The sequence below is a fragment of the Adiantum capillus-veneris genome, chromosome 30 (genome assembly GCF_014529385.1).
Source record: "Adiantum capillus-veneris isolate H3 chromosome 30, ASM1452938v2, whole genome shotgun sequence".
Taxonomy (NCBI): Eukaryota; Viridiplantae; Streptophyta; class Polypodiopsida; order Polypodiales; family Pteridaceae; genus Adiantum; species Adiantum capillus-veneris.
Genome location: NC_140960.1, coordinates 89,276,859 through 89,421,037, shown reverse-complemented (window position 1 = coordinate 89,421,037; position 144,179 = coordinate 89,276,859). Strand labels below are relative to the sequence as shown.

Genomic DNA, 144,179 nt, shown 5'->3' with positions numbered 1-144,179 from the left:
TCCACCACCCAAACGAAGTCCTCACTCTTCACGAACAGCATGTGGTTGTTGGAGCCTACCAATCTATATTAGCCGTCAGAAACAAGTCAAAATCCTCCTGCATTTGCAACTGCAACTGCAAATGCAACTCCACATCGTATGTGCATGCAGCACCAGTACCGACGGGCTCATGAACCCCCTTTATTTGCGCTATCTTCTCAGTTGCTATTCCCTCTTTGTATGTATCGATGTTGCTCCTTGCAATCTTCCTTGCACTGTCTCGGCTTTTGCAACTCCTCCTCCAAAAACTGCTAGTTCATCGGTTCCCGTTCCTGGCAGTGCCACTCGCAGCTAGCCACTCCTTAATCTTTGGTGTATTGTAGCGGCCCCCAACATCTCTCTACTAGGCTCGTCCTTGCCTCCAAAAAAATCCCAGCAAGCTTGGTTTCGTTCACCTCTTCCTGTAGCTGCTCTTTTTTCTTTCCCTGTCCTCTGTCGAAAACCCTTGTCTTTAGCACGGCAGAAGCCTGCCCCCCCTCCTGGCTCTCCTCTCAGCCTTCCTCCTTTTAAGAGGCCTCCTCAGCAGCTCGCTCCCCTTCTTGTCCTCCTCTCGACTCGCTTCATGCTTGATCCTTGACTGCTCGTCAACTGGTCGCCGTCTACCAATGACTTCTGAGCACTACAATCATCCCCCAGACCCACTAATTACTCTCTGTGGTGCGTCTTTATTCTCTTATTTATCCCTCCGCTTGTTGCTTTTTTTCTTTGGTTATACCTGGCCGATTTTGGCTCAAATAACCAATAAAAAGGGATATTAGGTTCACCAAGTAATTATCAACAAGGAAGAAAGTTATGGCGTTCTGAGCTCTCATCCCCACTTTTCGAGCCCATTTTCACGCGCACACACTCTCATTCAGGCTGTCTATCGCCCTCTTGCTTGCTTGTTTTCCACTGTGAGACACCTCGCATTCATCTCTTTCTCTTTGATCTCTGCCAAGCAGCATGGTTGCTCACTGTCGTGCCTGTGCTCATGATGCCGATTTTGGCCGGTATCATCACCTGCTAAAGCTGCAAACTGTAGTGGACGTAGTGCTGATCGATGTTGTATGAAGTCAACAAAAGGGGAAAACGCAGTTGATTAGATGCAAGCGAGAACGGTAGCAACCTACCAACACCGCCAGTAACCCCCTTCACCACTGCTTAGTACTGCAATCGTCGACCGCCACGGCCAACTATCGCCTTGCATTGTTTGCTTGTCGTTGTGCAGTACCACTGTAGACATTCACTGTTGTGGACCCGCCAACAGCACCATCATCGGCGCCTTGGGTACTCTCGCCAAACGCCCGTGCCCTTGTGCCGTCCCTAAGCCATCCGTGCTCTGCCCACCCCCTCGGCTGCCGCTCATCTCTGCAGAAAACCAAACTTGTTGAGACCTTCAAAAAAAAAAAAAAAACTTTTCATGGCGCTGACGCTAATTTTGCCCTCTTTGAGACAACGACCCAGATTTCAATTATTGGATGGTTGAGCTTGAGCCAAGTGGCTCACTCTACGATCCAGAAAGTGAAAAAGGCTATTTGGCTCACCAAGTAACAACTCAAGCATCGAATATTTTCTTGGTTGTGTAGAGCCACACACACACACACCCCCAAAAGAGGAGATAGAGAGTGAGTGAGTGAGTGATAGAACATGGAGAGAGAGTGAGCGAGTGTGTGTGTGTGTGTGTGTGTGTGAGAGAGAGAGAGAGAGAGAAAGAGTAGGGCTTTGACGACCTCGACTTTGACAATTTCCCTTCGGTTGGGACTACGACATTTTGATTGAGAGAGCTTCTCCCGCACGATTCATTTCTCATCTTCGACGTTCTTCCTGACATCGACGAGTGCTTCTGTCCGGTGACGGAAGACGACATCAAGCATTTTCCTCGACTTTGACATCGTGAGAGTGACAGGGCTCTCCTCCGGAATAGCCTCGCCATTGACGTCCCTCCCACGCTCATTCTGGAGCTTCGATGCATATCCTCGGCACCCTGACATCTTGACCTTGACATTGCAGGAGACTGACGAGCGAGAGCGGCATCACCCTTCCTCTAGCCCACATCCAAAGCGGCAGGGCTCCGACGTACTCTCCACGACGTTTTTGCCTCGACGATTCTCCAATTTTTGGCTTCGACGGAACACACTGACACCTACGACTTCGACGGCCCATTCTAGAGTAGGTTTTCCCTTGAGTGCGATCAACTCTTGGTAGGTCTTTTGGTAGGTGTTTTCGATCAATGAGTTTACCAACCAATGAGGTAGTGTGTGCCAGTTTCCCAACAGTTTTGCTCATAGGTTGCACAGCTCTTCCATTGCAGCATTATGTGGCACATGTAGTGCTCATGTACGACTGTATGGGGCATTCCAGAGAGCTTCTTAGCACAGTTTTGTGCAAATTCATTCTATGTATGCACTTTGTGGATACAGCTTGAGCTAGGTGTAGCTCGTAGGTAGTAGGTTTAGAGGTTTGCAACAAATTTGAACAAGTACACATCCATAGAGCCACTTGATCAGGAGTGAGCCAGTTTGCCAGGCTTTTGGCATTGCATGTAGACCATTTGTAGATCTGTTTATTGAGACACTAAGTGTCTTTTTTTTTTTCGTGCGATTTGGTGAGATTTTTTGAGTTTTTACTCAGTTTTCAGGAAAACTTTCGTCCAGTTTTTCTCAGATTCTCGCCATGGTTTATGCGTATCCGCAGTTTGTTCTCTGATGGTTTAGTGGTCGAGCGCAACTTCCACTTTCATAGGTTTTGCCAGCTTCGACATGTTTAGTGTTCTTGTACCCACTCTCACATGAGTGAGTATTGCGTATGCTTGTGTGGCTACAGATAGACAGTCACATGTTTCACAGGTTTTTTTTCCAGATTTTTACAGGTAGTTTCTCTTGTGGGATGCGTTTTTACTTAGTTTGCCCTCTGCTTGCGTATACAATTATGCGCTTTACGCTCTGTTGTGCAGTTTGTCCCAGATTGTGTGCTTGCAGAGTTTGCAGATGGTTCGACTGTGCTTGTAGATTTTGCACTTGGCTGATGGTTCAGCGTTTGGCATAGAGGGTGCATGAGACGTTTGTTTGTCATTGCCCAGTGGTGCATCATACATGACATGTGTGCTACATTCCTTAACTGAGATAGAGTTTGATCTCAGTGAGACAATTAGCAGATTTTGGTTGTCAAACACTGCTTAGACAGAAGTCTTTCCAGATGCATTGCGGTTCATTAGTGATTTCCAGAGGAGCCCGCAACAGCTTGGTATATCCTATGCATGTGTCTGAGGTTCGAGACAACATAGTCTCGATCTTGTTGATGGCATGCTTTGAGCGAGAGACGAGATGTGTCTCCTTCACAAGTGATCTCCACCATGCTCATGAGACAGAGCATTTAGCTGTACAAGACGTGCCAGTAGACTCTGTAGAGACAAAGGTAGAGCGGTAGTGCTCTAGTGAGACATAGTAGGTGTTGTTAGAGTTTATGCAGGCAGAGGTAGAGAAATTTTGCTCCTTAGAGACATAGACAAAGATGATAGACATGGAGTTTTTTGATATGCTCATGTTAGAGGCTGATTAGTTGGTACCAAGACGCACAGTTCCGCCTATGGGTGAGAGGAATGTAGCTATCCAAGTGTCGGTGTTGACACATCCATACGTGATGGAAAGTTTTGATGATGCATTGATTGCAGATAGCGTAGGAGAGGTGAGTACAACCAGGTTTGCACAAATTTTGTCAGTGTTCGGGCATCTTAGGTTTGACTTGTTAGTGTCGAGGTCCGATCTAGCAGCTATAGTGGGAGCATTTGCAGCAGGGATTGTCAGTCGTACGTTGACTACTAGCATGACACTTTGTGGAGCTTTGTAGACCATACAGAGTTGTCTATGGGATTTACATGCAAGCTCTAGCATGGATACACAGGCTCGCCTACCACTAGAGCTGATATGGTAGCATGTAGATCGACTGAGTGAACCAGTGGGCATAGGTTGAGAGAGTCTCTCACTTCGTTTCTTGTACATACTAGTAGTTTAGCTAGTAGGTCTCACTTATCGACGCATCAGCTTTAAGTGGGTGTTTGTTGGGATAAAGGCTCTATGCCTTTGCCCGAGGCTGGACACTCGGTGTTCAGCCGCCCGCCCGCCCACCGTGTGTACTCACCCTTATTCTTTCATATACAAAGAATAAGGACCTCCTCACTCATTCTACTTCCTGAGATTGCTCCACCCACACTGTGCTTCTCCCCATCCCCGCACGCACCGCACCACACTGCGCACACACGCACTCACACATAGTGCTTATTTGGCACATCCACGTTGGTCCCTAAATATGTGCCTTTCTAAAGTAACCTAGCTTAGTGTGTATCCTATTGACTTGGTAAAAATCCTTTTTCTAAGGGCAAACTTAGTCTAGTGAGTAAAGAATGCTCTTCCTATCTGTGCTTGACTTGTGTAGCGAATGGTGCTTATGCCCTTTGTGGACATAAAACCAATGAACGCTTACAAAATATTTATTAACCATTAAAACTAAGAAAAAGAAGTGTGTGTGTGTGTGTGCGCATGTGTGTGTTAGAGAGAGAGAGAGAGAGAGAGAGAGAGAGAGTAGGAAAGGATGAAGAAAAAAACCTAAAAGAAATATTTTTTTGTACCTAGACAATATGACATCCTTCGACAAATATTTTGGGTAAGCTCGTAGAGCTTAGTTTGCTCAGATTTATGATTTGGGCTCATTTCGGCCTCCATTTCCACTACAAGCAGGTCTGCACAGGCAATTTTGTCATTTTGTGGAGAATTTTTGTCAGTGCCGTTTTTTGCACAACAGGTGACTTACAGTCTTCTAAAGTTTGTGCTATATAGCACGTGTTGTTCCCGCTTCGTTTCTCCTATTTTCGGGCAGTTTTCACATCAGGTGCAGCATTTAGCATGGATGAAAACAACACGGATGTGTTCAAGATGTTTGCTATTGAGGACAGGTTGGAAAACTACAAAAGAAGCATTCAAATAGGTCTTCCTTAAGTTTAGTATCACTCTCGTATCATCAAAACGATGTAAAATAGAGTTTTAAGCACTCAAATCTGGAGATAAAGCTAACAAACACTTTGCAACAAACTTCAACAGAATTGACGAAGTTTACACTCAAATGAAAATACAAGAGACAAGACTCACAATACAAGTTTTGGAATCAAAATAGGATTACCTAATCATTAGAAAAGTCGATTACAAGTTAGAGCTGCTTGGTTGATTGAGTGCACATATACAGAGCTCCTTTCGTTCTCAAAAAATAAGCCTCCCTTTCATACTAAAGTTCTCATCTTTTATACCTAGGGCTTTTTAAATGGCCATGGCCAGGCTCGCATGGGCCTTTACAAATATCATGAAAAAATTACAACTCATAGAATAGATCCTCTACTCTGGATTCAAGATTTACACATTCAAGATTTACACTAACTGGAAAAAATAATAGAGTACAGTAGCCTTCATCTCTCCAACTACTCCAATTGGGTCAGGTTGTACAGGTTCACTCGCTCCCTCTCGTAGTATACCTACTTCCATCAACTCTCACTTTCAAGCACCTAGGGTACGTGTGTCAATAGCTAGAGCATATTCTAGAAGACACCTTCTTCTACCTCCTCCCCCTTGTGGAAGTGGTGCTCCTTGTTGAAAATTGTTAGTTGCTCATCATTTTCCAAAACACGCTCTGAAAGTATCGATGAGACTTTACCAATGGTGCCTTTAAAGAGAGCCATCATTCCTCCTGGAGGTGCACTTGGTACCTCTCATAAACAAAAAAACCCATCAACACATGATGTTCAAATCCTTTGGAACCATGCACGACACAAGAAGTGTGAAGGTCATACTTGGTCAATTTGAGTCGGTGATTTTGGGCAAAATCAGAAATATTGTTGAACATTTTTCTCCATTTCTTTGTGTCGTTGATGATAAAGCCCCATCAATGAGGAAAGTGTTTTCAAAGTGGTAGGTCGCCTTGTTCAAAAGAAAAAGCACAAGGTATCGTTTATTGTCTTATAGAAGGAAAAGAAAAACAATTTTGTGAATGACAATGAGAAGAAATATGCTTTCAAACTTACATGCAAGGATTCCAAGTTAGAAAAAGTGTATCGAACTTCTTGAGAGGACGATTCAAAGATGCCATGCTTACCAGAAACAAGTGAGTGGACCTAATCTTTTTTCAATTGTGTTTGAAGTTTGTGTTCTTGAAAACAAGTGCTAGTTTCATGTGTGTATAAAATAGAGTTGCGTGCTACTAGTTTTTTGGAAACCAGGTGCTCTATAATTATATTTTAAAAGATAAGTGCTTTACACTTGTATTCTGGAATACAAGTGCTCCAGAGTTGTATTTTAGAATACAAATTTATTGCACACTAGAAGCAAGTGCCAATCACTTGTAATTCTAGAATACCAGTGTGAAGCACATGTCTTTTAAAATTAAAGAAATTGGCTCATGACTACACTTGCTCTTTATTTTTTGATTGCAAAGCTTTTTCAAAATGACTTTTGAAGTTGTGCAAAGTTGCATTTCTTGTCATTCTTCTCAGTATTTTCTAATTTTTTTGCTAGACGTTTCGTCAAGATTTTGTCGAGTTTCAAGACAATCTCTACAATATGGAAGGTGGATTGAAAGACAATTCAACTTTTTGAAATTCAGATGGAAGTGGAGACAATGATGAAAATGACTCGGAAAGTGGTAGGAGACGTTGAAGAGATTCCTCCTCCTATCTTTGAAAATGAAATATTAAATGTGGAGAAGGTGAGTCTCTTCCCTCTGATTATCCTGGTGCTCCTACTTCTTCTCCTGGAGAATCTGATTTCAACATTGTCCGTGGGAGGACCAAAAGGTTCAATATGATTAATGAGAGACCTCTCATCTTGCTTGTTGATACAATCGCTTTCAGTATTGTAACCAACAAAAATGCATTAATTACACTTATCATCCGATTTTTTGCATTGCGTTTGTGGCACCAAAGCATCAGCTAAACAAGCAAATATGTGCATGTGATCAATAGATTGCTTTTTATCATGACATACTTCATAAGGAGCCATAGACTAGAAAGATCTTGTAGGACACCTATTAAGTATATAATTAGCACACATGATAGGCTCAAGCCAAAACAAATGTGGCAAAGCTTGACTCTTGACCATACATCATGCCATCTTTGTAAGCGACCTGTTTTCCTTTCAGCGACACCATTTTGCTGAGATGTATATGGAACTGTACATTGGTGTTTTATCCCATGACTAGCCAGAAATGCATTAAACTCATGAAACATATATACCCGCCCTTGATCTAAACGGAGGGTGCCCATAGTACATTTAGAGACATTTTCAGCCATAGCCAGAAATTGCTTGAAGCACATGAACACTTTGGACTTAGCTTTAAGTGGATATACCCATGCATGCTTGGAGTAATCATCACTGAAAGTTAGGAAGTACAAGTAATTGTCTAAGGATGGAGTTTGCATAGGCCCACAAACATCATCATGCACAAGTTACAACCTGCATGTAGCCCTTACTAAACCATCCTTTGGAAAATCCTAACGCTACATCCTTCCCAAAATACAAACTTCACAAACATGCTTCAAAGGTGCTTCAAGAGGCGGCAAAGAAGCAACCATATCATATTTTTGCAAATGCAAAAAATTGGAAAAAATCAAATGCTCAAAATGTGCATGCCAAAGTTTCGCATCTGAAACGGTCTTTGAATGCACAATTGCATTTGCAAAATTTTGCCCACACTTGTCATACAAAGTGAGCTTATACAACCCACGACACAAAATGCCAGTCGCAGTAATTTTGTCATCAAAATTGAGATCATGAATGTACATATGTCAACTACAAATTTCACAACAAAACCAAGACTATCAAGTGCCGATACAGACAAAGGGTTCTTTTTTATCCCATGTACATAAAGTGCATCAACAATTGTATTTACCAACAATTGGTATCAAAACCAAATTCACGATAGCATCGTCGGCACCCTTCTGACTCACGTTCTCTAATGATGTGATCTTTTGTGAGTGTTTGCAAGGCAACATAACCTTTGGGTTCAATTCAACCTCCATTTCCCACTATTGATGGTACTATAAATGCAATTTTGTCCCTTTTTGTAGGTTTTTTGATAGCGTACATTTATGCAAAACAAGCACTTTGTGTACTACTATGGGTTGTGCTATATAGCACATGTTAGTATCGTGCAGTTTTTTCCCTACATAGGCAATCTTTCCATCAAGTGCAATCATCATCCATGGCTGACAATAATGATATTTTTTTTCATTTGTATGCTAAGGAAGAATTGAATGGGGATAACTAGTCACTTTGGGCATACATGATGCACCATGTGCTTGTTGCAAACAGTGTTTGGAACATTTTGCAAAGTCGTGACATAAGACCAAGTTTTGTGGCTACAAGTTCTGTGGATGATGATGATGGAGTTCCTAGTAGTTTTGTTGCTAGTGTTGTTTTGCCTGCTACTAACCAAGCATATTGGGATGCTAAGGATGGCGAATCTCATACATTGATTGCATCATTCCATACTCCACACATTCATTTAGCATGAACATTAAAATAGGCATGGTATAGACTAGATTTTCTATACGCATGTTCAAATTTGGCAAAAATTGCTTACTTGTGGAAGGAGCTAGAGTCCAAGTTTATGCATGAACATGTCTTTCTTGAGGGGATCAAATATTTTGTGAGTAGTTAATTGCCATTGTTGGGCTCATTCTTGATAGTCCTCATGCAAACAATTCTTGAAGCTTTGTTAGATTCTTATCAAAATTTTGCATCCACCTTTAGGCTGACAAACAGTAAACTTAATGACGCGCTGCAGGGCCTTAGCATGTCAAAAAGGTGAAACAACCTTCAAAGTTTTCAATGCAATTAGTTCAAGGTGTATCTCATGACCTTAGGGGGGTGACAAAAGGATGATGTAACATTTAGAAGTCCCAATGAAATTCTCTTAAGGATCAAGTGGGATTTTACACGACTAAAATGAATTAAAATTGTGTCCTGAATGCCTCCAAAAATATGCAGGAATGCCAGCTAAAAGAGAGATATATGCTAGCTTGAACATGGCTTGAGGACCCCTAATTATACATTCATACAGACCTACTAAATTAGGAGTGGTGGATACTTATCAAGAGGAAAGTATTGTGTAAAGTTGTCAAGGAAAGGTCCAAAAGTGGCTTAGCTACAAAAAAAGACCTAATAATACTATTTTCAAAATATCTCATATGATAGAGAGATGATCTCTACATATATCCCTTCACTTGGCCCAAAAATTATGAGATCTACAATTTTGTTGTTGAGCATTTTTTGATTAGAGGAGCGGAAGAGGCCAAAATATGCAAATTACTCTTGTAGAAGAGGATAATTGTATCTTTCAAGGCAAGGCTTCTCCCTCTTGAAAAGCTCGATCTCTCTCTCTCTCTCTCTCTCTCTCTCTCTCTCTCTCTCTCCCCCCCCCCCCGCCCAAAAGATCTCCATAGCTACTATGTATTTTAGGAGAAGATTGGACAAAATAAAGCTTCTAATTCCCTATTTTGTGAAGTTCTAAGTCTTCACAAAGCATTGAAATTACCAAGAGCTTGACAAATTCATGGTTTATTTTTGCACACAGTTATACTTTCTCTATTCATATGGAAGTCCTTTTGAGGGGGGATCGGCCCTATGAAATCCAGCCCTCTACGTTGTGTCAATGTTAATTTCCATTTATCTAGACTATCTTCACCTCCAATAAATAAACTAATTAGGCAACAATATTCACATTAATCAATTGCAAGATTCAATTTTTTTAGAACTCAAGGTTATTTCCCTCTTTTCAAAGAAGGAAATTGTTCTAAGATTAAGCATCAAAGAGTTGAGTTTGTAAATCAACAATAGAACTTCAACCAAAGGTGCGTGAAATTTTAAAGAATCATTTCTTGATTCTTGAAGAAGAATATTTGAGACTCTTAATCAAAGAGAAAGAACCGTTCACTATACTAAAATGGAAACTTACGCTTTAACCAGTCTTTGTGCTAATGGATCTCACAAGCAATTTGAAGTTTATTATTATGTATGGCATGATTGCTTAGGAGTCTTTTTACTCCAAGAATGGCATACCATTGCATATGAAAGCCGAGCCTATGTTAGAATAGATGACTCTAAGCATCTATGAAAAAGAGATTTTAACTAATTGTTTGTGCCTTATTGACATGGAAGTATGGAGACTTCACTAGGCGCTTTTCTAAATATGACTTAAGAAAACTTATGCAACAAGAAAATGAGGTGGGGATTTTTTGTAATTATTTTTATATAGTTCATTACTCCAAGAATGGCATACCATTGCATATGAAAGTTGATGCCTATGTTAGAATAGCTGACTCTAAGCATCTATGAAAAAAGCTTTAAACTAATTGTTTGTGCCTTATAGACATGGAAGCATGGAGACTTCGCATGGTGTTTTTTTTAATATGACTTAAGAAAACTTATCCAACAAGAAAATGAGGTGGGACTTTTTTGTAATTATTTTTATATAGTTGACAAACACTATTCTATAGTTGATGCACTCTCACATAGACCATGGTTTAATGCTATCTCCATCACATACCACAATGATCTTACCACTATGGTAGATGAGTATACAACATATTTTAGTCTCGATATGTTTTCCATAGCTTCAACATGAAAAGAAGAACCATTTATGTTGCAAGATTGTTATCTTGTTTATGGAACGGTTACGTATAACTTACACTTTACAATAGAAGGCTATGTATGAATCATATGCTTGACCTTATGGTGGGTATATAGAATTCCAAGTCACCATGAATGGTATCAAAACATGATTTTATAGCTTACAATGAAAATGAATATTGAACACTTTTTGTGTCTCAATGTTGTAGTGCCAAAAAATAAAATATGTTGAAGGCAACATGAAAAGTCCCGCTGATCTTGAAGATGCATGGGGATATCTTTACAAACCAATGAACTTGGTCTTGATCTATGTGAGCCACTTGTGTAGACAAAAAAAGCTATGAAAATTGCATAGCAAAAACAACAGATCGTTGCTGACAAGCTTAGGTACAATGTCAGGATTCAAAGAAAATGATGATTTCTTTTAGAATGCACAATTAGCAAGAGTTGGTAGAGGAACTCAGGGGTCATTGAAATAGTATGCTTAATCATAAAAAAGGTAGTATAGCCCCTCTTTCAGGTTCAAGTTTCAATAAATGCAATAGCTTGAAAGCTTAAGTTGTTTGGCCATTGGCAAAGATACATTTTTTTTCATGTAAGTCTACTAAAAGATTTTTAGGGAGATGCCCCTCAATATCCAATAGTAGCTGATGCTCCTCCTAAGTTTAAAGGAAAGGAGGAGATAGTTCTATCAGAAAGTGTCCTCCATCAATAATGAAGACAAAACATTCCATAATAGTAAGGTTTTTGGTAAGTATTTGATTAAGTTTAAGAATTTCAAAGTTGTTATATGGGTGCTAAGCCATAGTTGAAGGATTAAACGGACTTAGTAAATTCTTACAATGAATGGCATGAAAGGTAATCATTGATGTAAATGTTGAAAGGAAAATAAAGGAAAAGGTTTTCCTTTGTTTGACTTGTTTGTATAAATTCTCTTCATTTACATTTCAAATGTTCAAAAGTGTGCATAAAAAAAGGACACAATTGTGGCAGCTATGTCTCCCAAGTAATGAGTACCCGTACTATCTACTATAGAAAGGCATGCTATCTACAATGATTAGACACACTTACAATAGCCCTGCCTTCCAAGGACCGAGTAGAGTGGTCATCTACTATGGAAGGGTGTCAATGTGCTAAAAGTAGATCCTTAGCTAAATGCAAACGGACCTAATTCCCTCGCCCTTGAAGTCAAAGAAAGAAAATAAAAAGGGTGGAAGCACCAAGATTATGAAGATGGATATAAGATGTATCTCAGAGTCTATAAGATATAAAAAGGTGCGATAAAGGTGTCAATACAATTAGTGTAAGGTTCATCTTAAAACCTTAGGGTGCCAAAAAGATGATGCAATGTTTATAAGCGCCAATGGAATTCTATGGAATCAAATGGGATTTAACGTGACTAAAATAATGACTTCCTTCTAGAAAAAAGTGCCTTGTTACTTAGTTAGATTTCAAGGTAAAATGCAAAGCATGATGGTAGTGTTGATCGCTACAAAGGTAAACTTGTGGCAAAAGGGTATGATCAAGAGAAGGGCTTTTTTTAAAGACTTTTGCTCCCGCTTATCATATGACTACCATTCATGGCATTTGTGCACTGGTAGCTCATAATGGTTGGAATGTAAAACAGTTGGACATGAAAACTGCAATTTTGAATGGTTGTTTAAAGAAAGCTCCATGTGCTTTGGTATGGAAAGATTCGATCTAACTTGGGTGCACATGGTTTTAGAATGACAACACTTTGTATATCAGGCATACGGATGATGTATTTCTGATCATTGTGCTTTATGGTTTTAGAATGAGAGCACCTTGTATGTCAAGCATGTGAATGATGCCTTTTTTATCATTGTGCTTTATGTTGATGATATGTTGTTAATTGGACCACATGAGGGACGTATTGTTGATTTAAGGTTAATTTGAATGCCTCTTTTGAGATATTATATTTGGGTCTCTTGCATTGTCATTTGGGTGTAAAATTTAAGCATGTTGATGGAGGCTTTCCTTTTTGTCAAACAAAGTACATTGAGCCATTGTTGTGTAGATTCATCCTTGATGATTGCAAGCCCATTGCTACTCCTATGTACATAGGTTTGGAGCTTATCTTTCATGATGTTGAAGACTTGTTTGATGGGATGGGAATGGAGAGAGCTTTTGGAGGAAGCTTTCGAGAGAGATTTTCTACTCCTTTCACTGGAGTAGTGTTTACAAAGAAAAAGCTTTCCACACCCTGGTTGGAGATAGCTTTGTGGTGGGAGCTTTCTTTGTCATTTCACAATAGAACCTCCAATCTAACATGTGCATAAAAAAAAATTATGCTTCAAACATAGGGGAAGGACAAGAAGATACACGCCACGTTATTAAATCACAAAATTTTCCAAAAAGAATTACAATATTAAATCAATATCTAGCATGTACTAACCAAAAAATATATTTCACACATAGCAGAAGAACAAGAAGACACAAGCCACCCTCTCAAATCATGAATTCCCACAAAAAGAATTTCAATATTAAATTAACAGTTACAATTTGTGCCATACAATTACATATGGGCACTAGGGGATGTGATCGAAACAATCTAATTACAATTCTATTTTATGTTGTATGACAATAGTTGAACACACAAAATAGATCCTCATTTGTGAGCTTGCTCTAATAGATAAACATATTGTGGTTTAAATCCAAGCCAAAGTAGCGAAGGAAGATGTAGTAAATATGTTTGCAAGCCATATATGGTTTGCTTTGTGCCACTTGTTCTGCAAAGTCTCAACATGTACACATCAGGCTACTTGCAACATGAACTTCATACCTCTCACCTCGGACTTGCAAAGAAGATGTCTCCACCATGAATTTTTCATGCATGCTTGCCTTTATGACCGTGTGCTGCACATTCCGTGTTTCCATGGTTATTGCCGATTCAACTATCTTGGAGGCTTGAATTGATACTCCAAATCGATAACGCACATTGTTGGTTTCCTTAGCTGCAATCTTCTTTACTATGAAGCTTCCTGTCTCCAATTCTAGCAACTCTCAAGCAGTCATATTTGTTCCCTTTTCCATTGGTCATATACTAGGGACTCTTGCAGGGCATTGAGTGATTAAGTTACAGATTTTTCACGTGTGATCCACAATATTGTTGCAGAATCACAATAATTGTGCCTTTGAACCGTTGTCGTGAACACTATCATCCCCTTTTTCCTATGTCCGAATACCCCAAATGGATGGTCCCACAGCACCCGCACCCATTTATCAACTCTAGATCTTAACCACCCTTGACATTGAACCCTGCTTACCTTTGGTATACAACGGATTTTCCACATTGTCTTATGAATGTGTGTCTCCTCAATCACTAGCCCACCCTCGTGTTCTTCGACTACCTAGCTGGCCACTCCCATAGTTGCTTGGAGACCTCTACGATTTTGTGGGATGTTTTGTGTGAGAAACACAGGTCAATGTGAAGCATTCTCGTTCTCACTGCTTATTGTCCCAGCTTGTTTGCACTTTCTGGCTACTATAATATTAGCGACAATCTCTATTTGCACTTTTGTCTCTCTCCTCTCTCACTATTCCCATCCCCATATCCTCACTTTCTCTATCCCTCTCCCTACTCTCTTCTTTCTCTCTCTCTCTCTCTCTCTCTCTCTCTCTCTCTCTCTCCATTTGTCTTTCTCTCTGTATATCTATCTATATCTCTCCCTATTTTTCCCTCTCTCTATATCCCTCCACTTCTCCTTCTCTCTCTACCTCTCTATCTCTATCTCTATCCCTCTCCCTCCATCTCTCTCTCTCTCTCTCTCTCTCTCTCTCTCTCTCTCTCTCTCTCTCTCTCTTCCTCTTCCTCTATATATCTCCCTCCAAATCCAAGGTTATGCTTGTAAAGACCCTCAACGACGAAAATCCATGCATTGTATACAACAATGAGCAACTTGAAGTGGTAGATAGCTTCAAGTACCTTGGCCTTGAGGTTCCATCCAATCATAAATGGAAGGACTGTGCAATGCGTCGCTTGGAAGCCGGAAAGAGGGCTTACTATGCATTTAAGAACATGTGCAATGCTAGAGAGATCAAGTGTTGCGCTCTCAAAAAGTACCTCTTTGACACATTGGTGACACCGGTGCTTCTTTATGGAGTGGAGGTGTGGGGTGGTAGCATTGGAAAGTCTACTTGGAAAGAGTTTGAAAATGTCCAAAAGCGTTTTCTTACCAACTTTCTCCAAGTTAAAACACGAACACCCTACATGCTCTTACTTCTTGAGTCCGGATTGCTTCCCATTGAGGTCTTGGGCATGCAAAGGGTTGTGGAGTACATGCTTAAGACACAACATAGCCCTTTGTATCGACTTCCTAGAATTGCATATGAAGCACATCTAAATAAAAAAATGGCTGATCTCTATCCATGTAAACATGAAAGGGGGAATCATGATGAGGAATGTAGCAGCTGACTACAAAAATGGGTGCTCTTTTTGGTGTCATAATTTTCAGCCATACATAACGTTTGTACTTGTCATCTTTTACAATAGATACAAAATCTTCCAATCCTTTCTTAACCATACATGCTACCCCTCCTTGCCCTCTTCGTTGCTTGAGATTCTTTGACCACATCAATGAATGTACATTGTAATCCCCCAAGCTGTTAATCCTTTGTGTATCATGCTCCCAAGTTTCAACAATAAGTACAACATTAGATTTGCTTGTTAGTTCAACAATGCCAACCCCCACATTCCATGGGTATCCATTGCAATTCCAAAAGCATATTTTTTATTATAACTCGGCCTCATAGGTCGCGCATCCCTATTTACTTGAGGAACTTGCCTCCCCCTTGGGCTATTGTATCTAAGGTGAGTCTAGTATCTCTATCTCCTTCTCTCTCGCTCTATCTCTCTGTCCACTTCAGGCTTGCTCATGAGAGAGAGAGAGAGAGAGAGAGAGAGAGAGAGAGAGAGAGAGAGAGAGATAGATTTTATTATCGTCCTCGGAGGTCAAATATGACCTATGGGACCGAAGTTCATGTGATGTAGTATGTGTATGGCTGATGAGTGACTCTCGATGCTCCAAAATTGTAGTGATGAGAGTCGCAATTGAGAGCCCAAACTTTGGCTGGGAGAGGAAACTGTGTAGGTCTAAGTTATGGCTGAAAATGTGAGAGAAGCAAGTTCAGATGTGACCAAAAGCTGAGCACTCTAGTAGTGTGTGGTACTCAGACTCTTGAACTTGCAATGAGCATAATGTGCACAGTCGATTTGACTCTTCTCCATTGCCCCAACGCCCTATCTCGCATCGAAGGAAATGGGAGCTAAGCCGAATCGCTGCGATAGTGCGTATCGCGGACAAGGGAATAGGCTCAAGCATGTAAGTGTGAGTACGGTTTCCTCTCTCAGCGAAGAACATGGTTTTTTAGTTGGGGGCAATATGGGTGGTGTAATGTATGAAGCGTGACCCACCGGATTTCTCCCAAGCCGTAATACATTGGCGTTGTAGAAAAGCTTCATTCACTTGAGAGTCAATTGAAGCATCATGTAGCAAGTGTAATGCATCCCATCTCCCAAACCACTTCTTTATGTCTTGCATCCATCCCGTGCTCAAGATCTTGCTTTTATGCGTCTTTTGAACTTTTTTGCTTGCTTCCCATGCAATTGTAGGAAGTCGATGCGAGGGGTTTTAACGCATCTTTATCATGTACTCCACAACCCTTTCCATGCCCATAACCGCAATTGGAAGAGATCCCGACTCAAGAAGTAGGAGCATATATGGTGTTTGTGTCTCAACTTGGAGAAAGTTTGTAAGAAAACGCTTTTGGACATTTTCAAACTCTTTCCAAGTAGACTTTGAGATGCTCCCGCCCCACACTTCAACTCCATAAAGAAGAACAGGTGTCACCAATGCATCAAAAATATACTTCTTGAGAACCCAACACTTGATGTTTCCCGCATTACACATGTTCTCAAATGCATAATATGCTCTCTTTCCCGCTTCCAAACGACGCATAGCACATTCATGCCACTTGTGATTGGATGGAACCTCAAGGCCAAGGTACTTAAAGCTCTCAACAACTTCAAGTGTCTCATTGTTGTACACAATGCATGGCTTCTCCTTATGGTTGGTTTTCTCAAGCATAACCTTTGTTTTGGATTCATTTACAATCAGCCCACTATGCAAGCAAAAGTTCTCAAGGACAACCATAAGCTTTTGTACATCTTCTAAAGTGTGTGCTAGAAGCACTACATCATCCGCATACAACAAAAGCATGATTACCGCATTGCAAATAGTGACCTCTTCAATGCCTTCTTCTTGCATAAAGTCAAGTACCATTTGTTCCAATTGATCGATGCATAGACCAAAGAGAGTTGGTGACAATGGACATCCTTGTTTAACCCCAATAGTGCTTACAAAAATTTCTGAAATTTCTCTTCCCATGCGCAATTGACAAATCACCTTCTCATAGATTCGAGAAACCGCAAGCATAAACTCACTTGGCACTTGGAGTTCTTCCATCCTTCTCCACAAATTGTTACGTGGAATCATATCAAAGGCTTTCTTAAAGTCCACAAAACAACAATACAATCGCTTACCTTTCAACCGACTTTCCTCCATGAGAACACGAAGAGTGACAAGATGATCAATGGTGCTATGGCATCGACGAAAACTCGCTTGTCCCTTTGCACGCTTGCCATTCTCTTTAGCCCAATCACTCAATTTCATCTCCATTATGCACCCAAACAACTTTGCCATAAGAGACCCAATCGTTATGGTCCGGTAGTTGCTTACATTCTTTACATCCCCTCCTTTATGCAAAGGCTTAACCCAATTAGTACTCCAATCATAAGGCATACCATGTTGAAGTGCAAGGTTGAACATATCACACATCCACTCATGGGTAAAATCTCCCGTCCATTTGATCATCTCCGGCTTGATACCTTGAAGATCTCCCGCTTTGCGAGTGGCCAACTTTTCAAGCCCACCGCATACATCCTCAATAGTAAAAAAAGAGGGCATACATGGGAGTGAACCATAAAATGGCATTTTTTCAGCATTTTCTTGCTCATATAATTGCCTACAATGTGTGTACATATCCACTAGACTCAGGCTACCAAAATTCTCAACCCGCTTGCCCCTCAAGTTTCTCCAAAATCTTCCACATGCATGTGCTTTTCTTGGACTTGAAATTCTTGTTGCTTTACTTCCCATCTTCTTCTCTTCTTTTGAATCAATGCCTTGTATGTATGCAAATGACTTTGATAGTTGTCTTTGTCCATAGTTGCATCAAGCTTTATCAAGGACTTTCGAGCATCTTGACATTCTTTATCAAACCACCTTTTGCGTGATCTATCTTTGTTGATACCATGGAGATGCTTTATGGCAAAGCATTCTTCTGCACAAGAACAAATAGCTTTCTTGAAAGCTTCCCATTTAGTTTCCAATGGTGCATCACATTGAAGCTTTGTCATCCATAATTTTTGCTCAACCATTTCAATGTACTTTGGTGCCCGATTGAAATCCATACATAGTGATAACTTCTCTTTCCTTTGGCTGAGATTATCATGCTTAGTTGCTTCTCCACATGAAAGGTCAATACATAAGGTGCGATGGTCGGATTCCTGGGTCCATTGACCAAACATAAAACTCTTTATGCGATACATGATGGCTTCAGAGAGTAGCATATAGTCAATCACACTATCCCCATTATGTCTCCTACATGTAAATCCATTGGTTCCACTCCACAAAGATACACCATTGGCAATGAGCATACCCGTGCTATTACACATGTGTAAAAATAACTTTCCATAGTGATCTGGCTCTTTCTCATCCATTGAAGTACGATCATACAAGTGAACTTCCTCCAACTCCCTTGAAATGTATGGCATATCAAATTATTGAGTATCATGTTGCAATGTTTTTGTGCGAGCATTCATATCCCCAAATACAATAACATCACCTTCACCTTTGAAATAAGCAATGTCCTCTTCTAAATCAGAAAATGGCTGATCTCTATCCATGCAAGCATAAAAGGGAGAATCATGATGAGGAATGTAGCAACCGGCTACAAAAATGGGTACTCTTTTTGGTGTCATAATTTTCAGCCATACATAACGTTTGTACTTGTCATCTTTTACAATTGATACAAAATCTTCCAATCCTTTCTTAACCATACATGCCACCCCTCCTTGTCCTCTTCGTTGCTTGAGATTCTTTGACCACATCAATGAATGGACATTGTAATCCTCCAAGCCGTTAATCCTTTGTGTATCATGTTAATCCTTTGTGTATCATGCTCCCAAGTTTCAACAAGAAGTACAACATCGGCTTTGCTTGTTAGTTCATCAATGCCAACCCCCGCATTCCATGGGTATCCATTACAATTCCAAAAGCATATTTTCAATTGTAACTCGGTCTCATAGGTCACGCATCCCTATTTGCTTGAGGGACTTGCCTCCTCCTTGGGCACATTTTCTTCATGAGAGATCTCCTTGTTTTTATTATTCTTTTCCTCATAAGACTTGCGACGCATATTTTGTTGCTTAATAGTGCGATCTTCACATACAAAACATTTTGTATCCCTCAAATAGATCCAACTATTATCAAGGATAATCTTTCGCTTGGTCTCATCCGGCATGGTGCATACAATTGGCCGTTCTCCTGAGCGAGGAGCTCCTTGCTTCCCCACTCTATGTGTTCCATAGACGATAACTCCGGACATGCCAAAGTGGGTTTTGAAGAAATCTTCAATAACAATGGCAAGAGAAGGAGGTGTCTCTAACTTCTCTTCGGGAATTCCACGAATAACAATGTTCTTGGAACGTCGCTCCCATTCCCTCAACTCCTCCACATCCACATCCTCAACATTCTTTGTTTGAACCATAGCTTGCATGAGTGAGGAATTAGAAACCACATTGCTACCATATACATCAGCCCAAGACTTGTTTGTGCATACATTTTTCATGTCGCATACATCCCGGCTCATAGTGTCAAATTTTTCCTCTTTCAATACATGGTCATGCTCTACTTTGCTCATCCGCTCCTTCAAAGCATTCAAGTCCACAAGAGAGCGTTTACATTCCTTGACTTCCTCTTCAAGTTGCATCAAACGTGTTGTTTGCATCTCAAGTGTCCTCTTGAGATTCTCATTCTCAACCACAAGTACCCTTAGTGTGCAATTCTCCATTGCAAGTGCTCGTAAGTCCTCGCCTTGTTTGTTTACAGTCTCTTACAATGATACCAAGTATGCCATGATCATGGTTTCCGATGTCGTTGGTTGTGTGGTTGTGTTGTTATCTCCACACTTAGGAGATTTTGGATCATTTTCCACAATGGTTGTGGACCTTGTTGAAGAAGAAGAACCCTTGCGTGTACCAGAAGACATTGTATGTAAAATAAGAGATGAGAGTCAATTTCCTTGAACATGTTCACTTTGGAAACGCTGCTAGAGAAACGCCTTCCATAACTCTGATTTTTTTTTTCTTTACATCAATGCGTAGAGGGCTTTGTGCTCTTCGATTGAGGCTATAGATCACCCAAATCGGAGTTCGGATGAAGAAGTTATGATCAAAAGAGTGGACTGTTGTCCACTAGGTCAAAAAACGGCTGCGTTTTTTCAATTGAGAGAGAGAGAGAGAGAGAGAGAGAGAGAGAGAGAGAGAGAGAAGGAGGAGATTAATATATTTTCCAAATGTAAATTGTTATGTTTAATTAGATGGATAGAAGAAGGTAGAGAGAAAGAATTCTAGAGAAAGTTGAGAGAGAGAGAGAGAGAGAGAGAGAGAGAGAGAGAGAAGGAAAAGGGGTAGGGTGGTAGAGAATGGTGGAAGAGGGGGAGAGAGGGGGGGGGGAGGTAAAAAAGAGAGCGAAAGATAAAGAGGAAGATTTATATGTTTTTTGAATTTAAATTGTTATATTTAATTAGATAGACAGAAAAGGGAAAAAGAGTTATAGAGAGAGAGAGAGAGAGAGAGAGAGAGAGAGAGAAAGAGAATAGAGGAAACAAGAAGAGAGAAAAGTAAAGGAAAAATAGAAGAGAGAGGGAGAGGGATTGAAGATGGAGGGAGAGGGAGCAAGGGTGAGGGAGAGAGAGAACAACAAAGAGAAAGAGAGAGAGCAATACAGTTTTTTTCTAGATCATAGCAAGAGTGCTTTACTTTTAGTTGAGATTAAAGATGGCAAAGAAATTTGATGTTGGCGCTTACATTGAGTTCATTTACAATGGAGAGGCGATTGGTCTGGGTCAAATAGAAAAGATGTCGAACTTGGCTAAGCTTCATGGGAGCAGATTTCCATATGGTTGCTTCTCCATTGCGGTGCTATAAGTATATGATGGCAAGGATGCTCCTCTACCTCATGTTCCTTTCAGGAATGAAGAAATGACTACTCTAAAGAAGACATAAAAAAGTCTTATTGCATGGCCTAAAGCGATCTGGTAATTTTTTGTTCAGCTTGATAAAGGCTTTGAATTGAGTATAAATTGTTAAATGTCTACTGCAAGTTTACTTGATGAATGATCATTATTGTATTGTTTTTTTATTAGCAATTTACCAAGACAACAAGGAAAGAACCACAAGAAATATCTCCGTCTGCTAGTGTGCGTCTACCCAAGAGCAGAGCAGTTAGTGCTATGCCATCTCCACCTGTTGCGACATCAAAAAAATCTAAAAAAGCAGCAAAAGGAAAAGCAAAAGTGCAGGAAGGATCATCATCTGGACGAGGAGATCGACAACAGAGAAATGGAGGCATACATGATAACAAGGGCGAATGCTGGAGGTGAATTTCCTGTTAATGAAGATGTTACAGTTCACCAAGATATGTTATCAAAACATCTTGGAAATGTGAAGATACATTGCCGCATTATAAGCCGCATTTGAGTTTAAAGAAGCCATAACTGTTGCAAAGTTTGGGCTTTGACATAAATTGAACAATGCAGGTAGAGCATGAAACTCCATTTCCTTGGGTTCCTCTTTGCCGTTTGGTGAGGTTAGAGAAGGCAAGACAAGTTAGCTGGGACCCTAAGCGACTACAACCATTGGACGATACATTCTTGTTGGAGGGGTATTATGAGACAAGGGATGCTTCATATGCTCTCTTGATGCATCGGGCCATCCTTCAATCGATGTAGACGCCGTATCATGCAGATGTGGATCCCTTGTGTGGCCAGTGGCTATTGAGGAATTCAAGATCGAAATCAAAGACACTTGTTGGAGCGACCTGTGCAGCAAAATGTTGTATACTTGGGATGGCGACCATAGGCGAGACGTTTGGATGGGAGTTCTTAATGAAAGTAAGCTCTCTTGTTAATGGTGCTAATTTGTTTGCATGTTCTAAAATGCAATTAATGACTGACCTTCCCTTTGGTTTTAGGTGTTGCCTACAAAAAAGATGCCAATCTACATCCAAGAGTTCGAGTAGATCTAGTGACAATAGATTCTTCAAATGAGGCTGATATGTTGAGCACTGTGATGCGTATAAACGAGTAAGATCCTTTGAATCTATTCGCTTGTGTAGCTAGATTTAGTATAAAAATATTTTATCAATTTTTTTCCTTCAATCACATGTAGATTGAACAAGACAGGATACGTGGCTACCTCTTACACAGACATGCTTTGGATGGTGCAGGCAATGGGCCTTGCTTCAAAGGAGACAAATTTTGGAGAAACTGCCATGTATAGTTTATAGTTGGATGTATAAATTGCCATATATAGTTTATAGCTGGATGCAAGCAGACATTGACAAGAGGGTGGGAAAGAAATCATGGTACAATGTGTCTGTCGCACTGATGTCACGGCTTCTTCACCCTGTAAGTGGCATCAAAGTGTTCAATTAGTAATTAGCATAAATTATTACTATCGAAGAGTAGAATTATCATTAGCACCATGTGTGTAGGAAAAATATACCCTTGCCCTGAAAAAGATTATAGCAGCAAAGGATAGAATGCTTCCCTCATAGTTTTAAGCCCAATACAAAAAAGCATTCATCGAAACGGATGCATCATCCAAAAATTGACAAAACATGCAATGGACATTGTTGATCTTGCCTTGGGAGATGATTGGTGAAGGTTGGTTCTTTCAAACTCTCTACTGATATAAGAAAATATGTTTAGAGTACAATTAAAAAAGATGCCTATGGACAACGTGATGTGCAAGACATTCCGCTCAATCGAGTGGACTAGCCGTTCAAAGTGGGTGACGAAGGAAAGATTGTATGGGCTGGCCTGTGCAGACCTTCCCGCTATCAAAAAAACATTCATTCTTCGTGCGATGGCTTCTAGTGATCCAGCAGATGTTAAGAGTTTGGACATCCCTTAGACTGATGAGTACATTGACTCTGAATCTTGTTGTTCTCTAGTTAGGTTGAGTAAATAATTGAAATATTTATTGTTTCATTGATACAAGAGAATCTATTGTCTTTCAAGAGTGGTTGCGGATTGAGGTTTTTTAGTCATCTATTGCAAAAGAGACCGAGAATGTATACATCAGTATCCAAAGTATATATTTGAAATCGATGCCGGGTCTTGACCTTGACTCATTACTCGATGACTGGTGTACGCAATGAGGAAAGAGCAAACTTGGCCATCAAAGGACATTGACATATTGTCGGACGATGCCTAATTCGATTCGCTAGCGGAGGATGGTTGGACGAAAGAGGAGGATGTGACACCTATGCGAGGTACACTTCGACACCCACTATCTTCAAATAACGTTCTTTGACTTGTATTAACTTTTGTTTGTTGTACATGGGGTATGGAACGAGAGCATTGTTTTGTTTGGCAATTGCTCGTGCAATACACTAATAAGAACGACATTCTCATCTAGTACTGTTAACCCTCACGGCTCACGGACACCCTATCACCTACGAGACGGACGTTGTAACCTACGGCGGACATTGTATTATTTATTTCGTAGAGTCAGGTACCGGGCTTGTCGGTCCAATAGGAAAAGGGTAAGAGTGATCGCCGATGAGAGGCGCACTCTAACTAGAACATTCAAGGGATTAGTTGGCTAAGCATGGGCGTCCAAATGTGAATGGGGCGAGCTCATATAAAAGTCAACTAAACCTACAATTCACTCATTCTCTCATTTGTGCAATTGAAGAGTGCTCTTGCTCCATCTCCTTCTTCTTCTTCTTCATCTTTTTGTGTGTGTGTGAGAGAGAGACAGTGACAGAGGGAGAGAGAGAGAAGGAGTGTGTGGGCGATCGAGCATTACGAAGGCACGACGGTAGTGAAGCGGTTGAGCACGGCGAAGCGGCGGCTCCTTCTTCTTCGCGGCGAGGAATCCTCCACGAAGCAAGCGTAGAGCGGTGAGTGACACACCATCGCCTTCTTTGAGCTTACTAGTTTAGGCTTGTTGTGTGCTTGGAGCCATTTGTGTTTCGCACACGGTGTATCAGCAAGTTCCTTGCATTGACACGTGCGACGTACGCGCACATTTTTGGTGCCGTTGCCAGGGAATGCCATACATGAAGCTCGAGTAGCACTCTGTGCTTCTCCGTGGTGCAATTTCTATTGTAGGAAAGGTAAGGAAGGAGTTTGTGTGTGTTGAGAAGAGGGATTTGGTGTTATACTGTGTGTTTTTTTTTGTTAATGGAGTTTTCAAAAGTTCTGTGTTTATTCTCTGTGTGTATTAAGGTAGTTAGTTTTCTTTGTTAATAGAGATTTCAAAGGTTTTGTGTTTATTCTCTGTGTATTAAGGTAGTTAGTTTTCTGTGTACAGTAAGTAGGAAGTAAATTAGTGAGAGTTAATAGAGTGTGTTAGTGTGTAAGAGTAGGTATATTAGTTAGAAGTAGGTAGATAGAGTGTGTGTGTGTGCTCTCGCGCAGGCCGCGGCGACCTTATCCTTTTTTTTAAATAATAAATAAATAATAATAATAATAAATTTTAAAAAAAAAATTTAAAGGTAGGACCGGGATCGGGAATATCTCCCAGACCCAAGTCTAGACCCAAACCCAAGCTCACGCTCAGGCCTAGTCCTCAGTCGCCTTTTAAAAAAACAAATTTTAGCTTCACACGTAGCTAAAAATCGATTTTTTGAGGACCAACAGAACGTCAGATGCCCGACAATTGTGCTGTAAAGCACACATCGACCCTCTAAGTGATACGCTCATTTCGAGCTATCACACACTTTAATCAAAAAAATCAAACATTAAAAAACATTCAAAAAACATCAAAAACAAGAAAAAATCAAGTAGAAAACGGGGTGCAAAACACCCACAAAACAAAGCAAGTAACCTTTGAGGGTACTTGCTGACACTTGTAGGGCACCCAAAGCACATGTATTTACGCTCTGGTCGTGTGCTAGAGTCTGAACAACTAGCTAGTGCTTCGATTTACGGGGGTACTCACTATCCTTCCACGCTAGGGTCTACGCCCTCAACGGGGACCCAAGGTAGTGCAACCCAAGACCCAAATATAGCGGCTAGCGACTCTTCCTCTGACTACGATATTATGGAAGAGCATCTTACACAAAGCCTCGGGGGAAAAAATGAAACCGTACCTAGCTGGGCCCAACAACCTGGAACTAGTGTTTTTAGACGTTTGATGGAAACTTTTAGTAGAGCTATGCGCTCTGAACCTACGGCTAGTGAAGTAAACGAAGGGGGTGGGGAAGTAGAATCACCATTAACATCTTCTGTAGACCCCACACTCCCTTAGAGTGTCCACGTGGACATTCTACCTACTTCATTTAATGAGGACCCTACCGAGCTACCACCTTCCAAAGTCGCCTCTAAGGTAGCGGTGACTAAAAGTCAAAACACGGGAAGCAACATTGCATCCACCTCACGGCAACCCTTTAGTACACCAAGTTTGGACTGGGTATTTCTCAATGAAAATTGAGAATATGACCTACACACGGAGACTTTGACCGACCTATACATGGGCTACACATACCATGTGGGTTGGTTAGAAGTTGTATAGTCCACATCTAATGCCACTAGTCTAGAGGAACAACAACACATGATCTGCAATGTCATCCATAGGATTATCCAGTTCGAGAGGCAAAATCGAGGAATAAACATACCTTCGACGGGTCCTATGCGATTTTTAGACACGGGCAAAGGGAAACAACCCACTCTATCACAAATGGAGACTCCCCTAGTGAGTCCCATCGATCCCCCATATGTTGTTTCACCAGGGGTCTCAATGCAATCTGAGCCCACAAGTGATAGCTTTACTTTTCCAAGTCTAGCTCATCTTTCCGTTGATGACACCACGGCTACCATGCCTACCCCAATGATGGGCATGCCAAGAAACATGCCATGGACCTCGTTTGTTAGTAAAGCACCGCTACATGGTAGCTCAATGCCTGCAATAGTACCTACAAGTGCGAACCAATCGTATGCACCTATGGGTCCACGTACTCATGTAGTCCCTACCCCTCCCATTGTTTCAACTACCTATGCTCCATAACCACAATACACAAGTTCTTATTTCCAAGGGACTATACCGGCTAGCATTAGCATGTCACATCCGACGTCTGCTATGCCTAGGGCCACCCATATGAACTATGGACCACCACATGGCACAACATCGTACCCAACGTGGAACCCAAGGGCTTCCTATGCGCCAAGCCCAATGCCAATACCTACTCCACATGTAGTTTCTGGAGCGCCTTCACCCACGGTGCCTGCTCACTTAGGTGACTTGGCAACATTTGCTCAAGCTATTGGTCGCATGGTTGACTAAGAAGCAGCCTACAATGGCCACTTCTAGTTGTGAGGTTGAGTATATAGGAGCTTTCACATGCTATTGTTGAGTGCTTTTGGCTCAAGCACCTTTTGATTGACTTGGGTGTCAGACAATAGTGTGCAACCACTAGTTCTACTAATAGAGTGCTTTGGCAATTGTGAGGAACCCAAGGTTCCATGCTAGCACAAAGGTCATTGAGGTGCATTATCATGTCATAGAGAGACTCTCTAGATGAGAGTTTAACTTGGATTAGGTGCTACATATGACAATCCTATTGATCTTTTCATTATGGTTTTGCCTTGTGAGAAGTTTGAAGCTGCTCGCAAAGCTTTGGGATTACTCCCTTTCATGGACTAATCTCATAGGCAATGACACTTCCCTATTCATGAGTGCCAGCCATGTTCACCGCATCACTTCCGGCGGGGATTTTCTACCATGCTATGGTAGTGATGTGTGTGAAATTACTTAGGATCGCCAAGGCACTTTTTTCCCAATCATTGAACTCCCAAATTACTTCGCTCATGTGTGAGTGTGTGCTTAGAGCAAATTCCCCATGGGCGACTCATCCCATTCGAGGAACAATAGATATATGAATTAAAATAGCTTTGTGCACAGGAAAATGTAAGCATTATATATGCAACTGCTTGGGAGGGTGTAGACAATGCCTTGGTTTGAAGCTCTCACCACCTCTCTCACATAGACGAATCCTTGTATGGTGTTGTAACCTGAGGCCATTGCCATGGTTGTAACCTGAGGGCAGCAAGTGCATTGCTTTGTTGCACCTTTTTGAAATAGTGTGACACAACATCGACTTCTCTTTGAGTAACACTTGAGAACTCTTTCTTGAGAAAACGTCCATATTCGAGATTCCCTCTCTCAAACTAACTGTATAGAACAATTTCCTACATGAAATGAGTTCTAGGGTGCTAATGGAGGAAATTAAAAGTTCCCTCATAAACAACATTTTTGAATGACCACCTATGGCATTTGTCATGGGACGGAGCTGTAGCTATGGTGTCCATCTACGTGCCTGCTTTCCGTCTGCACCCTCCTCGTATACTTCTTCACATTCACTTGTTTCATTATCTAGACTGGCCTCCTGCTTCTTCCTGCGCTTCTCCTTGTCATCCTGCCGGACCCGAAGGCTGAAGCTTTGTGCAGCTCCTTCTCGCAGTCCCACCCGTTTTATACATACCGAAGGAGAGCAAGCAAGCAGCACCTCAACGCACCCAGCATCGCGGTTGCGACAGCTGCGCGCAATGAAGAAACCTTCCTCTTTGGGGACGGAAGTAGAAGCAGGTAAGGAGGTACATACTTCCTCACTGGAAGAGGTGTCGGCTGTGGGTCTCACATCCAGGAAGAGAGCTACAAAGAGGAAGAAGCCAGTTGATGAATTGCCATTGCAGCAGACGTCAGTTAATGGAGTAGCCTCGAGTGAAGTGGAAGTGACACCGAAGAAAACTTCTAGAAGGAAGAAAACGGATATGCCCATGCTAGATAGCAGTGTCATGGACGCACCTGCAGCCGAGGAAAGATCCCTCCCGGCCAAATCACGACAAAGGAAGAACCGGAATACTTTGGCTGATGTTGAGGGTGAAGGAGAACTCAGCTCCTGTAAGCTTGAAGGAAGCATAGAATCTACAGATCCAAACGATTTAGCATCATCTTCTACAAGCTCACTATCTTTAGGAAGTCCCAAGAAATCAACCAGAAAGAAGAAAGCGCTAACGTCACCTCTTCATGCAGAGGAGATTATTGAGTCTGTGGTTGGGACTACAGTAGACTCTCCAGTAAGGAAAACCAGAAAAAAAAAGGCCTCATCCTCTTCTCTTCCTGTAGAGGAGATTGCCAGTTCTGCAATCTACTCTACAGACAAGACAGTATTGACGGAAAAGAGTAGTGATGCGCTTGACAAGGATGGTGCTGCAGTAGTCTCTTCAGTAAGGAAAGCGAGGAAAAAGAAAGTCTCATCCTCATCTCCTCCTGTAGAAGAGATTGCCAACTCCGCAACTGAGATGATCGAAGAGAATAAAGCACTAAAGGAAAAGAGTAGTGATGCAATTGACGTCGATGGGATTACAATGGACACTGCCAAAAAGAAAGCCAGAAAAAAGGTTGTCTCATCCTCATCTTCGCTGGAGGAGATTTCTGCTGGCATGGAGGTAGACACCATGTGCGAGAAGCACACAGCGGCAAGCATGCCTCCAAGCTCTGAGCCCTTAAAGCAAGATGAAACTGCAAAGCCGAGCGGGAGGAGAAAACAGTATACAAGGAGAAAGACTGCAGTTAAGGACTTCGTTATCGAGTCATCTGTAAGCCAGAACACAGCCTCTCATACAGAAAACTTTGTTCTTGGCTCAGGCCCAACTGCTCCTCTGATTACAGTAGGTGAGAAAGATTCTTCTTCAAGAGTAACGCAGAAAGCTTCAAAGGTTGAGGATGGTGCAACACAGATGACAGTAAGGAGTGCTTCTTTGAAAAGCGTAATGTTAGATAGTGTGCAGAAGAGGAGAAATGAAGTAAAGGAGACAATGCCCAGCCCTGGAAGTGAAAGTTCAGCTAACATTGGATTGGAAAAGTTCATTGCCAAAGGGGCATCGAACGTTTTAAACACCTTCTCTGAGGATTCTAAGGTAGAGAGCACCTTTGAGCCCTGTGTTCCTCAAGAAGTTCGAAAAGTTGAAAATTCAGTAGACAAAGCTTCTTTGACAGACGAGATGCCTGTCATATCCTTTGCGGATAGCCATTCTGCTTATCGAAGAAACCAGTCAGAGGCATCGTCCTGGAAAAATGATTTCAACAGGAAGATTGCTGCAAATGTTCAGCAAGACCTTGCGAACCTTTCTGTGGCTACTGCCAAAGCATCTCCTCAGACTTCATCGTTGTTGGAAGATGCACTAGACAGCGTCAAACGTTTAGCCAGGCAAAACACAACTGAGGATCAAAATAAACAAAGGGAAGCCAGCTCAGACAAGATAGCTCGTACAAAAGATATAGGTTACGATTGGACTGGGCCAAGGACAAGTCATCATAGGAAAGAGGGTTTCTCATCTCACACAAGCAGGATGGATGCAATACGGGATCCGTCTGGTGTTCAAAAGCAGGTGACAGCAGGAAGAACTCCTACAAGATCAGAAGGGATTTATGGTTTGAATGTGATTCCTGCAACCAGTGAGAGACAGGAATCTAACAGCCAACATTGGTCCAGATGGAGCAAAAGCAGTGCAGTAGGTGTAGCGGAGGATGCCGTACAGAGACATGAAGCAAGCTACAGGAAGCAGTTTGCAATGACTGATCGCAGACAGACACGGTCTCAGCAAGGTTATACTTTAGCAAACGTAGATAGAGCTCGTGGACTGGATCGGAAAAAAAGAAAGGAGTTTTCTGTTCGAAATATTGTTGCAAATCAAGCAAGCACCATTTCATATATGCAGGTATTGTGCTTTATATAATTGTAGAGACTGGAGCTGGTTGAATGGAGCCTTTTTCTTGTCTATTCAGGTATTGCAATTGGACCAATGGGCCCATTTGACAGAGTGGATACATTTTACAGGGAGATATTATTTTACATATACTTGGGAACTGACTGATCACAGGAGTGACGGACGTATAGTATTTAGTTAACACTATGATGATGGAGCTGATGGATTAGTCTCGTGGATGACTACCATGAATCTAAAACCTGGACATGCTGGGGAGAAGAGGGGGAAGGGGTGTGCAAGATGAAATCACATGGGAAGTGCCTGTAGTATAGCTCCAAGCTTAACTCTGATGATCTTCTAATTTCTAGAATCCCATCATCTCAGATAGCATGGGCACTACAGGTCTGTCCATTGGTTTGCAGTCATCAGGACGACCCTACCTACCATGGTCATCACCCAACACCTTGAGGGCATCAGTTCCTGGCAGCAGCTCAAGCACCTTGGCGTTTTCTAGCAGCATCAATTAGCGTTTTCATCTTCAGCATTCAGCCAGCCCTAGCGCAGATCCACAGATCAGCACTTGCAGATTCAGCCCTTAGATCCAGCATAAGAGCCAGCATTTTTCAGTTTTCAGCCCATCCTCGACATCAGCCATACTAGATCAGCCCATAGCCTCGTTGAGTTTGTAGATCTCTGTCAGCATCCCTAGCGTTTTGCATTTTCAGTTCTTAGCTTTGCAAATCCAGGCATCTACCGCAAGCTCCCATCAACATCTAAGCATCTAGATCCATTGCATTAGCATTTGTGCAATCTAAGGCAAATACCTTTCTAGCGATAGAGAGCGGGGCCCTTGGAGGGGGGGGGGGGGACCCATACGGTGTTCTCTCTCTTATCATTCACAGAACCTTCACTCCGAGTATCATTCTCTCTTCTCTCTCTAGTCAACTGCACATTTTCTCTGGAAGTAGGAGGAACCTTGAGTACGCACTAAGTACTCATCCTGAGTTATCACCATGAATCACTTCCGTTGCACATTACATTGGTATTAGAGCTCTTTGGGAGTGCTCGATATTATTACTCAAGAAAAGAACCCAAAGAAGCTTCGTGTCCTGGCCCGGGACTAATAACTACAGAGCTGCCTACAGATATTAGCTACTCCCATCCTTAGTCCCTTGCCCATTGGGCGCACTCCCGTCTTCATCGTTGGTCTTAGGGGTGAGTAAGCCATAAAGAACCACATAAAACTTTTTTTTTTCTTGGTGTAACGCAGGACCACTTGGATGTGTCAACCTCTCTAATCTGTGCTTTTGAAAAGTGACAGGTAACCCAGAATAGAAGGGCTTGTTCAACCTCCCCTTGTTCCTCTTTTCCACTCATTGAAAGCGGACCTTGCACATTGCGGCAAGCCAATCGACGGAGGTGGGAAAAAGCAACCTTGGTGTGAGCGCAGGGGCGCCAAGGTGTGCACCTGTAGAAAGGAGTTGAGCTTGAGTAAGAGAACGTATTTAAATGTAGATTGCAAGCAGTACAAGTATCAAGAACCCCAAGTATCCTAAGAACCCAAGTACCCAAGTACCCTAGAAACTCCAGTATCCCAAGTACCACAGTGTTCAGTGCATGGTTATCACCTGAAGCGAAATGGATACTCTGCATGAAGGTGATAAGAGTGAAGTTGGATAAGATTTTCCTACACCAAGAGGACCGTTTTTGTATCCTTCTCCCACCTCATCTACGCCACCGAATGTACTATAATCTATGGAGACTTTGGTAAAGTCCATGATAGAGATGATGCTACAGTAGGAGGCTCAGCAGACTGAAGCCGAATGGGAATGGGAGGCTCAGCATGCCGCTCTCGATAGGGAACGCGAAAGTCAATGTATAGCGGTTGAAGAAAAGAGGGCACCTATGGAGCCAGAGTGAGGCACTACGAGACCAACGCATGCAAGAGGTGGTCCTTGCTCACTTTCTCTCTCAAGGGTGCCTCTCGCGCGATCATTCGCAGTGAGCAGAGCATTCCTTCTTTGTCATTTATCTTGCACTCTCATGTTTTGAAAACAGATAAAATACACAGTTTAGTAGCATCTCTTAGTATCCAGTCAGATAATTTAAGAAACAAATCAGTCATTCCATGATAAGGAACCTCTATGTTTTGTTCATTCTCTCAAGTATGAGGACTGATAAGGAACCTCTCTGTTTCGTTCATTCTCTCAAGTATGAGAAGCATTTTTTGTATGGTACAAATTTAGTAGTTCATAGAGATCATCAAGTCCTCAACTTTCAAGTGGCTCCAATCTCTACCGAGTACATTCAAGAGCGACAATCAAGCTAGATGGTCCTAGACTTTTGAGCAATTTGGCGGTTTGATTGATGATGTTCCTAGTAAAGCCAACCCAATTGCGAATGCGTTAACTCGCGAATGACTCTTGGCTCTCGAGTCGAGGTCCACAATATTCATTCAGGAGGTATCTCTTGAAAGCATGAAAAGTCAGTATGCATATTCTGAGTGTCTCGTTCGTGATTGTCTCTTGTATTTTCGTCACCGTCTTTGTGTGTTACCTACTCAGAGGAAATCCATATTGCACGATGCACATGATTCATTCACGAATGAGCAAAAAGCATGAAGATCACTTTAGCAAAAGGTCGAAAGATCCTATTCAAGGAATACATACTGTTTCAACATTGTAGATCGTGTCAATAACTGTTGCATGCTCATTCCTTGGCAGGACACAGTCTCAACACAAGTTTTAATACGTTTGTCCATTAGGCATTGGTATTCCCTTTATGGTCTGCCAGAGTTGATTGTTTTAGGTAGAGAAGTCAAGTTTAGGCGACATTTTTGGCAAGCAATCGTTGAAAAATTTGGCACTCCATCCCTTTTTTCATCTACATTTCATTAACGGTCTTTTAGGATGCATAGTCCATTCCCAGTCATTAGAAAGAACAAAGATGTGTCTATGAAATTGTGGTTGCCTAACTCATGGTCAATGCACCCCATTTTCCATGTTTTTTGGTTGAAGTTGTTTCAGGGAGATCCTCCAAAGGAGATCTTAGAAGAGGACCTCCAAACGAGATTTTAAAAGAGAACGAATCAGAGAGCAGTGACAAAAAGCTACAGACAAGGAGCCGGAGCAGATTTTCTTGCATCGCTTTTGGCGCGACTCAAAGAAGCAAGCACTGTAGTCCTTTTTGAAGTTCAAGTACCACGAACCTCATGCATCAGAGTGGGTCAACGAAGATATCTCCACAGATTACCTGGAGCTGTTGGCGGATTACACAGAAGCTATGCAGCCCAGTACTAGTACCTTACCTTGAAAAGAGGGGATGTCGCATGCACATCTAACCCTATTTGCATGTGGACAAGCTAACTCCTGTTTCTAGGCTTTAAGATAGCCTAGGAAGTGTTCTGGCACCCTTGTGAGCTTGTATGCAGAATGTGCACTGTAGAGTGGTTGCATACTCTCTGATTGCACATGAGCACAACCATTGTCTGTTAGGTGTAGGCACTGGGGAGTGTTCGCATAGTCTAGCATGAGTATCCAAGCTTAGGTAGTAACTGCATATGAAGCACCTCTTATTTATTAATGAAAACATTATTAATAAGTGGCGCATTAGTGTAAGGTGCAACGGAAGTGAATGTTGATAGTGCTCAGGATGAGTGCTCCGAACTGTGCTCAAGGGTTCCTTTTACTTACGGAAGGGAGAGCCTTCCGTTCTTCTTAGAGAGAGAGTGCAAGTGCAATGATCACAAACAACGTGAATGCTACTTTGAATGAAAGTGGAGAGAGAGAGAGAGAGAGAGAGAGAGAGAGAGAGAGAGAGAGAGAGAGAGAGAGAGAGAGAGAGAGAGAGAGAGAGAGAGAGAAATGAAATGTTATATTAACGTCTTCAAAAGGCCATAATGACCTATGAGACCCGAAAGTTACAAAGTGGTGGATCTGATACAAAGTCAGAGTAACAAAATACCCTAACAACAATACAAAACAAAGATATATACTATGGGGTCCTAAGTTGATCGATGTGAACCAAGCAAAAGACCAAGCAAAAAATGGGCAGCTTGTTGGGATAGCTGAATCACAAGAGATCTAGCATCGGTCGTTGGCGAATCTCATCAATTTCCTCCAGAGAGAGAGAGAGAAATACGACACCCGACGGTTCTCAAACCCTCCTCCAAGGGCCCCCCTCCTTATGGCGAGAGAGGTCTATGCTATAGATTGCACAAATCTGGTACAATGGTCTAGATGATGTGAACTTGATCATGACAATGTCGACGACGATGATGGAGACTATGACGATGATGATGATGGTGTCGTTGTCAAGTCCGAGATCTCCGATGATGGCGATGAAGGTGTCATCGTCAAGATAGGGATCTGCGATGACGATGACAAAGATGTCGTCGTCAAGATAGGACTTTGATGACGATGACGACGATGTCGACGACGACGACGTCAAGGCTGAAAACTGATAACGTTAGATGCTTTGCCGGGGATCTGTTGTTGTGGCGGCACTGCGGCTTGAATCTGCAATTGCTTCGTCGGACTAGGGCTGAAATGCAAAACCGCTGGCTGATCTGGCTGAATTCTGAAAACGCTAGGCTGATTTGGGTCTTGACGGGAAAACTTGTGAGGATCTACAATCGGGTGGGAGTGGGTTCTCGCGAGGCTAAGGACTGAAAACTGAAAACGCTGGTGGCAGCGGCTGAAAATGTTGATCTTCTTCTTCTTGAGAAAACGCTAGGGCTCCTGCTGAGGTGATGCCTGATTGTTTGGTGCCTGCCTCCTTGTGTCCCTGCTTCTTGCCCAATGGTTTTCTTTTATAGTTCTTTTGCAATTTGGCCCACCTACTTTTCCAACAAAAGTCACTTATTAATAAATAAATGAAAAATGTGTATTTTGGAAAAAAGGTTCTATGCTCTGAAAAATGCTCATGATGGGTACTGAATATCGTGCTAATGATTATGCCGTGTGCAATCAAAGGGTATGCAATTATTCTAAGTGCTTGGACATGCAGGGCCTGCGCACATGCTCACAAGGGTGCCAGATTACTTCCTAGGCTAACCTGAACCCTAGAACTGGGATAGCTTGTCCACGTACACGCAAGGTTAAATGTGTAAGTGACATCCCCTCCTTTTTTAAGTCAGGTACTGGTACCGAGCTGTATGGCGTTGAGGGAGTGCGCCAACAACTCTTGGAATCCTGCGAGGAACTCTTTGCCGGCCCACTCTGATGCGTGGGTCGTGCGATACTTGAACTTCATGAAGGTCTGCAATGCTTGCTTCTTAGGGCTGTGCCGAAAGCGACACAAAAATGATCTGTTTGCGGCTCCAATGCTCCAACTGCGTCTATGGTCGTGGGTCCACCTTCAAGAATCTTCGAGGAGGAAAATTCCTGAAACCATTTTCAACACAAAATCATAAACATACCCATTCCATGTAGAGTAACGGGAAAAATACTATTCTTCCTAAATGATTCTGCGTGCAATGCAGATGAACAAAGTGACGGACTGCCAAACCGTTCACCAAACACATGCAAAAAGTGGGATCGAAACTTGATTTTTCGACCTAAACCTATCAGCTGTGGCAAATTACAATGGAAATGCTGATGCTTGATGGGCAATCTTGCTCGTGCTCTTTCTAAGACTATGTCATGCCAAGGAAGAAACATGTAAAAGCGATTGACAAAACAAACAATCGGGAAACAATGTGAATTCCTTGAATGCAAACTTTTTTTCTTTTCGAGTGATCCGCATACATCCGTGCTCATCCGTGAGTGAATCATGTGCATCATACAATACGGCACGCCTGTGAAAAGGGAACACATAAAGACGGTGACCAAAATACAAGAAACTGTCACGAATGAGAAACTCGAACAATGCGTGTTGACTAATCATGCGAACACACAATACTTCCTAGTGGGTTCTTTGGACCTCGACTCAAGAGCCAAGATCGGTCCTCGTGATTGATCGTATCTGCAATGAGGTTAGCTTCACTAGAAACATCATCATTCAAACCATCATCCTTGCGAACAATCACATCTCTATCATGCAAAAAATTTGTATCGTGCTTCGGAGAAGAAAGGACAGAGAGAGTCTCCTTCTCATGTTTCTTTTCAAGCCTTGCTTGTACATGAGAAATGAGAGGTAAAGAATGAAGACCCTCCTCACCACGAATGATCATGGGAGAGTCACTTTTGGCATTTAGAGTGAGTGTATTGGCTGCCCAATCAACGAGAGGGTTATGTTCACCAAACCATCGAATGTCCAAAATCATATCACATTCTGAGAGAGGAGACACAACAAATCTTCTACGAAAGGAGCTTGCTGAACAATGAATAACACATCAAGGCACTCTCGTGTAATGAGAGAGTCCATACCGGGAGCGAAGCCCGACACCTCGAGAGGAGTTGTCTAGTTAACCTCCAAGCGGGCTCTCTCTACAAGAGAGTCACTAATCACATCATGCATACTGCCTGAATCAAACAATATGACAAAACGCTGACCCTTGACATGACCATAACATTAATGAGAGACTCATCAATGTGTGTGTCAAAGACATGTGGAGAATCAATGTGGTTCACTAAAGTGCTTGTGGTAGCTATTGGTGTTGTGGGTTCTTTAGGTTCGTTAGATGCTTTCTTAGGACAATCTCTTTTCATATGACCTTTAGTGTGACATTCAAAACATCTTTTGTCTCGTGCATATTCGGCTTGTTCAAGGATTAACCCACCTCCTAAAATTCCTTGAACAGATTTTTCATCAGGCGTCAACTTAGGGTTTTCTTGACTTTTAGCTTTTCCTTTTCCCTTAGGTTCATTGTGAGAAATCTGTGTTTGAGAAATAGAGGAAGATTGATTAAGAGAAGTACCGTTGTTCTTACCGTTCTTACCATTCTGTGGATTCTGAGAGGTACTGTGAGAAGACTTGTTCTCCTTAGGCTTACCTTTGTTGTGCTTCATCTCCTGTGTGAGAGCAATCGCTACCGCCTTGTTGAGATCTATTGGGTCGAGGACTTCGACATCGAACTTGATATACTCATCCAACCCAAAAAGGAATGCCTCTTTGCGCTCTTCATTCGCTTTGCGTAATTGGGTGCCGAGCTACAAAACACGGTTAGAAAAAGACATAACTGGCATACCATTTTGCTTGAGATTGCGCCAATCTTCTTTCAACCTCGCTAAGTAGTGAGGTGGTATAAACCACACCTTGAGCTTGTCTTGGAAGTCGGTTTAATTGAAAGAAAGGGGCACGCGTTTCTCGGCTTCCTCCATGTGCGCGGCCAACTGTGCCTCTTGCCACGCTTGATACCAATTAATGGCATCACCGGCAAGATACATGGTTGCCGTCAACTTTGCTATTCCTTGTTTTCTTAGTTGTTGCAAAGTAAGCATTAAATTGATGCAACCAAGAATGAATAACATTAGCATCCATCTTACTGTCATACTTATTGAACGTCAACTTCTCAGTGATTGGATTGTTGGAGTCTGCATCTCTACTTGTGCTACTTGATGAACCGCCCACATCCTTGATTGGCTCAGATTTCGAGGTGAGTACTTTTAGAACCAACTCTTGCATACGTTGGTCTCTCTGCACCTCACGCTCTAATTCCAAAGCCGCTCGCCTTTCTTCGGCCACTATGCGTTGAGCTTCCCGCGCTTGCTCGCGTTGAAGTTCCATAGCTACCCTTCTTTCTTCGCGGTCGCGATCCATTGTGGCGCGTTGCGCCTCTTGTTGTAGCATCATGTCCATCATCGACTTGACCAAATCCTCCGTAGGATTTGGTGCAATCTGTGGTGTAGATGGGGATGGGGGAGGATCGAGGAACAATCCTTCTGGTGTAGAAACTTCTTCTTCTCCAACTCCACTCTCATCACCTTCATGCAAAGTATCCATTCCGCTTCAGGTGACGACCATACACTGAGATCTTGGGTACTTGGGTTCTTGAGGGACTTGGGTTCTTGAGGTTCTTAGCTTTGCAATCGGTGTTTGAGAAGGCTTTTCTCTTACCTGAGCTCGACTCTTCCCTGCGGGCGCACCCTTTGGTGGCCTTGCGCTCACACCAAAGTTTCTTTTTCCCACCTCACGTCGATTGGCCGGCCGCATAGTGCACGGTCCGCTCTCAATGAATGAAAAGAGGAACAAGGGGAGGCTGGACAAGCCCTTCTTTCTTGGGTTACCTGACACTCTTCAAAAACACGACTAGGAATCGACACGCCCAAGTGGACTTGGGTTACGTGCGACCGCAACAAGCAAAAAATTTCTGTGGTTCTTTCCTTGAGTGATACAAAACACTGCCAAAGAGCTCTGATGCCAATGTAAGGTGCAACGGAAGTGAATGTGATAGTGCTCAGGATGAGTGCTCCGAACTGTGCTCAAGGGTTCCTTTTACTTACGGAAGGGAGAGCCTTCCATTCTTAGAGAGAGAGTACAAGTGCAATGATCACAAACAACGTGAATGCTACTGTGAATGAAAATGCAGAGAGAGAGAGAGAGAGAGAGAGAGAGAGAGAGAGAGAGAGAGAGAGAAGAATATGACACTAGACGGTTCTCAAACCCTCCTCCAAGGCCCCCCCTCCCCTCTCTATGGTGAGAGAGCTCTATGCTATAGATTGCACAAATTTGGTACAATGGTCTAGATGCTGTAAACTTGATGATGACAATGTCGACGACGACAATGGAGACTATGACGATGACAACAATGGTGTCGTCGTCAAGTCCGGGATCTGCGATGATGGCGACAAAGGTGTCGTTGTCAAGATAGGGATCTGCGATGACGATGATGAAGATGTGATCGTCAAGATAGGGACTTTGATGACGATGATGGTGCCGACGACGACGGTGTCAAGGCTGAAAACTGAAAATGCTAGATGCTCTGCTGGGGATCTGCTGCTGTGGCGGCACTGCGGCTTGAAACTGCAACCGCTTCGTCGGACTAGGGCTGAAAAATGAAATGCAAAAACGCGGGCTGATCTGGCTGAAATCTGAAAATGCCAGGCTGATCTGTGTCTTGACAGGATAACTGGCGAGGATCTTCAAAGTTCAACCGGGTGGGAGCAGGTTCTCGCTAGGCTAAGGGCTGAAAACTGAAAATGCTGGTGGTAGCGGCTGAAAACGTTGATCTTCTTCTTCTTGAGAAAACACTAGGGCTCCTGCTACCTGACTGTTGGGTGCCTGCCTCCTTGTGTCCCTGCTACTTCTGCTTCTACTGAGTGCCCAATGGTTTTCTTTTATAGTTCTTTAGCAATTTGCCCTACCTACTTTTCCAACAAAAGTCACTTATTAATAAATAAGTGAAAAATGTTTACTTTGGGGAAAAAGGTTCTATGCTCTGGAAAATGCTCATGATGGGTACTGATTATCGTGCTAATGATCATGCTGTGTGCAATCAGAGGGTATGCAACTATTCTAAGTGTCTGGACATGCACGACTTGCGCACGGGCTCACAAGGGTGCCATAACACTTCCTAGGCTAACCTGAACCCTAGAACTGGGATAGCTTGTCCATGTACACATAGGGTTAGATGTGCATGTGACAATTAGCCATCATAATAAAAAGTCGTGGGGCTTATGCATGACTCTACTCGACCCAACCGTTTTTACCTATATAAGTGACCCTAGGGATCAATCCTTTCAATCATCAGAACCCAACAACTCAGGGGCATCAATTGCCGCAATACTGTGAGGTGCAGCGGAAGTGAATGTTGATATTGCTCAAGATGAGTGCTGCTCAAGGGTTACTTTTACTTATGGAAGGGAGAGGCTTCTGTTCCTTTAGAGAGAGAGTGCAATGATCACAAACAAAGTGAATGCTACTGTGAATGAAAGTACCGAGACTGAGAGAAAGAGAGAGAAGAATACGACACGAGACGGTTCTCAAACCCTCCTCCGAGGGCCCCTCTCTCGATGGCGAGAGAGGTCTATGCTATAGATTGCACAAATCTGTACAATGGTGTTGATGCAATGGACTTGATGCTATGATGCTAGGAAAGGCCAAGTCGATGATGACGGCGACGACGAAGGCGACGACGACTAATGGCTGAAATCTGAGAATTCTGCTGTAGTGCTAAGCTTGACCAAAAACGCTACCTGCTCTGCAACAGAGGGCTGGAATCTGGCTGAGTGACAAGGCTGAAAACTGATCGCTGTCTTTAGCTGAGTTCTGGCAGGAAACGCTGGAATCTCCTGGCTGAATTCTGAGGCTGAAAACGCTAGTGATCCTTGGCTGAAAACGCTGATATCTGGCTGAAAACGCTGGGGAAGTCTTGCTGAGGAGGGAACGCTAGAGGGCTTGCTGCAAGGATGTCTGTGCTTTCTTCGATTCTCCTGCCTTCTCCATGCGCCAATGCCTTGCTTTTATACTTCCCATAGGCTGGGTCGAGCAACTATTAGAGTGTTCCATGATTGGCCTTGTTTTTACAAGTTAAGGTCACTTATTAAGCAACCATAAGAGGTGGTTCACATGCTATTAAAAATGGGTGCTCATGTGGTGGCTTATGCACATGATGGGTACTGGGTAATCATGTTAAATGATCATGGTTGTGCAATCAGAGGATATGCAACTAGTCTAAGCGTGTGGACATGCACGGCCTGCGCACAGGCTCACAAGGGTGCCAGAACCTTCCTAGGCTAACTTGAACCCTAGACTTGAGATAGCTTGTCCACATGCACATAGGGCTAGATGTGCACGTGACATCCCCTCCTTTTTAAAGTGAGGTACTGGTATCGAGCTGCATGGCTTCCTTGTAGGCTACCAACAACTCTGGATAGTCTCTGAAAAATTCTTCATCGACCCACACTGCCTCGTGGGTTCCTCGATCCTTGAACTTCAAAAAGGACTGGCACACTTGCTTCTTTGAGCTATGGCGAAACCGATGCAACAAAATCTTCTTCGGCTCCAGACTTCGGCTTCATCGATAATCTCTGGTTCTTCTTCGGAAATGTCCTGTGGAGGTGTATTCTGAAACACTTTCAACCAAGAAACATGGAAAACGTTGTGCATTGACCATGAGTTAGGCAATTGTAATTCATAGAAACCTCATAGATCTTTTTAATGACAGGAAATGGACCGTACATTCTGAAAAACAACTTAGGACACTTCTTTCCAACTTGCTTAAGACGTTGCTTTATGATTCTCAAATAGACCCAATCTCCTTCCTCGATAGTAACCTCTTGACGATGTTTGTTAGCTTGTCGTGAGGACTCTTGAGCCTTGCTTAGCCGAAGCTTTACACTCTCAGAAATCTAATCCAATGACTGATGTTCTGAAACCGGCCCGTGGGGCAGTAGGCTTTGGCTTTCACCCTAAATTCTTTACTTTAGACATACACACAGAGCACTTTGCAAAGGTAACCTGCGACGGGAATTAACACTTAGGTGTACACATGGCTCGGAAGCTAGAATGCTCCGAGCAGACGCCGACAACCTGTAGGCCTCAAAATTGGCGCCCCTTTCGGTATTTCTTTTTACATAGAGAGGGTAAATTACAAAGTAGAGTCCTGGGTATCCTTTACCTGTATCCCGCTAGATACCATTGTTTTGGCCAAATTTCGGCAGCATAACAGCCCCAAAACTTGCGTGAAACCAATTCCCTTGCTGGAAGTCACTTCCATCGGCATAAACCCTCTGATTCTTGCCCAAAAACAGTAAATTCAGCACGCTGTATTTACTGGTTTTTGCCCTGTTTTCAGCTCCAAACAGTCCCCTAACTATCCTCTGTCAGTGGGGCACTATTCCCAATGGTTATGGCGTATGTATGGCTGAAAAACAGTCAATTTACAGCGCATACACAACACTGAAAACGCACCTGTACGGTGAGGTTATGACCCTCATCGGTGCTTGCTTTGGAGTAGCAGTTAGCTACCCCTGTTCCTGCTCGAGGAGGCTCTTGTCTCGGCACAAAAGCATGAAACCACACAGCTATACGTCAGTCAAATGAAGAGCCCTCTTGTGGGGCATCACATAACTGCACGTAGGGGAGAGAGAGAGAGAGAGCAGTGTAGTGTGCAGGGCATCACTCCTAGCACCACACTGTACATTGAGTGGAAAGAAAGCACTCCATAGCTCTTAACCTGTGACATGTTCTCAATGAAGCATCCCCCCACCATAAATCGAGCGCCCCCTCTTCTGCGCTTGACCTATAATGCATCTGTGAACAAATAGATGCAAAAGGGGAAGAGTTTCATGGCTGCCAAAACCTGCGTATCACTGAAAACGCAGCACAACAACCCTGTAAACACGCATCTGTTGCCTTCCAATGCTGAAAATGAGCTCCTTGGTCCTAGGTAAAGTCATGGGAAGCTCAAAAAAGGAGAGGGATGGCTGAAAATCAGAGTTATCAGCCTCCAAAACTGCTCCAAAGAGTTAGTTACGAGTTCTGTTCTCCCAGACTTGGTAAATTGGCCAAAACGTGCCACTTGGCACTCATACATGCAATTTCTCCGCATTGGGCTTCCCGCTTAAAAATCTCTTAACTGGTGCATCATTTGATTTTGCAGCAGAGTAATAAAATGTTCCCCTTGTCATTCTGAAGCTAAAGACGCGAACAGATTTCATGGCCCAAAATAGCAGTTCCCTAAATTTTAGGGGATGCTTCCGCTGGACTCCCATTGGTCATCTTACCATCAATGCCCACTGGGACCACATCCAAAAATAGCAGTTCCCTAAATTTTAGGGGATGCTTCCGCTGGACTCCCATTGGTCATCTTACCATCAATGCCCACTGGGACCACATCCAAAAATGCAATGTAGCCGAGCAGTCGGGTACTTTCCTTTGGTGACCCCACCTGGTCATCTTACCATCAATGCCCACTGGGACCACATCCAAAAATGCAATGTAGCCAAGCAGTCGGGTACTTTCCTTTGGTGACCCCACCTTGACATTGTACCTTTATTGAGTTTACTTCCTAGTATCCACCAACTTGCTAAGTGCAATGGGGGGACTTGCATGATCTTGAACTGAGCCTACACATCCTTTTACTTTACGAGTTCCAGTGCCGACCAACTTCCTGTCTGCGGGTGAAACTACCGTTCACATTGGCCACACAATGTCCGACCATTTGCAACTTCAAAAAGAGGGTCTCAAAAATAAAACAAAATCATTTGAAAGAAACCAACAACTAAGGTTAGCACTTGCCACGTCCTCGTGACATAGTTAATAGTTGCCACGTCCTCGTGACACGTTCAGCATTGGCATCAGGCATTTGACTGACTGAGCAAGTCAAAAGTGACTGGAACGGACGGCCAAAAGCTGTCTCATATGGAGTTCTACCAATGGCAAAGGAATAAGAGTCATTCAAAATTGCTTGGACCAATGGGAGATAGAGCCCCCAATGAGTGTTGATCATGCACATATGACTTCAAAACATCAAAAGCCAATTGATTGTAAATTTCTGTTTGACCATCTGATTGTGGATGAAAAGCAGATGAAAAATTTAACTTTGTGCCAAAATTTTCAAAGAGAGCGCGCCAAAAGTTTGACGTGAACTTAACATCCCTATCTGAAACGATTGACTTTGGCAAACCACAGAGGGGGTGCCAATGCTTAATGAACAACCGTGCTACATCTTGTGCAGTGGCTGTGGCCTTACAAGGAATCAACATGCAAAATTGGCTGAAACGGTCAACAATTGTCAACATTGCGTGCTCCTTGAATGCAAACTAGGTGGAAGGTTAGTCACAGAATCCATAGAAATGTCCTAAAAAGGCCTGTCCGGGAATAGGCAGCGGTAGCAAGAGACCTTGCTGCTTACCTCGAGGAGCTTTTACTTTTTGACAAATGGTGCACTGTGTGACATAACGAAACACATCTTTTCGCATTTTAGGCCCCAATAAAAGAATCTTTCTATTTTTTCCAAAGTGGCATTCATTCCCTTGTGCCCATCCGTGAGAGAGTCATGAGCATCGTGCAATATGGCTGTCCTGAGAGAGGGCAACACACATAGATGGTGACAAAAATACAACAATCCTTCACGAATGAGATAGTTTGCTGGGCCCTTGGGGAGCAAGAGCCTCAAATCATTGCTTACCAAACTCGGAATCGGCATATTGGTTCTTCATGCTGTCGAAAGACACACCCTGAATAGAAACTGTGGATCTTGACTCAAGAGCTAGGATATGTCCTTTGCGACTTAACTCATCTGCAACAGGGTTAGCTTTACCAGGCACATACTCAATCAAACCACCAAATTGCTCAAAAATTGTAACCACCGTGCTTGGCGATCACTCCAATGTGCACTAGGCAGGGAGCCACTTGAGGGCTTGATGATCTGTGCGAACTGTGAACTCTCTACCATATAGAAAATGCTTTATATGCTTGAGAGAGTGAATAACAGACATAAGTTCTTTGTCACAAACTGAATAATTCTTTTCGGCACTATTTAACTTCAAACTGAGAAATCCAACGGGAAGGCCGTGCTGCCGATGCATAGTATCTATGGCGACATTGCTCGCATCCGTCCATACCTCAAAGTATTCGTCCCAAGAGGCAAGGATGAGACACTGTGCTTCTGTCACCGCAACCTTGAGAGCCGCGAAAGCCTCAACGGTTGCCTCGAGCAAAACCACGCGTTGTCGGCGAGTTTTCACCCCTTTCAAAACATCTGTCATGGGTGCGGCAATGTGTGCAAAAATTTTCTATGTGCGAACTATATGCTTGACAGAAACCAAGAAAAGAACGCACATCATATGCAGTTTTGGGCAAATCCCAATAACAAACTTGTTCTACCTTCGCGGGATCGAGCTTGACACCTTTTGCATAAATAATATAACCTAGATAAGTAACTTCAGTGAGAAAAAAATCAAATTTCTTAGTTGCAATGTATAGCTGACATTCATCCAAACGGGCTAAAACCCTTTCTACATCCTTTTCATGTTGTTCCCACGATGCAAAGAAAATGAGAATATCATCAAGAAAGATAAACACCCCCCTCCAATCATATCGCCAAAACGGCCTACGATGAGACGATTGAATGTACCCACGGCACTTGTCAATCCAAAAGGCATAACCGCTCTGTGCGAAAGGCGGTCTTCTAGATATTGCCTTTGAATACCCTCATTGCTGGTATCCACTTTTGAGATTGACCTTGTTGGAAATATTTGCCTCATTGAGCCTATCGAGGATATCCTCAATGCGAGGCATCGGAAACTTGTTCTTGACAGTCATCTTGTTCAAAGCTCTGTAATCAACACACAAACGAGACGAACCATGCTTCTTGTGGACAAATAAAATAGGAGCAGCAAAAGGACTTACATTAGGGCGTATGAATCCTCTGGCCACCAACTCCCTGAGTTGCCGCTCTAACTCTTCCTCTTGAGTCTTGTTCAAAGTTCAAACGGTAGGGAGCCTTACTGACTGGCTGTGCCTCCTTCGTGAGTTCGATGCGATGGTCCTCCGATCGCTTGGGAGGGAGACGGGGTGGAAGATCATCCTGCAAAAAGAGGTGCTCATACTTGGTAAACAAAGTTGAACACCTGTCTGGAGCCTTGAGGCTCTGAGTAACTGGAGAGGCATAGATGAATGCCGCTTGTGCTCCTCTTCGTAATTCAGGCTAGACTTCATAGGAGCACGTCCAGAGTGGAAGAAAGCCTTCATGGCTGAGCACAAGAACGCAATAATAGGCAACTCGTTCGTGCCAGTGCACTTTCAAGTTGACCCCACATTTTGCACGTAGGACTTGGCTCAAACAATATGACAAAATGCTGACCCTTCACATGATCATAACATTTAAAGAGAGAGTCATCAATGTGTGTGTCAGAAACATGCGGAGAATCAAAGTGGTTCACTAAAGTGCTTGTAGTAGCTGTCGGTGCTTTGGGTTCTTTAGGTGGTGCTGTCTTAGGACATGCCTTCTTTATATGACCCTTGACGTGACATTGATAACATTGACCTTCCTTTGCATAAATGATTTGCTCTTCTGGCGTTATGTATCCTCCTATAATTTCTTGTGTAGCTTTTTCATCTTGGGTTAGCTTAGGTTTAGCAGGTGTTTTAGCTTTACCCTTAGATTCATTTTTAGAGTTCTTTTCCGAAGGATTAGAGGAAGATAGGCTAGAAGAGTTACCATTCTTACTGTACTGTGAGTTCTGAGGAGTCTGAGAGGTACTGTGAGAAGACTTGTTCTCCTTAGGCTTTCCTTTATTGTGCTTCATTTCTTGTGCGAGAGTAATCGCTACCGCCTTGTTGAGATCTATGGGGTCGAGTAGTTCGACATCAAACTTGATATACTCGTCTAAGCCGAAAAGGAATGCCTCCTTGCGCTCATCATCCGATTTGCGTAATTGGGTGCCGAGCTGCAAAACACGGCTAGAGAAAGATATACCATTTTGCTTGAGATTGCGCCAATCTTCTTTCAACCGCGCTAAGTACTGAGGTGGCATAAACCGCGCCTTGAGCTTGTCTTGGAAGTCAACCCAATTGAAAGAAAGGGGTGCGTCTTCCTCGGCTTCCTCTAGGTGCGCGGCCAATTGTGCCTCTTGCCAAGCTTGATATCAATTGATGTCATCACCGGCGGCAAGATACATGGCTGTCGTCAAAACCTTGCTATTCCCTGTTTTCTTAGTCGTCGCAAAGTAAGTATTAAATTGATGCAACCAAGAATGAATAACATTAGCATCCATCTTACCGTCATACTTATTGAACGTCAACTTCTCAGTGACTGGGTTGTTGGAATCTGCATCTCTACTTGTGCTATTTGATGAAGTGCCAACGTCCTTGATTGGCTCGGACTTTGATGTGAGTACCTGTAGGACCAACTCTTGCATGCGTTGGTCTCTCTGTGCCTCACGCTCTAACTCCAAAGCCGCTTGCTTTTCTTCGGCCTATATGTAACAAACTGCTGACGTGTCAAAGCCTAAAGAATGAAGCCAACTTACAGATGTGGCCGTGTCACGTGACACATCCCAACCCTATGTGTCTGTGGACAAGCTACACCACAACAGGGTTTAGTCAATCCGATCAAGTTAGATTAGCAGTGATCTGGCACTTTTGTGAGTCTATTCGTAGACCGTGCATGCCCAGTCACTTAGCATAGATGCATATCCTCCGGTTGCACACAGCATGATCATCGGAATTCCCATTAGAATCCATTAGCATCAGTTAGGGGAATTTTCCAGTGCATTTAGCCTATTTTCCTATTTATTGGGATTTTCACTTATTATTTTTAAGTGACTTTCCTACAAAAGTAGGTAGGGCAATTTTGCTAAGTTAATATATAAGCAAACCCAAGTTAGCACTTTCTGGCAGAAGAGGCAACAGGAGCTTCCCGCTCAACAGGCAACTTCTCAGCAGTACCCCCCTCATGACCCCCCTAGCGTTTTTGCATCCTGACACCATCCTTGGCGATACCTTCTTCAGCAAGCCATCGCCATCCATCGTCAGCCCCTAACGTTTGCAGATCCCCGCCATCGCCAGCAGATCGATCAAGTTCCCCTAGCGTTTTTCCAATACAGCCCAACCAACGTTTTTGGATTGCAGAGCCAAATCAGCCTAGCGTTTTTGGCTAGCAGCAGGATCCCTTCAGCGTTTTTGGTTTCAGCCCCTTGCCGCAGCAGATACTCGCAGTTTCAGCCCTAGACACAGAAGCAGATCAGCCCCCAAGTTGGTTGCAGATGCTCCCCCATTTTCAGCCATCAAAACGCAGCCAAAACAGTCATTTTCAGCCACCAAGAAGACCATGAAAAACAGTAGATAAAAGATCCCAGATTTCAGCCATCAAGTTGTCGTCGTCATCGTCATAGTCCAAGTTGCATCAGTCCATTGCATTCGCATTGTACACCTTTGTGCAATCAAGTAGACCACTCTTGCCGACGAGAGTGGGGCCTTCGGAGGAGGGTTTTACAACCTTTCGGGTGTGGTATCTTTTCTCTCTCCTTCTCTCAGTCTCATTCACTTGCACGCACAATCCACTCACTTTGTTCGTGATCATAGCACTCTCCATAAGACGGAAGACTCTCTTCTTCCCTAAGAACTAAAAGGAACCTTGAGCAATAAAGATCACTAATCTTGAGAAAATACAACATTCATTCCGTTGCACCTAACAGGCCGATGGGCCTAAACCCTAAGAAGAACAAGTAACAGAAGAAGTGTCACAAAGTGATGACGTGGTTGCCCGAGAGCAGAAACCCTACCCCTAATTTCTGCCAGAAACACTAATTGCTGAAACCCTAATCATTGAAACCCTAACCCTAAAACCTGCAAACCCTAATCTTGGAAACCCTAACCCTAAAACTGCAGAAACCCTAACCCTAACCCTAAGGGCAGCAAAAAGATTTCCGACAATTGCGCTGGATGACGTCGTAGGTTGTACGGATTTCCCCGTGATTTACGCTGTCAGCTTTTTGGCTTTGCTTTTGGACCTGAAGCTTTTGAGTTTTGAAGGCAATTGCTTTTTAGGCCAAGGGCCTTCAAATATGAGGTTAGGGCTCATTCTCTGGCATGCTTCCTGGAGAAGGTGCAAAGTCTGGAGTACCGGCTTGTACTGTGTTGATGCAATATAAAGAAATACCGAAAGGGGCGCCAAGGTTTCGGGCCAATACTCTTTGGGGTGGAATTCCGCAACTCCGTGTCGCGTGTCGCCTCTCTCTCTCTCTCTCTCTCTCTCTTAATTCAGTTGTTATTGAAGTGCTAAAAATCTGTTTCAGTTTGTTCTTTTCTATTGGCACGTGGTGCCCGTCTTGTGACAGTAGCATCAGGCATGTGCTTTTCTGAAAGCATACCGGTCCTACAAAAGAGCAGAAAGGAGAAGCTAACTCCTTGATCAAAACAGCCGAAAGGAGAAGCTAATTCCTTGATAAAAAGAGCAAACTGATTGTCCCTCGGAATTTTTTTGAGCTAACTTGAGTTGTTTTGCAGATATGCTGTAATCGCAGACAATTACTCTCTTTCAAGAAGGGGAGATGTAACAAGCTGCTGACTTGTCAAAGCCTAAAGAATGGAGCCAACTTACAGATGTGGCCGAGGGGCCTAAACCCTAAGAAGAACAAGTAACAGAAGAAGTGTCACAATGTGATGACGTGGTTGCCCGAGAGTAGAAACCGTAACCCTAATTTTTGCCAGAAATAGTAACTGCTGAAACCTTAACCCTAAAACCTACAAACCCTAATTTTGGAAACCCTAACCCTAACCCTAAGGACAACAAGAAGATTTTCGAAAATTGCGTTGGCTGATGACGTGGCAGGTTGTACGGATTTCTGTGATTTACACTGGCAGCTTTTTGGCTTTGCTTTTGGACCAGAAGCTTTTGAGTTTTAAAGGCTTTCCATTGTAATTGCTTTTTAGGCCAAGGGTCTTTAAATATGAGGTTAGGGCTCATTCTCTGGCATGCTTCTTGGAGAAGGTGTAGAGTTTGGAGTACCGGCTTGTACTGTGTTGATGCAATATAAAGAAATATTGAAAGGGGCGCCAAGGTTTGGGGGCCAATACTCTCTAGGATGGAATTCCGCCACTCCGTGTCGCGTGTGGTCTCTCTCTCTCTCTCTCTCTCTCTCTCTCTCTCTCTCTCTCTCTCTCTCAATTCGGTTGTTATTGAAGTGCTAAAAGTCTGTTTCAGTCTGTTCTTTTCTATTGGCACGTGGTGCCCGTCTTGAGACATATACGTTGAGCTTCACGCGCTTGCTCGCGTTCAAGCTCCATAGTTGCCTTTCGTTCTTCGGCCGCCAAGCGCGCTTGCTCACTCTCACGCTCCATGGCTGCCCTTCTTTCGCGGCACGTTGCACCTCCTATTGTAGCATCATGTCACGTGACACATCCAACCCTATGTGTGAGTGGACAAGCTACAACATGACCAGGGTTTAGTTCAGTCAAGTCAGTCTAGAATAGGAAGTGATCTGACACTTTTCTGAGTCTGTTCGAAGACCGTGCATGTGCAGACACTTAGATTAGATGTATATCCTCTGGTTGCACACAGCATGACCATCAGATTCTAGTCAGATCCCATCAGTAGCATTTTCACAGTGCATAGACCTATTTTCCCTATTTTTGACATTTTTCACTTAGTGATTTTTGTTGAAAAGTAGGTAGGGCAATTTTGCTAAGTTTGTATATAAGCAAACCTAGCGCTAGCACTTCCTGGCAGAAGAGGCAGCAGGGACCTGACATCCAACAGTGCACCTTCTCAGCAACCCCCCCCCAACCCCCCCCCCCCCCCCCCCCCCCCCCCCCCCCCCCCCCCCCCCCGGGGCAGGAGACTTAGCGTTTTCAGCCAAGGACAGCCAGCGTTTTTCTCCATTGTAGATCGGCCTCAGTGTTTTGCATTGCAGACCAACCCGGCGACAGCAAGACACAATAGAAGCCTAGCGTTTTTGCAGAAGCATAGAATTCAGCCCTAGCGTTTTTGGTTTGCAGATCAACCTCAGCGTTTTTGCAAATCTTCGCGACGGAATCAGCCCTAGAACCAGCGTTTTCAGTTTTCAGCCCTTAGACATTGCAGAACAAGTCTCGAACCTCGTAGATCTCAACTTCACGCATCAGATCCTCGCCGCACGGTCAGATCCCGCAAGGTTTACAGTTTCAGCCCGGAAAACGCAGATTTCAGCATCTGCGTTTCCAGCGCGTCGTCGTCGCATCGTCACCATCGATGTCGTTACGGACATAGAGTTAGAATTCAGCAGATAAAGATTTGCAGATTTCAGCCCTTAGCATTTTCAGATTTCAGCCGTCTTGTCGTTGTCCTCATCGCCAGCAAGTCCAAGCATTGTAGAGATTTGTGCAATCATAAGTAGACCGCTCTGGCCATAGAGAGTGGGGCCTTCGGAGGAGGGTTTGACAACATTCTGGTGTCGTATTCTTCTCTCTATCTCTCAGTCTTAGCACCTTCATTCACAGTGTTCATCCACTTCGTTTGTGCCCATTGCACTCTCTCACTAAAGGAACGGAAGGCTTTCCCTTCCGTAAGTAAAAGGAACCTTGAGCACAATTCGGAGCACTCATCTTGAGCAAAGTTCAACATTCACTTCCGCTGCACCTTACATTGGTATCAGAGCTTTGACAGTGTTTTGTATCACTCAAGGAAAGAACCACAAGAACCACCAAGAATTTTTTTTGCTTGTTGCAGTCGCCCGTAACCCAAGACTTCTTGGGCGTGTCGATTCCTAATCGTGTTTTTGAAGAGTGACAAGAAACCCAAGAAAGATGGGCTTGTCCAGCCTTCCCTTGTGCCTCTTTTCACTCACTAAGAGCGGACCGTGCACTTAGCGGCCGGCCAATCGACGTGAGGTGGGAAAAAGCAACCTTGGTGTGAGCGCAAGGCCGCCAAGGGGTGCGCCCGCGGGAAAGAGAAGAACTCGAGGAAGAGAAGATCCTTCTCTAACACAGATTGCAAGCGAAAGAAGAACCGCAAGAACCGCAAGAACTCAAGAACCTCAAGAACCTTAAGACCCTCAAGAACCCAAGACTTCAGTGGATGGTCATCACTCGAAGCGGAATGGTTACTTCGCTTGGAGGTGATGAGCATGAGAGAGGTGAAGAAGAATTTTCCCCACTAGGAGGTTTTTCCGACCCTCCCCCTTCCCCATCTACGGCAAGGTTTCCTATGGAGGCTTTCGACAAGATGATGATGGACAAGAAGTTAGAATGCAAAGCAAGAAATGCAGAATGAAAGCAGAAATAGAGCATGAACACGAAGAAAGAATGGCAGCAATAGAGCGTAAATACACAGAAAGAATGGAAGCCATAGATCGCGAGAACAAAGCAAGACAAGCAGAATTTGATCGCGAGAACAAAGCAAGAAAAGAAAAGGCCGACAAACACATGAAAGAGTTCTTGCGACTCTTTTCTATTGGCAGACGCAGTTTGAACAGAATCAAGAGAAGGAGACTCTCTCAGTGTCTTCTGCAAAGCATGACACACAAGATTTGCATGATGATAAGCATGATGAATTGAATGATAATGATGAGCATGATGATGTGGATGACACTGACAAGCATGATGATTTGCATGATGACCACGATGTGATTTCTCACAAGCATGATGATTTGTATGATCAAGACGTGATTGTTCACTAGGATGATGGTTTAGTGGATGCTTTTTCTAGCGAAGCTAACCTCGTTGCAGATTCGATCGATCACGAAGAATCGATCTTGGCTTTCGAGTCGAGGTCCACAACAAACACCCAGGCACATTCGATCAAACACGACGAACCGATCTTGGCTCTCGAGCCTAGGTCCAAAGAACCCTTACAAGAAGTACTGTGTGTTCGAACGATTAGTCAACACACATTGTTCGAGTGTTTCATTCGTGATCATTTCCTGTATTTCAATCAGCGCCTTTATGTGATCCCTTTTCCTAGGCATGACATCTTGTACGTTGAGCACGTTTCACTCATGAATGAGCACGAATGTATGCGGATTGTTCATGAAAAGCTGAAAAGTATGCATGCAAAGAAGTCACATTTAATGTCTCTTCCTTGGCACAACACAGTCGTAGAAAGAGCACAAGAAAGTATGAGCACCAAGCATGGGCATTTTTGTTGTGAATTGCCACAATTGATTGCTTTAGATCAAAAGAGAAAGATTCGATCTCATTGTTTGCGTGTGTGTGGTGAACGGTTTGGCACTACGTCTCTTTGTTCATCTACATTGCATGCACAGTCTGAAGACACGATTTTTTCCAGTCACTTTACATGGAATAGGTATGTTCATGTTTTTGTGTTGGAAGTGGTTTCATGAATTTTCAGCCATGGGGATTCTTGAAGCAGAAAGAAGCATAACTCTAGACGAAGTTGAAGCATCGAAGGAGCCACGGAAGACTTTGTGTTGCTTTCGGCGTTGCCCAAAGAAGCGAGCGTTGCACACCTTTATGAAGTTCAAGTAGCGCACGACCCACACATCAAAGTGGGCCGGCGAAGAGTCCCTTCCAAGATTCCGGATGCTATTGGCAATCTCCCTAGACGCCATACAGTTCGGTACCAGTACCTCACTTTGAAAAGGAGGAAATGTCACATGACACATCCAACCCTATGTGTCAGTGGACAAGCTACAACATGACCAGGGTTCAGTTCAGTCAAGTCAGTCTAGAATAGGAAGTGATCTGGCACTTTTCTGAGTCTGTTCGTAGACCGTGCATGTCCAGACACTTAGATTAGATGCATATCCTTTGGTTGCACACAACATGACCATCAAATTTTAGTCAGATCCCATCAGTAGCATTTTTACAGTGTATAGACCTATTTTTCCTATTTTTGACATTTTTCACTTATTATTTTCTAAGTTACTTTTGTTGGAAAGTAGGTAGGGCAATTTTGCTAAGTTTATATATAAGAAAACCTAGCGCTAGCACTTTCGTGCAGAAGAGGCAGCAGGGACCTGGCATCCAACAATGCACCTTCTCAACAAGACCCCCCCTCGGTAGGAGACTTAGCGTTTTCAGCCAAGGACAGCCAGCGTTTTTCTCCATTGCAGATCAGCCCCAGTGTGTTGCATTGCAGACCAACCCGGCGACAGCAAGACACAGCAGAAGCCTAGCGTTTTTGCAGAAGCACAGAATTCAGCCCTAGCGTTTTTGGTTTGCAGATCAACCTCAGCGTTTTTGTAGATCTTTGCGACGGAATCAGCCCTAGAACCAGCGTTTTCAGTTTTCAGCCCTTAGACATTGCAGAACAAGTCCCGAACTTCGTAGATATCACCTTCCCGCCGCAGATCCGCGCCGCACGGTCAGATCCCGTAAGGTTTACAGTTCCAGCGTGGAAAACGCAGATTTCGGCATCTGCGTTTCCAACGCGTCGTCGTCGCATCGTCACCATCGACATCGTCACCGACATAGAGTCAGAATTCAGTAGATAAAGATTTGCAAATTTCAGCCCTTGGCATTTTCAGATTTCAGCCGTCTTGTCGTCATCCTCATCGTCGTCGATTTCAGCCCTTGGCATTTTCAGATTTCAGCCGTCTTGTCGTCATCCTCATCGTCGTCGAGTCCAAGCATTGTAGAGATTTGTGCAATCATATGTAGACCGCTCTCGCCATAGAGAGTGGGGCCTTCGTAGGAGGGTTTGACAACATTCTGGTGTCGTATTCTTCTCTCTATCTCTCAGTCTTAGCACCTTCATTCACAATGTTCATCCATTTTGTTTGTGCCCATTGCACTCTCTCACTAAAGGAACGGAAGGCTCTCCCTTCTGTAAGTAAAAGGAACCTTGAGCACAGTTCGGAGCACTCATCTTGAGCAAAGTTCAACATTCACTTCCGCTGCACCTTACACATCATCTCCATCATTGACTTGACCAAATCCTCCATAGGATTTGGTGCAATCCGTGGCGTAGATGGAGATGGGGGAGGATCGGGGAACAATCCTGCTGGTGTAGAAACTTCTTCTCCTCCAACTCCACTCTCATCACCTTCACGCAAAGTATCCGTCCGCTTTGGGTGATGACCATACACTGAGATCTTGGGTACTTAAGTTCTTGAGGAACTTGGGTTCTTGAGGTTCTTGGGTTCTTGAGGCTCTTGAGTTCTTTAGCTTGCAATCGGTGTTTGAGAAGGCTTTTCTCTTACCTGAGCTCGACTCTTTCCTGTGGGCACACCCCTTGGCGGCCTTGCGCTCACACCAAGGTTGCTTTTTCCCACCTCACGTCGATTGGCCGACCGCTAAGTACACGGTTCGCTCTCAATGAGTGAAAAGCGGAACAAGGGGAGGCTGGACAAGCCCTTCTTTCTTGGGTTACCTGCTACTCTTCAAAAACACGATCAGGAATCGACACTCCCAAGTGGACTTGGGTTACGTGCGACCGCAACAATCAAATTTTTTTTTTTCTGTGGTTCTTTCCTTGAGTGATACAGAACAATCCGAAAAGCTCTGATACCAATGTAAGGCACAGTGGAAGTGAATGTTTATATTGCTCAAGATGAGTGCTTCAAACTGTGCTCAAGGGTTCCTTTTACTTACGAAAGTGAGAGGCTTCCGTTCCTTCAGAGAGAGAGTGCAATGATCAAACACAAAGTGAATGCTACTGTGAATGAAAGTGCTAAGATTGAGAGAAAGAGAGAAGAATAGGACACCAGACGGTTCTCAAACCCTCCTCCAAGGGCCCCTCTCTCGATGGCGAGAGAGGTCTATGCTATAGATTGCACAAATCTGGTATAGTGGTGTTGCAATGGACTTGATGCTACGATGCTAGGAAAGGCCAAGTCGATGATGATGGCGACGACGATAAATGGCTGAAATCTGAGAATTCTGCTGTAGTGCTAAGCTTGACCAAAAATGCTACCTGCTCTGCAACAGAGGGCTGGAATCTGGCTGAGCGACGAGGCTGAAAACTGATCGCTGTCTTTAGCTGAGTTCTGGCAGGAAACGCTGGAATCTCCTGGCTCAATTCTGAGGCTGAAAATGCTAGTGATCCTTGGCTGAAAACGCTGATGACGGGCTGCTGAAAGATGATGTCTAGCTGAAAACGTTGGGGAAGTCTTGCTGAAAATGCTAGGGAATACACTTCTGTCCTCTCAATAGCGTGCATCTCCCCTTTCAGTGCCATGTACATCTCGTCACGCTTATGTAGCATCTCTTTGTCCGGCTCTTTCCTCATATATGCATGCATACATAGCATTTTTATAAGGAACTCATTAATTTGCCCTAATCATTTTCTAATACGGCACGACTTGGAAAATTCAAAATATGCTAGATTGCTAATAAATATGTGAAAGTCACTGAATTTGCTTTAGAAAGAAAATTGCAAAGACTCTAACCTCGAGAAACCCTCATGCCAGCTTGCTGGTGGGCAACACAATGGAATGCATTGCCGAGAAAGTACGTCTACCTCAGCTACGGCCGGGCACAACTGTGAAGAACACTCTTACTATGTGTGTTTATTCATAATTGAACTTAGATAAAAATCGAACTTAGATAAAAATTGAACTAAGAACGAAACTAGAAGACAAGAGACTTAGAGTGTGAATGTGTGTTCATTCCTTGAAATGTATTACAAGGGTGTTCTTATATAGAAACTGAAGAGACGATGAAAAGACATGACCATAGGTCAAGAGACATGACTCTACGCCAATAGTCGTGTTCTATTGTAGAGTCGTGTGCAACCATTCACTGAAGAGGCATGGCTATTCGCCGTTCAGGTGTGACTCTTGGGCGAAGAGACATCATTTCGAGAACAGGGGTCTCTGATCTGGTATGTCTTCGTATATACAAAAGGATCAAGTGAAGAAGGTAATACAAAGACAAAGAATACGTCACAATCATGACATTCCCTCCCATTTAAAATAAAACCCAAGGGTAGTTGTAGAAACTCCGTGAGAAGGAAAATGTATTTCTGCTTGCTTCTGCATCCAAAGCTCTTGCTGTTAAGTCCCATGTCATGGCATTGTTATTGAACATAACTATTTGGCCAAACTAAAAACTGATCATATCTGGAACTTGATTAGTGCCTTTATCAAAGTCATTTGTAACTTCGAGCTTTGTCCAAGAAAAGATTGAATCTTTATTTGCATCAAGTGAAACTATTGGTAAATTGACTTGAGTTTTCTGTTGAGTGATGACCATTGGTTGGAAATCTACAAGGTATTCCATCGGTTTATCTAAAACAGTAAAATCCTCTTGAAGGGATGTCGTAGACTGAGACGAAGTAGTGTTTGAAGGTATGTCCATTTGTAAGGAAAGATTCAATTGCAATGACTAAAGCCGTGCTGCAAGAGTTACCCGGAACGCGGAACGGGAACGATGACGGGCCTCCCCGCAGAACAAGAGAATGGCAAGGGGTCCGCAACGAGAACGGCGCGGAACGGGAGGCATAAAAAACACCCAAATAATGCAATTTTTAGCGTTATGTGTTTGAATACAAGTAGTATTAGAGTCCTTTGACTCTAATACTCACAAAAAAACATGATTTGAAGACTATTCCACCTTATTATGGCTTGATTGTATCGTGTGGTGATGCGCGGTCATAGTACATTCACAACAGACACAGTGCATGCTTGAGATAGAGAGCTTGAGAGAGGCTTTACTTGTTGAGACCAAGGGGGAGAGAGCTTGAAGCCTTGAAAGTTGAGGGCAAGCCCAAGAGAGAGCTTGAGAGCTTGAGGCCCGAGCGCGAGCGTAGAGCTTGAGAGCAAGGAAGAGAGAGAGAGCCTTGAGGCTCATTGCATTTGTGAAGGAAACGTTTGAGGGGGGAGCAATTCATAAGAAAACACACACCCCCAAAATCTGCCCCTTTATGCTTTCTTACCATTGCTGCCGTTCCGGGACGTTCTGTTCTGGTGATGCATGGTTTGTCGGAACGCCCTGCCGTTCTGGGTCGTTCTGAGCACCTGTAGCCGGGAACGACGTTCCAGGCCTTGGTAGGGGCGTTCCCCGATAATGCTGATGGCAGCATCAAGGTTGGGTTAGAATCAAGGGAATGCAGGTAAGCTGCCCATGCTCATGCTGGCGTAGTTGCTTGGGACAAGTCATGCTGCCTAGGAAGAGTAGCCACCTTGGTAGGGGCGTTCCCCGGTAACGCTGATGGCAGCATCAAGGTTGGGTTAGAATCAAGGGAATGCAGGTAAGCTGCCCATGCTCATGCTGGCGTAGTTGCTTGGGACAAGCCACGCTGCCTAGGAAGAGTAGCCACGCTGGTTGTTATTCTTACGCAATCTTTTTTATATTGTTGCAAAACATGCTGACGTGGTGGCATTGCAAAAACACAAGCAATGTTTTTGGACAGCGTATATGACGTTTGGGCTTGCTGCGCATCACAAAGGTCGTGTAGGCACGTTCTTAATGCAAAGTAGATAACGTAGCAGCGTTTGAAGAAAGGGTACTACCCTTTGATGAAGAGGTGCAACGTAATTCTCTGGGTACGCCGTACACACACATCACTGTCGTGTCTGTTATATGTATATGTAAAGTATTAAGCATAACGAATTCAAGCTACCTCATGCTTGTATTATTCGTGGGTGTACCACCTTTCTTCTGCTGCCATACAACTCCGGGAGAGGGGGGAGAGGGTAGCGGCGAAGGTGAGAGGCTCACAACGTTCAGGTCCGGGGAAAAAGGTTTGCTTTGATACCACTGTGAAGAACACTCTTACTATGTGTGTTTATTCATAATTGAACTTAGATAAAAGCTAAACTAAGAATGAAACTAGAAGATAAGAGACTCAAAGTTTGAATGTGTGTTCATTCCTTGAAATGTGCTACAAGGATGTTCTTATGTAGAAACTGAAGAGACACGATGAAAAGACATGACCATAGGTCAAGAGACATGACTCTAAGCCAATAGTCGTGTCCTTCTGTTGTAGAGTCGTGACCTTTCGGCGTGAGGGTGCAGCCATTCGCTAAAGAGGCATGGCTTTTCGCTCAAACATGTGTTGACTCTTGGGCGAAGAGACACATCCTTTCTAGAACATGGGTCTTTGATCTAGTACGTCTTTGTATTTGCAAAAGAGTCAAGTGAAGAAGGTAATACAAAGACAAAGAATACGTCACAATCGTGACAACAACCACAAAACAACCCTCACTCCCTAATCTGCTCTTGAGAGATACTGGAGCCACCATTGGACAAGAATCTGAAACTCTTAACAATGACACTGTTCTTGGAAGATGCCGGCTTCAAGGAAGAAGTTGTTCAAAGGAAGTTTGAGCAGTCTTATAATGTCCTTTAAATGTCCTCTGCATCGACAAGTCTTGCTTAATATGTGAAGGCAGAGTCACATCATGAATGTGAGTAGCTCTATCTCCGAAGTGTTAAGACATTGCCTCAACGTAGGAGATGGAGCTAAGGGGATGCTAACATGTTTGCTACACACACACACACACGTATAAAGTGCCACCTTACTTTTCACGAGGAAGATGCTAACAAATCTTTGTATACGTGTTGTGAGAGTGCGCTTGTGGACTACCATGAGCAGAAGACCCGTACAATGCAGATGATCTCTTGGAGATGAGATATGGAAGTGGGTACCCCCCTGCCCCAATAAATAGGTGCCCAAGGGGAGGTAGGGCAAGGCCTGATAAAAATCCCCATGACCCAGCAGAAAAATGATATATGGAAATATATGAGGACTCTCGGACAAAAGTGGGCGGCCGGCTTGGAGTGATGCATTCTAAATGCATATGCAAAGGGTGGCCAGCTCGGAGACACACTAGTACATGCATGCCCTAGACCTGTGAAGGAGCAGAGTGGTGTAAGTCGAACGCCCCCTCTCAGCACCTGATGCTGAACAAACCGTGTAAAGCCGAAGATGTAAGGCAAGTGATGAAGATGTCTGCTGCGATGTCCATTGAAGGATACTCCATGAGTGTAGCAGCTGTCTGGGGTATCCCAACCGTCGAGAAATCTCCGTGGTAAGTTCCCGTCACAAGTAGTGTAGCAAACTGCTGTATTCCTCCATGAAGATACTGCATGAAGGTCCCGAATTGAGTGTGAAAACAACTCCTTGTCGTAAAAGAAGTTCCTATAGACCTGCAAGTGTCTTGCCCAATAAGATATGTGGTGTCTGTAGTCAAAGCTGTCTGGAGAAAATGAGGAAGCCGAAGAACCGTCATGAGAATGACCGGAAGCCTGTCAATGCATGAACCTGCAACCCAAGGTGGCCAGGTGGCTAAGCTGTGTACAACTCCAGGAAGGCGAGATGTAGCTCCAAAACAAGGAAAGCCAGACTAAACAGTTTGCACTATAGAAGCTACCGTAAGCTACAACAGTCACCGGTAGACCGTACATATCACCACCATATGATGTCATGTCAGTAGGTAGGGTGATACCCAAGATGAGGGGAAAGCCAGACTCAACAATCTGCGTTGTGAAGGGCTCTGAGAAGAGGTGTGGTCAGACCAAGCTGTCTGCATCGTAATCATCTTGTATGAAGAAGGGAAGCCAGATGGAGCTGTCTGCGTTGTGAATAATCTCTAAGAAGAGGAAAGGCCAGACCAATCTGTCTGCGCCATCTTGCATGTATCTCCTGCCTCCAATCCTCCAGTGTCAACCAAAACAGAATCGGTATCAACGCCACCAAACCACATCTCGGTGTGGCTCTCAATGTGAATGAGCTGGGAGTGGCCTACTGCCCAGTTTGGGGGATAAGTCTATTGTAAGGTTACGGAGGGTGAGTGTAAGCAGCTTTGAAGGTAGCAATCCAAATGATCCGGAGTGTAGAAGAGCAATTGCACTACCATCCAAGCCAAGCTCCGGGTGACTCCGAATGTAGTCGCAGGATGCCTGATCTCCCGCATCTCGTGGGTAAACTCTCCATGAGAGTCCAAAGCATTGAAGTCCCACTCCAGTCTGTAGATCCAAGCATTGAACCTGTCCAAGAAGAGATCCAAGATCCTCTCCCTAAGTCCATGTAGATGCTCCTATGTAAGCAAGTGATTTGATGTGTCGAGGTCAAGTGGTAAGTGTCTTTCCACCCAAGATGGTGGTGTCTTCTCTGGGAATGTCGGAATCCCATATGCCATGAGTATGGCTATATCTCGTTTGAACTCCTTTGATGAGTGCATAGGTGTGTCCATAGCAAACCACAAGTCACCACCCCCTCTGGAGTGCGCAACCGCCAAATGATGGCTGGAATGAATGGATCTCCCAAGGATCGTATGCTCGTAGATGATCAAGCCGACATCGAAGATACGGTGTACTGCAGTAGTCACTGAGAGACCGCATGGACCACTACCGGATGGTGTCCTGGCAGGAGGTAACTTCATCCTCTGTGAAAAACACAAGCCATGTGGCTGCTGTCCACCCAAAAACGTGACTGCGAGGTGATGAAAACGCTGCTGTCCAGCGATTTTCAGCGTGCTCGTACACTCCCGGCAGGGTCTGGAGCGGTGCAGGGGGTTTGGGGAGGTGGTGAATCATGGTCACAACCCTGGGTGGGCTGAAAACAGAGAAAACAGCAGGTGTATATGGCTAAAATCTGAGGTAAACAAAGAGGATTATCGCCGGCAAAGCACCGGATGCTAAGCCGGGTAGGAGGCAAGATTTGTAGAGGGTGTGGCCAAGCGTTCCCCTCCTCTGCTGAAAACGAAGCAGCCTGCCAAAAACGCAGCTGCTGCCTGAAAATGCAGATGCTCCCAAAAACAGCAGCTGTATCTGACCAAGAAACGCAGATGGAGGGAGGGGTTTTCTGGCGAGGAAAGTGCTCAAAAGGGCCAGCGCTGGCAGCCAGAAGGTGATCGCCACCAAGGGAGAGCAAAAACGCAAGCAGCCTCCAAAAAACGCTAGGGTTTTCTGTTGCCTAAAACGCAGATGGGCTGAAAACGGAGGTTCTTCGCGAGGGAACACTGCTGTAGGTTGAGCATGCTCGCCTCTCCTTGCAAAAACATTGGCTGATCTTCTTCTTGGGAGGAGTACCTGATGCGGAAGGTGCGCCCGGACCATGGAGAGCTTGAGCTCTAATACCATGTGAGAGAGAGAGAGAGAGAGAGAGAGAGAGAGAGAGAGAGAGAGAGAGAGAGAGAGAGAGAGAGAGAGAGAGAGAGAGAGAGAATGAAAATGAAATGAAATGTTATATTAACGTCTTCAAAAGGCCAAAGTGACCTATGAGACCAGAAAGTTACAATGTCATTTTGTCATTTTGTCATCTTGTTACTCAGACTTTGTATCAGATCATAGGAGATCCAGCATCGGTCGTTGGTGGATCTGAGAGAGAGAGAGAGAGAGAGAGAGAGAGAGAGAGAGAGAGAGAGAGAGAGAGAGAGAGAGAGAGAGAGAGAGAGACAATAGACCACAAACGCAAAATATGGTGAAGAGGGGTGATCAGCCCCTCATGACTACCATGAGCAAAAGACCCATACAATGCCAGATGATCTCTGTGAGATGAGATATGGAAGTGGGTACCCCCCTGCCCCCATAAACAGGTGCCCAAGGGGAGGTAGGGCAAGGCGTTATAAAAGTCCCCACGACCCAACAGAAAAATGATATATGTAAATATATGAGGGCGCCCGGACAAAAGTGGGTGGCCGGCCCGGAGTGGGCGGCCGGACAGTGATGCAGTCTAAATGCATATGCAAAGGGTGGCCAGCGTGGAACACTAGCCGTACATGCATGCCCTAGACTTGTGAAGCAGCAGAGTGGTGTAAGTCCAACACGTGTGTCAGTATGTCGATGGGTATGTATAAGTAGGGGCAAATCAAAGTTTTTAAACTTTTAATGCTGAGAGTTTTTTAGGAAGGTCTCAATAAAGTGATATAAATTTGAAGCTAATTTCAGCTTTTGCTTTTGTCTGGAAGGGAAATATCTTAAGTTTGTAGAGGAAATTGTGTCTTGCAAATGTTTATTTGCAACTTTTTTCTGGCAGAGAACTGGGTGTACATGCACATCTTGTTTGGTTTCCATGAGCTGACGAACCATGTCGAATGTGATTCCAGATTTTTGGTACTGGATTTGACACTGGAGATACAGTACCAACAGTGCTTTTATTCTTTGATCGCCGACGATTTATATTTAATGTAGGAGAGGTATGAGCAAATTTACATATCAAACGTGATTTTGGTAAGAGTCAATAGGCAATCATGAAGTAGCTCTACAATGATCAATGTCAGAACTTGTTGCTGGACAGCTTGTACTTACACTACCTTATCGTTAAATGTTCACAGGGCTTGCATCGCTTCTGTATGGAGCATAAATTCAAGCTTTCCAAGGTGTGTATGCCTAGTCTCTACAACCCTTTGGCAATAACGTATGATTTCCGAAGGCTGATCTGCTTCTATCGTATTTGGGGCACAGATTGATCATGTATTTTTGACTCGGGTTTGTTCAGAAACTGTAGGTGGTCTGCCAGGTTTGCACACCCTCAGATTTGTTTTTGGGACCAAAGTGACAATTTTATTCTGTGTAAACTCTTTTAAGTTTAAATATGTGAAAGGAAGAAAAAAGGGGAAGGGGGCGGGTGAGGTGTGGTAGAGGGTCAGAGTAGAGCAAAGAAAGGACAAACAAAACAGATGTTTTTGAGGCAGTATAACTATCTATCATTGAAGTCCTGTTACTTCAGATATGGTTTGGACTCCATAAGTACATTGGGAGGAACGTAATACTTGATTGATTCCTTGAACTAGGGATAGGGTAGCTGTTGGAAAATTAGCTTCCCGTACTATAGTTTCTTACACTAAATGATGCAACTGTCTATGATAACATGTTTGATTTCCCCATGTTCCCATGCAGTGACTTCTCTATTTGTGATAAGCGATACATTGGGATTTGTGGAGGTGAGACTCTCCTGAGTTGTAACTGGTGTCAGCTGTAGCCCAGCGTCCTAGGCAGATTTCAGATGCAGACAGTGTCTTTGGGTTACAGTCTGCTCTTGACTACTTTGATGTTTTCTTGTTCCTGGGTTGGGCTAGTGGCCTCCCCCCTGAGTTTGCCTGTAGTTTCTTCCTTTCTGGTGGAGCTCTCATTATTTTGCAAACTTTCTACCTTCTGTGTTGAGCTTCTCCCCTACTGTTTTGGCTGATCACGTGAATTGCATTGATATGTGATTTCCTCCCTAGTTTATTCGAGGTGCATGGGAAGTGGTTCTTCTTCCAAGGAGTGGCTGTTGCTGCGGGTTTGCCTTGGTTGCACTCTTTGGTAGCTGCTTTACTTCTATCCTTGCTCAGAGCTGTCACTGTTATATGGCTTGGGTCGTGTTGGTGGTCGGAGAATCAGACATTCTTAGGTCGCAGCTTGTAACTGGTGGTGCCTTTTTTGCAGTGGTGTTGGGGTGCCTATAGCTGAAAAGCATTGTGGAATTTTCTCCCTCTATAGTCTTTCATTTGCAAGGTGTGAGAGGCTGCTGATGTGGCATAGCCACAGACCGGGAGCAAAGGGACTAAGAGAGCAGAACCAGAGAGAGGGGCCCATAACTGGTCGCAGCAACCTGGAATTGTGCTGTAAAACGCACTGCAATATCCTCAGTGAATTGCTGGGTTGTATTGACTGTACAAAGCAGGCAAACGTGGTAGATTTTATTGCAAGCTTTTAAGGGCTGTTATTGAATTATTCCTGGCTTTTGGGGCTAGTTTAAACGAAAGATACTTTTTACTGCGATTGTGGGAGTGGTGACTGGGCTATCCCAACAGTCGTAACTTTGTTGACTAACAATAAAGAAACACCGCCAGGGGCGCCAAACTTGGTGGCCAATAATCTCTTAAGGGGAACTACTCCTTTGACGTGTCGACTCAAGTGTCAAAGTGTAAAGTTTTCTTCGCTTAGTCTCAGTTATTTCAAGTTTGTATCACGGCACCATGCTCATGTGTCAAAGTGTGAAGCGTTATCGGTTCAATTATAGTTATTCCAAGTTTGTATCATTGATTTCCGTTGATGTGGTGCTGGCTGGTTATATCGGTATCAGGTTCAGCCTTTGTCACAGAATGGTGGCGTGCCATGACTACACAATAGAAGAGGAGCAGAGCTGACCGATAGCAGAATCCTGATGCCTAACACTGTGCAGAACGGGCCGCAAATCGCAGCTTGACTCACGGGATTTAATATGGCTGAAAATACGGATTTGCTGATGTGGCTTATTTTGATAAGAGATGCCTTATGGGCCTCAGTCCTCCAAAGCAGGTAATTTTTAGGTGCCCTTGGCCACTATGTGAAAACAAGAGATAAGTGAGTTGCTTCTAGGTGCTAGGTGCCTATAAATTAGAGGCTAGGGTACCACCAGCACTCAGATCATTGTGAGTGGGCTCATATGAGTGGTTGTAACCGATAGCTTGATTTATGTAAAAAGTACCGCAAGGGGTGCCAGTTGGATGGGCCAATATCAGTGAGTAGGGGATTCCACCCCACTGTCTCTTGTCCCAAGTGCTCTTTTTCAATTCAGATTGCTATTTTTGTCAGTTTTGGTGTTGTGCCACTGTTTTTACCGTCTTATCAGGTGACATGCGGTTTTCAATGGTACAGAGCACCAACGATTCTTCTCCGAGGAAGAAGATCTGTAACAATTGACCACCATGAAGCAGTGCCTCCTGGTCATCATGATTCAGAGGAGAGTATGTGGAGAGAAAGCAAAGGAAGAGGTTGGGGACGAGGAATAGTAGGAATAGGAACAGGATGAGACTAGCGATGACAATGGCAAGGCAGAGCAGTTTGAGGAACAACATAATCCTGTTGACCGAGAAAACGAAGTCAACTTCCTCTCCCATGTCGTGCTAGAATAGTCCTGATCCTCTGATGGAGCCTTTGTCGATGTCGTGGTCGCCCTCGTAGACGTGGGCGTCTTGCTCTCCCGAGCTTAATGGCTCGGTCAACTTATATACCTCTGGTATAGGTGGGATCTGAAGTCTGTTGTGAGGCTTGCTCATCTGACTGCCGAGTCCCTGCTCTAAAGAAGTCGCTGATCTCCCTTTGTGAATGTCTCCCACTGCCCGATCTCCTCAAGAGACTCTCCCTGTGTCTACGCAGCTCTAAGAAAAACAACCCGAGGCATTTTTGATTCTGATATCTCATGACTAGCCAACGGTCCAAAGCCCTCTCTGAATAGACAATGAAAGCAGCCTCGTATCTCATAGTATACCGGACAATGACAAATGTGATGTAACTCTGTCTCTGGCTCTATATGACACAACTGTCAAATCCTGGCCTCTGCTGGTACTATCCTAAAACTGCCAATCTCAATCTCTAACTGATGTGATGATGTGCACATGTGACCAATAGCACATCGTATCCCATGGGATAAATGATTGTCCATATAGGCTGGTCTGATCACATATCCATCCTCTGTTAGTTGGAGAAGATGTTCTCTATAGAAAACCATCTTCGTGCCCATCTCTTGTGTCGGCTGTATCCATGTGCCCCTGGAGTCTAGCTGAATCAAATTCTGACGTAGTAGTCTAGTGATCTCTGTCCGTGTGAGAGATAGGGAGGGTGCATCCAAGGAGTACTGGAACGGAGGTAGTCTATCCATGCTGAAACCATGTGACTGGAACCATGATGTCATCTGCCCATACCAACTAGCTGTATCCCCCTGTAGCGCTAGCTGTCGGGATGGCTCAAGGGCTAGCCGAGCATATCTGTCTATGGGTAGGTCCCATAAACTATGCATGAAGGATACTGTTTTAGTAAGTGCCTCGACCACGGGAGGGGGGCAGCTAGCTCGGCTCGAATAATCTCATGTGGCATTGAGGCCTTAGCCCGAATCATTCGGGAGATCATAGAGACTAAAGGCCTCTCCATACATCACCATCCATCAGTGCTACCAGATTTGCCACTGTGGTCCACTGAGGGTCCCCAAATATGAACTCCGTAAAGCAAGGCTGAAACCACTAGAGTGTCAATAACAACAGTGGGATCCATGTCCTTGCCAACTGTGCTCCTCTATCACCGTCCCTCCTAATATAGTCAGAAACCTCATCCACATACATGCCAAATAGTGTAGGAGATAGCGGGCAGCCGTGTTTCACCTTGATAGTGGAGTGAACCAAATTAGAAACCCCCTCTGGAGTGTGTACATGTCCCACTACTGACCTATATAGAGCCACGATCCCCCAAATCAACTCTGTAGGTACCCCCATCTCTTGCAGTGTGCGCATCAATCTAGCTCTGGCACTGTATCGAAGGCTTTGCGGAAACCCACAAAGCAATAATAGAGCCGTCTCCCATGTGATCTTCCCTCCTCAATAATGGCTCTGAGTGTCAAAATAGGATCAAGAATAGAGAAACTTCTCATGAAACCCGCCTTTCTTGTTGCTCGCACGGCGCACACCCTCTCTCTACCCATCTACTCAATTGTTGCTCCGTGCCAATGTGTGTCCAATCATGATAGTGCGGTAGTTCCCAGGCTCCATAGGGTCCCGTGACTTGAAGATAGGTACGATAGTGGACAAACTCCAAATATCAAGTAGGCCCTCGCACATGGCATGGTTGAACATCACGGCTAGAAGCTCTGCAAGCAGACCTCTGGCATGTATAAATCATGGTCATACGCTCTCCTTGTCTTTATCCTGTCAATGGCCTTCTTTACCATCTTGGAGGTAAAGAAAGCAAATGTGTGTGGGCATGGCTCTGGCGGATGAGGTTGAGGTGGTTGCCCCGAGATTGTGTAGAGAGATGATGCATACTGACCCCATACCTCCGTAGAAGTGATGATTGGTGGGGGAGAATGCCCATCAAAGAGTTGTCATGCCTCGCTTGAATCTTGGCCCAAAAACAACTGGTATAAATCTTGCTCTAATCAAGCTAGAAATGCCATGTTTTTTGGTCGCACCAAACGCCAAGAAGCAATATGTAACTATCTCTGAGTGACGACTCCTAGAAGTACCTCCCTCTGAAGTGAGGCTCTTGTCTCTCTGCACTCCTCATCATACCAGCTATTTTGGGGTATGCTCCCGCTTCCAAAACGTCGTCGCTGTCCCGGCTCAGTGTGTGGATATGCCTTTGCTGCTGCATCCTGTTGTGTCTCTGTCAAATATAAGTGAGCTCCTCTAGAGGTCTCCCCGGATCCTCTGTGCATAAGCGTTTGTACATACCATCTATGTAGATTGAATTGGTCTTTGAAGTAAAAGTGTATCGGGTATGCGTAGATGTCTGTGCCAATCGAGCTATGTTGAACTGGAGTGAGACGGTAAACGTGAGGAGGGCATGATCTACTACTGCTTCGATAGCGATTGTAAAGTCTTGAAAGAGGGTATAAAACTGGGTTGAGCCAAAACATAATCCACTGTGCTAGCCCCATGTCTATGAGGAAAACAAGTGAACCCACTCGATGCTGGAAATCTCTGGAGGCCATTAAAGATGGCCAGTCCATGTGCAATCCCCATGTCTATTAGATATCCCCCAGATCCATTGTGCTCCTCATCGTGCGAACACCTGGCCAGTCCCATATCATTGACATCCGGCTCTCTCAACATTTCTTGTGAGGTATCATATAAGGCTGTTTGAGATTGGCACGTCGTGGCATTAAAGTCTCCTAGAAGAATGACATCTCCATCCCTAGAGAACTCCCATATGTCCTCATCCAATATCATGTAGGGTGATTGCCCCTTGGGCGATGCATAATGAGATTTGCTGGGGGGAAAATAGCATATTGCATGTAGTGGCCTCCTTGTCTCTGCTCTCACTTTGACCCACATATATTTGGCCTACTCATCAGCGGCTGAAGCTCCTCGTTGAATAGGACTGCCACACCTCTTGACCCACGTCCTCTATGCGTTGATCTCACATCGTGTCTACAATTAGTCTCCCACTGGGATCCCGTCACTCTAGGTAATGTGCCACCAAGAGTCTGATGCGTCTTCAAGTAAAAAATAATGTCTCTTCCCTTGAAACTATTCTCAAATCCGCCTACATCTAGCTTCATCAATTTATTACACTTCCATGCTGCCATTTTAAGGTTGGTCTCATAGGTCTCGCACCGTCATGCGTTGCGTCTTTCCAAAATCACTACTCTCCCTTCCCTGTAGAAATCAATTTTCCCTTTCTCCCTTGTTGCCTTGATCTTTGGCATCAGCTCTTGCATGTGTGCTACTTGTGTTAGAGTGAGGTCATCACCGAAAAATATCCCAGTTTGCTTGAGTGTTGGTCTCTTCTTCAAGAATTCCTTCCTAGCTCCTAATGTAGGGAAACGTATAATGAGTGCTCTTTCCTTGGAACTTCCTTTCTCATCACCTCCCTTCTTTCCCACTCTCCAAGCTGTTGTGTGTGTGGTTTCAGAAAGGCCCATGCGCTTCAAGAGTTCTTTCACTTCCTCTTCTATTTTTTCAGTGTCTTTGAGACGTGTAACATGCAAATGAAGGGCTCTAGTCTTCCTCTTTTGCTCCTTCTCAATTGTCATATTGATGATAGTGGATGTTGGTGTGGCCTCATGCATCTTACCTTTTCCTTTCTTTGCGTCCTCGATCCACTTTTCAACTTTATCAACTCCCTTCTCTTGTGTTTTGAATAGGTGCTGCGCCGATGAAGAGGTTGTTCGTGCCTTCTGCTCTTCCTCTTCACGTAGAGTTTTCACGTGCTCCTTAATGCTTTCAAGCTCCTTTATCATTGAGGGTTGATTTCCTTCCTCCTTTGCAGGGGTATTTTTACAAGCTGTAAGTTCTCCCTCAAGTGCTTTGATTAGTGCATCCTTTTCATTCCCGCGTTCTTCCATTTTGGCTTTCCAGGATTCAAAAGCAACAAGTGCATCCTCTAATCTTTTTCGCATCACACATTCCATTACATTCCGTCTGCACGCACTATAGTCTGCATTTTGACCGTCAATGATGTGTACATCTTGTCACGATTACCAAGCATCTCTTTGTCCAACTCTTTGCTCATATCTGCATACATAGCTTTTTTGTAAGTCTCTTCATTTGCATACACATCTTTGTCTGTCACGTGACACATCCAACCCTATGTGTCCGTGGACAAGCTACAACATAGCAAGGGTTCAGTCAGTCCAGTCAATCTAGATTTAGAAGTGATCTGGCACTTTTGTGAGTCTATTTGTGGACCATGCATGCCCAATCACTGAGTGTAGATGCATATCCTCTGGTTGCACACAGCATGATCATTCCCATCAGAATCCATCAGAATCCTTTAGGGGAATTTCCAGTGCATTTAGCCTATTTTACCTATTTTTGACATTTTTCACTTATTATTTTTAAGTGAATTTTGTTGGAAAGTAGGTAGGGCAAATTGAGTAAGTTTGTATATAAGCAAAACAGAGTTAGCACTTTCTGGCAGAGGAGGCAGCAGGAGCACCAGTGCTCAACTTCTCAGCAAGACCTTGGTGGCGGTATCTCCTCCAAGCAAAAGACATCTTCCCTAGCGTTTTTGCATCAGATGGTCATCGCCCTCATTAGCATCAGCATAGCGTTTCCTCAGCAAGAAGATCATCGCCAGCAAAAGCTTCAGCAAACCTAGCGTTTTTCCCAACCTAGCGTTTCCAAATTCGCACCATTATCCATGGCGATTTTCAGCAATGAAGACCAGCAGATTCAGCCCTAAAAGACCTGCAGTTTCAGCCCTAAAGAACATCAGTTTTCAGCCCTAAGACCTGCAGAATTTCAGCGACAAAGATCAGCAGAATCAGCCCCGAAACCAGCGTTTTTGGATTTGTAGCAGATTTCAGCCCATAGCGTTTTTGGACATCAGATAAAAGATTGCAGATTTCAGCGCTTAGGTCGGTCTCGCCATCACCGTCGTCATCGCCGACTTAGCCTAGACTTGCATCAGTCACATGCATTCAGTTTGTACCAGATTGTGCAATCAATAGTATAGACCACTCTCGCCGACGAGAGTGGGGCCTTCGGAGGAGGGTTTTACAATGTCTCTGGTGTCGTATCTCTCTTCTCTCTCTATCTCTCAGTCTCATACACTTGCACGCACAGTGTCCACTCACTTTGTTCGTGATCATTGCACTCTCTCATTAAAGGCGGAAGGCTCTCCCTTCCATTAGAACAAAAGGAACCTTGAGCACAGTTCTGAGCACTCATGTTGAGCAAAGTTTCAAGATTCATTCCGCTGCACCTTACATTGTCAATCTCACCCCTCAAAAGGCTCAGCTCCGCCTTAATCATCACTTGTACGTTTTCAAACATTAAGTCATCTTTGACTCTAGAAAGTTTTCTGCTCTCACTGAACATGGTGATATTCTTCTCTCTTGAATTCTCCGCCTAAATGTTGCTTTTCAATTTAGGCAGGGTTTCATAGATATCGTCATCTCCTAGGTCAGCTGATTGGTCCATCCTCAGACCCCTGTGGTATTGCCGCGTTGCTCTGCACTGGCCTTCTCGCTGCTGCTCTGCTTGTCCCTTGTGTAGTAGGTAGTCGAAGCATTTGCATTAGGGTTGTAGCGCGACAAGTTGTAGAGGACAACATCCAGCAGCTCGCGATGTTACGGAGTTCATCAACTCACGATGTTCACCAGCTCGCCATGAAGAGAGAGAGAGAGAGAGAGAGAGAGAGAGAGAGAGAGAGAGAGAGAGAGAGAGAGGGGGATGGATGATGAAATGCAATGAAATGAAATGCTATATTAACGGCTTCAGAAGGCCAAAATGACCTATGAGACCACAAAGTTACAACATGGTGGAATCTAGTACAATATGTGGGTACAAAAGATAAAAAGTGGGGTGCTGAAAAAAATATCAAAAATCCCTACCTACTAGATGGTAAGTTGGGGGGGAGGAGAGAGACTCATAAAATATCTGATACAAAGGCTGATACAGGGCTGAGACAGTAGTGATACAAGGGCAGCTACAAGAGTGAGCACGATATTCAATCCTCACCAGGATCACAGGAAGTCCATCATCGGTCCCTGGCGGATCTCATCAATCTCCTTCATGGTCAGTAGTCTGACCGGGCGTCGTGCATATCGGGCCAAGGTGACCCGAATCTGCTGATGTAGTCCCCGCCAATGCTGTGTAGTTCTGAGCCGTGGGCGCTTGATCTCGCGAGCTCAGTCGCCTGGTCGATCAGTGTGTCTCTTGGTGTGAGGAGAGTATGAGCTCTGCTATGGTCGGTACACCTCTGGCTACACAATATCCGCTTTAGAGAAGAAGTCTGTGATCCGTCTCTGAGACTGCTAGCCTCTCTTCTCAACAAGCTCTCTCTGTGTCCTCGTAGCTCCAACAAGAACAATCCCAAACATCTCTGGTCCTCATACCCCATGACTCTGGAAAGCGGTCCAAAACCCTCTCCGTACAAGCAATGGAAGCGACCTCGTATCTCGTAGTAAACTGGGCAATGGCATACATAGTGCAACTCTGTCTCAGCCTACGTATGACATAGGGGATATGTTCTGGCCTCTGCTGACACTCCGATGTTTCTGCCAGTCTCCACCTGAAGTTGGTGTGAAGATGTGCGTATTTGGCCAATAGCACACCGTATCCCGTGAGATAAGTGGGTGTCCATGTATCTGGGCCTTACCACAAAACCATCTTCAGTGAGCTGGAGAAGATGCTCCCTATAGAAATCCATCTTCGTGCCCAACTCCTGTGTCGGTTGAATCCAAGTTCTCTTGGCATCCAGCTGAGTCATGTCTTGGCGAATGAGCCTCGTGATCTCGGACTGTGTAAGAGTCAGAGAGGGTGCATCCAGTGAGTATTGGAATGGGGGTAGTATGTCCATGCTGAATCCATGTAGCTCAAACCATGATGTCATCTCTCCATACCAGCATGTCGTGTCTCCTTGCAAAGCTAATTTTCTAGAGGACTCAAGTGCTAAGCGGGCATATATGTCTGTGGGAGGGTCCCACAAATGGTGTATAAAGGAGACTGATATGGTAAGTGCCTCAACCGTTATGTTCATCCGTGCTCGGACCACCTTCCTACTCATCGAAAGAGAGAAGTTGTGGATTACCCGGGAGTAAGCCGTGCAATCATAGAGACCAAAGGCTTCTCTATACCTCCCCATCCATCAGTCTGACCTTTCCTCCTGTGGTGGTCTACGGAAGGCCCCCATATTTGATTTCGTATAACAATACAAAAGCCACTAGAGTGTCAAAAAGTCAGAGCTTCGTCCGAGGCTCTTGAAATTGAATCTGTGAACACATCCCAGCTAATCCACCCAATGTTGCATCAATGGCCTTCTTCACCATCTCAACGATGAAAAAAGCACGTGTGTGTGGGCATGACTTAGGGGGTTCGGGAAGAGGTGGCTGTTCAGGCACTGTGCACAAGGATGATGCATATTCGCCCCAGGCCTCTGTAGAATTGATGGCAAGAGGAGTGGAGTGCTCATGGAAGAGTCTCCATGTCTCTCTTGGGTCCTGACTCAAGAATAGATCTTGCTCTAATCGTGCCAGAAATGCCCTCTTCACCGCCACACTAGGCGTCGGAAGGGAACCTATTATTGTCTATGAGTGAGGTCTCCCAAAAGTACCTCTCGTTGGAGTTCGGCTCTCGTCTCGCGGCACTCTTCTTCATACCAGCTGTTCTGGGGCATGCTCCTAGAACGTCGTCTCTGCTGAGGCTGTGTGTGTGGGTATGCCTCTGCTGCTACATCATGCGATGTCTGTGTCAGTATAGAAGTGAGCTCCTCCAGAGGTCACCCTGGCTCCTCAATGCACAAGCGTCTGTATATCCCATCAATGTAGACAGTTCGTCTCTCGAGTAAAAGTAAAGCGGGTGGGAGCTGCTACTCGTGGCCTGTGTGCTACACTGAATTGGAAAGAGATGGTCATCAACAGAAGGGCGTGATCCACTGCTACGCCAACAAGTCTGGGTCCAACTGTGAGGTCCTGGGTACTAGAGATAAAGCTAGGGTGGTGTGCCATGACATAATCCACTGTACTAGCTCCATGTCTGTGAGGGAAGCACATAAAACCGCCTGCAACTGGAAACCTATGTAGGCCATTCAAAATAGACAATCCATGTGCAGACCCCATGTCTATCAAGTGTCGTCCATACTCAGTACGCTCCACATCCTGTGATAGCCTAGATAGGCCCATCTCTGCAATATCAAGCTCCCTCAACATCTCCTTTGAAGTATCATAATTTACCATCTGCTGCTGAGCAGTCCTAGCATTGAAGTCACCCAGGATGATAATGTAACCATCTCTAGAAAACTCCCATATGTCATCATCCAAAATAGCAAAGGGGGACTCCTGTCCTCTAGGTGGTGCATAGACAGATGTACTAGGAGGAAAGTAGCATATAGCAATGTATAGGTATCTGCCTGTCTCAACTCGCAATCTCACCCACATGTACCTAGCCTCCTCATCTCTGTGGGCAATATGTATCTATGGCTGCAACTTCTCCCTGAATAAAACTGCCACTCCCCTTGAGCCCCGTCCTCTGTGCTCTGATCGAGTCTCCTTTCTGCAAGCTGTCTCCCATCTGTATCCGCTAACCCGTGGTGGCATAGACTGTCCAGGGGCCTGATGCGTCTCTGAGTAGAAGATGATGTCCCTCTTGGTGAAAATGTCCTCAAAAGCACCCACATCAAGACGTAGAGACCCATTACAGTTCCAGGTAGCAAGTTTGAATGTGGTCCCATATGTCTCGTGTCGTCATGCGGAGCGCTTCTCCATAATGACCACTCTCCCATCTCTATAAAATGCCACCTTTCCTTTCTCTTTGGCGGTCCTTATCTCTGGCATGACTTCTTTCATATGAGCAATCTGTGAGAGTGTGAGGTCATCCCCAAGGAATATCCCCGTTTTCTTTAGTGTAGGACGCTTCTTCAAGAAGTCTTTCTTCGCTTCCATGGAGGGGAAACGAAGGATCAATGCTCTCTCCTTTGAAGTCTCCCCCTTCCCTTCTTCCCCTTCTCTTTTCTTCCCCACTCTCCATGCTTAGTGTGTGTGGCCTCACCACCTATCATATGTAGGAGGTCTTTGACCTCTCCTTCCACATTATCACGGTCTTTTAGGCCGGTTACATGTACATGCAAAGCTCTAGTCTTCCTTCTTTGCTCTTCCTCTAGGGTCATGTTAATGATTGTGGGAGTGGGAATGGCTGTTGGTTCTTTCCCCTACGCTTTCTTGGCGAGTTCTATCCACTTTTCGGCTTCATCTACCCATGATGATGTCGTTGCTTCTCTTCCTCCTTGATTTTTCGCACTTGTTCTTTGATGTCATTAAATTCGTTTATCACAGAGGGCTGGATTTCTCCCTCCTCTAGTCTCTCCCCACTCTAGCTTCCGCAAGCTCTCGTTTGAGGGTTGAGACCTCTTCCCGGAGCACTTGGACTTCAGCCCGTAGGTCTTCCTTCTCTTTCTTCCATTGCGAGCCTTCATTGAAGACCATTTGGATGAGGTTGGCCTTCTCTTTCCACCACCCTTCCATTTCGGTCTTCCAATATTTCATCTTTTTCTCCACCCGTGTTACCCTTTTGTTGGTGACCATGAATGTTGCCTTTGTCACAGCCGGTGGGGATTTGCACACAGGTGAGCTGACCTTGTTCTCCATTTCTGAATTTGCTAAACAATAGATTCAACAGCTCATTCGTTCTTCCTCTCCTCCTAATGTGCACTGTTGCAATTCAGTACATCATCAATGCTTTGGCCATATGCTTCTGTGTGTGTGCATGAATGTGTTATGTGTTCAGGTGTGTGCTTGTTGCTGGACTGGGCAACAGACTGTGTGTATGTGTGTGTGTGCAGGGCTCATAATGACTGAAGAGGAGCTCATCCAACTCATAGGCAACCTGAAGAGACCGACGAAGAGAAGTTTCGAAGAAGGATACATACTCCACTTGAATCTGCTGAAACGTGAGGAAATTACGTGCTGTCCACACTGTTCTTAGCACTCAAAATCTAATCCAGCCAAAAAAGTATGCATACGGCCGAGGTAATGGCGGAAGAACTCCAAAGTGCTCTACTTTGACTGTTTCTGATTAACCGCTTGTAATATTTTCTATGGGTTTTCCTCGTTTTGAGGTTTCCCATTAGGAATTCGATCTGACATTACAAAAAAAAAAGTGTGTGTGTGTGCAGGTCGACTTACAATAGGGCAGCACAGGCAGGCAGGTTCACCTGATCAGCCAGACTGGCAGTGAGCAGCCTGTGAACAAGGCAGCCTGCAACTGGTGTCCAGCTGGATCGGGTCCCGACGAACGAGTCTAGTAATCTCAACCCGTGTAAGAAACATCGAGGGTGTCTGAAGAGAGTACTGGAAAGGGGGCAGCCTGTCCATGGTGAAGCCATGCATCTGGAATCATGTTGTCATCTGTGCATACCAGCATGAAGTGTCCCCCTGAAGAGCTAACTGTCTGGAAGACTCAAGGGCCAATCTAGTGTATCTGTCTCTAGTAGTATCCACAAGCTGTGCACAAAGGAGACTGATCTGGTAAGCGCCTCAATCTCCATAGGAGGGGCAGCTAGCTCTGCTCGAATGATAGCGTGGGGTACGGAGGCCTTGGCTCTAATCAGTCGAGAGATCATAGGTACCAAGGGCCTCTCCATACGTCTCCAACCATCCTGGCCTACAGTAGGTCCCCATATCTGCACCGCATACAACATAGCGGAGGCTACTAAAGTATCAAAGATCCATAACTTTGTCTGAGGTTCCTGGAACGGAACTCGCGAACACATCCTCTCCAAGACTTCCAAGGCTGCATAAGCTCTAGTTAGTCTAGTCTTTGCTGCTCTCCCCAAAGAAAACCTCGGCCCACTGAAGACAACCCCAAGGTAAGTGTATGCATCTGTATACTCTACAATCTCCTGACCATATATGAAAGTCGGTGCTGATCTCGTGATCCACTGTGGTGTGGTGTTAAACACCATAACCTTGGTTTTAGCAAGGTTTACAGACAATCCACTATCCTCTGCAAAACTATGTATTGCATCGAACTATCGCTGCATACCCTCCGGTGAGTCAGAGATCAACACAATATCATCAGCATATAACAACAATGGGATCCACGTCCTTGCCAGATGGGCACCTCTATCACCCTCTCTGTCAATGTAATCAGATACCTCATCAACATACATACCAAATAGAGTAGGAGACAATGGGCAACCCTGTTTCACCCCAATGGTGGAGTGAACTAAATCAGATATCCCCTCCGGGGTGCGTACATGTCCCATCATTGATTTGTATAGAGTCATAATCCCCCAAATCAACACTATGGGCACCCCCATCTCCTGCAATCTACGCATCAATTGAGCTCTCGGTAACATGTCAAATGCTTTGCGGAAATCCACAAAGCCACACAGAGAGAGAGAGAGAGAGAGAGAGAGAGAGAGAGAGAGAGAGAGAGAGAGAGAGAGAGATGAACTGAAATGAATTGTAATATTAATGTCTTTAAAAGCCCAAAATGACCTATGAGACCAAAAGGTTACATGTGGTGAATCTAATACGAGGTTTGGGTGCAAAAAGTACAAAGAACTGAAAAGAAAATAGTGGGTAGGATTGGGGTGAAAGCTGATACAAAGGGGATACAAAGGGTGAGCTGATACAATGGATCTCTCTGACAGTAGTGGCATCATATACATATACATCAGTATCCAAAAGGTTGTAGAGGTTCAATGTCCTCCGAGGTAAGCACTCTGTCGGGACGGCTCCTATGTCGCGCTAGTATGGTATGGATCCTCTATTGCAATGTGCGTCGATGTCGAGAGGGCCCCCTCATCCGTGGGCGACGGGACTACCCCAACTCTATCGCCCGATCAAGCAGTATGCCTCTGGTGTTGCTATGCTGTGGGGGATTGCTCGAACTCCTCTGTTTGTGGCTGAAAGAACTCTGTAATTTGCCGCTGTTGCTGGATCTCTTTCATTGTGCCCCTCTTCAAGAGGTCCTCTCTGTGTCTGCGAATCTCTAGTAAGTATAATCCAATGCATATCTGATTTGACTTTAGAAAGTGGTCCAAAACCCTCTCTGAATACACAATGAAAGCGGCCTCGTATCTCATAGTATACTGGGCAGTGACATATGTAATGTAGCTCTATCTTGGGCTCTATCTGGAACACCTGACAAATCCTGGACTCAGCGGGTACTCCTCTAAATCTGTCTGTCTTGAAACTCTAGCTGATGTGAGGATGTGCATATTTGACCAATAGCACATCGTATCCCTTCGGATAGTCGAGTATCCATGTATCCCGGTTTGATCACAAAACCATCCTCCGTAAATTGGAGAAGATGCTGTCTATAGAAAGCCATCTTTGTACCCAACTCATGTGTAGGCTGTATCCATGTCCTCTTCGTATCCAACTGAATCAAGTCTTGTTTGATGAGCCTGGTAATCTCTGCCGATCCATACTAAAGCCATGTAATTGAAACCAAGATGCCATCTCTGCATACCAACATGATCTATCAACCTGCAATACCAGCCGTTGCAACTTTCAAAGCCATCTTTGTACCCAACTCATGTGTAGGCTGTATCCATGTCCTCTTTGTATCCAACTGAATCAAGTCCTGTCTGATGAGCCTGGTAATTTTTGTTGATCCATACTAAAGCCATGTAACTGAAACCAAGATGCCATCTCTGCATACCAACATGATCTATCTTCTGCAATGCCAACTGTTGTGAAGAGAGAAATGAAATGATATATTAACGTCTACAAAAGGCCAAAATAACCTATGAGACCAACTGATTACAATGATGAGTCTAATACCAAGTCTGGGTACAAACAAAGAAAACTACAAACAAGGAAACTGATAGGAGTGCTACCGACTCCTATGGGTGGCTGGTAGGCTGATCAATGGTATCATGCCATAAAGGTACAAAGTGGGGATAAATGTCACCATGATACAATATAACAGTAGCATGAAGCCTATCCTGATCGACACTCTGGGTGTCGTGCTAGAATCCTGTGGATCCTCTGCCGCAATCTCCGCCGGTGCTGCGTGGCTCCCCTCCTCATCAGTCGCGGTCGTCTCGATCTCCCTAACTCTATAGCTCGATCAAGGAGAGTACCGCTGGTGTGTGTATGGGTGGGAACCGAGCTCTCTGATGGTGGTGTCCCCTCTGCCTTTGTGGTACTCAGACTGAAGAAATCTGAGATGCGTCTCTCGGACTTTCTCTGTCTTTGCCCACTCAGTAGAGCGTCTCTATGTCTCTGTATCGTAGGTAGGAATAATCCGAGGCATCTTTGATTTTGATATCTCGTGACTCTATCTAGCGAGTCAAAACCATCTCTGAATAAACAATGAAAGCGTCCCCGTATCTCATAGTAGACTGTGCAGTGACATATGTAGTGAAACTCTGTCTCTGGCTCTGCATGGCATAACTGACATATCCTACTGTCTGCTGGTATGCCTTTGAATCTACTTGTCTCAATCCCAAGCTGGTGTGAAGATGTGCGAATCTGGCCTATAGCACATCGTAACCCATGAGATAGATGTGTGTCCATGTAACTGGGCCGTGTGACAAATCCGTCTGTCGTGAGTTGGAGAAGATGCTCTCTATAGAAAACCCTCTTCATACCCAACTCCCGTGCTGGCTCTATCCATGTCCTCTTGCTATCAAGCTGGATAAGATCTTGCCGAATGAGTCTAGTAGTTTCCATCCGTGTAAGAGCCAAAGATGGTGCATCAAGAGAATATTGGAAAGGGGGCAGCCTGTCCATGCTGAAACTGTGCCTCTGAAACCATGAGCTCATCTGTGCATACCAACATGATGTATCTCCCTGTAATGCCAGCTGTCTAGATGACTCAAGAGCAAGCCTGGCATACCTCTCCCTGGTGGTGTCCCATAAGCTGTGTACAAATGATACTGATCTGGTGAGAGCCTCAACCTCCATAGGTGGGGCAGCTAGCTCCGCTCGTATGATGTCATGTGGGACTGAGGCCTTGGCTCTAATCAGCCTAGAAATCATAGATATCAAGGGTCTCTCCGTATTACTCCATCCAGCACTGTCAACAGACGGCCCCCAAACCTGAACCCCGTAGTGCATAACTGAAGCGACCAAAGTGTCGAAAAGCCATAGCTTTGTTCGAGGTTCCTGGAACTAAACCTTCGAACAAATCCTCTCTAAACCGCCTAGGGCTGCATAGGCACGAGTCAATCTAGTGTCTGCTGCCACTTTCAGTGTGAACCTCGGTCCACTAAAGACCACCCCAAGATATGTGTATGCATCAGTGTACTCCATATTGTCCTGCCCATATGTGAAAGTAGGTGCTGATCTCCTAACCTACTGTGGCGTGGTATTAAATACCATGACCTTGGTTTTACCAAGGTTGACAGACAATCCACTATTCTCTGCAAAACTATGCAATGCGTCCAAATGTCTCTGCATACCCTCTGGTGAGTCTGATATCAACACGATATCGTCAGCATATAATAAAAGAGGGATCCATGTCCCAGCAAGTTGAGCACCTCTAGCTCCTCCTCTGTCAATATAATCAGAGACCTCATCAACATACATACCAAATAAAGTAGAGGACAGTGGGCATCCCTTTTTCACTCCGATAGTGGAGTGAACTATGTCAGATATCCCCTCTGATGTGTGTACATGGCCCATCACTGAACTGTACAATGCCATAATCCCCGATAGCGCACATGGCCCATCACTGAGTTGTACAATGCCATAATCCCCCATATCAGCTCTGTGGGTACCCCCAATTCTATAAGTCGGCGCATCAATTTGGCCCTCGGTACTGTGTCAAAAGCTTTGCGGAAATCCACAAAGCTGCAGTATATCCGTCTACCATGTGCTCGGCCCTCCTCAATGATAGCTCTGAGTGTAAAGACATGATCTAGTGTGGAGGAACCCCTCCTGAAGAGAGAGAGAGAGAGAGAGAGAGAGAGAGAGAGAGAGAGAGAGAGAGAGAGAGAGAGAGAGAGAGAGAGAGAGAGAGAGAGAGAGAGAGAGAGAGAGAGAGAGGTTATATTAACGTCTTCTAAAGGCCATATTGACCTATGAGAGTAGAGAGTTACATCATGGTGAATTTGATACCAGGTCTGGATAAAAAGAAAGAGAGAGAGATGAAATGATATATTGAAGTCTTCGAAGGGCAGAAATGACCTATGAAGCCAAAAGTTACAAAGTGGTGAATTTGATGTAGTGTCTGAGTATCGAAAGGAAGAGAGAATGCACGCGACACGGAGTGGTGGAGTTCCACTCTAAGATGTACTGGTCCCAAAACCGTGGGTTCCCTTACGTTACTTATTTTATATTGATTTGTACAAGGTACAACTACCGAGGAGAGATGCTCTGCAACTTTGCAATTGATAGACTCCGAGAGATCTCCCCCAAGGCTTATATTTAAAGGCCCCAGGGCTGAAACGCATTACAACCAAAAACTGGCGCCCAAAAGTATTTATTCATTGAGTAAGCAATGCGACGTCAGTTGCCCGTAAAACACAGCGCGAAATCCGAAATTGTTGTAAGCGTCATTATGCCACGTCATCACTTGTAATGATAGTCAGGTCTAGACTTTTGTGACATACCGCTCTGTCAAGGAAAGAGTAATCGTGAGCCGCGATTACACCTGCAAAATTCAATTCGATTCTTTAGTAGACCTTGCATTTATGCACAGATTATTGATTTCTGACGAGTGTCTTGATGCACTAAGACCACATACCTTGTCTATCTCATCCAAATTTGAACTAATGATGCACCAAATTCATATGCTTCACAAAATGCTATGCAATTTCCATAGATGTACGTATGCAGTCACCAAACATAAAGACGTCTAGATACAACCAAACGCTCCTCCCTCTCGAGACTGTAGTCTGTGTCGTTCAAAGGTTCGAAGTACAACTAAACGATCCCCAGATGGCAGCATGCACCCTTCAGAGGCTTCCATTTACAACTAAATGATCCCAGGACCATAGTTTACGTCGCTTACAAGTTCAGCAAACATTATTGAAACTAGTATTGCAACCGGTAGTAGATAATTCTCAATTGTTACCAAAACAAGATCAATTTGTTTCAAACAAAATTTAATCTACTCCAAACAATTGCCAAATAGTATTCTCGAATGACGAAAAGTATTGTCAAACAGTATTCAAATGCTTGTAAATCTATCTTTCATCCTCCCTAATGCTTGTAAATTGATCTCTCTCCATTTTGCTACTTGTTGTCTCACCACAAATCATAAGGGCATCCAAAACATAATTTTGATACATGCTACAGAGACCCTAATTTGTTGCTGAAAATTCTAATTCGAAAGTGTGTGAATCGAAATTTGTTTGTGCTCTGTGTATGGCTTGTCGAGAAAGAAACTTTGATTTCTGTCACATATCCAAATTCTCATCCATTGAAGAGATTTTTAGAGGTCTTCCGAAAAGCGGCAAAAGGCAGATTTTCATAGCTTTTTATGGCCAAAGCAAAGTGTTGTTTATTTTTTCAACTCCATAGCTTCTCGTTGTAGGTTCATGTAGGACCGGTTTGCTTGTCAGAATAGCAAACGACTGACGCTCTCATACAATTGTAACAGGAGAGAGAGAGAGAGAGAGAGAGAGAGAGAGAGAGAGAGAGAGAGAGAGAGAGAGAGAGAGAGAGAGAGAGAGAGAGAGAGAGAAATGAAATGAAATGATATATTAACGTCTACAAAAGGCCAAAATGACCTATGAGACCAACTGATTACAATGATGAGTTCAGTACCAAGTCTGGGTACAAACAAAGAAAAACAAAGAAAACTACAAACAAGGAAACTGATAGGAGTGCTACCGACTCCTATGGGTGGCTGGTAGGCTGATCAATGGTATCATGCCATAAAGGTACAAAGTGGGGATAAATGTAACCATGATACAATGTAACAGTAGCATGAAGCCTATCCTGATCGACACTCTGGGTGTCGTGCTAGAATCCTGTGGATCCTCTGCCGCAATCTCCGCCGGTGCTGCGTGGCTCCCCTCCTCATCAGTCGCGGTCGTCTCGATCTCCCTAACTCTATAGCTCGATCAATGAGAGTACCGCTGGTGTGTGTATAGGTGGTAACCGAGCTCTGTGATGGTGGTGTTCCCTCTGCCTCTGTGGTACTTAGACTGGAGAAATCTGAGATGCGTCTCTGGGACTGTCTCTGTCTTTGCCCACTCAATAGAGCGTCTCTATGTCTCTGTATCTCAAGTAGGAATAATCCGAGACATCTTTGATCCTGATATCTCATGACTCTATCTAGCGAGTCAAAAACCATCTGTGAATAAACAATGAAAGCGTCCTCGTATCTCATAGTAGACTGTGCAGCGACCTATGTAGTGAAACTCTGTCTCTGGCTCTGCATGGCATAACTGACATATCCTACTGTCTGCTGGTATGCCTCTGAATCTACCTGTCTCAATCCCAAGCTGGTTTGAAGATGTGCGAATCTGGCCTATAGCACATCGTAACCCATGAGATAGATGTGTGTCCATGTAACTGGGCCGTGTGACAAATCCGTTTGTCGTGAGTTGGAGAAGATGCTCTATATAGAAAACCCTCTTCGTACCCAACTCTCGTGCTGGCTCTATCCATGTCCTCTTGCTATCAAGCTGGATAAGATCCTGCCGAATGAGTCTAGTAGTCTCCATCCGGTCATGTAGCCGTGTAGCCATGCCTCGTGTTCAAGCCATTTATGCTGGGAAACCCGGGAGACGATAGAGAGTGGGGCTATGTACCATGTAAATGTTCTTTATAAACAAAGACAAAGGTGAAAGCCACCATGCCTTATGTTTACCCAAGAGTTCGACATGTTCAATTGAGTTTTTAATTTGATAGGTGATCTAAGAATGAGGCAATGGAGCATGGGTGGGTGTAGAACCAAAGTAGTAGTGTCAAGGCTATGACAAAAACATTAGTGGAAATGGTTGCAAAACTGTCAGCCAGGATAATGGAATGGGGCAAAGAAAATTGGCACCAAAGGACTATGTATAGGGGCAAAGGCATGGCTGTGTGGAGAAGCCAAGGTATACCGATGAAGTCTTCACAACATTTATTATTAAAATAACGGGCACTTACAAAGAGTGTTTTCCAGCGAAGTTGGGTGCGACAACTAGTAGAGAGAAGATAGAGTTGTCGGCACTGACATAAGGAAGGTGAAGGTGTTGAAGGTCTCATAAGTGGCACATGGTGTACAAGGTTTTGAGGAGACTATCTTCATGATTGCAAGGTCGCTCGGTGGTGGCTATGAGATGATGAGGCTTGTATTGGTTTGAAGGCTACATCCGATGAAGATTTGGGTTACCAAGGTCATGCCATTGAGCAACAGGTAAGCAGTACCAATGGTCAGAGATGTAATAGCGAGGGTCATTAATGCTAAAGAAGGTGTCAAGAGATGTTGTAGCATGGGTTGATGATGCTAAGGGAGCTATTAGGACTGGGATCAGGTATTAATTAGTTAAAAGATTGTCGATCATGGTATGGGTCACCAAGGAATTCACATCAGCTGAGAACGAATAGTATTGGCACATGACTAGTAGAATGTGGTGTCATGCTAGGGCAAGATATGCAAGCTTGGGGTAAAGCTTGGAAAGTGCAAGAGATAGGGCTTCCAACCTATCTTCCAAAGCTTGGCGGGGTACAAGATCAAGAGGAGCCACATTCGTTTGCAAGCGATCAAGAATTGTCTTGACCATTCAACATTCAAACCAAGCTACCAACATTTAGAACAATTAGAATAAGCTACCTCGGTTTTCTACATTTATAGCACCCATGCTTGTATTGCTAAACTGACAAACAAAACGTTTGTTGCTTGATGAGCCTTGAAGTGGTTTACCAAGGGGCTATCCTCATAAACAATCAGTAGGTAGTTATTGGGTGTAATAACATGCCAGTTCTGTGATGATTACATCTGTAGTGGTAGTGCAAGGAGCACAAGGAGGGGAGCACTAGGAAAAGCAGATAAAATTATTGAAGGCCAGTAGGGGGCAACATCAAAAGGTGGGCAAGAGGATGGTATGCATTGGAGTGTGCCAATTGAGGGTGTTTACTTTGACAAAGGAAGGGGGGTACAGGTATTGGTTTTGTGTGGGGGCAGAACTACCGTGTCTTGCCTGGTTTGTCTCTTTTGTTAAGAGGGCAACGATGCTAGAATCATCCAGCCGAGTGTCTTCCATAGATAATGTATTACAATTACATTATCACATAGTCATGTCCTATGAATCTAATGGTTCAGAGTTGGATAATCAAGTTGCATCAATGGAGAGAACAACTTGCATTTCCATCTCATTAGGAAAAATATATTCCATGTGTAACAACAAGGTACCAACAAGGTACCAACAAGGAAGTATTTGTTGTAGATAGGTTGCGGTAGATATTGGGGACTCTAACAAGTCTGAACAATTGAGTATGACATATAGTGGAATAAAGGGCGCTCACCAGATGAGCTAGTTGTAAACCCTTCAACCTTAAAGATTGGGTATAGTAGGGTGAGTGGTTTTAAGGCCTTGAAGATAAGCCAATGATATTTGAAGAAGAGTAGCAGAAATTGTTCAGGCTTAGGAATTGAGACCAAGTTCAAGTAGAGAGCATGTACAAAGAATTTCAAGGGTAGCCGCTAGAGCAAAGGAGGAATTAGGTGGCCGAAACCTGTAGCATTCCCAAAGATCCAAGGGCAAGGAGGATCTGTCAATGTAGAAACCTGGAGGTTCCTGGAACTGAACCTGCGAACAAATCCTCTCTAAACCGCCTAGGGCTGCATAGGCACAAGTCAATCTAGTGTCTGCTGCCACTTTCAGTGTGAACCTCGGTCCACTAAAGACCACCCCAAGATATGTGTATGCATCAGTGTACTCCATATTGTCCTGCCCATATGTGAAAGTAGGTGCTGATCTCCTAACCCACTGTGGCGTGGTATTAAATACCATGACCTTGGTTTTACCAAGGTTGACAGACAATCCACTATGCTCTGCAAAACTATGCAATGCGTCCAAATGTCTCTGCATACCCTCTGGTGAGTCTGATATCAACACGATATTGTCAGCATATAATAAAAGAGGGATCCATGTCCCAGCAAGCTGAGCACCTCTATCTCCTCCTCTGTCAATATAATCAGAGACCTCATCAACATACATACCAAATAAAGTAGAGGACAGTGGGCATCCCTGTTTCACTCCGATAGTGGAGTGAACTATGCCAGATATCCCCTCTGATGTGCGTACATGGCCCATCACTGAACTGTACAATGCCATAATCCCCCATATCAGCTATGTGGGTACCCCCAATTCTATAAGTTGGCGCATCAATCTGGCCCTCGGTATTGTGTCAAAAGCTTTGCGGAAATCCACAGAGCTGCAGTATATCCGTCTACCATGTGCTCGACCCTCCTCAATGATAGCTCTGAGTGTAAAGACATGATCTAGTGTGGAGAAACCCCTCCTGAAACCAGCCTACCCAGGTGCCCGTATGCCCATAATCTCTGCCCAACTGCTTAGCCTATGCTCAAGGATGGATGCATATAAACGTGCCAATGTGTGTCCTACCATGATAGTACGGTAATTCCCCGGCACTGTGGGGTCTCCTGTCTTGAAGATAGGTACAATAGTAGATAATCTCCAAGACTCAGGGAAGCCCTCACACATGACACGGATGAATAACCGTGCAAGCATCTCTGCCAACAAATCCCCAGCATGTATAATGTGCTCTACTACCAAACCCTCATGATCCTGTGCCCGTTTGGTCTTTATCCTGTCAATGGCCTCCTTTACCATCTCAGTGGTAAAGAAGGTGCTCGTAGCCGGACATGGCTGTGGTGGATCTGGTAGTGGTGGTTGTCCAGGTACAGTGTATAAAGATGCTGCATACTGCCCCCATATCTCTGTAGAAGTAATCACTGGTGGGGGAGACTGCTCATGGAATAGACGCCAAGCCTCTCCTGAATCTCTACTAAGGAAGAGCTGATATAAATCTTGCTCCATCTGGACCAAGAAAGCTCGCTTCTTCTGTCGCACTAGTCGTCGTGTAGCAATACGAGACTGTTTATAGGTGATCACTCCCAATGTAAGCGCGTGTTGTATTTGAGCTCTACTCTGTCGACACTCCTCATCATACCAACTGTTCTGAGGCATGTGCCCAGAACGACGTCTCTGACCAGGCTGAGTGTGTGGGTATGCCTCTGTTGCTGCCCCATGTAATGTCACTGTCAGCATAGATGTGATCTCCTCCACTGTGTATACTGGCTCTGATGTGCATAAAAGCCTACGTATCTCCTCTGCATAGACCGAGTCAGTCTCTGGTGTAAAAGTATAGCGTGGATGTCTACCACCCCGTGAGGCCTGAGATGTACTGTACTCAAAGGAGACTGATAATGTCAAGAGTGCATGATCTACTGCTATCCCTACAGGCCTGGGCCCCACTGTGAAATCGTGAATGTGAGAGGTAAAGCTCGGATGTGTCAGAACATAGTCTACAGTGGTGGACCCATGCCTGTGTGGAAAACAAGTAAAACCTGTAGACAATGGGAAAGTCGGTAAGCCATTCAGTATGGCTAAACTGTGAGTAGTCGTCATCTCCCTCAGGTATCTCCCATACTCTGTATGCTCTCTGTCGTGTGAGCATCTCTCAAGTCCCATCTCCTCTGGCTCTAGCTCTCTAGGCATCTCCTCTGAGGTGTCATAGAAGACCGTCTGTGAGCTGCCTGTACGGGCATTGAAATCTCCCAGGAGTATGATGTCTCCATCTCTGGAGAACTCCCAAATATCATCATCAAGTACAGAGTAAGGAGACTGTCCTCTGGGTGAAGCATATACTGAAGTGCTGGGAGGAAAATAGCATATGGCGATGTACAAGAAACGTCTAGTCTCTGCCCTCAGCCTCACCCACAAGTATCTGGCTTGATCATCTCTCCGAACTATGTGCAGTAGTGGTTGGAGCTCCTCTCTGAAAAGAACTGCTACACCTCCTGATCCTCTAGTCCCATGCGCAGATCTGGTGCTTGTCCGGCGAGCTGTCTCCCATCTGTATCCTGATATGTGCGGCATCAACTGTCCTGGAGCCTGATGAGTCTCTGAGTAGAAAACAATGTCTCTGTCTCTGAAGCTATCCTCAAAGGCCCCCACATCAAGTCTATACAAACCATTACAGTTCCAAACCGCCATCCTGAGAGTGGTCCCATCGGTCTCGCACGGTCATGTAGAGCGGTGCTCTGTAATCACTACTCGTCCATTTCTGTAGAAAGAGAGAGAGATGAAAATGAAAATGAACCTATGAGACGAGAAAGTTCCAATGTGGTGGATTTGATACAAAGTTAGAGTAAGAAAAATGACAAAATAAAATACTATGAAATCCTAAACTGCTAGGTGTGAGCTAAGCAGCTGGGTGGGATAGCTAAATCACAAAAGATTCAGCATCGATTGCTGGCGGATCTCATCAATCTCCTCCATGGTCAATAGCCTGACCGGGCGTCGTGCATGTCGAGCCAAATTGATCCGAATCCTCTTATGCAGCCGCCGTCAATGCTGTGTAGTCCTCCGTAGTCGTGGGCGTCTGGATCTCCCTAGCTCGGTCGCTCAGTCGATCAGCGTGCCTCTGGTGTGAGGCGACGAGCTCTCCTGTGGTAGTAGCTCCTCCGGGTGTCCAGTGTCTGCTCTAAAGAAGTCTGTGATCCGTCTTTGAGACTGGCTAGCCTCTCCCCTCATCAGGCTCTCTCTGTGTCTGCGTAGCTCGAGCAAAAACAGACCCAAGCATCTTTGATCCTCGAACCGCATGACTCTGGAGAGTGGTCCGAAGCCCTCTCTGAACAAGCAGTGGAAGCGGCCACGTATCTCGTAGTAGACGGGGCAGTGGCAAGTGTAGTGCAACTCTGTCTCAGGTTCCATGTCACACATGAGGCATGTCCTGGCCTCTGCCGTTACTGCATTGTATCTCCCAGTCTCGATCCACAGTTGGTGCGAAGATGTGCATATCTGGCCAATAGCACATCGTATCCCATGATATAAGTGGGTGTCCATGTATCTGGGCCTTGTCACAAAACTGTCCTCCGTAAGCTGAAGAAGATGCTCTTTGTAGAAAGCGATCTTCGTGCCCAACTCCTCAATGATGGCTTTGAGTGTCAAGATATTGGTCAAGAGTAGAAAAACCTCTCCTGAACCCTGCCTGGCGGCTACACGTATCCTCTCTCTCTCTCTCTTTCCCCATCTGCTCAGCTGCTGCCCAAGAATGGATGCGTACAATCGTGCGAATGTGTGTCCGATCATGATAGTGCGATAATTCCCAGGCTCCATAGGGTCTCCTGACTTGAAGATAGGTACAATAGTAGATAGGCTCCAAGTATCAGGCAAGCCCTCACACAGGCTAGAAGCTCTGCTAGTAGGTCTCTGGCATGCATGAAGTGCTCACCCACTAAACCATTATGATCATATGCTCTCCCATTCCTCATCTTGTCAATGGCCTTCCTCACCATCTCAACGGTGAAAAAAGCACGTGCGAGGGCATGGATCAGGGGGGTCGGGAAGGAGCGGTTGTCCAGGAACTGTGTACAGAGATGACGCGTACTGGCCCCAAGCCTTTGTAGAGGTAATGGCAGGGGGGGGGAGAGTGCTCATGAAAGAGCCGCCATGCCTCACGTGAGTCCTGACTCAAGAATAGCTGGTATAGGTCCTGCTCTAGGCGAGCCAAAAATGCCCTCTTCTTCCGCCACACTACGCGCCGGAAGTCAATCTGTGACTGTCTGTGAGTGATGTCCCCCAAAAGCACCTCCCTCTGAAGTCTAGCTGTCACCAGCGTGTGACTACTATCTATCCTTTTTGTTGATTTCTTTCTTATTATCTATTTACTTTCACTTTTTGGAAACACCCCTCGGGAAATCTAACTGCCCTGCATTTCATAGCTAGTGTGGAACTCTCCAGAGGGAGTGCAGGCCTGAGGGCAAGAAAGCACTAAGGTTGGACAAGGACTATGGTTAGCCAAGTGGGGTCATTGACTAGCCAAAGTGGAATCCTTTCCTACAAAGGCTACATTTCAGTTCTGGATGTGGCCGCAGTGTACAAAGGGGGTCGGATGACCTAGAGGGATACAATAGCAGCATCTCCTAAAATTTAGGGAACTGCTATTTTGGGACTTGAAAATGTGTTTGCATCATTACCTCCGGAATGACAAGGAGAACATTTTCTTACTCTGCCGTGAAGTCAACTGGGCAACCGGTTGGGAGATTTTTAGGCGGCAACCTCGAAACGGGAAAATGCTTGTAAATGTGCCAAGTGGCACCTTCTGGTGCACTTTCCTCATGCAACAAGAAGTGGCGCTGAATTTTAAGTTGGGAGAGGCTCATTTGTAGCTTTTGTCACAGGTTAAGAGCTATGGAGTGCTTGCTTTCCCTCTTATGCACAGTGCGGTGCCAGGAGTGATGTCCTGCAGGCTACGCACTGCCCTCTCTCTCTCTCCCCTTTGGCAGTATGTTATGCCCCACTAGTGGGCTCTTCATTTGACCAATGTACAGTTGTGTGGGTTCATGCGCGATTGCCGAGGCAAGAGCCTCTTGCACAGGTACTGGATTAGCTAGCGGCTAATCCCCCCGCAGGTATAGGTGAATTCGGAGAGGTTTCACGCCAGAAATCTCGTCCGATTCAAAGGGCAAGTAGCCCTACAGGTGCGGGAGCTCGAGGACTTGCTAAGGATGCGACCGGCACGCGAAACGGAGCCCGAAACAGTAAATTACAGCCTGCTGTGTATTTTTGCAGGTTTAGGGTTTTGGCCCTAAACGGACCCTAATACCCCTAGGAGGTTAGGGGACGCAAGGGGACCGCTGTACAGGCGATCTGGCGCATTTTCAGGGCTGAAAACAGAGAATTCAGCGTGCTGCAGATTCTCGCCAGGTTTTGCAAAGTGCCCGTATGCGTCGGGAAAGTCATTCAATGCGTGGGAATACTGACCGTAAAGGGTTCTAGTATAGTTATGCTGCCAAAATCAGGCCAGAAGAGTCAAAATTCAGCCAAGGTTGTGCGGGGCAGCTTGGAAAGAACCACAGCGTTTATTCCCTCTTTTCAACAATAAAGAAATACCGAAAGGGGCGCCTAAGTTAGGGGCCATTCTGGTGTCGGTCTTCTCATACAGGTGCATTCTAGCATCTGTATCCCATTCCCCTCTTGTGTCACTATAGCGCAGGTATAATAGACGACTAATAATGGGTGAAAGGTAAATCAAGGTTTGAAGTAAAGTCTACCGCCCTTTTTGGATTGAACAGGCCGGTTTCATGGTTCGATCGACGGGATTAAATCACTTTTTCCCATAGAAGTGAGCCTTGGTCAGATTGGGCTTGAAGACATAGGGGATCATAGACCAGACACAGGGAATAGCAATTATGGTTGACAGACCAGACGATGTGACTGAAGAGGTTTCCTCTTGACAGGGTCAACAGACACATGAATTGGGTGAGTCCTCAAGACCACCACAGACGGATGATGCCTAACCCCATGTATAGTGTCATGGGTATGCTACCAGGGTTTCAGAGCACTCAGGGCCAATTTGGGATTCCACAGGCAAATTTTGGTATGGCTGCAATTACAAATCAACAGCCAAATATGGCATTTCCAGGTCAAGTTAATAGCGGCCAAGGAACACAGATGAACCCTAACAGTGTTCCCATGTTTTAGTCACTTCCATATGACAATTTAACGCCGCTGGAGAGGCCAACTCCGTACAAAGAAGGTGGCAAAGGTGTGACATTCACGACCTTTACAGGGTTTGATGACAGGAAGAACGCTCTCTCATTCCTCCAGCAGTTTGACAAGGCCGAGGCAGGGGGAAACTTTACAGAGGCTTCAAAGGTCCGCAAGGCAGCCACTTTCTTGACAGGGAATGCGGGACAATGGTGGACAACTTTATTGCTTCAAGGGCAAGCGTCGTCCACATGGATTTACTTCAAGCAGATTTTTGCAGCAGCATGGTTATCTGATGACTTTGTAGCAGATGTCATGATAGAATGGCACCAGCTTAATGCTGCCACTTGCAGAAATTTGGATGATTACAATCGGAAGTTTTGGAAAGCTCTACTTCCAGTAACTTCCTATAGGTTTGTGCCATTGACAGAACAGATTGAAAAATACTGTTGTGGCCTACCTAAAAGATTGCGAAAGTACTGTACAAAGACAAAAGTCACTACTTTGACGCAGCTCATCGAGGTAGCAAACACTTGCAATGGTTTGCTCAAGGGAGAAGATTGTGAATTTAACACTGGCGTCAAGGTAGGATCATGCAAGAAAAATTCAGCCAAGAAGCACATTCCCAATGAGGCTCCTAAAGGGACGTTGGAGTCAGCCAACGCAGGGAAAGATAAAGCTACGGCTGAATCAAAAAAGGGACCAGCAAAGAAATAGAAAAGACGTTTTCCTCACAAGTCAGAAGAGCAAAAGAAGGTCCTGAGGACAGAGAACAAATGCTTTATATGTGAGCAGCCTGGCCACATTGCTTACAATTGTCCTACAAAGAAAAGGCCAACTGATTCTGATGACAAGGAAGACAAGAAAGGAAAGAAGCCCATGGCTGGTCTAGTGCCAGATATGGTAGGCGACAAGTCAAATTCAGATGCAAGTGAGCTTTGGAGAGCATGGGGAAAGGTCAGGGATCAAACAGTGCTCATCTTCTTTGATCCAGGTGCCAAAGCCAACTTCATTTCCCCAGAATTGGCTTCAAAGTTGGGAATCAGACCTGAAGAGATGGGGTATACAGCAGAGGCAGGCTTGGCATGTCCTGGCCATACAGAGGCTGTGACACCCATCATTGGAATGTTGCGTCTACATATTCAGTCCTATGTAGATGCTGAAGAATTTTACATCATGCCACTGGACGGATGTGATGTGTTGCTAGGTATTCCTTGGTTGTTTCGTGTACAGGGAATCATGGATGCCTACAACAAAAAGATCACTGTACAGAGCAGGGGAAAGACTCACATTCTGGATGTAAAGCTTAAAGGGGAGTCTATTCCCAGTGTATCAGCTTCTGCTATTACTTCTGTAATGAAAAAGCATCTTTCTGCATACTTGGTTTTTGCACGTGAAGTGTCAGATTGTGATGAATCAAATTTATCTGTGCTAGATAAAGAAAGGTCAATGTGCTAGATAAAGAAAGGTCAATGTGCTAGAAGTGTCAGATTGTGATGAATCAAATTTATCTGTGCTAGACCAAATAAGCCTCCGTACAGGGTTAGTGCGGCTCAGCAGAAAGAGATAATGGGCCAAGTACAGGAGCAGTTAGAAAAGGGGCTGATTCAGCCCAGTTCATCCCCATTCTGGTCTCCAGTGTTGTTGGTGCAGAAAAAGGATGGCTCATGGCGTATGTGCATCGAGTACCGTGCACTGAACAAGAATACCATCAAGAATGGGTTCCCTATACCTAGAATTGATGATATTCTGGACAAATTAGAAGGAGCAACTATGTTTAGCAGGATAGATCTAAAGAGTGGTTACCATCAGATCCGCATTAGATCAGAGGATGTGCAAAAGACTGCTTTTAGAACGACGTTTGGCCTTTACGAATTTTTAGTGATGCCCTTTGGTCTCACAAATGCTCCTGCTACGTTCTATAGGATGATGGACAGAATTTTCCGTCCACACCAGCAGTTTGTTGGTACATTCTTTGATGACATGATAGTCTACTCAAAGAATGAAGAGGAGCATAGGCATCACTTGGCCATTGTGTTCGAAGAGCTACGCAGTCATAGGTTGCTCATCAATGCAAAGAAAAGTGAATTTTTCCTGGAAGAGATCCACTTTCTGGGACACATTGTCTCAAAGGATGGTGTCAGAATGGATCCTGCAAAAGTTGAAGCGATCAAGTCATAGCCAAATTTGAAGACGGTGCATGATGTACGAAGCTTTTTGGGACTATGCTCCTATTACAGAAGGTTTATCCGAAATTTCGCTGAGATTGCTTCACCTTTACATGCTCTTCAAAAGAAGGCAGTCACATTTAGATGGACACAGAAAGAGATTTCAGCTTTTAATCTCTTAAAGGAAAAGATGACTTGAGATCCAGTCATTGTGTTGCCAGATCTTAGGAAGTCATTTGTGGTCCAGTGTGACGCCTGTGGTAGTAGCATTGGTGCAGTGCTAATGCAAGATGGTAGGGTAGAGCAGAATTTTGCAAGGGCCAGAGATGACCATGCAGGTCTATGAGAAAAGAGTTACTGGTTGTGATTCATGCGCTCTTAAGTTGGAAACACTACCTGCTAGGTGCAGATTTCGTTGTCCAAACGGACCATCAGACCTTGCGATACTTCTTAACACAGACAAAGTTATCTGAGAAGCATTTGCGATGGGCAAATATCTTGTCCATGTTCCATTTTCAGATTGTGCATGTGGAAGGCAAGAAGAACAATGTGGCTGATGCCTTGTCAAGGAAGCCACAAATTTAAGCTGTGTCGATTCCTTATCATCATGCACTTGATGATATGAGAGAACAGTATGAAAATGATGAAGATTTTGCAAGGGTCTTCGAGCAGCTAATGCAAGGACAACGTCATGAACAGTATCTTCTCAAAGATGGGTTCATGATGATGCATGGCAGATTGTGTGTCACAAAGCCATTGCGACGCAAAGTTATGGAAGAGAGTCATGTCCCACCGTATGCACGGCATCGTGGTATCGATGCTAGAGTTAAAGCGGTTGAGACATTCTTCTACTGGCCTACATTGAGAAGAGATGTGGATGCCTTTGTGCGAGAATGCCTAATATGCCAAAAGGTCAAGTTTGACAGGCAAAAGGCACCAGGGTTATTGCAACCACTACCTATTCCAGATAAACCATGGGAAAGTATTGCTATGGATTTTATCTTTGATCTTCCGAGAACGCAGACAGGAAACGATGGTATTTGGACCATTATTTGCAGATTCAGCAAACAGGCTCATTTTATTCCTGCCAGGAAGAAGATAAAGCCAGATCGGATGGCACGCTTGTTTATGAGCAATATTTTCAAGTATCATGGCATGCCACAGTCGATTGTTAGCGACCGTGATCCACGCATGACAAGTTTGTTCTGGAGAGGCTTGTTTGAGAATATGGGCACAACGTTCAAATTCTCTTCGTCATTTCATACTCAAACAGATGGGCAGTCAGAAGACGCAAATTCTACTGTCCTAGATCTGCTGAAGTGTTATGTGTTAGAGCATAAAGAAAAGTGGGAGCAGTATTTGCCATTGGTGGAGTATGCATACAATAATACAGTGCATTCATCAACTGGCAAGGCACCTTTTGAGATAGTTGAAGGTGGCAAGAAAGTTCCTCCCATACTGCATACAAAGGACAAGATATTTGAAGCAGATAAGTATGTTCAGGACATGGATGAAATGTACAAGAAGGTCAAAGTGGCCTTAGAAAAGACTCAGGCAAAGCAAAAGAAAGCAGCTGATTGTCACCGTCGTGAAGTGGCATATTCACTTGGCGATTGGGTGCTTTTGCGCTTTGAAAAGGCAAGGTTAAAGAAGATGAAGGGCAAGGAAAGACTGTTTCCAAAGCTCAGCATGCGTTACTATGGGCCTTTTCAAGTGTGCGACATAATCAGTGATGTTGCATATAGGCTGAAATTGCCTGACAGTTGGAAGATTCACAATGCGTTTCATGTGAGTCTTCTCAGACCCTATGTGGGTGATGTGCCAGAAGATATGCCAACTGAAGATCAGCCGGAAGTCGAGGAACTTGACGAGATCTTGGTCCCTGAACAGATTTTGGCACACAAAGAAAGGAAAGTGAAAGGCAAGGTTGCTAGGCGTTACTTGGTAAAGTTCAGAAACTATCCACCAATGGATGCTAAGTGGATGGAAGAAGGTGAACTTGCAGAGTCACCAACTGTGTTATCACTTTACCTTGAAGCCTTCGGTTTGCAACCTACCTTGACCCCTTGAGTTTCAGAGCTACATGGATTGTCAGTGTGACAATGGCTTTTGAAACAAATGATGTACATGGTATTTAAAGTGAGCTCAAATGAAATACATGTTACATGAATGTTAGAGCTGTACAGATTGTCAGTTTGGCAATTGCTCTTATGGAATGTCCAAAAGTTTGGTTAGTGCTATAGAAGTGAGTATTTCTTGTCAGTTTGTCAAGGATATAGTGATTGCTTCTATTAAAGAGTACATGTGTAACTGCATTCTTAAATTGTCGGTTTGGGTATGCTCGAAAGTGTTACGGGATCCAACGTGTACTATAAGACAGTGGCAAAATGTGCAGCTACCATTTTGTCATTGGAAAGTTAGTGACTCAAAGCAATGGCACAGTGCGAAGCTACCACTATGTCATTGGGACAGGGTTCACACGCAGGCAATACATGAGTCGACGAGGTGTTGAATACACCAGGGTTGACAATGAGCATGTATGTGTCGTACATGTGTTGAATACATTAGTGTTGACTAGGAGCATGTACGACATAGATGCAAACGAGGACGTTTGAGATTTCAAGAGGGGGGTATGTCACCAGCGTGTGACTACTATCTATCCTTTTTGTTGATTTCTTTCTTATTATCTATTTACTTTCACTTTTTGGAAACACCCCTCGGGAAATCTAACTGCCCTGCATTGCATAGCTAGTGTGGAACTGTCCAGAGGGAGTCCAGGCCTGAGGGCAAGAGAGCACTAAGGTTGGACAAGGACTATGGTTAGCCAAGTGGGGTCATTGACTAGCCAAAGTGGAATCCTTTGCTACAAAGTCTACATTTCAGTTCTGGATGTGGCCGCAGTGTACAAAGGGGGTCGGATGACCTAGAAAGATACAATGGCAGCATCTCCCAAAATTTAGGGAACTGCTATTTTGGGAACTAAAAATGTGTTTGCGTCATTACCTCCGGAATGACAAGGAGAACATTTTCTTACTCTGCCGTGAAGTCAACTGGGCAACCGGTTGGGAGATTTTTAGGCGGCAACCCCGAAACGGGAAAATGCTTGTAAATGTGCCAAGTGGCACCTTCTTGTGCACTTTGCTCATGCAACAAGAAGTGGCACTGAATTTTAAGTTGGGAGAGGCTCATTTGCAGCTTTTGTCATAGGTTAAGAGCTATGGAGTGCTTGCATTCCCTCTTATGCACAGTGCGGTGCCAGGAGTGATGCCCTGCAGGCTACGCACTGCCCTCTCTCTCCCCTTTGGCAGTATGTTATGCCCCACTAGTGGGCTCTTCATTTGACCAATGTACAGTTGTGTGGGTTCATGCGCGATTGCCGAGGCAAGAGCCTCTTGCACAGGTACTGGATTAGCTAGCGGCTAATCCCCTCGCAGGTACAGGTGAATTCGGAGAGGTTTCACGCCAGAAATCTCGTCCGATTCAAAGGGCAAGTAGCCCTACAGGTGCGGGAGCTCGAGGACTTGCTAAGGATGCGACCGGCACGCGAAACGGAGCCCGAAACAGTAAATTACAGCCTGCTGTGTATTTTTGCAGGTTTAGGGTTTTGGCCCTAAACGGACCCTAATACCCCTAGGAGGTTAGGGGACGCAAGGGGACCGCTGTACAGGCGATCTGGCGCATTTTCAGGGCTGAAAACAGAGAATTCAGCGTGCTGCAGATTCTCGCCAGGTTTTGCAAAGTGCCCGTATGCGTCGGGAAAGTCATTCAATGCGTGGGAATACTGACCGTAAAGGGTTCTAGTATAGTTATGCTGCCAAAATCAGGCCAGAAGAGTCAAAATTCAGCCAAGGTTGTGCGGGGCAGCTTGGAAAGAACCACAGCGTTTATTCCCTCTTTTCAACAATAAAGAAATACCGAAAGGGGCGCCTAAGTTAGGGGCCAATCTGGTGTCGGTCTTCTCATACAGGTGCATTCTAGCATCTGTATCCCATTCCCCTCTCTTGTGTCACTATAGTGCAGGTATAATAGACGACTAATAATGGGTGAAGGCTACATCAAGGTTTGAAGTAAAGTCTACCGCCCTTTTTGGATTGAACAGGCCGGTTTCACTAGCTCTAGTCTCGCGGCATGCCTCATTATACCAACTGTTCTGGGGCATACTCCCAAAACGACGTCTCTGCTCAGGCTGGGTGTGTGGGTATGCCTCTGTTGCTGCATCATGTAATGTTTGTGTCAGTATAGTAGTAAGCTCCTCTAGAGGTCGCCCTGGCTCTTCTGAACACAGGCGTCTGTAGATCCCATCTATGTATACACAGTCTCCGGTGTGAAGGTGTAGCGAGTAGGTGCTGCTGCCTGTGGCCTGTGTGCTACACTAAACTGGAAAGAGATGGTCAACGACACAAGAGCATGATCCACTGCCACACCAACATGTCTAGGTCGAACCGTGAGATCCTGGATACTAGAGATGAGACTCAGCTGTGCCATGACAATCCACTGTGCTGGCTCCATGTCTGTGTGGAAAGCATGTAAAACCCCCCGCATCGGGAAATCTCTGTAGGCCATTCAAGATGACCAATCCATGTGCAGTCTCCATGTTTATCAAGTGTCGTCCATTCTCAGTATGTTTCCCATCCTGTCATAGTCTGGATAGGCCCGTCTCTTCAACATCCAGCTCTCTCAACATCTTCTTTGAAGTATCATAAAAAACTGTCTGATGATGGGCAGTCCTAGCATTGATGTCCCCTAAAATGATGATGTCACCATCTCTAGAGAACTCCCAGATGTCATCATCCAAAATAGAAAAGGGGGACTGTCCTCTGGGTGGTGCATACATTGACGTACTCGGGGGGAAGTAGCAAATAGCAATGTAAAGATATTTGTCTGTCTCTGCTCTCAATCTCACCCACATGTACCTAGCTTGCTCATCCCTACGAGCTATAACAAGGTTAACATTAAATATTTGTATAAAGAATAAGCATATGGTTCTATTAACATTGAGCATTGGTCTTACATGAGTATTGTGTAGTTTGTTGTTACATACGGACGTGAGGGGTGCCTATAAAATACACAAAATATCATGCTACAGACGAAAAATCCATAGATTCCTCCCTGAATAACACTGCCACTCCTCTTGAGCCCCGCCCTCTGTGCTCTGATCATGTCTTCTGTCTACAGGTGGCGGTCTCCCATCTGTATCCACTAATGTAAGGCATAGACTGCCCAAGGGCCTGATGTGTCTCAGAGTAGAAGATGATGTCTCTCCCACTAAAACTTTCCTTAAAAGCACCCACATCAAGACGCATAGATCCATTACAATTCCAAGTAGCAACTTTGAGTGTGGTCCCATAGGTCTCACACTGTCATGTGGAGCGTGGCTCCAATAGCACCGCAGTCGTAGGCGTCTGGATCTCCCCAGCTCGGTCACCCGGTCGATCAGTGTGCCGCTTGTGTGATTCGACGTGCTCTGCTGTGGTAGTGGCTTCTCCGGGTGTCCAGTGTCTGCTCTAAAGAAGTCTGTGATGTGTCTCTGAGACTGGCTAGCCTCTCCTCTCATCAAGCTCTCTCTGTGTCGGCGCAGCTGGAGTAGAAACAAACCCAAGCATCTCTGATCCTCGTACTGCATGACTTTGGAGAGTGGTCCAAAGCCCTCTCTGAACAAGCAGTGGAAGCGGCCTCGTATCTCGTAGTAGACAGGGCAGTGGCATGTGTAGTGCAACTCTGTCTCTGGCTCCATGCCACACAGGGGGCATGTCCTGGCCTCTGCTGGTACTCCATCGTATCTCCCAGTCTCGATCCACAACTGGTGTGAAGATGTGCGTATCTGGCCAATAGCACATCGTATCCCATGAGACAAGTGAGTGTCCATGTATCTGGGCCTCGCCACAGAACCGTCCTCTGTAAGCTGGAGAAGATGCTCTTTGTAGAAAGCCATCTTCGTGCCCAGCTCCTGCGTTGGTTGTATCCATGTCTTCCTGATGTCTAGCTGAGCTAGGTCTTGTCGGATGAGCCTGGTGATCTCGGACTGTGTAAGAGTCAGAGAGGGTGCCTCTAATGAGTACTGGAAGGGGGGCAATGTGTCTATGCTGAACCCATGCGCCTGAAACCATGATGTCATTTCACCATACCAGCATGCTGTATCTCCCTCCATGGCTAACTGTCGAGAGGACTCAAGTGCAAGGCGGGCATATCTGTCTCTGGGAAGCTCCCACATGCGGTGTATGAAGGAGACAGATCTGGTAAGCGCCTCGACTACTAGTGGGGGGGCAGCAAGCTCTGCTTGGATAATGGCACGTGGTACTGAAGCCTTGGCTCTAATGAGCCGTGAGATCATAGAGACCAAAGGCTTCTCCATGTCCCCCCACCCATCAGTGCGACTTGTCCTCCCATGATGATCCAATGAAGGCCCCCATATCTCAGCTCCATAGAGCAATGCAGACGCCACTAAAGTGTCAAATAGCCAGAGCTTCGTCTGAGGCTCCTGAAACTGAACCTGTGAACACATCCTCTCCAATCTGCCCAATGCTGCATGGGCTCTGTTCAATCTAGTCTCTGCTACTCTCCTCAGTGAAAATGCTGGTCCGCTAAAAACCACTCCAAGGTAAGTGTAAGCATCTGTGTACTCCAGTGTCTCCTGGCCGTATGTGAATGCGGGCGCTGATCTCCTGATCCACTGTGGGGTGGTATTAAATACCATGACCTTGGTTTTACCAAGGTCGACAGAGAAACCACTTTCGTGGGCAAATCTATGTAGAGCATCCAAGTGATGTTGCATCCCCTCTGGAGAGTCGGAGATCAACACAATATCATCAGTATAGAGCAATAGTGGAATCCATGTCCCTGCCAGCTGTGCACCTCTATCACCATCTCTCTCAATGTAGTCAGCAACCTCATCCACATACATACCAAATAGAGTAGGAGAGAGCGGGCAGCCTTGCTTCACACCAATAGTGGAGTGAACCGGTGCGGACAAGCCCTCTGGGGTGCGTACATGCCCCACTACTGACTTGTACAATGCCATGATCCCCCAAATGAGCTCTATGGGTACTCCCATCTCCTGTAATCTGCGCATCAATCTAGCTCTGGGTACTGTGTCAAATGCTTTGCGGAAGTCCACAAAGCTACAATAGATCCGTCTCCCATGTGATCTGCCCTCCTCAATGATGGCTCTGAGTGTCAAGATATGGTCAAGAGTAGAAAAGCCTCTCCTGAAACCTGCCTGCCCAGTTGCACATATCCCTTCCCTCTCTGCCCATCTACTCAGCCGCTGCTCAAGAATGGATGCGTACAATCGTGCCAATGTGTGTCCAATCATGATAGTGCGATAATTCCCAGGCTCCATAGGGTCTCTTGACTTGAAGATGGGTACAATCGTAGAAAGGCTCCAAGTATCAGGTAAGCCCTCACACATGGCACGATTAAACATAACTGCTAGAAGTTCTGCTGGTAGATCTCTGGCATGCATGAAATGCTCAGCCACTAAGCCATCATGATCATATGCTCTCCCAGTCCTCATCCTGTCAATGGCCTTCCTCACCATCTCAGCGGTGAAAAAAGCACATGTGTGTGGGCATGGGTCGGGGGGGTTGGGGAGGGGCGGCTGTCCAGAAACTGTGTACAAAGATGATGCGTACTGGCCCCAAGTCTCTGTAGAGGTAATGGCAGGTGGGGGGGATTGCTCATGAAAGAGCCGCCACGCCTCACGTGAGTCCTGACTCAAGAATAGCTGGTAAAGATCGTGCTCTAGTCGAGCCAAAAATGCCCTTTTCTTCCGCCGCACTAGGCATCAGAAGTCAATCTGTGACTGCCTGTGAGTGATGTCTCCCAAAAGCACCTCCCTCTGAAGTTTGGCTCTAGTCTCGCGGCATTCCGCATCATGCCAGCTTTTCTGGGGCATGCTCCCAGAACGCCGTCTCTGCTCAAGCTGAGTGTGTTGGTATGCCTCTGCTACTGCATCATGTAAAGTCTGTGTCAGTATAGTAGTAAGCTCCTCCAGAGGTCGGCCTGGCTCCTTAGTGCACAAGCGTCTGTATATCCCATCTATGTATACAGAGTCCGTCTCCCGCGTGAAGGTGTAGCGAGTAGGGGCAGCTGCCCGTGGCCTGTGTGCTACACTGAACTGGAAAGAGATGGCCAACGACACAAGAGCATGATCTACTGCCACCCCAACAGGTCTGGGCCCAACAGTGAGATCCTGGATACTAGAGATGAGGCTCGGGTGTGCCATGACATAATCCACTGTGCTGGCTCCGTGTCTGTGTGGAAAGCATGTGAAACCTCCCGCAGCAGGAAATCTCTGTAGGCCATTCAAGATGGCCAATCCATGTGCAGCCCCCATGTCTATCAAGTGCCGTCCATATTCAGTATATTCCCCATCCTGCTATCGTCTAGATAGGCCTGTCTCCACCACATCCAACTCTCTCAGCATCTCCTCTGAAGTATCATAAAACACTGTCTGATGATGGGCAGTCCTAGCATTGAAGTCCCCTAGAATGATAATGTCACCATCTCTAGAGAACTCCCATATGTCATCATCCAAGATAGAAAAAGGGGATTGTCCTTTAGGTGGTGCATATACTGACGTACTCGGGGGAAAGTAGCAAATAGCAATGTAAAGATATCTGCTTGTCTCTGCTCTCAATCTCACCCACATGTACCTAGCTTGCTCATCCCTGCGAGCTATATGTATCAATGGCTGCAGCTCCTCCCTGAATAACACTGCCACTCCTCCCGAGCCCCGCCCTCTGTGCTCCGATCGTGTCTCCTGTCTACAGGCTGTCTCCCATCTGTATCCACTAATGTGAGGCATAGGCTGCCCATGGGCCTGATGTGTCTCAGAGTAGAAAAATGATGTCTCTCCCGGAAAAACTCTCCTCAAAAGCACCTACATCAAGACGCATAGATCCATTACAATTCCAGGTAGCAACTTTGAGTGCAGTCCCATAGGCCTCACACCATCATGTGGAGCGTCGCTTCAATATCACCACTCTTCCATCTCGGTAAAAGGCAATCTTGCCTTTTTCCCTTGCTGCTCTTATCTCTGGCATTACCTCCTGCATGTGAGCGATCTGTGAGAGGGTAAGGTCATCCCCGAGAAAGATACCCGTTTTTTTAAGAGTTGGTCTTTTCTTCAGAAAGTCTTTCTTTGCTTCCATGGAGGGAAAACGGAGGATGAGTGCCCTTTCTTTCGAGGTTTCCCCATTGCTCCCATTTTTCTTGTTGCCCACTCTCCAAGCTCTCGAGTGCATCGGCTCATGAACCCCCATCAAAGCCATGAGTTCTTTTACCTCTTCGTCTACATTATCTTTGTCTGTAAGACTGCAAATTCTCACATGTAGAGAGCGCGCACGTCGTCTTTGCTCCTCTTCTAGGGTCAAGCTGATAATGGTGGGTGTCGACGTTGTTTCCTTGCTTTTCCCTTTCCTGGCCACCTCAATCCATTTCTGGGCTTCATCTGCCTTCTGCTGAGTCTTTGTAATAACGTCCACCCTGGAAGTCGTCATCTCTTTGTGCTGCTCTTTCCCCTCTTTAATGGCTCGCACTTGCTCTTTGAGTGAGTTTAGTTCTTCTATTATTGAGGGTTGCAGTTCTCCCTCTTCAAGTGTGTTTCGTGATTGTGCCTCTGCGAGCGCCTTCTTGAGTGACGCAATCTCTTCCTCTTGGGCGGTCATACGATCTCCCATTGCAGTGATCTTGCTTTCTTGGGCAAACACACGATCTTCGAGCATTTTTATCGTGCCTAGCAGGTTGCGGTTGATTTTGTTAATAGTTTCTGTCATTTCTTTTTTGCATTTTTGAACTGCATCCTCTAAAGGATCGGGTTTATCTTCTGCTTCCTCATGCTTGGTCGCCGCCAGAAACGAGGTCTGCAGTTTTGAGTTCCTGTAATTCCCTGTAAAATTCCGAAAATTGCGCTCTCTGTTTGTTTTCAATTTCCTGCCGGGCTCCTCGGAATGCTCGATTAGGTGTGTGCGTAACGGTGTGTGGGTTGGCCTTTGAAGCAGCAGCCACAGGCGGGTGGTGCTGCAGTGGGGCAGCACTGTTGGGGGTGGGGGGGGGGGGGGGGAGGGACAACACGAGAGAGAGAGAGAGAGAGAGAGAGAGAGAGAGAGAGAGAGAGAGAGAGAGAGAGAGAGAGAGAGAGAGAGAGAGAGAGAGAGAGAGAAATGAAATGAAATGTTATATTAACGTCTTCAAAAGGTCATAATGACCTATGAGACCCGAAAGTTACAAAGTGGTGGATCTGATGCAAAGTCAGAGTAACAAAATAACCTAACAACAATACAAAACAAAGATATATACTATGGGGTCCTAAGTTGGTCGATGTGAGCCAAGCACAAAACTAAGCAAAAAATGGGCGGCTTGTTGGGATAGCTGAATCACAAGAGATCTAGCATTGGTCGTTGGCGAATCTCATCAATTTCCTCCATGGTTAGTAGTCTGACCGGGCGTCGTGCATGCCTGGCCAGCGTGCTCCGAATTTTCTGTCGTAGCCTCCGTCGATGCTGTGTAGTTCTTCGTTGTCGCGGGCGCCTGGATTTCCCCAGTTCAATCGCTCGGTCAATCAGTGTGCTTCTGGTGTGAGACGAGGGGGAGCTCTGCTGTGGGAGTGGCTCTTGTGGCTGTCTCATGTCTGCTCTGAAGAAGTCTGTGATCCGTCTTTGAGACTGGCTAGCCTCGCCATTCATCAGGCTATCTCTGTGTCTTCGCAGCTCGAGGAAGAACAAACCCAGACATCTCTGATCTTCGTATCCCATGACTCTTGAGAGTGGTCCAAAACCCTCTCTGAACAAGCAATGGAAGCGGCCTCGTATCTCGTAGTAGACGGGGCAGCGACATGTAGAGAGAGAGAGAGAGCACAATAGACATTGAGGGGTGGACTTCCACTCCCAAATGCAGGAGGCCCAAAACCCTTGTGCCCCTTTCGGTAGTTCTTTTATAATGATCTACACAAGGTACAACTGCCAGACTACGAGAGATCTTCCCCAAGAGTTGTATTTAAAGACCCCAGGCTTGAAAAGCATCAGATACAAAACTGGCACCCACAAGCACTTTATTCCTTTTGTAAGCAATGCCACGTTAGCAGCCCGTAAAACACGCGGTGCGAAATCCTAGATTCTTGTACAGCGTGCCCCGTTATCACTTGTGGTAATAGCCACACCAGCACTTTTGTGACACGCTTGACTCTAGAGATGAATGTTTGCAACTTTCTCTCTTTGCGATATGTCATTTGCCATCTTGTTTTTGCATAGCAGTTGGACGATGGGGTGCAAATCATCTCTATAAAGCATTGCGACCCCCTAGAGCTTATGTTACCCAGGGCTGATTGTACCTCCTCCGTATTTGTAGACTCCTATCGAACTTGAACTCTACGTACTGGTGGTTGGTGTGTCTTTGTGGAGAAAATGATGCCACCCTTTGTTGAATGTTTGCTTAAGAATACAAGCATGCAATGTACGAGCCCGTTACAATTTCAGACTACCAGTTCAAAATGGTCCCATAGGTCTGATGGCACCATTTGGAGCGTGATTATAGAGGAATGACCTACCCATTTATGTAAAAGTCTAGCTTTTACAGAAGAGGGAGGTGCACAGGTTTGCTGTTATGTTCAGTGGAAGTGATTTGTGGTGATAATTCAAGATGAGTGCTCAATGCGTACTCAAGGTTCCCTTACTGCACGAGAGAGTTCCTTTTACTTCCTGATCTGATGATGCAAAATGCTACTGGGCTGAGTACTTGAAGGCTGAAAATGACTAACGCTGGGTGAATCTGCTACTGATGACGGCACCGAGGTTGATCTGTAGAAACACCAGCCAATGTGGAAAACGCCAGGCTGAGACTGAGGATGCTGATATCGGGTATTGACTTGTGATTTTAGATGTGACCCTGGGGTCACCTTCCCTTATATCTAATAAATACTGGGTCTGGCAAGGCTCATACAAAACCCCATAGACTTGGTTAATTGCTGACTGGATGTCAATTATCAATAAGTTGATGAACCTACTGATAAGAGGTGCTTCTTATGCAGATACTACCTAGGCTTGGTACTGATGCTACTGTATGGGAACACTTTCAGTGCTTACACCTAGCACACACTCCCTGTGCTCGTGTGCAATCAGAGGGTATGCAGCTACTCTAAAGTGCTTGGGCATGGAGGTCCTGGATACAAGCTCGCAAGGGTGCCAGAACACTTCCTAAGCTGTTCTAAACCCTAGAGGTAGGAGTTAGCTTGTCCACATGCACATATGGCTAGATGTGCATGTGACATTTGCCAAATGGTTTTGCAACATGGTGATCCTCATCCTTCTTCTCCACCCTTAACTACAGTGTCAACACATTTTGCTTCTATCCTTTTGATTTTTCATTGAAATGCGTGTCAATAATGTTGATAGCATTGTCTTCGTTTTTCTGCTTTTTGGTGGCATTGTTAATTGGTGCTTCAACGCACATTTGTTTCTCAAGAAAATCTCAGCCAGGGCCCAATCTGCAAGGTGTCTGACCTTCCCTTTTTGGAAGTTAAGGGGATTCTGAAAGTGTTTGCAAATTGTGGTGTGCTTGTTCTTCTAAGTACTGGACTTCAAAACTTGAGACGCCATGTTTTAAGACCTGGTCTGCGTCTTTGCAGTGAATTCAACCTTGAGGAGTTCACCCATTTGAGGCTTTAGCATTTAAAAATAAATAAAATGGCAACTTGCAAACACACAGTATGAGATTTTAGGTGCAAGGGTTTGGCAGCTTAACTCTGAGGTCGGAGGGTTGCTTGTCTCATCGCATTACTGGTTAAAACAGAATAGAGCTGAGAGTGTGAAGTTCTGACAAATATTTTTCTCCCATGTCCACAGGGCTCATTTTGACTCTGGCAGCAATGAATGAGGAAGGATTCACGGTAAGTATAGGTTTGTTGCCACTTGCAAGAAAAACATATTATGAATGTGGATACCTTAGGTGCTTTTCTGTTGAAAACAGGTAAAAACATGGGGCCCTTCCAGCTTAGATGACTTGGCACAGGCAATGCGAGTCTTTGTACCATCTGGATGGATGGAGCATACCCATGCTTTTGGGCCTGGAGCAAATGATCATGCCGCTTCAAAGTCCAGTTCTTCGCCTCCAGTTCTCCTATTGGAGGATGAATTGATAAAGATTTCTGCAGTTCTTCTGTATTCGGAGGATACAAGTTGTAGCAAATACGATTTGGTATCTTCAGCCTATCAAATGAATCTATCCACCGTGTACATTTGTGAACTTTCCACTGTTAGAGGGAAGTTTGATCCAGACAAGGCTCGAGCAAAGGGACTAAGACCCGGATTTAAATATGGAAAACTCCAAAAGGGTGAATCTGTATTGTCTGATGATGGGAAAACTATGGTAAATCTATCGAAGTATATGTAAATGATGTCAATGTTTCCAGCATAATTTTGCTCTTATTGACTTGTGTTTGGTATCCTTTCAAGGTGCATCCAGAGGATGTTTTGGGTCCTTCAAGCCCTGGCCCTATCATGCTTTTAGTAGACTGCCCGTCTATGTCTTATGTCTCATCGTTAACATCTTCCACAAGCCTACAGCCGTTCTTCTCTGAAGCTGGAAAAGTTGTCAATTGTATGATCCATATTGGTCCAACCTCAGTTACAAGCTCTAAAGATTACCAGTCTTGGATGGAGAATTTCAAAGAGACACATCATATAATGGCTCAGCCAGAAGTGTAAGCTAGCTACGTGCGCATCTTGAGCTGATATACGTGCATCTTTTCTGATCAGTTTTTGGCAGGATAAGTTTTGAACTGTGGGCTTTATTTAATGAGAGAAAGGAGGGAGATTTTATCAGGACATATAAAGAGGGAGCAAGAGGAATTATAAATACCATGTTACAGGCCTATAGGGGTTCCATGTCTTTGGATTTCATGGGAAAAAGCTACAAATAGACAATAGTTAGAGATGAATGCATCTATCATGGAAACGAGATGGTGGTACCACCACTATCAACGTTTGTGCCAATGCCTTTCTGCTCATGCCATAAATGTACAAGCATAACTGATTGTGATACCATGTTTGGGTACAAAAAAGAGATACTAAAATAAATTTAGAAGTGCTACTAGATGGAACTGTATGGGCTGTGTGCGCCCACTGATACAATGGGTGCCCAATACAAGAGGGTGATACAATGGGTCACGAATTCATCCTCATATGTACTCTGGGTGTCGAGATAGTATGGCTCGAATCCTCTGTTGTAGTCTCTGTCGATGCTGTGAAGCTCCTCTCCTCAATCGTGGGCATCTCGATCTCCCTAGCTCCAATGCTCGGTCAATGAGAATGCCGTGGGTGTGAGTATGGGTTGAGCTTTGCAGTGGTGGCTGCTCCTCTATCTGTCCAGTTTTTGGTGTGAAGAAATCAGTAATCTGTCTCTGGGATTGTCTCTCTCCAGATCTCCTCAGTAAACTAATTGTCTGTGTAAAGTAAAGTAGATACAATGGAAGATATCTTTGGTCCTGATAGCTCATGGACTCCGGAGAAGGGTCCGAAATCTTCTATGAATAGACAGTGGAAGCACCCCCGTATCTCGTTATACACTGTGTGTCTCTGGCTCTGTATGGCATAGGTGGCATATGTGGCTAGCGGCTAGTATGACTCTGAATCTACCAGTTTCAATGTCTGAAATGTCCGTATATTTGACCAATGGCACACCGTAACCCATGAGATCGATGTGTATCCATATCGCTGGGTCGAATCACAAACCCATCCCTTGTGAGTTGGAGAAGATGCTCTCTATAGAAAGCCATCTTCGTGCCCAACTCATGTGTTGGCTCTATCCATGTTCTTTTGGTGTCCAATTGGTTCAATATGGATGAACAGATGGCTGCACTTGATGCAAATGAAACATGGGAATTGGTGCCATTACCAAAGGATAAGAAGGCAATTGGATGTAAGTGGCTTTACAAAATAAAGCATAATGCTGATGGGAGTGTGAGCAGGTACAAGGCTAGACTTGTGGCGAAAGGTTATGCACAAGATTATGGGATTGCTTATGAGGAGACATTCAGTCCCGTAGCTAAGATTCTATAGCCATGCTACCTTACATGCTATCATTGTAGCACCCCTTTACTCAGCCTTTGTACTCAAAAAAGAAATCATGCGTTGTTTCTTAGTGCTCTATTTGATAGCACTGGCGCATGAGTCTAGTAATCTCCACCTATGTTAAGAGACAACAATGGTACATGAAGGGAGTATTGGAAGGGAGGCAAGTTGTCCATGCTGAAGCCATGTATCTAGAACCATGGTGACATCTGTGTATACCAGCATGATGTGTCCCCTTGTAAAGCTAACTGTTTGGAGGACTCAATGGCCAATCTAGCATATCTGTCTCTAGTAGTATCCCACAAGCTCTGCATCAAGGAGACCGATCTGTTGAGCGCCCCTCTATCTCCACCGGGGGGGGGGTGTTCGCTAACTTTGCTCTAATGATCTCGTGTGGCAGGGAGGCGTTGACTCTAATCAACCGAGAGATCACAGAGGGTCCCCAAACGTGAACCCCATAGAGCATAGCTGAGCTACCAAGGTATCAAAGAGCCAAAGCTTTATTACGGGTTCCTGGAATTGAACCTGCGAACACATCCTCTCCAATCTTCCCAAACCTGAACCCCATAGAGCATAGCTGAGGCTACCAAGGTATCAAAGAGCCAAAGCTTTGTTAGGGGTTCCTGGAATTGAACCTGTGAACACATCCTCTCCAATCTTCCCAAGGCCACATACCCTCTAGTCAGTCTAGTCTCTGCAGCTCTCTTCAAAGAAAACCTTGGCCCAGTGAAGACTACCCCAAGATAAGTGTATGCATCTGTGTACTCCACAGTCTCCTGACCATAAGTGAATGTAGGTGCTCATCGCCGGATCCAATGCGGTGTGGTGTTAAACACCATAACCTTGGTTTTACCAAGGTTTACTGACAATCCACTATCCTTTGCAAAGCTATGTAACGCATCCAAATGTCGCTGCATACCCTTTGGTGAGTCAAAGTTCAACACAATATCATCAGCATATAACAACAATGGAATCCACATTCCTGCCTCTGTCACCCTCTCTGTCAATGTAATGAGAAACCTCATCTATATACATACCAAATAGAATAGGAGACAATGGACAACCTTGTTCCACTCCAATAGTGGAGTGAATTAATTCAGATATCTCCTCTGGAGTGTGTGTATGTCCCATTACTGAACTATATAGAGCCATGATCCCCCAAATCAACTCAATGGGCACTCCCATCTCCTGTAGTTTGCGCATCAATCTGGCTTTGGGCACCATGTCAAATGCTTTGCGGAAATCCACAAAGCTACAATAAATCCATCTCCCATGTGCTCTAAGTGTCAGAATATGGTCCATAGTGGAGAAGCCTCTCGTGAAACCGGCATGTCCCGCTACCCGTATGCCCTCACTCTTTGCACATTTTCTCAAGTGCTGCTCAAGGATAGATGCATACAACCGTGCCAATGTGTACCCAATCGTAATAGTATGGTAGTTTCTAGGCTCCGTAGGATCACGTGCCTTGAAGATAGGCACAATAGTTGAGTCTCTAAGTTTTTTTTTTTTTGGGGGGGGGGGGGGGGGCAAGGGGGGGGAGAAATGAAATGAAATGATATATTAACGTCTACAGAAGGCCAAAGTGACCTATGAGACCAAAAAATTTGCAAGTGGTGAATCTGGTACAATGTCTAAGTACAACTAAGAAAAGGGGGGGAGGGGGGTTAAATGAGAGCTGATACAATGGTACAATGGGTGGGTTGATAGAATGGGTGATATAAAAATGGTAGGCGGATCATGGGGGGGGGGGGGAGGAGAATCCCGCCCCCACTCGTCAATATCCTCCATATTCAGTACTCTGATTGGGCGCCTTGCATGTTGAGCTAGGGTGATCCGGATCCTCTGTTGCAATCTCCTCCGGTAGTGTGAAGCCCCCCGTGATCGTGGTCGTCTGGATCTCCCTAGCTCAATCGCCCGATCGATGAACATACCTCTGGTGTGGGTGTGATCTGAAGCTGAGCTTTGCTGTGGTGAGCAATCCTCTGGTTGCTCATTGTCTGGTGCCCTCTGAGACTGGCTCCCCCCTGATGTCCTCAGCAAGCTCTCCCAGTGTCTGCGCAACTCGAGTAAAAACAGGCGTAGTCATCTCTGGTCTGTGTATCTCATGACTCTAGAAAGTGTTCCAAAACCCTCTCTGAACAAGCAGTGAAGTCGGCCACGGATCTCATAGTACATAGGGCAATGACATATAGTGCAGCTCTGTCTCTGGCTCAATATGACATAAATGACATATCCTGGTCTTTGTTGGTACTCCTTGAAATCTACCAGTCTCTATCTGAAGCTGATGTGAGGATGTGCGTATCAAGCCAATAGCACACCGTATCCCATGAGATAAGTTTGTATCCATGTATCCTGGCTTGGTCACAAATCCGTCCTCCGTGAGTCGGAGAAGATGGTCTCTATAGAAAGCCATCTTCGTGCCCAACTCCTGTATCGGCTGTATCCATGTGCTCGTGGTATCTAGCTAAATGAGATCTTGACGTATGAGTCTAGTGGTGTTTGTCCGTGTGATAGATAGGGAAGGTGCATCCAAGGAGTACTGGAACGGGGGTGTCACGTGACACATCCAACCCTATGTGTCCGTGGACAAGCTACACCATAATAGGGTTTCTGTCAAGTCCAATCGGTTTAGATTAGAAGTGATCTCGCACTTTTGTGAGTCTATTCGTAGACCGTGCATGCCCAGTCACTTAGTGTAGATGCATATCCTCTGGTTGCACACAGCATGATCATCAGTATTCCCTTTAGAATCCATCAGATTTAGTTAGGGGAATTTTCCAATGCATTTAGCCTATTTTTTCCTATTTTTGACATTTTTCACTTATTATTTTTAAGTGACTTTCCAACAAAAAAAGGTAGGGCAATTTTGCTAAGTTCATATATATAAGCAAACCCAAGTTAGCACTTTCTGGCAGAAGAGGCAGCACGAGCACATGCTCAACAGGCACCTTCTCAGCAGAACCCCAGCAGTAACCCCTTGGCGTTTTTGGTTCCTCCATCCTCGCCATAGATAGTCAGCCTAGCGATTTGGTCTTCACCAACAGCCCTCAGATTGCCTGGCGTTTTCAACCTCCCTTGATCGCCAACCATTCTCAAAACCCTAGCGTTTTCACTAACGCTCAGCAGGCAGCCCCAGCGTTTTTGATTTTCAGCCCTTACCGCATCAGATGGTCAGCGTTTTCAGCCCTATTAGATAGCAGCAGATTCAGCCCTAGTTGGTTGTAGAAGACCCCAATTTTCAGTCATAAAAACGCAGCCAAAACAGTCATTTTCAGCCACCAAAACAGCCCCGAAATTCAGCAGATAGAAGACCGCAGATTTCAGCCCTAAAGTCGTTGTCGTCATCGGCATAGTCCCAAGTTGCATCAGTCCAGTGCATCCACATTGTACCACTTTGTGCAATCATAAGTAGACCACTCTCGCCGACGAGAGTGGGGCCTTCGGAGGAGGGTTTTACATCAGTCTCTGGTGTCGTATCTCTCTTCTCTCTCTATCTCTCAGTCTCTTTCACTTGCACGCACAGTGTCCATTCACTTTGTTTGTGATCATAGCACTTTCCATTAAGAACGGAAGGCTCTACCTTCCATAAGAACTAAAAGGAAACCCTTTAGCACAGTTCGGAGCACTCATCTTGAGCAAAGCGCAAACAATCATTCCGCTGCATCTTACATTGGTATCAGAGCTTTAGCAGTGTTCTGTATCACTCAAGGAAAGAACCACAAAAATCAAAAGAATTTTTTTTTCCTTGTTGCGGTCGCACGAACCTAAGTTCGCTTGGGCGTGTCGATTTCTATTCGTGTTTTTTGAAGAGTGACAGGAATCCCAAGAAAGAAGGGCTTGTCCAGCCTCCCCTTGTGTCTCTTTTCACTCATTGAGAGCGGACCGTGCACTTAGCGGCTGGCCAATCGACGTGAGGTGGGAGAAAGCAACCTTGGTGTGAGCGCAAGGCTGCGAAGGGGTGCGCCCGCAGAAAGGAGTAGAACTCGGGTGAAGAGAAGATCCTTCTCAAACACGGTTTGCAAGCGAAAGAAAACCTCAAGAACCTCAAGAATCCAAGTTCCTCGTGGACTTAAGAACCCAAGACCCCCAAGAACCCAAGTTCCTCGTGAACTTAAGAACCCAAGACCACAAGAACCCACTATTGCAGAATGGTCATCACTCGAAGCTGCATGGATACTTCGCTTGGAGGTGATGAGCATGAGAGAGGCGAAGAAGAATTTTCCCCACCAGGAGGTTTTTCTGACCCTCCCCCTTGCCCATCTACGACAAGGATTGCGCTAACTCCTATGGAGGAGTTGGACCATGAAAGAAAAACAGAAATAGAGCGTGAACACAAAGAAAGAATGGCAGCCATAGAGCGTAACTACACAGAAAGAATGGCAGCCATAGATCGCGAGAACAAAGCAATAAGGCAAGAGATGTTGCGACTCTTTTCTCGAATGCAGGCACAGATGCAACAGGATCGGGAAAAGGAGACTCTCTCAGTCTCTTCTTCTCCAAAGCATGATACACAGGATTTGCATGATTGTGATAAGCATGATGATTTGAATGATATTGCTAAGCATGATGATTTGGATGACAATGACAAGCATGATGATTTGCATGATCAAGATGTGATTTCTCACAAGCATGATGAGTTGCATGAAGATGATGTGATTGTTCACAAGGAAGATGTGTTAGTGGATGCTTTTTCTATCGAAGCTAACCTCGTTGTAGATTCGATCAATCACAAAGAACCGATCTTGGCTTTCGAGTTGAGGTCCAAAGAACCCCCACAGGACAATTCGATCATTCAGGAAGAACTGATCTTGGCTCTCGAGCCTAGGTCCAAAGAACCCTCACAGGAAGTATTATGTGTTCGCATGATTGATACACACGCATTGTTCGGATGTTTCATTCGTGATCGTTTCCTGTATGTTAGTCAGCATCTTTATGTGATCCCTTTTCCTAGGCATGACATATTGTATGTTGAACACGTTTCTCTCATGGATGAGCACGAATGTATGTGGGATTTTCATGAAAAGCTGAAAAGTATGCTTTCAAGGAAGTCACATTCCATGTCTCTCCCTTGGCACGACACAGTTGTAGAAAGAGCACATGAAACTATGAGCACCAAGCATGGGCATTTCCGTTGTGAATTGCCACAGTTGATTGCTCTAGATTATAAGAGAAAGATTCGATCTCATTGTTTGCATGTGTGTGGTGAACGGTTTAGCACTCCGTCTATTTGTTCATCTGCATTGCATGCACAGTCTTTCGAGAAGACAAGATTTTTTCCACTCACTTTACATGAAATGGGTATGTTCATGTTTTTGTGTTGGAAGTGGTTTCAAGAATTTTCAGCCATGGAGATTCTTGAAGAAGAAAGAAGCAGGACTCTAGACGAAGTCGAAGCATCGAAGGAGCCACAAGAGACTTTGTGTCTCTTTCGGCGCGCCCAAAGAAGCAAGCGTTGCACACCTTTATGAAGTTCAAGTACCGCACGACCCACACATCAGAGTGGGCCGGCGAAGAGTCCCTTCCAGGATTTTGGATGCTATTGGCGATCTCCCTCGACGCCATACAGTTTGGTACCAGTACCTCACTTTGAAAAGGAGGAGATGTCACATGACACATCCAACCCTATGTGTCCGTGGACAAGCTACACCATAATAGGGTTTCTGTCAAGTCCAATCGGTTTAGATTAGAAGTGATCTGGCACTTCTGTGAGTCTATTCGTAGACCGTGCATGCCCAGTCACTTAGTGTAGATGCATATCCTCTGGTTGCACACAGCATGATCATCAGTATTCCTCCCAAGCTGTAATACATTGGAGTTGTAGAAAAGCTTCATTCACTTGGGAGTCTATTGAGGCATCATGTCGCAAGTGTAATGCATCATTATGTACTCCACAACCCTTTCCATGCTCATAACATCAATTGGAAGAGATCCTGACTCGAGAAGTGGGAGCATATGTGGTGTTTGTGTCTTAACGCAAAGAAAGTTTGTAAGAAAACGCTTTTATACATTCTCAAACTCTTTCCAAGTAGATTTTGAGATGCTCCCGCCCCACACTTCAATTCCATAAAGAAGAACCTATGTCACCAATGTGTCAAAAAGGTACTTCTTGAGAAACCCAAAGTTGACATTACACATGTTTTTAATGCATAGTACGCTCTCTTCCCAGCTTCCAAACGATGCATAGCACATTCATGCTGGAACCTCAAGGCCAAGGTACCTAAAGCTCTCAACAACTTCAAGTGTCTTATTGTTGTACTCAATTCGTCGCTTTTTTGTATAATTGGTTTTCATAAGCATAACCTTTATTCGGGATTCAGTCACAATCAAACCACTATGCAATCAAAAGTTCTCAAGGACAACCATAAGCTTTTGTGCATCCTCTAGAGTGTGTGATAAAAGCACTACATCCATACAACAAAAGCGTGATTACCGCATTGCAAATAGTAACCTCTTCAATGCCTTCTTGTTGCATAAAGTCAAGTATCATTTGTTCCAATTGATCAATGCATAGACGAGAGAGAGAGAAATGAAATAAAAGAAATGTAATATTAACGTCTTCAAAAGGCCAAAATGACCTATGAAACAAAAAGGTTACATGTGGTGAATCTAATACCAAGTCTGGGTACAAAAGGTACAAAGAATTGAAAAGAAAATAGTGGGTAGGGGTGGGGTGAAAGCTGATACAAAGGGAATAGGAAATACAAAGGGGGAGCTGATACAATGCAATGGAGCTCTTTGACAGTCGAGGCATCATATACATATACATCAATAGCTCATAGTATACTGGGCAGTGACATATGTAATGTAGCTCTGTCTCTGGCTCTATTTGGCACACCTGACAAATCCTGGACTCAGCGAGTACTCCTCTAAATCTGCCTGTCTCGATCTCTAGCTCATGTGAGGATGTGCGTATCTGACCAATAGCACATCGTATCCCGTGGGATAGATGAGTATCCATGTATCCTGGTCTGATCACAAAACCATCCTCCGTGAGTTGGAGAAGATGCTCTCTATAGAAAGTCATCTTCGTACCTAGCTCATGTGTAGGTTGTATCCATGTCCTCTTTGTATCCAACTGAATCAAGTTCTGTCTGATGAGCCTGGTAATCTCTGCCCTAGTGAGGGAGATGGAGGGTGCATCCAAAGAGTAGTGAAATGGGGGTAGCCGATCCATACTAAAGCCATGTAACTGAAACCAAGATGCCATCTCTGCATACCAACATGATCTATCTCCCTGCAATGCCAGCTGTCGCGAAGACTCTAGTGCTAATCGAGCATATCTGTCTCTAGGGAGAGCCCAAGTGCTATGCATAAATGAAATTGATCGAGTGAGTGCCTCCACTACCAATGGAGGAGCAGCAAGCTCCGCCCTAACAATGTCATGTGGTACTGAGGCCTTGGCCCTAATTATCCGAGAAATCATAGACACCAAGGGCTTCTCCATACATCTCCATCCATCAGTACTGCCAGCTCTGCTATGATGATCAATTGAGGGGCCCCATATCTCCACTCCGTACAGCATGGCCGAAGTGATCAAAGTGTCAAAGAGCCAAAGCTTTGTCTGAGGTTCCTGGAATTGAACCTACGAACATATCCTCTCAAGTCTCCCCATGCTGCATAGGCTATGGTCAATCGCGTATCTGCTGCACGCCTCAGGGAAAATATTGGACCACTCAAATCCGCCCCAAGATAAGTGTATGTATCTGCATACTCAATAGTCTCTCGACCATATGTAAAAGTGGGGGAGGACCTCCTTACCCACTGCGCCATGGTGTTAAACACCATTACCTTTGTCTTACCAAGGTTCACAGACAATCCACTGTCCCGTGCAAATACATGCAATGCATCCAAATGACGCTGCATTCCCTCTCGAGAGTCGCAGATCAGCACAATATCATCATCATATAATAGCAACAAAATCCATGTCCCTGCAAGCTGAGCACCTCTATCACCCTATGTATGTACATAATCTGAAAACTCATCTACACATATTTAAAGAGAGTCGGAGATAGGGGACAATCCTGCTTCACCCCAATGGTGGAGTGAACCATGTCGGACATGCCCTGAGTAGTGCATACTTGTCCTACCACTGTCCTATATAAAGCTAAGATCCCCCAGATCAGCTCTGTGGGCACCCCCATGTCTTGCAATCTGCGTATGAGTCTGGCTCGTGGCACTGTATCAAAGGCTTTGCAGAAATCCACAAAGCTACAATATATCCTCCTGCCATGGTGTCTACTCTCCTCAATAATGGCTCTAAGTGTCAACATTTGGTCAAGAGTGGAGAAACCTCTCCCGAACCTTGCCTGTCCCGCTGCTCGTATGCCCTGTCTCTCTGCCCATCCACTCAACTCATGCTCAGGAATTGATGCATATAGCCTAGCTAGAGTGTGACCAACCATGATGGTTCGGTAATTCCCGGGAAGCATAGGATGTGCCGACTTGAAGATAGGCACAATAGTGGACATACTCCAAGTCTCAAGGAACCCCTCGTACATGGCTCTATTAAACATCATAGCAAGAGGCTCTGCAAGCATATCTCTGGCATGGATAAAGTGCTCTTCTACCAGACCATCATGATCCTGTGCTCTTCCTGTCTTCATCTTGTCAATGGCTTTTCTTACCCGCTCAGCAGTAAAGAAAGTACATGTTTCTGGGCATGCCTCTAGAGGGTCAGACAAAGGTGGCTGCCCCGATGTTTTATAGAGAGATGTAGCATATTCCCCCCATGTCTTTGTGGAAGTGATGGCTGGCGGTGGAGAGTGCTCATTGAAAAGCGGCAAGCCTCCATGCCTCACTAGAGTCCTGACTCATAAACAACTGATACAGATCATGCTCTAATTGAGATAGGTAAGCCCTCTTCTTTCGTCGCACTAGGCGGCGGAAGATAATCCGTGACTGTCTATGTGTAGTAGTACCCATTAGCACATCTCTCTGTAATCTGATCCTCGTCTCTCTACACTCCTCATCATACCAACTGTTCTGAGGCATGCTCCCGGATCGTCTGTGTGTAGGCTAGCTGTGGGGATATGCCTCTGATGCTGCATCATGTAGCGTCTCTATCAGAATCTGGGTGAGTTCATCTAGTGGTCGTCCTGGCTCCTGAGTGCATAGCTGCCTGTATATCTCATCCGTGTACACGTGATCCGTCTCCCTCGTGAAGGTATACCGAGTATGTGTGGAGGCCTCTCCCAATGGAGTTGCGTTGAACTGGAACGATAGAGTGAAAAACAAGATAGCTTGATCGAATGCTACCCCAATTGGCCTAGTTCCCAGCACGAAATCTTGAAAGGAAGGAATGAGTCCTGGTGAGCCATAACATAATCCACTGTACTAGCGCCATGCCGATGTGGAAAGCATGTAAAACCACCAGCTACAAGGAATCTCTATAGGCCATTCAAAATGGCCAATCCATGTCAGTCCCCATATCAATCAATCATCTGCCATACTCAGTGTGCTCCTCATCCTGTGATAATCTAGACAGGCCCATTTCTGTAATATCAAGCTCCCGCATCAGCTCCTCTGAGGTATCATAGAATACTGTCTGTTGATGGATAGGCCTAGCATTGAAATCCCGCAAGATAATAATGTTGCCATCTCTGGAAAACCCCCATATATCATCATCTAAAATACAGAAGGGGGACTGTCCTCTAGGAGATGCATATACTGACGTACTAGGAGGGAAATAGCAAATAGCTATGTAGAGATATCTGCCTGTCTCTACCTTCGGTCTCACCCACATGTACCTAGCATGCTCATCCCTCCTAGCTATATGTATCAGAGACTGTAGCTCCTCCCTGAATAAGACTACCACTCCTCCTGAACCTCGTCCCTTGCGCTTTGATCGAGTCTCCTGTCTGCAAGTTGTCTCCCATCTGTATCCGCTCACATGGGGCATGGACTGCCCCGGGGCCTGATGCGTCTCAGAATAGAAAATGATGTCTCTCCCTGTGAAACTATCCTCAAAGGCCCCTACATCGAGGCACAAAGATCCATTACAATTCCATGTAGCCACTCTGAGTGTGGTCCCACAGGTCTCGCACTGTCATGCGGGGCGCTTCTCTAGAATAACCACTCGTCCATCCCTGTAGAAGGCCACTTTCCCCTTCTCTCGAGCTGTCATTATCTCGGGTATTCATATGAGCAAGCTATGTGAGTGTGAGATCATCTCCAAGGAATAGAGAGATAGATTTGATTATCATACTCGGAGGTCAGATATGACCTATGGGACCAAACAAAACATTACAAATTGGCTCCATCATATGATTGATACAACTCAATTGGGTAGGGTATAGATTGGAAATGGTGAATTCTAGCTTTTGGAAATTCATATTTAGGGACAATTGGCATAAGACGAGAATAAGGGGGTATAAAGTGAAAAGAGAAACCTAAGGGGTATCTTCAGCCGAAGAGAGAGAGAGAGAGAGAGAGAGAGAGAGAGAGAGAGAGAGAGAGTCTGTCTTGTAAAGTGGTCTGCGAGACAAGTAGCTTTTGAGAATAGCCATCACTTTGGACATGACTTGTGGTTGCAGGAAAGTTTTGGGAATGCCCACATTGACCTCTTGGAGGAAGACATTATGGAAGCTGAATTTGGTTTGTCCCTGGCTTTTCCCTGTTGTGGAGATAGACACCCAGGAAAAAAAGGTTAGTTCTATTTTCATAGAAAGCAGGTGAGGTTGGATTGTCATGTTACTTGTATGAGCATCTGAACAATGTTTGGAGGAGGATTACCACTTGTTTGTACATAATCAAAGGCAATACGCAAAACAGTGTTATCTTGAGATAACCATCAAGTAGCAAGGAAAGATAAGGATTATAAATTGTCTAGTGTAAATTTGTTCACAGTCGAAGTCGCAAAAGGGTTTGCAGGAGTTTGTTCACTGCCTACGAGTTTGCAAAAGGGTTTGTAGCCATCTCAACGATCGTGGCAGTTTTTAGAGCTATACTTGCTTTTCGAAATCGAGTGTCATTTATCTTGCATTTTCTGTCTTGCCTTGTCGGTATTTCCAAGGGACTCGCCCTTGCCACTCTCCAAATACCATGCCTTTCTGTGTGACCCAGGAACTAAGTGGTAAACAGCATGTCTTTAAGTAAAGATTTACTGGCTTTGCTTGGCTACATGCATTTAGACAGAAAATACATTTTTAATATTTTATGATAGAATTGCCTTTTATTTTGTTTCAATAAGAGTGACTAGCAATTACTCTTAGTTCTCTTTGGCTGTTGTAAGCAGGTCAAAATCCTCAGAAAATTCATCTTTCAGGGCTGCCAAGTCAGATTTAAGGTGGAGGGGCTTGCACTATTCTGTCAACTTTCTATTTGTGTAGTAAGCAACACTTTTGGGCTTGGTTCATGTGTGGGGCATCATATTTGGCAAATGCTACGCTTCTTTCTTTCTTCATTCATTTGGTGCTTTTCACATTTGTCACTGGCTGGTCGTGCTTTGGTGGCCAACCTGGTGCTTTTGGCTACAGTCTGGTTCACAGCTTCGTGTTGAATTGTGCATTCAGAGAGTAAGTTCAGACTGCATTGTCTCATTAGAAATTTCCTTTTTAGAGGTTCGGATGGGACTATAGATACCCAATCCAGAGTTGTGCGGCATACTTGCATTTTGCCGCGATATGAGGGTGGCTTGGGGATTATTGATCCAGAAATGCAGAGTTTTGCCTTACTTTCTAAGCTTATTTTTTGTGGTTTGTTGGTGCACAATGAACCTTAGAAAGTCTTTTTGCATCATGCTGTGGCACGCATGGTTCCAAGAGACGGTGTGATCGATGTTGGCTGTTGGTGTTGCTCGGTCCACTATCTTTAGAGATGATCCAATGTCCTTTCCTCACTTCTCACCCTTCAGTTGCTGGTTGTGGAGGATTTGATTGAAGATGAGAACCGGTCTTGTTTTCCAGCCATCTCGAACCCTTCAAGAGTTTGAGCGTCAGCCATTGGTGTGGAACCCTTTTTGTCAGGATTCTGAGGGGCACCAGTTTGGGGTATTGATTGGGCTGGTTGGGAAAGAGAGCTTGCAACATCCCTTGCTGAGTGGTCATGTCATCGCTACTTGAATGAACAGTTCATCGCTGATAAGTTTGGTATGAGCAGAGGGATACATACTTGGATTGTGAAGATTGATGATGCTATTCCATCTTCTTGGCATGGCGTGATATAGGGCACTGCTGATCTGCCTACGCATGATGGATGGTGGGGTATGTTGGATGCCTGTCCTACTCCCCTGGGTGCCGGTGCTCCCCTTGGTTCCATACTGTTTGGTTTAGATACAAATTCAGTAATAGAGGGTACTCATGCGCGGTTGGAGTTTGTTACCATTCTGTCTGAGGACTCCTACTTCTGGGCTGGTTGGGATCTTGGTAGGCTCATCTGTCAAATGCTACGCAGTGGACCTTGTTTTCTCATCCAATGGGGTCCACTCATGGATTTTGGAGAGCATGCCTCTCACACAGATATGATGGGACCCTGGGAGTGGTGTTGGCCGGGTTGTAAGTTTTTTTTTCCAAGAAAGAGATCCTTCTATTAGTTAATGAAAGCTGCCCATAGGGCTACATCCACCTCTGCAAGAGAGGGCTACAACAAACATGATGGGGAGACTCTCCCAATGAAAAAACAGCATATATACAATGGGGCTAAATCAAGAGATGGGAGGAGGGAAAAGCCACACAGGTGGACAGTAGTGCCATCTGAGCACCCCCTGGACCATGGAGTAAAACGGCCCAGGGCGCCAGAGACGAAGGAAAGCCTCGCGGCGCTCCCGCATGCGGTCGGAGCTGCCCTGTAGTCCCTCAAGCTGTCCTCTGAGAGTATGGATCAGCTCTAGCCAAAAGTCACGAACAGTCTCTGCTGGTGGTACAAGGCGAGCCTCAAAGATGCGGAAACAACGGGCCCGCCAGATGAACCAGAGAGCTAGGCCGCTGATGAGCTCCCAACACTCCTCTCTCTCACTGCTCCACTCCTGTGGAGTAAGGTCTGTAGCAGGCTGGAGTGTAGGTCGACCCCCCTGTATCACTATCATCCTGCTGGTGGAAGATAGCTCAAACTGAAGTGCCGGGCCCGTGAGGGTGGACCAAGCCGCCGCCCCCCAAGTGTACTGTCGAGCCGTGGAGAGGGCAGGCATCAGCCGAAGAACTCGTAGCCACACCTGCTGGGCCGAGGGACAGTCCCAAAGACAGTGTCGCTGACTCTCCACCAACTGGTCACAGGCTGTACATGCGGCCGAGAGACCACAATGTACAAGCCAGCTCCCTACTGCTGTGGCTCTGTGTGCAACCAACCACTGGAACAAGGTGACGCGCCTCGGCTGTCTGGAGTCCCACAGCCTCTGCCAAAAAGCTGCCAAGAACTCAACTGTGAGACCCTCCTCCTGCCAATGACGTGCTGCAGCGGGGCGGGCCTCTCTCTGTGCTGCAAGTAAATGACGTCCAAGCCGAACAGTGTACTGAAAGAAAGGGACTCCTGGGCGGTCTGCAGAAGAGAATGGGTCCCTCCATAGCCACTCACCAGGATCCCACTGTACTCGTGCCAGTGGACAGCACTCCCAAGCCCATAGCCTCCAGTGTCCTGTCTCAAGAGCTGCTGGGTCAGGGTCTATGACGCAAGTCCTCCCACAGATGCCCACAACTCGGATCCTCTGGAAACAACACTCTGCTACCTGCGGGGCCTCTACTGCAACTCTCTGTAAACGTCCCCCACCCTGAAGCTCGAAGAACAGGGCTGGGACAGTCTCTGAGCAAGCCCTGACTGAAATGAGAACCTCCAGTCGTGTGAAGGCTCCCATCCACCGGGGTGCTACTGGCTCGAGAGGCGTGAGCCAATCAGCTGGAACTGACTCTGAGATGTCCTGACACATGCTCTGAACCCCTCTCATGCCCTGTAGCTGGACAACCTGCACCTCCACTGACAAACCTGTGAACTCTAGCCAGTCACCTAGAGAGCGCGCTGGACCTGCTGCCATGGGACCCCAAGAAACATGAGGCCTACTCCCAACCAAGTGGCCTCTCTGAGTGCTAACCATGGGGTTCCAGACGAGGGGCTGCCGTAGGCGCTCCTCCGTGCACGTCGGTTGTCGCTGCTCTAGGCCACGCCGCAATAGCTCCCAAGACCGAAGCAAACTCACAGCGAATCGGTCCTCCAGTCTCCTGCTCAAACCAACTCGGCGCAACTTTGTAAAGATCCATCTGGTCGAAGGTTGCCAAGGGCCTCCTGCCTGAGGCACCCTGGCACGAAGCCTCTGCAACAAGAACTCCTTCCAGGGCTCCTCGCCTGGCAGAAGTCCTCTGACGACGAACTTCCCAAGAAGGGCTCTGCTCTGCTGTGCTGGATCAATGATCCCAAGCCCCCCCTGAGAACAAGGAAGTGTGATGACCGACCAAGCCACCTTGGCTTGGGCAATCTGAGTGTCGCGACCAGACCAAAGGAAGTTCCTGATCAGCCTCTCTACCTGGCTGATACAAGAACTCGAGAAGATCCAGCAAGAAGTGATGTACCACATAGTCGCCAACAACACCTGGTTGGCAACTACTACTCTACCAGCCAGCGAAAGTCGTGCTGAGCTCCAATCTAACAGCTTTCTCCTGATGGACAGGAGAAGAGGAGCAATCTGCTGCTCGGGGGACAAATCCAAACCAACCTGACAACCCAAGTACCGAACTGCAGTCCCTGGAGGAATCCACCTGAAACCCTCTCCTGGCATCCAATCTGGCACAGGAGCACTACCAACTGAGAAAGCCATTGTCTTTCTCCAGTTGATCAGTGCGCCCGATGCACAGCAGAAGGTCTCCAAAGCCTGCCCACATCTGTGTAAATTGGCCTCCTGGCCCTCTAAGTATAAGGCTAAGTCGTCGGCAAACTCAGCGTCCAGAAGCTCATCTCCCCGTATAGGGAGTGCTAAGCCCCTCAAACCAACCTGCTGTGACACCAAAAATCTGCTCATCGCCTCCGCATAGAACAGAAAGAGAAAGGGGGCAAGAGGACAACCCTGTCTGACCGATCGTGTGAGCATGAAGCGCTCACCTCTACCTCCTGCCAAAAGCACCTGACTGTGGGCCTGTCTGTACAAAGCTGACACCCCTCTGATCCAAGCCTCTGAGAAGCCCATCCTACGTAGCGTGCCCTCTAGAAAGTCCCAGTCAACTCTGTCGTATGCCTTCTCAAAATCGAGAAGAAGAATCACAAGGTCCTCCCCACGGAGCCGTGCAAGGGCAGAAGCCTCCCAAAAAGTGAAGATGTTGTCAAGGATACTGCGTTCCTTGACAAAACCTGTCTGAGTCCCATGTATAAGGCTCTCCAAGAGTGGCTGAATCCTCAAACTCAGAGCCTTAGCAAGAATTTTGTAGGCTGAGTTGAGAATGGTGATGGGACGCCACTGTCGAATCTCATCCAAGGAGCCACCCTCCTTTGGAATGAGGTAAATCAGGCCCTCACTCATGCTATCCGGCATCACTCCTGTGTGCAGAATGTACTGAAAGGCACTACAAAGATCTGGGCCAAGCAGGTCCCAGTACTCCAAGAAGAAGCTGGGAGTCAGCCCATCCTCACCTGGACAGCTACCACGAGGGAGGGCCCTAAGAGCCGTGTGCAGCTCCTCAAGCTGAAGAGGCAACTCAAGCCTCTGCCGCATCTCCTCAGTTAGAAGACAAGGCATCTGTGCCCAAACCTGCTCCCTGCATGCATCCTGTCTCTCTGACTTTGGCTCAGCCGACAGTAGCTCACGGTAAAAGTCAGTAGCAACTGCACGCATATCCTCTGGCTCGCAAACAACTGACCCATCGGGTCTCCTCAACTGATTGACCTTGGCATGCGAGTGCCGAGGTCCCACTGTCTCAAAAAAAACATCTGTCACTCTGTCACCCACCTGAGTCCACTGAGATGCATACCTGTGGAAGGCAAACTCATGGCGCCTCTCCTCTGTGCAAGCAAGCTCCTGTCGAGCCTGCTGGAGCTGCTCCTCCAACCATGGACTGTCTGGATGCTGCTCCTGCATCCTCTGTAGTGAAGCAATGCCTCGTCTGAGACGCTGCTCCTCCTCTCTCGCTGCAGCCCGTCGAGCCAAAGACTCCTGAAGAAAGAAGAGGCTGAGCTGAGCTAGGCCTGAGGCCACTCTGTCTGCAGGTGGAGCCTGGCTGTCCATGCCCTCTGTCCATAGAGCCTCGACCCTCTCTCTGAGTGCTGAGTCCAACAAGACCCGCTCTGGGATGCGAAGCATCGTGCTCCCACTCCTCTGCCTGTCTGCCACTGTGAGGATCACTGGTGCATGGTCCGAGAAGGATGTCCCTGCCAGGATGCCCACTGATCCCCCCAAGTCACTGAAGTGGTCACTAGTGTAGAAGCGATCTATGCGCGATAGATTCACTCCTCCCACTCGGCGGTCCGATCTAGAGAAGGTAAGACTCTCTGGAGGCCTCACAAAGCCAGAATGCTGCCATGTATCCGAGACCCTCAACGTCATACAAACACTCTCCCAAGCTGCTAACTCGACTCCATGCACAGTAGCATGGCTACCTCCGATTCTATCAGAAGGGTCCTCCAACATGTTGAAGTCCCCTCCTACACACCACTGGTCAACCTGTGGCAAAGACTCAACAATCTGTGACCAAAACTCTGCACGAGCACTCGCCACATTGGGCGCATAGATGTTCAGGAAACCCACAAGGCTACCCTGAACCTGCATAGTAATCCACTGAGCCCTGCCTGGTACAATAATCCCTCTGCCCACAATGGCCTGCTGTAATGAGTCCGCAATAGTCATACATACCCCACCCTGGATGCCTCTAGGTCCAAAAGCAGCTGACCAAAAGGTATCATAGCGTCCACGCAAAATCTGACCACATCGCCGAATGCGGCTCTCAGACAAATGGTGCTCCTGAAGCATAAGGAGATCAATCTCTCCTCCCACAAGGCATCGCTGAAGCTCCTGACGCAATCGGCCCCGCTGTCGCTGAAACTGGGGCCCACCTAGTCCCTGCACGTTCCACGAGACGATCCTCATGGGGAGCGAGAGAGAACAGATGCTGTCGCAGCAGCAAGACGAGCTATCTTCGAAGCAGGCTTGGATGGGGAGTAATCCGCATTCGAGCGTCCTCTAGATAGGCGAGACTGCAGTGAGTGCCTGGTCCAAGCCCAAGTAGAGCGAGCCGTGCGTAAAGCAACCTCCTCTGTCCAGGAGTCCTCATGAATGAATACATAGCAAGGCAAACACTGCGTATCAGCAAAAAAGTACACCACAATGTGTCTACATCCTGCTGAATCTGGGGGTGTCACCGCAAACTTGGCCAGTGGCCACAAAGTCTGCAGCAGATCTGTAACGCCAAGTTCTCCCATGTGGTGAGAGAACTCGAGAACCTGTGTATGCAACCATCCCACCACTGAGTCGAGGGACCACTCTGTCTCAGTCCTGCCACAGAGGGGGAAGGAGAAACCAACTGCCGAGTCCAAGGCCTCTGTCCCCCTAGCGGCGAGGAACAAAGCGTGGACTCTGAAGCAGGCTGCCTCGTGGTCTGCTGCGGAATCGCCAAGAAAACGAGTAAACCCGTAATCGAAGAAATCCCAGCGGCGTCGGAGGTCAAAGCTCCTGTCAAACCACGAGGGATAGCTGCAAGAGGAGATGTCTGAATCTGTAGTGGGGGCCGCAAGAAGGGCTGACCCTCTCTCGCTAGGCGACTCGTGGCGAAGGCGCTGCCAAGAGATCTCCTGGCCGCCGGCAAGGGTCCAGTCTCCAGAGCCGACTGTGGTACTGAAGCAGGAGGAGGGGGAGAAGGGGCTGGGGGGTGCGGGGGAGAGGAGAATCGGGGTGGGGTGGCAGAGACATGGGGGGGGCGAGGTGGGGAGTGAGCGGTAGCAGAGGGCGGGGGAGGGCACGAGGAGGAGGAGGGGAGATCGGAAGGCGGAGCGGCTGGCGAGGGTGAAGCGGAGGTGGAGGCTGGCGTAGGGGGCTCCTCCTGCTCAAGAGGACCAAAGCGGTTCCCCGTGGGAACCCACTGCTGCTGAGTAGGCACCTGGGGGCCACTCTGAGTGCCAGGCTGTCGCTGTGGCCCCTGGCGTCGACGGCCACGGGCCTGCTGCCACCCCTCCTCCGCTGGAGCCCCAGGCTCGGAGGGTGGCGCTGGATCTGTGCTCTGCGTCGCTGGCTGTGGCTGCGGCCCAGCCTTGGCAGGCTGGGGCTGAGGTTGCGGTGCGGGTCGTGGTCTCCTCCGTGGACAGGCCTTCGCTAGGTGGCCCATCTGTTTGCAAATGAAACACTGGTTCGGGAGACCCGAGTACTCCACACTCTGTCTAAACCAACCCCCACTCACCCGAGGCAGAAGGATGACCTTCGGGAGCGTGTGGGTATCTCTGACCAAAACTCGAACTGAAGGGATGCCAGCCGCCTTGGCAGCTACTGATGCTGCCGTACGAGGTGTCTCCAGGACAGTTCCGATGGCGGAGCCAATCCTGGAGAGAAGTGGAAGGTACTCCCTCCGTAAACCCGGAAAGCAGACTGAAATGGGGATGTCCGCCTCCTCTACTAGCACATCCGAAGACGGGTCAAAACCATGTCGCCACTGTCGAAAGTGGGCGCGTGCTGCTCGGATGGCCAATGAACTCATAGCTATGACCTTGGAGGCCATCTCGGAAGTCTCGAACTCAATCTGGTAGTACCCCCGTCCGAGAATCTGGACATCCAAGATCTTGCCCACCTCTGCGAGGAGGCGGGCTTGGAGAAGATCTCGCAGCTCTCCTCTGCTGGGACGAGTGCCGAGAACCTTGCAGATGACAGAAGTCGCCTGCAAGCGTTCTACCTCTGTGGCAAGGCTCGCTTGCTCTGCCGGCGTAAGAGCAAGTCGAATGGTGGGCTCAGCGGGGTCGGGCGAGGGGGCTTCAGGCGAGTCCCTCTGAGGTGGAGCTGGAGCCTCCATCTGTGTCTACTGCTGAGTCGAAGAAGCGGGCGATGAAGAAAATCTGCGAACGAGTACGCCAAGCACTTGTCCGAAGAGAAAGCGTTGCCGAGCCAGGTGCAGAAAACCTTCGGGAGCAAAGAGGACGGGGGGGGGGGGGGGATGGGGGGACGGCGAGGGCGAAGTGGGCAGCCAGGAATGTGCGGGTGCACAAGCGGCAGCGAGCGGGGGGGTGGGGTGGAGATGGCAGCGCGAGAGGAGGGCAGCGGGCAGCCTTTGGGGCAGCGCGAGAACAGGGGGGGGTAGCGGGCGGGCGGCAACGCGCAGGGGCAGGGGCAGGGGGGGGGGGGGGGGGGGGGAGAGGGTAGCGATGGCGCAGCAAGGGGGGGGGGAGAGGCAGTAGCGAGCGTCCGCGATCGGCAATACCAAATTTGGCCGGGTTGTAAGTTGGGCATGGATAACAACTGATATAGTCCATTTATACCTGTAATACACATCCAAGGCTAATGAATCTGTTGTCTTGTTTGGATGAATGCAGGTGAGGACTCTATCCTTTCTTGGAATTTTTGGCTTATACCTATTGTCAATCAAGATAATATACCTGCTCTTACCATGTGGGAAGTAATTCTTTATTGGATCACTATCATTGTATACTAGAATGAGGCTTCATTCTTATATGCCATGTACAAAGATAATTTTAAGACTGATTTATTTTTGTACTAATTTTTGCCCTTTTCTCTGAAGCAAGCTGTCTTTTGAATGCGAAAGTTCAATTATGTCTTATATAAGTTAAAACAACTACACACACGTCCTATACATAAGTGTTTTTTCATTTTTTGAAAAAAAAACGGGACTCTTGCTTTAGAGACTCTCTTGAATCTTGATTCTATGCTTGAACCCACTGCCGTTAATTCCTTGATTGGTTGGTTGGTGTTAGGTGGTCCTACATAAGCTAAGATTCTGGTTTCTTGCTCACAGCTTTCATGGTCTCTGACCTTGCCGGTTTAAGGATTGCATGCCCAAATTACTGGACTAATCATAGATATACTTTCTTTCAGGATCACACACTTTTTGACAGCTCGCATGAGGTAAACCACGACCCGGAGAAACATACAAGGATTTTAGAACAAATTAGATTTCACCTACAGTACCATACTCCTAAAAATGCCCTAGCTGTTAGAACTAGAATTTTTTTGGCTAGACGGGCCAAACATTGTATTACGTACTACCACAAGTAATCCATGACTTACTAATTAATTTTGTCTATTGCAGACCCTTGCTCTTTCGCAAGGCTTGGAACTTTCTTCTGAACCCCTTTCTGTGGCTACCTTTCTTGTCCTCAGATGTATTGGTAGCCTGGATGCTTTCTAATTAATATATGACTTGGCTCTATCTTCTAACAAAAAATTGTCTATATATGACTTGGCTCTATCTTCTAACAAAAAATTGTCTATCTTACACATGCTGTCCTTTAATGATTGGGTCAAAATTCTAGCTACCTTGGACAAGGACTCCAAAGATGAGGTGAATATGATTGCTCAATTCTTTGCCTAATTGCATATTCTTTCTTTACAATATCAGCAAGAGCTTGCCTTATTTTCGTCTTCTGGAGCTGATCTATCTAACTTTTTGAAAAAAAATGTGTGGGCTCAATCCATCTTTTATTAGTGCCCTTGTTGCCCCTCCGATTCCTCGAACCGGTGGAATATCTTGCAGAGATAGCGCAGCTCTTGAGGCTGTCAAGGAATTCCAAAACAATCTTTGTTCCCTAAGTGACTCTAACCTTCTAGAGATGGTTCCCAAGGTTTTTCCTTTCCTCCGTGTCAGACAGATTGAAATTGAATCCTTTGGTGTGGATCATCACCTTTGGGTTCTTCCTAACAAAGCTTTTTTGGCACCTATTCTTAGCGAGACTTGGGTTTATCTGGCTTACCTTCCAACTGCCACTATTGAGGATTGTAGACTCAAAATTCTGAAAGGTGGCCAGCTCTTAGACAAAGGAGAACTCATAAAAGCTCCTTTCAACATTAACCTGATAGACCACTCCAAGTGCTAATACAAGTCTTTACATACGGACGAAAGGGAACATGGAGTTTGCTAAAAGTAATCTTGGAATGTTTTTTAACCTTATATTAAGTGTGCTTGTAAATTTCTAGATCCTAAAGCCCCATGTGAATCCAGCATTATGTGGTTTGACCATGCTATCTGGTTTATCCTCATGATTTGGACCAGCTCTTTCCTGAAAAACTAGTGGACTTTCATTTGCCTCTCATCTGCCCTTGGCTTGGTGGCCAGGCCAAACAATTGGTTATTGCTCAAATTGCTTTCAACATTTTTTGTGGGCGTATGCTTGATATTCTCAAGGAATTGAAAATGGGACCTATCTAACTACCTATGCAAATTACAAGGATGTTAAGATTATCACCCGTCTTCTTAAACCTTGTATTGATGATGATGATTCCCCCTCACTGAAAAGACCCAACTCTCTTGCCACTCCCAATTCTTTCACTTTATTCCCGACTCCCATCTCTTCCTCTAATTTTACTAGAGGGAAATCTTGTAGCTTTACCAGGGGACGAGGAAGGAATACCCCCATCTGGCACCTTCTTGACTTATGATAATGAAATGTTAACTGCTCCCCAGCACAATGTCGTACCGTCACTGCTCTGGCATTACTTGTTCGCACTTGTCGGGCCATTTGGTCTAGCACAAACCATTTAAAATAATTTAATTGACTTATCCTAAGGCCGTAAACATAATGCAGGCCTTAGGGTTACTGTTGTTCTAAGGACCCCATTTCATTCCTGTGCTTGCACTAGCGCGCGTAATTTTCTGAGCTTGAAATGTGAGGCTACTATCTACCCCTTCATTGAAGACCCGATTTCCCAATCACTAGGGCTTCAAGGTATTTTCTGCTAGGATCTCCCTGAGGTGCTCTGGCCCAAATTTCGGCGCACCCGAGGCCCTCGAACTGCTAGTTCTATTCTGATATGCACACAACTAATTAGATAATTATTTTCTCGTAAATAATTTAATTATTTACAAAGTCTGACATTGTTACAACTATGATCAGAGGTGCCTAGGTCTCTTCTTGTTGGAGATGCGTAGGCTCAAAAAGACTACCCTCACGAGCAAAGGACCTACACATGGAGGATCCTTACAAAGACAGATCACTACTTTTTACGAAGGGACTACTCGGGACTATCCACCAGAGGTTACCAGTCACACTCTCATTGGGGCATCCTTCTTGATCGAGCCATCCAGCTTGGCTGCTCCAACGCCCAAGGGTGCAAGGATCCTCACATCATAGACAAGGTCTACATCTTAGGCTATGGGGCATCGTTGAGCGACATCGAGCACGTCCCCTCAAAGAGGTGACTATGGAGGACATTGAGGGGCCATACTGTAGAGACCCATGAGAGTTCATGGGATGATCAGCATTGTATACTCTCTCCATTGTACACCTCATTAGCTCTCATGTGATTGTATACCTCTCTATATGTTGTGAGATGATGTATTATGTGATGCTGACGATTATAAGCATGTAGGGTAAGCTTTATAACCAGCCTATACACCTAGAGGGCGGTACTAATTCAATTGCCTGTTAACTTTACACAAAGCATTGAGAAAAAAAGAGAACACTGATGTGTCTAGCGACTAGAATGTCACTACGCACACGAAGGCCGACACCCAATAGGCCCCAAAGATTGGCGCCCCTTTTGGTATTTCTTTATTCAATTAAGAACATACGATCCGGACACGTATGTCAAAAGTCTCACTAAGCTGTCCAAACCTGGCGAGGACTGAAATTGCCGGTTTCTGACCCAATTTCGGCAGCATAACGACGCCAAAACCCTTGTAGGTCAAAAGCACATGTCTAGGACGGATTCCTTTGCAATTTAGGATCTTTTAAGTGAGGTGTAACAGAACTTCAGCATGCTATAATTCCCTGTTCTGCCACTGTCGTGTCTCCAAAACCCTATACATGCATCCCAAGGCTCCCCTGGTGCTAATTTGCAGTTTAGGTGCGAAACCCTAAACCTACAGAAAAACACAGCACGCTATAATTCTTTGTTTTGGATAGTTTTTAGCGGAGTGAACACATCTACGTGTGTCTCAAGGGCTCCCGCAGGCAATGGGAGAGTTCCCTTGTGATTTGGACGAGTTTTCACACGAGAAAACTCTCCAAATTTGCGATCTTTCGCGATGGAACTCTGCGTACTTGTGGGGGATTACCAATTATCTAATCCGGTTCCTGTTCAGAAGGCTCTTGCCTTGGCAAACACACATAAAACCCCCAGAAATGTACATGATAATCTGACTAGCCCAACTAATGGTGCATTACCATATGTGCAAAAGGGGGGGGGGGGGGGGGCGGGGGGGGGGGAGGGGGGGAAGATGCGCGAGAGAAAATTATCGCGCTACATGAGACAAAGGAGAAGGCAAACTTTTACCCACTATTCATGCACACACACATTGTAAATGCACAATGACTGAAATCAGCCTCCTCTCTCATTTTTGGGCGCCCCCTCTTGGGATGAGAGCTTGGAGTGTGTGTTGACCAGCAGGTTGCTCTCCTACTGCGATGTGTCCAGTTTACCCCTTTAGTTTAAATTCCTAAACTTATAAAGTTGTGACTTGCAGAGTGGCCCAAATTCCATTTGGCGCACGCAGGTTTGCATCCTCATCAGAATTCAGTGCTAACTGGCCCGACTAGCCCCAAACTGACCGACCTAGATTCCCGATGTGAGAAACCTGTTCGGCCGCAGCCGTTTCACAGTGGCCAGGCAATGTCCACTTGTACCTTTACAAGGGCTCCCGAGGAAAACAAGTAAAGATAAAATAAATAAAAATATGTAGTACATATATAAAGAAGGCAACAAGAAAAGCACGCCTCCTAGTGACACACCCCACCCTTTAGATACTGCAAGTGACCTCGCTTGCATGCCAATAATACTCGATGATATCTGCTGATATCACATATATTCTATGATGGGAATCCAAGATATACATGCTTCCAGAAATGTGCGTTGGACGATTAGACAATCTCACCAAAGTGGCTACCACACATATATTAAGCATAGAAGTCTTCTGGTCAAGCAAAAACTTCTTTAGCCAAATTCTATATGGAAAGAGTAGATACAATTTCTTAACTATTCCTTTGAGCATCATTAACCATGCTCTAAAGGGCTACCTCAAGTCACTGTGGGTTCTATCTGAAAGTCTTCAAGATATAGTTGCAATAGCTGAGGTAAATCGACCAACTCAAACTCTTCCATCCATTTAGCATTTAAAGATGGATAGTTCTTGAACTTCACCAAATAGCGTCTTGCAACCTGTTCTTTAACCTTCCTTTCCTTATGTGCCAATATTTGTTCAGGAACAAGAATCTCATCCAATTCTTCGACTTCGGGTTGTTTCTCATCAAGCTGAGATGAAAAGCTTTATGTATTTTCCATGCTTCTGGTAGCCTCAACTTGTAAGCTACATTGCTGATCTTTTCTGAAATCTGAGAAGGACCATAATATCGCATACTAAGCTTTGGAAATAAACTTCCTTGCCTTTCCTTTTCCTTAACCTGGCCTTTTCAAAGCGCAAAAGTATCCCATCACCAAGTGAAAATAGAAGTTCACGACGGTGACGATCGGCAACTTTCTTTTGCTTAGCCTGAGTCTTCTCAAGAGCAATCTTTATCTTCTTGTATGTTTTATCCATATCCTGGACATACTTGTTTGCCTCAAATATCTTGTCCTTAGTTTGCAAAAATGGGTGGACTTTCTTCCCTCCTTCCACTATCTCAAATGGTGCCTTGCGTGTTGATGTATACACAGTGTTATTGTAAGCATATTCAACCAATGGGAGATGGTGTTCCCAAGTTGCCTTGTGCTCTGACACATAACTTTTGAGCTGATCTAGGACAATAGAATTTGCCTCTTCTGATTGTCCATCAGTTTGTGGTTGAAACGAAGATGAGAACTTTAGCAAAGTACCCATGTCCTCAAACAATGCCTTCCAGAAAAGACTCGTCATACGTGGAACGCTGACTGACTTTTGACTGAGGCATCCCGTGTACGTATAGATATTACTCATGAATATCTTGACCATGTGTTCTCGCTTTATCTCCTTCCTAACAGGAATGAAATGGGCCTGCTTATTGAACCTACAAATGATAGTCCAAATCCCATCATTGCCTGTTTGCGTTCTTGGAAGATCAAAGATAAAGTCCATCGCTATGCGTTCCCATGGCCTATCAGGGATTGGCAATGGTTGCAACAATCCCGGTTGCGCATGCCTGTCAAATTTGACTTTTTGACATCCTAGGCATGATCTTACAAATGTGTCAACATCTTGACGTAAAGTTGGTCAATAAAAGATTGCCTCAACCCCTTTCCCTGTCGCATCAATTCCACGATGCCCAGCATATAGTGGAGCATGACTTTCCATCAAAACCTTTTGCTGTAACTGAAACCGGCCCGTAGGGCGGTAGACTTTGGCTTTCACCGGAAACTTTACTATAGACTTTAGGACACAAAGAAACTTTGCAAATAAAAACCTGCAACGGGAATTGACACTTCAAACACACACGGCTTGGAAGCTAGAGCGCTACCAAGCAGACGCCGACACCTGTTGGCCCCAAAGACTGGCGCCCCTTTCAGTATTTCTTTATTCAAGTGCAAATAAACGATCCGATCACTTTCACCTAACTCCAACCAAGCTGTTTGGACCTGTCCATTGCTGTAATCGCAGGTTTTTGACCCAATTTCGCCAGCATAACAGCGCAAAATCCCTGTAGATTTTGAAAGTACTCGCCTAGGATGATTTTCCCCGCATTCTGGAAGCTTTACGGTGAGCTGCAGGTCAATTTCAGCGTGCTGTAATTTTCTGTTTTTGCACTATTAGGTGCCTACAGCCCTGCACATGCATCCCAAGGCCTTTCCGAGGCTTCCCTTGCGATTCCCTATAGTTAGTGCAAAACCCTAAACCTGCAGAAAAACACAACATACTGTAATTCTCTGTTTTGGATCGTTTTGGGCAGAGCGAACACGTCTACACGTGTCTCTGGTGTTGCCACACACAATGGGACAGTTCCCCTTTGAAACGGACGAGTTTTCACGGGAGAAAACTCTCCATTTTTGCAATCCGTCGTGATGGAATTGTGCAGACCTGTGGGGAATTAGCAATTAGCTAATCCAGTTCCTGTACAGAAGGCTCTTGCCTTGGCAAACGCACATAAAACCCCCAGAACTGTACATGGTCATTGAGGAGCCCAACTAGTGGGGCATTGCCATATGTGCCAAGGGGGGGGAGAGATCGCGAGAGCAAATCGTCGCGCTACATAGAGCAAGGGAGAAGGCAAGCTTTCAATTAAAGCTGTGATCACCTGCACCCACTACTCACACACACATACACACACTGTAGTCACAATGAAGTACAAAATCAGCCCCTTTTTCTTGACAGGAATGAAATGGGCCTGTTTGCAGAACCTGCAGATAATGGTCCATATACCATCATTCCGTGTCGGCGTTCTTGCAAGATCAAAGATCAAATCCATAGCAATGCTTTCCCATGGCTTATCCGGAGGTACTGGGACTGAGCTGCATGGCTTCTTTGTAGGTTGCCAACAACTCAAGGTAATTTGTGAAAAAATCTTTATCAATCCACACTGCCTCGTGGGTTCCTCAATCTTTGAACTTCAAAAGGTACTGTCGTGCTTGTTTCTTTAATCCATGGCGAAATCGATGCAGCAAATCTGTTACGGTTCCACGACTTCTGCTTCATCAATGATCTCGGGTTGTTCTTCTTTGGAAATGTCCTTTGGTGGATCTCCCTAAAACAAATTCAACCAAGAAACATGGAAAACGTTGTGCATTGACCATGAGTTAGGTAACTGTAATTTCATAGAAACCTCAATTATCTTTTTAATGACTAGAAAAGGATGATACATTCGAAAAGACAACTCTGGACTCATAACTTTGTCCGAGGTTCCTGGAACTGAACCTGCGAACACATCCTCTCCAAGCCTCCCAAGGCCGCATAAGCTCTGGTCAGTCTAGTCTCTGCTGCTCTCCCCAAAGAAAACCTCGGCCCAGTGAAGACTATCCCAAGGTAAGTGTATGCATCTGTATACTCCACAATCTCTTGACCATACGTGAAGGTCGGTGCCGATCTCCTGATCCACTGCGGTGTGGTGTTAAACACCATGACCTTGGTTTTACCAAGGTTTACAGACAATCCACTATCCTCTGCAAAACTGTGTAATGCATCCAACTGTCGCTGCATACCCTCTGGTGAGTCAGAGATCAAGACAATATCATCAGCATATAACAACAATGGGATCCACGTCCCTGCCAGCTGGGCACCTCTATCACCCTCTCTGTCAATGTAATCAGACACCTCATCAACATACATACCAAATAGAGTAGGAGACAATGGGCAACCCTGTTTCACCCCGATAGTGGAGTGAACTAAGTCAGATATCCCCTCTGGGGTGCGTACATGTCCCATCACTGATCTGTATAAAGCCATAATCCCCCAAATCAACACTGTGGGCACCCCCATCTCCTGCAGTCTGCGCATCAGTCGAGCTCTCGGTACCATGTCAAATGCTTTGCGGAAATCCACAAAGCTACAATAAATCCGTCTCCCATGTGACCTGCCCTCCTCAATGATAGCTCTGAGTGTCAGAATATGGTCAAGAGTGGAGAAACCCCTCCTGAAACCTGCCTGTCCCTTTGCCCGTACACCCTCACCCTCTGCCCAGTTACTCAACTGCTGCTCAATAATGGATGCATACAATCGTGCCAGTGTGTGTCCAACCATAATAGTGCGGTAATTTCCAGGCTCTGTAGGATCACCTGCCTTGAATATAGGCACAATAGTAGACAACCTCCAAGTCTCAGGTAATCCCTCACACATGGCACGATTGAACAACACTGCAAGAACCTCCATCAGCATATCCCTAGCATGTATAAAGTGCTCCGCTACTAGACCGTCATGATCGTAAGCCCTCCTGGTCCTCATCCTGTCAATGGCTCTCTTTACCATCTCAGTGGTAAAGAAGGTGCTCGTAGGTGGACATGGCTCTGTAGGATCTGGAAGGGGATCCTGCCCAGGAACCGTATATAACGATGTCGCATACTGGCCCCACACATCAGGAGAAGTAATCACTGGGGGAGGGGAGTGCTCATGGAAGAGTCGCCATGCCTCGCCTGAGTCTCTACTCAAGAACAACTGATACAAGTCTTGCTCCATCTGGGCCAGGTAAGCTCGTTTCTTCTTTCGCACAAGGCGCCGGAAAGCAATCCGCGACTGTCTGTAGGTGATGACTCCTAAATGAAGATCCCTCTGAAGCTGGGCTCTCATCTCTCTGCACTCCTCATCATACCAACTATTCTGGGGCATGCTCCCAGAATGTCGCCTCCGATCCGGTTGAGTGTGTGGGTATGCCTCTGATGCTGCATCATGTAGTGTCTCAGTCAGTAAAGTAGTGCACTCCTCTACTGAGAGGCCTGGAGCAACTGTGCATAGACGATCCCAGATCGCCTCTGTATAAACCGAGTCAGTCTCTGGTGTAAATGTATAACGGGTGTGTGACCTGCCTCCTGATTTCTGGGCTGTACTAAACTGAAAAGATACGGACAGTGTCAAGAGAGCATGAGCCACTGCTACGCCCACTGGTCTGGCTCCCACTGTGAAATCCTGAATACAAGGAATAAAGCTCGGCTGTGTCATAACATAGTCCACTGTACTGGCCCCATGTCTGTGTGGAAAGCATGTGAAGCCTGCTGCTCCAGGAAACCGCTGTAAGCCATTAAGTATGGCTAGCCCATGTGTAGTCGTCATCTCCGTGAGCTATCTCCCATACTCAGTCTGCTCTCTGTCATGTGAACATCTGTCAAACCCCAGCTCACCCACATCCAACTCTCTAAGCATCTCATCTGAAGTGTCGTAGAAGACTGTCTGACAGTTGCCCGTTCGAGCATTGAAGTCTCCTAGGAGGATGATATCACCATCCCTAGAAAACTCCCATATATCATCATCTAGAATTGAGAAAGGCGACTGCCCTCTGGTTACAGCATATACTGACGTACTGGGGGGGAAGTAACATATAGCAATATATAGAAATCGACCTGTGTCAGCTCTCAGCCTCACCCACAAGAGAGAGCAACAGGGCGTTGCAGAGAGAGAAGAGACGACACCAGATGGGTCCCAAACCCCCCTCTCTATTGCTAGAGAGGAATTTGCTTTAGATTGCACAAGTCTAGTACAATGGTTCTAAACGCTATGGTACTTGACGACGATGATGATGACGACGACGACGATGACGACAAGGTCGAGGCTAAGGGGCGGATCTGTCGCCCGGTGACGACGACGATGGCTGAAAACTGAAAAACATTGGCTGAACTGTGGGCTGAAAACTGAAAACGTTGACCTTGTCGCGATGGGAAGACTGACCGCGGCGAGGCAAGGCTAATCTGATGATGTATGACGGCGGTACGAGTCACGACAATGATGAACAAAAGCATTGCTTCGTGAAAATGCTGATGTCCAGAAACTGTAGTTCTCCTGCTAAGAAAACGATGGAGAGCATGGAAACTGCAAACATTGCTTGGGCACGGTGCTCTTGTGTCTGCTCTTTGTCTTCTGGCTTCTACTGGCACCCCATGGGTCACATATATGTGCAAAAATCTGGGTCGAGCAAGCTCCCCTACAGCCTCCACGATTTGGAAAATGAAAGGTCAATTTAATAATAAATTGACTATAAGAGGTGGTTCATATGCAATTTACCAAAAAGGGTTCAATGCTCATGCTGGGTACTGGGTACTGATGCTAATGGCACGTCCTTCGTACAGGCTCACAAAGGTGCCAGAACACTTCCTAAGCTACCTAAACCCTAGAAATAGGTACAGCTTGTCCACATGCACATAGGGTTAGATGTGCACGTGACACACACGCATGCACATGTACACACACAATATTTCTTAAGCACAGTGGTTATGGTACATGTTTTTCTGACTACGTATCTCTAAAGTCAAGACAGGGCTGTGTTAAAAGTGTATGTTTTGGCTTCAGGAAGCTGCCAGTGGACAGATGGTTCCTGGAGATAATATGCTAAAGGTTAGTAAGCAATCTTTGTTCCCTTGTATCATTTTTTTATGGTAAGGCATATGTTCAGGCTTAGGCTTATGTTATGAGTTTTTTTAAAAGGCTTGGATTAGACGTGGGTAATGGTCCAGGAAAGGTTTTTCGTTGAATTGGTTTTTCAAGCTACAAGCAGAAAAAACAATTCTGAATGATGGATTTTTAATTGTTGTTTGTTTCCCGTATTGAATATGGTTATTCCTTTTTTGGTAAAATCAAAGCTTTCGGCTTATTAACGAAGTCACAAGTATTCAGTAAGCAAGTAAATGTGAGCCTATGTTCTATAGAACGTTATGCTTACCAATGCCTTAATTTGCTTGATTGATTGTTTGCATTCATTCAATTGTGTGTTTATGGGTGTGAGGCATACCAAAGCATGTTAAATTACTTGTAAGCGGTCACATCAATTTCACGTACCATAGAAACAAGGAATCCTGCGGGACCCTTAAATACAGTCGTGGGTATGGGACGTTCCAACACCCATTTTAGTTTCAACATCCATTTTAGTCAGGATACGCATTTAAGCCTTTCTAAGTGTCCTGCCCCGTTCTGGTTATAGGAGGTCGGTTTGAAGATTTAGAATTGCAAACACAGGGTTTAAGGGTTTTACCTGTAATATTTAACCGTTTTGGGTACTTTTTGAGAACTAGGTTGGTTCAAAATGCATTTTTCTTGAAGTGGTCCGTCTTTATCAGCAAAGCAAGCATCAATTAACGATCCTTTTTCTTCTCCCTTGTTTGTTGTTGATTTTTCCCATTTGTTGAATGCATTATTCCTTGTAAGTTCAAAGTGGGTGTTCATCTTATGGATTATCACAAGCGATGAATGTTGACGTTGAAAAAAAAATTATGATGATATGCCACATTATCTGCAGCAAACCCTCAGTCTCACATGATATTGTCGGAGCAAACCTGGCTACACCACCCATGCTAGTAGAGGCCCTCTTCTAGATGGTATACTTCATCTCGAGGAGACGAGATTTACCACAGGATAGACTCTTTCTATAGAGCTTTTGAGGCATCCAGACAGCTAGCAGATGGCTGGGCAGATCTTGATATGCCCAGATAACATAGTGGTTCAGTGCTCATGGACTTGACATAGAGCAGCTCCTGCCCTTCCAATATGACCCTGACTCACTGCCTTTCACACATTAAGAGGAACCAGGTCCTTGGAAAAGATCTTAGGCAGCTATACATCAGAGAGATTTGGATCACACCTAGAAAGCATCTTGTACTGAAGATACTGTACTTCTGATAGTGCATCTCGAACATCTTAAGAGGACGGCTTCATTCAGGTGCCAGGATATATGGACACCTACATACCACGCTGTGTCGAGGTGGCGATTGGACAACTCAAAGTGTCATCACACAGATTAGAGATCGAGGCAGGATGGGCTACCCACATCCCCAGGGAGCAGAGGACTTGCAGACTATGTGCAGACGGGGTGCAAAGTGAGGAGCATTTTTAGGTATGGACATGCCCAGCTTATGAGAGCATATGGAGCCAATGCACTGCTCAGTTCATAGGACAGCCCACACTCAGAGAGGTGATAGTTGAGATCTAGAGACATATAGAGGTACTCCTCCAGTCACCTACCGCATCTAGTGATGGGCATTAGATCTTTTCCCCAGTTTATCTTGTAATTTGCCTCAGGTGCATCTGTTTTGGGTAAATGAAGGGTTTCAAGCCCTGCTTTTCTGAGAGAGAGGTCTCAAGTTTAGCATCTTTGTACAATACAGTATCGACTCAGACCGCTGTTGGACCTTGGTGTCGATACTTCCGAAGTGCCAAAAGTTTTCGATCCTGCTGTAGTTCAAGAAAAGTTGGACAAGTCATCTCCTGAAATTTTAAAAGCTCGTGACATGGCTTGCCAAGTTTGGAAGAGATGGTCAGAAGAGAAGTCTGCCAAATCACGCTGGAAAGACAGAGGTAGAAAGAAAGCTTTTGCCTTCCATCACAATAGCTCTGCTTTCTTGTTTAATTGGTAAATAATCATAAAAGCTGGTGATGGCTTTGCAGGCAACAGAAACTCTCAAAGTTTGCCTGCATGCTTGCATGAGGTGTCAAGAGAGGAAATGGAGCTTGTCTTTTTGGGAACAGGATCCTCTCAGCCTTCAAAAGACCGCAATGTAACGGGAATATATATCCATCTATTTAAGAAGGGAGGTTTAATGTTGGATTGTGGCGAGGGGACCTTTGCACAGCTTAAACGAAGGTATGTTTGCAGTAGCCAATTGATTTTCTCAGCCCTTGATAAACAAGCTGCTATGTGTACGTAAGCATGATTTGTGTAACAGGTATGGTGCAAAAGGTGCAGACGATGTAGTTTTAGGTTTGAAATGCATATGGATTTCACATTTGCATGCAGACCACTTTACAGGAATTTTGAGAATCTTATCTGCACGGAGAGACCTATTACAAGCTGAATCCACATGTGAGCCAATACTTGTGATCGGCCCAAAGAAGCTGAAGTACTTTCTGGATTCATACGGGAAGGTAGAGGACCTAGGAATGGAGTTTTTGGACTGCAGTCAAACTACATTAGAGGTGCAAAGATGGGCTGATGGTGAGAATGCACATAAGGAAGGTTTAATTAATGGATATACAAGAGGTGCTTCAGAAAAAAGAGGGATGCAACATATTTGGAAACAGCCAGGGTACCATATCCGGCAAGGTATCGACATAGAAAGAAGGAAGAGATTGAGGACAGTGCTAGATCTACTTGGGCTGAAGGACCTGTACAGTGTTCCAGTCATACACTGTCCTGATGCTTTTGCTGTCGTATTAGAGGCACAAGAGAGGAAAGTAAGTGAAAATATAACCAAACCAGGCTGGAAACTTGTTTACTCAGGTGACACCAGGCCCTGCCAAGCTCTCGTTGATGCTGCTCGCAATGCGACCATCTTGATTCATGAGGTGAGTCTGGCTTCTTTTATTTATTGTCATAGATTCAACTCTTTGCTCTGAGGGGGGAGAGAGTCAAAAACTATGTGAAACTACCATATCATACACGTTCACGTAGTATTATGAAAGTCCATATGAAAGGGCTAAGATTACAGTAAAAAATTGTGGTAAGCAATTTTTGTGGTATAATGTGAAGGTTGATTTAGCTTGGCTGATTTTTATGGGTTCAGGCAACGTTTGAAGATGATTTGATTGCGGATGCTGTGAAGAAAAACCATAGCATCACTCATGAGGCGATGAAAGTGGGCGTTGATGCTGAAGTTTACCGAATCTTCTTGACTCATTTCAGCCAAAGATATCCAACCATCCCCTACTATGATAATCAATTCAAGGACAGGGCATGTTTGGCATTTGATATGATGAGTGTGAATCTTGCAGACCTGCCCATCGTGCCCGAACTTTTACCTGCATTACAGATGCTCTTCCGAAACCATTCAGATGCAGAAGAAGAGGAGGCAGAAGATGCCAATGCATTGAGTGTATGAGTAATGTTGACCGGAGAGAGAGAGAGAGAGAGAGAGAGAGAGAGAGATTGCTTCCAGTTTTGTCCTTCTCTGGAGGCGATGTTTCAGAGGCTCGAGAGTAAAAGACACTCTACATTATGTAATGTTTTAAAAGCTGTTGGTAGATTTTTCTCATCCCTTGACTTGGAGGTCAATTCAGTCCAAATATTGGTTCTTTTCCCAGAAAAGTTTATATCAAAAAATGAATTCCAATTGATGTATTTATGTGGAAATTTCTTTTTTTATTGTGGCCCTATGAAAGGGTAATGGTTCGACTACATCTAGGTGCCATCACAAGGAACAAGGACTGTGTTGATAACGGGGCTTCATTGTGGCTGATCTTGAGGGCAGATTCAGCGGGGACAAAGGGGGAATGGGAGCTGGGTGGGTGTGGCAGGGGTTACTGCTATTCAATTTCAAGATGATGAGAAATACTCCACCTTCATGTAGAAGAGAGTCCATCTTTTCAGAAGAGGATCTTTCTAGGATGCATATAGAGCACCATTGAGAGCAATGCAAGAAAGGAAAAAGAGAAAGAAGGCTCTTTCTAGAGACAACCTCATCATCATTAATTGCTTAACACATGGTGGTCCATGGCCATGAAACACAGGATAGTCTACAATCATACACACATTGCGGTTTGGAATTGCAATGGTCCATTATGACATAGCTTGGAAAAGTGGAGCATGTGATGGAGAGAAGAGTGGCAATGCTTGAGAGGCTTATACAGTGGCAATGCTTTTCAAACGAGCTAGAAGGGCAACGTAGAGTGGCAGTTCATGAAATGGAAGCTAGTTACTTGGTGTGGTGATTATCCGGGAAGGAGTAAATTTGCATTCATGACAAGATTGTACACAACTTAAAAGAAAGTAGATGCAAATGAAGTCTACAAGAACTAGAGAAAAGAAAGGTCGAGTCTTATGTAGGCTTCAACAGAGGATCAACAGTGACATGGGAAAGTCCTACTGGACTTGAAATAGCTTTTTCTTGTGTTGTAGGAACTTTTTTTGCATTGTCTCCATTCTTTAAGTGATTATTTATTTCTACACTTGAAATGGCGATCGGGTCAAACTGGTTGACAAGATATCAATCCTTGGCCAAAATGGATGTCTCTACTGAGGGTAAACACTTATGTTCTAAGATTGTAGCTTTACATGTTCTTCAAATCACTTGTTCTCTTCTAGTGTAAGCGATAGTTGGTCGCATTCTCTAAGGAAGGTGCCTCATTCTCCTTAACATTAATCTTGCACCATAACAAGACACTAAGTGATTGTTTTGACATTGACGAGACAATTCATTACTTTTCTTTTTGACATTTTATGGTGATGTGCGATACAAAAACTAAATGAGAAAAAAGAATTAAGACAATTTCACCATGACAGCATCTTACCTACCATCCATTTTGGTACCACTAGTAAGTATATTGCTTCCAACAGGTACAGTGGCTTCTCTTTTCCTATATATAGAATGGGATGAGATCGTATAATCTTCTCCCGAGATAGACTTTTGGATGGCGTGAAATTCCCTTCTGGATGACATAAAGGGCAAACTTTGATCTCAATCAAACTTTCCTTTTCATCCATCTCTCCCATTGGCGTTTTATTTGGTGAGGTTCTTTCATGTGCCTTGTGCTTTCTTTGTATCCATGAGTGCAAAAAGGAAAAGTTGGTTCAGCAAAGTGACACCTTGGTTACAACCAAGGGGGATTTAGTCATCTACAAATCTCTACATAAATGCCACAACATTAAAAACTCCTATAATATCAATATTCTACTTTTCATTTGCAAGTTAATTTTTGATAACTTTTATTATCCAAGTAGTAATTTATCCTTTGGGCACTTTGAAGACACCCATCCAGCACGCATTTGCACAATGAATTACTCAAAATTTCTCATATTTTAAAAGGACAAATTTGAAGCAAACAATCAAAATTTAAAATGCTTTGAGGTTGTTTTGTAGTATCTTTCTCAACCCTCTTGCTTAAAATTGCATATCAACAATTTTGATCACTCAAGTTAGTATAGAGCATGCAATAACTATGGGACAAAGGCCCGAAAACACAAAGTTGATTATGTTGTTGACCTTTTTTATGAGATTGTCGACTTGACCCCTTTTTTTTGACACCTTTGCATTGATAATCTAGAAGAGCTTCCAAATAGCAATTCGTTTACGGTTGCCATTAAATGTACTCTAGGAATAGGAAAACTTTATTTACATATGATGTCACACCTTAGAGGACTATACAAGTATAGCATTCAATGTGTCATATTTTTTATGTTCATGTGCCAAATAAGCTATGAACCAATCTTGGGTTTTTTAGACACACTCTCCATTAGGTCTCCCCACTCTTGAAAAATTAAAAAGCCTTTCGAAATCTCAAAAGAATATAAGTGAAGGGTGAGTTTAGGAAATGAAAAGACCCATGGAAGTGGAGAGTCAAAATAATTTTTCTGTTTATATAAAAAGAGATGGTCGATTGCACATTACTACATTTGTGTTTTATTTATTTTGAAGCCATTATGAGTATATCCAATAGAGAGTGATCGTATATTCAATTATCCAAAAAGAACTACAATAATAGCCTTGCTCAAACAGAGTATGGGCATCACCAGTACCAAACCGGCTAGCATGGGAGCCACCTAGCTGCTAACATAAATGATTAGGATGAATTGGAACCACCCATCCGAGGAGAAAGCACAAGAGACCCAATCGGGATTTCCACCAAGCCAAAAGGGTTGACACCGCACCCCCAAACTTTGATTGTCGAGCGGTTGGAAACGCCGCCGCATAACTCGAGGGAAAAAAGTGCCCATCCACAAAAAGAGATTTGTAGGATCAAGAACTTGTTGCGAAGGAAACTACCAAGCATCTCACCAAACATCAGCTCAATCGGGCCGCCATTCAAGCAAGGACCTCAATGAGCCCTTTGACAATGTATTTTAGGCCCTGCATTCAGGTGTGGTCGGCACAAGGCCCACAAGAGGTACTGAAATAGAATGTCATA

At 45.2% G+C, this 144,179-nt stretch overlaps 1 protein-coding gene and 1 pseudogene across 2 annotated transcripts; one reads left to right on the top strand and one right to left on the bottom strand.

The window, feature by feature from the left end:
* Window positions 1–27,311: 27,311 nt before the first annotated feature.
* On the top strand, window positions 27,312–142,234 carry LOC147418373 (uncharacterized). 2 transcript variants are annotated; one of them, XM_086507274.1, is made up of 13 exons: window positions 27,312–29,780; window positions 62,030–62,119; window positions 62,258–62,302; window positions 62,388–62,442; window positions 105,463–105,506; window positions 105,587–105,985; window positions 106,072–106,319; window positions 118,221–118,332; window positions 137,640–137,684; window positions 139,448–139,637; window positions 139,728–139,923; window positions 140,006–140,624; window positions 140,843–142,234. In XM_086507274.1, the coding sequence occupies exons 1-13, from the start codon at window positions 27,327–27,329 to the stop codon at window positions 141,155–141,157; spliced, it is 4,812 nt and encodes a 1,603-aa protein (XP_086363400.1). In that variant the 5' UTR covers window positions 27,312–27,326; the 3' UTR covers window positions 141,158–142,234. The 2 variants fall into 2 exon arrangements, with proteins under 2 accessions (XP_086363400.1, XP_086363401.1); XM_086507275.1 differs by lacking the exon at window positions 137,640–137,684.
* LOC147418374 (uncharacterized) lies at window positions 68,790–105,216 on the bottom strand (annotated as a pseudogene).
* Window positions 142,235–144,179: the final 1,945 nt, after the last annotated feature.

Excerpts from the sequence above, each read along its gene's own strand:
- LOC147418373 (XM_086507274.1), top strand. The coding sequence starts at position 27,327 with ATGGCATTTGTCATGGGACGGAGCTGTAGCTATGGTGTCCATCTACGT. Across the intron at positions 106,320-118,220 it reads ATAATGGCTCAGCCAGAAGT|GAAAGTTTTGGGAATGCCCA; the intron begins GTAAGCTAGCTA and ends TTGTGGTTGCAG. Across the intron at positions 118,333-137,639 it reads TAGACACCCAGGAAAAAAAG|GAAGCTGCCAGTGGACAGAT; the intron begins GTTAGTTCTATT and ends TTTTGGCTTCAG.